Below are 116051 nucleotides of genomic sequence, written 5' to 3' on the forward strand. Positions count from 1 at the left end.
TTTGTCTTTCAGGAGCAAAGCAAACAACTTGAATGTAAGCAACTAAAAGCTGTTTACCAAACCAGTATGCATGTTTATCCCTAAATAAATCTGTCACAGGGCTGTTTGTTTCTAGTGAGTACTTTGAAAAATTGCTATTTAAAATATACTGGAACTTCCTTCCAAAAGTTGTCTGTTGAGATTTTTTGACCTTACTAGAGAAATATGTCCTTTCTGAATATAAGAAATAAGGAGATAGGAAAAGTCTGCAATTCCAGTACAATGTTGATCTGGCCACAAAACAGTTATTCAGCTCATTTTAATATTTTTTTTAATAATATAAGTCAAAACTCTGTTTCATTAGCAAACTGAGGAGGTCCAAGTTACTGTTAATTCCAGGGCCAAGGTAAACTGTTCCTGTTTACAGTGAAAATATTCTAGCAGAAAGAAAAGAATATAGAAAGAAAAGGAAATACTAATGCATGCACTCATGTTTATATAGAAAAGCTGCTTTAGTTGAATTAAAGAAAATCTCATTGAGTAAAATGAGACAGAAGCCACTTACTGAGAATAAACATTACAAATGAAACATTCACCCAGGAATTTAATTTTTTCAATTCTGATAGCTTCTTTAGAAGACATGGACCATATCATGTCCAATTGACAGAGCTGCTGAAGTTACATAACACGGATCAAGTGCTCTGTTCTTTATGTGGGAAAGTCCTCAAGCTCTTCTGCTCCTCAGCCAGGATCTGTACCCACCTCAAGACCTGCAGCTTTGCAGATCATACAGCTACAAATTAAAAAAATATGACTAGCTGTTAGCATTGTCAACTGTAGCCACTTCTTTCTAAAATTAAGCCAAATTATGGAAACTACATAACATCTGGTCTCCTTCATATGTATGCTAATATTAGAAAAACTATTTGCTGCACCAATATTGCACACAGCATGACACAGGTAATAGAAACAGAGCAGGATTCCTACCTCTTTCAGACTGCTCCTATAAACTGAAATTTAAAAAATGATCTGCCACAATTTTATTGCCTTAATATAGTATTTTTTTTGTCAATTCTGGACATCAAAAGCCAGACTTTAAAAGAACTACAGATATCTAATTCTCTTCAACTTCATAGATAACAAAGGAAGTTTGTTTCCAGAAATATCCCCCATGGACATGCTAATATTCATTAATGAAATAATTTATTTTGCTATGTACTTACATGCCAGCACACACAAGTATTAATGATATTGATACATTTGAGTTAAATACAACATATTACTTGAGTTACTGCTATCAAGTGGTTTTCTGGTGCTGACAATTATTTTGTATCTACTTGGCATGCACAGAGCTAGAGCAGCTCCAGCCATTTCCCAGTCTCTGCTGACAAACAGAAGGTCTCCACACCTATTATTCACTGCTGCCTTTCCTAACCACTTTAAACTCATTAATTCTTGAGGATGCTCTAGTTGATTGACATAAATACATACTCCCCTCCTACATGCATTAGATTATTTTCTACAAAGCATTACTGGGGATTTTTATTTGCAGACAGCAGATTCAGCATGTCCTTGCCATACAATCAGAAAAAGCAGAGTTGCCAACCAGCCTGTTTCCATGGTCTCCCTGTACAGACTGACATACTCATGCTGGTGCTCACACTCAAAGTACAGCAGGCAGCTGTTTTTACCCAAGACATGAGCCCAGCTGTGGAGAGGAGGGTCTCACAGTGGGTAACACATGAATTTGTTTTTCTGATATCGACAGGAAGAAAGCATTTATCAATTGGTGGATTTAGGTAGACTGAGAAGAGCCAGTAAATCCCAATTGTAAAATCTGGGAAAATCAGTATGGTTATTAAAGTGGGGGGCGGGGGGGAGAGAGAGAGATAAAATAGATCACTTATTTGTTTGAGTTTTAGGGTTTCCCTTCACGTAACCCCAGTGTGATTAGGAGATGTGCTGCTCAGCCCACTGCACAGACTGGCAGGGCCACACTCCTAACTTCCCATCCTGTGCTTGCAGAAATCCAGAGCTGAAGGCCCAAAACTCAAGGGCTGAGCTGCACAACACAAAGCTGAGGTTTCCTCATTCTATAGAGGTTTTACATATGAAACTGCAGAAGTCTTATCTTTGTTCTTTTCTTTGAGGGCTTAGTCCAAGGACCAGATTTTAAGTAGTAAATTCGGAATAGTTTCATGTATTTTCACACCCAATATCTCCCCAGGTTTGCAGCAGTTAGATTTATCTAGATGCTTGGATCACTTCTGTATTTATTGCTTCATGTTACAAGTACAAAACTAGTGTAAATATGAAGTAAAAAATTTGGCATTATTTGGGTATGTTTTGCACGCTCGCATTTCCTTGCTTTTACTGTCAGCATCCAGAGACTGCTTCCAGATACCTCTTCTGTGCCCATTTGAAGTTCCTCTGCCTCTCAGAGAGAAATCTTTAATAATCACACATCTTTACAATTTTAATATTTTCACCAAAAAGAAAATGTGAACATGCTACTAAGCATACACTAGTTCCTACAGATTGCTACAATTGCCTTACTTAGTCCTCTTTCACAGGATTAAATTATAAATATAGTTACTATAATTATTTGTCTGTTTTTTCTGCTATTTCAGAAAATAGCACCCAGGACATAGGAACAAATGAATTTGGTATTTCATCCAGGGACAGGATACCTCTTGGGCTTTTTAAGCTTTTAAAAATATTTTAGCAGTGATGACAGATGCAAGACTGACATCTCAATACAATGAAAACCTCAATTTATCCATGCTATCAGCAAGGCTCCAGTTATTGAGTGATTCTATAGCTAGGCAGTTTGTTACTGAATTAAATCCTTCCTATAGAATAGTGATTAATAATCCCTGCTTTTGTTGTTTAAAACAGATGTTTCAGGCCACAGAATGACAAAGATCAACTTAAATACATGAAGAGAGTATAAATGTCTTCCTGAATCTGCAGAACAACCTGAAAAAATTTAATGGAGAGGTCTGCTTCCCTCTAATCACCTGAAAAGGTTGTCACGTCTGGAATGGAAAGATAAGTTACAGCATTGCCCTCAGTAATTATTTCTAGATGGAAAATTCCAGCACAAGCATCCAGCTTTTGTTCTTAACCTGCAGTCCAAAGCTGGCCATGCAGTAGAAAAAGTAATAAAAAATAGTACCTCAGAGGAATTCATTCTCATTATGAAACAGTTTCATATTTAACTAGCTTCAAATGTCTAAACATTAATTAAGTTACTGTAGAATACCTTCTGTAGAATACTGTAGAGTGCACTTCTGGTGCTTTAGAGTTCTGTAGCAAATGCAGTGTAAAACATGGGTCCAGTCTGCAAAATGACATTAATGTCCTAAATACAGACTCACTAAGGTCCTGCAGGTATGTGCTGTAGCAGAGCACAGCACCACCAAGCAGCACAGCTGTGCTCTGGGTTTGGCAGGAATTCTCCTCACTGCCTTTCTTTTAGTGGCGGGGAAACTTAAAAACCAAGGTATGAAAAGGTGCATCAGGCTGAGCCTGCTGACTGATACTGGCATCAGTCACTTCAGAAAGAGAATAAACCAGCAGTTACTTGTTGGGTGTCTTTTTCATGAGCATACAGCTGATAAAGTGCAATGTCCCCCCGTTCTGTGCAGCTGGAGATTCATGCAGTGCTTCTTGTCCCAGCAGAGTAGTGGCACAACATAGATGCCGTTCCCATGGTTTATAAATCCTGTATTTTATATCCATGACCTTTGCAAATCAAGCTTCAAAGAGAAAGCACAGCCTATATAAAGTAAGTTTATATTTTGAAGACTTAAGACTTGCAAGTGAAATATATCTGTTTAGAGGTGCAAAGTCTTCACCAGAAAGTAGAGGCTTCTCAGGCAACTAGAAGCTGTCTGAGTGAAAGCAGCATTAAAGAGCCATTTTCTTTTAATCTATGATGACAGACTTCCTCAACAGCTGCATTCCTCAGAAATGAAGTGACCAAACTCATGGGTGAAACTCCTGTGAGAAGACAAAATCACCCAACCCTACTGGCTTGAAACTCCTCATATACATGAAATAAGGACCACAAATTCAGGTATAAGTGCTAAAGTAATTGAACTGTGCTTTCCCACAGCAACAGTTAATAGGAATAAAGGACAGAATACAAAAGTAAGAGTGAAATAGGAGCTAAGAAATTCAGAAAGCAGCATAAAAACAGGCATGGGAAAAGTCTGGCTCATACATGTGCCTCCCCTTGCCTTGTGAACAGGAGTTATCAAGACCATTGAGTTCTGCAGTTTCAGTATCTGAGAACTGGAATATTATGCTAATAGCTGTGATGATAACATTTTATGTGGGCTTCCAGGACATTAAGGATGCCATCAGGGTCATCCATTGAAGGAACACACAATTCCCACTGAAGACACCTCACTGGAAGGTCAGATATTATTCAGTGTAAGAAACAAGCCCCCTGTCTTGCCTACTTGCCTTATTCAGGATGTGAGTTGCACAGTGAAGACTACAAAGGTCATAAACCCACTGGCCAGCTCCTGGCTAAATCCTTTCCCACAGCTGCATGAAAGGTAAGTAGCTTCAGGGGAATCAGCAATGAGTTTCCTGGTGCAATATTCAGAAAATGTTGTCTCTAGTGCTCAGTGTGAGAGACAGATCTGTAGCCATTGACCTTAATACTACCGATTACTGTGCGGTTTGTTGAGTAAGCACTGTGTAAGTGAGCAAGTCAGAAGCACAGCCTCTGAATAAAGATAACATTACATCAATATTGTGTTATTTTAAGCTTATATTAGCAACCCAAAAGTATTTGTTAAACTAGCAGGAATTGCACCACAGGAAGCCCCCTTTCACTCCAGTTCTAATGCAAAAATACCCTGCAGAATAATCTCACAAGCTAAGACTGCAGAAGCATATAAAAGCAACATGGAACAGCTAGGGTTTGCATGCATGTTTTTAGCCTTGTTATTCCCAGACCTTTATTTTTTTAAAATTTTATTTTTAGCTCCTTAAAAATTTCTGACCATGTTTAGTTTTAGCCCACTAACACCTATGCCTTTGCAGAAACTACAGTCTTTTAAGAATGCATCCTCTGCAAAGCCAAAAATTTTGCACTGGTACAGAAGCAGAGAACTTTCATAAGAATTAAATGTTTTAAGTAATTCTTCAAGAAGAAAAAATGGTGTGGCAAATGACAATTCCCAGTTTTTATTTGTATATGCAAAACTAATGATCCAACGTGACCTAAATGGGGAGTGCCACTTCCTGTTCACCAAAATGCAAATGGTTAAGGACCTTGAAAAGTGGTGCTCCTTGCAGAGGTCACCTGCTGCTCTGTTATCAAAGCTTGCATAATGAAGTGGATGACACAGCCATTAACTTGCATATGGGCTTGTATATGTCAAAGCAGACCAGCTTAATCTAAAGGTGAATTCAATAATGTTATGCTGAATTGCAGTACAAAAAAAGTCTGCAAAAGCCTATGATTAAGGGTCAGCACATCTGGCTTCTGATTTGATGTCAGCTGCTAACCCTTCTTTGACCTCATCCCCTGCAGACTTTCTAACTGCCTATTACTAAGGATATTTTACAATGTCATCTTGCCAACTCTCACTGTGCACTGAGAAATACCAAGTATCTTCACCTTTGCTAAGTTAATTTCCAAACCTCTTCAGTACACATGGAAAACTAACATTTAATTTCCTAAACCTGCAGTAAATTGTATCTCATATTGGGAGATAGTGAATGAAAATTGTAGGAAAGCTTATTTTTCCTTCCAAAATAACCATTCTGCCCATTAGCCAGTGTGATCTCTCAAATTTGTATGCTTTTCATAACAGCATTGGTGACAAAAATTTATTCATCCTTAGCGTAGCTGTGTGAAACAAACAGCAGAAAAAACTTGCTTACACTATATAGGAAATCATTCACACCACATGAGATTTCCTACTTTACTGACTTTTATTGTTCTTCCGTTTATTCATTTCCCTATATTTGGCAGGTTGGTGTCCCATTTCTGTTGTTGATAGGCTGAGGCTTGTTTATGCTTTTGAGTAGGGCAGACCAATTCTGCCAAAAAATAAGGACAAAGCCTGTTGAGAGGCTGCATCCTTCTGCATAAAAAAGAGAAACCTCTCTCAACTTGGCTTTCCATTTGCATCAGAAAACAATCTGTTCATTAGAAACAGTTCATAATCTTAAATGCTTTTCTAAGCTCCATACCAACTGATTCTCATTTCAAAACAAACAAAAATTACAATTTACAAAAGTGAAAGGTAGATAATTACAGCATAACACTCAGTTATTAGATCATTTCCAAGTACACAAAAGGAAGGAAATGAATGGTTTGTGAACACCCATATGCAATAGCAGGCATTCCTCAGAGAGAATAAAGGTAACGTTTTTCAGTACAATGAATGCCCCAAGGCACCACAAGGATTTACTTCATAGGTGTAAAAAAGATGCATTAATTTGATACCTAAATATTTTTAGGAACACCAATCAGTTAGAACACACCTTGCAATTATTTGCAACTCCATTTTGAGAAGAATATGCTATAGGCTGACATATATATAAAAAAAAAAAACTGCTATTTCACATCAGACACAAGAATTCATACATATTTTTTATTCTATTCAGGTTTATAAAAGCTTCAAAAAAACAAGCTATCCAATACTTGAGTTGTTACATACATAAAGATATATAACATGGAAGATTCCTTTTAGAATTTTACCAGTGATCAGCATTTCTCACTCATTTTATAATTTCCACCACATTTAGGGAAAATGGGGCTTAATTATGGAAGCCAGCAGCTGTTGTAGCTCCATAATGCATATAAATAAAACACCAAAAGACTGCAGGGCCTCCTTTTGGGGTTACTATTTTAATGAAGCAGTATCACAGTTCTAGTTCCTTCCACCCTTTCCATGGTGCATATCAGCAGTAAATCTCATTGACTGCATGCTGCATTGCTGAATTAAAGATAGAACCTACTGGGATGGAGCTGAAACCAATGGGAATTTAGAGCTATACCACACGTAGCAGGGACTGGGCTCATTGCCCACATCATGGCCTTATCAAAGTAACAGGAAAATAATAAACATAAAAAATAAAGTTCAATAACTTTGTTATCAGTACAACTAAACACAGCTTTCATAAACATATCAGGTCTATGCCTAAAAAGCCTTATAGTCACTTTTTCCTTCATTCCTCTGAGCCAAAAAGCAAACCTCCATTATCACTTAGAGTCCACCTGGTTTTCCAAACAATTACACCACCTGCACTGCCATTCCACACTAGAGCAAATTTAGTCCCATTTCACAGGCATTTCTGCTAGACTGTAGCTGCCACCCAGCCTATCTGCCCCTCATTAGCAAGGCAGATCCTGGTAATAGGCAAAAGGACTCCTCATATATGCAAAGAGGGAAGACATCTGATGGATGTCACACTGCCTCTGACTCCTGTGTCCATCTCAGCAATGCAAGCCTTCTGTGAGCACCAATAACTGTGCATGCACTGAAATTTCCCCTGCTTCCCGAGCTGGGCTTGGCACATTCAGCAATCTCATTCTGTTTGTGTGAAAATTTCATATTTTTCCCCATTATGAGTCCCCACAGCCCAGATTGATAGTAGACCCAGCTGTCCTTTATAATTACATTTTAATGACTTAGGATGGTTGTTTGCATTTTGGCAACTTGTTTAATAGTGATGACATTTGAATTGTCACAACCAGGCTTCAAAGTTATCAATTTATTAGATGATCAGGAAACTTCACACCTATAGTGGTGAGGTTTTTTGGCTGGAAAATCAGTAATCCATCAGCACACTGATTTATATAATGAGGGTTATTTCATAAAGATATGCTTTAGTTAATTCAGCCCTGAAAGGGATTCACTTGAACGAATTAAAAAGGTTCTGTTTACTTATTTATTACTTTAGATTGACAGATACTCTAAAAACACACATATTGTGTTTTGTCTTATGTTGCTTTTTCATTTCAGTACATTGACTTTTTGTGCACATATCCATTTATTTCTTCTCCTTCTGCAAATGAACCTGGGATTTTCAGAATCACATATGATTCCTTCAGAGAAACACTTCTCTGATACAGCAACAGAAGCATTCAAATATTGCACAGTTTATATTCTTGGTAGAATTTTTTGCTAAGTATTTCAACACCCATCCCCCAATGGTGCATCAAAACAGTTGTCCAACTCCTTATAGATGTAGAAGTCATGAATAGCAGAAAAATTAACTCAGATTGCCTGGTCTGAGTATCCGGTTTAATCATAGCACTCGTCACCTGCCTGGCACATTCCTTACACATTGCTTGTTTACCCTCATTTTCAACCTAAGGGTGTCAAGTCTCCCTGAAGTCTTCCCCCCAGCCCTATTTGACCTGCAGTTTAGAAAAGAACCAGCACATGGTAGGGGCAGGTAAAGCTCATGAGTGTCTTCACAAACCCACTGCTACACAGCCCCAGCTGAGAAGGGGGCACAGCTACAAATGAGCACTGCTGGCCAGGCCCTTTAGAACAAATTGGTATCCTGCTGTCTCCAGAACTGGGGCTCAGCTCTGGGACTGCCAAGCACACCCTGGCCATTCCCATCAGTGGCACAGAGCAGCTCCCCTCACCAGGCAGGCTGACCATGGATGGCAGCTGCAGGAGGTGGTGGGGCTGCAGCCCACAAGCAACTCTTGCTTCTGGCAGAGACTGAAACTGGTCAGTTGATGCCAAAGTTACTGGGAGAGCAGCATGCAAATAAAATTGTCATGCATTGATTTTTAGGAAATCAGCTAAAATATGCTCATACACTTGATTGGTGATTGATATCAACAGGGATATGCCAGTCATCACAAAGGAAAGTAGCTCTGGGAGGGGCAGGAGGGGGATTGCTGCTCAGTGCCAAGCCCCTGATGTACAAGTGGCATTGCTGACAAGCACCATGCAGATGCAAGCAAACACCCTGTGAGCGCCCACCTACCTCAGGGACTTGGCCCAGCATAGGGCATGCCATGTAATCTTTCCTCCAAGAGAAAACCAGCTGTAATACACAAGTAGGAGGAAAAAAAAAAATCTAATTAATGTGTTTGACAATTTTGACTGCCTTTTCTTCCTTAGCACTGGTATTACCTTAATGCAAGCAATCATTAAGTAAACAGATCTCAAAGAAAAGTCATTTCAAGTACAGATTTCTTCCACTAAACTCCCTGGAGTGCCCACTCTGTAGCCCTTGGGCAAAATCCAGCATGAATTTATCTCGAGAATAGGCCAGTGCTCATTAATCAAGCAAAGGCCTGGTGAAATCCTCACAGGCGGCTGCGCAGAACGCCAAGTCACCTTGTTGTAACTGATCTAGGTACTCTGCAGTGCCAAAAGCCAGAAAGCTGCCAGAGACCATTATATTTCAGATGGAAAGCCAGTAAAGAGAACAAGGAAAGTAATTAAAAAATATATTTCTCAAGCTCATGGGACATGGACCAAAATTTGAACACAGAATGAATAATCGGAATAAATGTGACAAGTAGCAGAAATACACATTAGTGAGTTGCTGAAAGAAAAAGCTGCAAATAGACTCTCACAAGATTTTAGAAGAGGAGGAAAAGGTCCCCAGGGCAATCCCCATGGGAATTCTTTGACTCTCAGAAGTGGGAGGGTTCATCTAACTAATGGATGAAAAACTTGCCCTTCTACCTAGAAAGCTGGAAGATCCCCAGAAACCTGAACAAGTCCTAGAAAGTTTGCATGAACACCCCTACAGATGGCTGAGCACTATCTTTATGCCCTTGCTGGTGCTCATTCCTTGCCAATCGCAAGCCCTCTGCCCTGTTCCCAGGGGTGGCCTTTGAAGTGGGCGATTCCTGCCCTGGAGATGGCCTGTGGGACAGGGCAGCCCGGGGCTGTTACTTGTTCTTGCTGGAGCTGTGCAGGCTCTCAGCACATGCAGAGCACGATGTGAATCCTGCCTGCTCCACCCAGCCCCTGCATACAGCCTCAAGCAGATCCCAAGCACCTCGTTGATTTTTTTTAAAGAAGATTAGAGAGCACTATCAATAGAGGACTGATAAGCAATCATCTTCAGCAGAGTGAAAAATAAACTGGAGTAGTAAGACAGCAACCTGTTGTAGCTGTTTGCTCAGCAAGTGTACCACGTCAGAGCATTTCTCTGCTGCGTGTCACGACAAGCAGTCACGGGAGGACAGCACAGAGCCACCTCCTGCTGCTGCTCCAGGTCTGAAGGAAGGCTTCCATCTGCTTTTCTTGGTCCGACAAGACCCAGCACATCTGTCTTTGTCCTTAGGCAATCATTATGGCCACAGCAGCACTACCACAAAACAGGGGGCGAAAGCTGCTATTTGAAACCAAGGTACAGGCTGAAGCTTATTTACCATACATACACAGCAAAAAGCATCATCCCCAGCAGGCTCACCAGTTATTTTCACCAGCTGCTATCAGTAGTCTCCAGTGCGCGCTAAAGGCAGTTTTAAAAAATACATGTCAATTTTTATTGAGCTTTGAAGACCACTGCTTCTAGTTCAGATCTGAATAAAGCATTGTTCTCCTGAAGGCTTGTCTGCTTTTTCCATCTATACTAGCTAACCATTTGCCAGAAAATTCTACTTTATCAGGTTAGAGTGAAATTTCTCCTGAGCTGAACCTGAGTAATGCTCAACTACAAAATATAAGCTTTCAGTTATATGCAGTTTGATTATAACTCAAACATTACTTTCTATGCTAAAAAAATCCCAATTTGCTCTTCATTTACTTTACTGCTTTCTACAGCAGTCTTGTAATTTCTGCTGAATATTGTAAAAACCAATCATGAAAAAGGTGAAAACAATGCTTCAATAGAGCTTCCCAGCTTTGAATTGTCACTGTCAGATTCACTGCTTTGAAGATTGTACTCACCCCTTCCTTACTCTGGAACAACCTCTGCAAAGGGGACCCAGCTCCAAGGTACCTGAGGAAGGGGCAGGAACGGTCCAGGGACAGCAGCTGGTTCTGCCAAGAGTCCAAAACAAGGCAGCCCACGAGGACGAGGCAGGGCAAAGACAAGGGCAGAGAGTCGAAAGCAGTCATTACACCTGGATGAAGCTGTTTGGAGACAGAACCAGCAACCAAGGACCCGTGGCCAGGGCAAGGCTGGGGGACAGCTGGAGACCAGCCCTGGTGCAGGCCGGTTTAAGGAAGGAGACGAGGCCTCAGGATGACCTTAAATGGGGCTCTGGGCCCATGAGGAGAGGATGTGGCTGGGGGATGCAGGTGAGGCTGGTCAGGGACTATTAAAGCCTAATTAAGGCAGATCAATGCACTCTGAGCTGTGACAGATGTCTTCATTTAGGCTTAGTTTTGTTAAATAAAAATATGTTAAAGACAGCTTTAGGAAACTGAAACCAACAAAACAAACAAAAACCCCAAAGAAATAATAATGTCCATGTCAATATTATGACTATTATGGCGTACTATGTCTCCTCACAACTTCCAGGATTCAAACTTCCAAGGGAAATAAAGCTTCCCTCTTTGAATGAAAACAGAAATAAAAAGGCTAATTTGTGAAGTAAAATTTTTCAAATGGTGTTCTGCCAGTATCAGCCCCTCTTCCAAATGCTTTTTCACCCCTGCCTCTCCCTCTCAGCCTCTCTGCAGGGAACTGGAGTCAGGCTAGTGAACATATGTGATGTAGGACCAGGGTTAGCATAAAAGACAAAAACATGCAGAGCATGAATTCTACTCATATATCCAGAAGTAAATACAGAGCAAGAAGACTTCCAAGAAGGGGCTTAAATGTAATTTCTGGTGAAATTACTGTACTATCTTTGGCAAATCCTTCTTTACAAGGAGTGCCAGATAATGCTCTCTGGTATTGCCCCGGATTAGCCCAACTTTGAGAGCTGGGAACTTGGGAGAACAGCAAATCGACATTTCATCTCCCTTGGGAAGGCCATTGCTTCCACTGTCCTGGCATCCTGCAGGCCAATGAAGCATACAAATGTCACCAGAATACTGACACATTCTTGTTATAAAGTAGTTCAAATTTCATTAAAAATTGGATCAAAACCCATGTTTCTGTAACAGAAAACATTACATGAATGCTGTATAGAAATGGGAAATAATCACAAAATTTTCACAGCTAGAGTATTAAGAAAAATTCCTTTCCAGCAGCAGAATATATTTTAAGTTCATGATTTTTATAAACTGTGAATGATGAGATGTAAATTATGCTGCCGCTGAAAAAAACCCAAACAACTGTATTCAACAGAATATTTTCTGCCTAGAGTATTATTATCAGTAACAACTTCTTGACTGTTATTCCTGTGGTCAAGCAAAAGGAAGATAAATGTTTGTATATGCAGCTTTTAAAATCAGTTTTGGATGACAGCAGGTTACTCTTTTGTTAATTCATACTAAATAATTTTTTACATTATAGTTTGTTGTCATCAGTGATGTCACATCTTGTTCTCTTTGTTTTTGACATCTTTTTTAGAAAGCTCTTCAGTTGCATAGAAGGATTGCCTGGTACCATCTTCTTGGCACATTTCACACATTCATTTCCTTAACATTGCCTTTTGGTCTACTGCCTTCTCATCTGGTTACGTACAGCAGCTCAGACTTTTGAGCTTTTTCAAAATGCTTTGGCTTAACTGAAGTGTCTCACTGCAGCATGGAAGTATCCGGATAAGCAGGAGATGACTGATCATCTGATCAGACGCCTTTGGCTGTAACTGTTGGGAAGCCTTTTTGATGTTGGTCCGTTTCTTCCTGCCCACATTAAGATCAAGACATTCCTTTAGCTTCCATCCGGTTGTTTCATCTACATCTTCTGGAAGTCTACATGAACAAATCAAGAACCTCCAGGATTTATTTTATCTCTGTAAGTTGGAAAGAAAGCATCTCTATTTTTCTCTCCATTTTCCATGTTGTAAAGTTACTGTGTTAGTGATGCTGGCAGCTGGAGAAAGTAACCTGCCAGCAAAGAAGAAGCTAGTAAAGGTGGGCTATGTGGTAAAAGCAGAGTTAATTTCAGATCAAAGACTCTAGAAGAGCAAGCCCTGAATTCATACAAAACATTCACTATCAGATCTTATTTCCATCTGTCTCTCTCAGAAGGGCTTGTCCCCAGTTTCCAAGGCATTATGATGTTTTCAGAACCAGAATGGTAGCACTGTATATAAACTAATAACATGTTTAAACTGATCCTTTGATCATCTGTATTTTGTTAATTTTCTGACAGACGCATAATATTCGGTATATCAAATTCTGGGTTACCGCTTCTCTCTTGCTCTGCTTTTTGTAAACACTGTCATGTACTGACAGTCTGGGAAAGCCACAGTTCTTTACCATAACTACACTCCAGCATTCTTCTTACATTTGCAGGCTAGTCCTAACTAGTTCCTTCAAGATTAACATAAACAGTGTTTCAAATGTGCTGCTATCAGATTCCCAGCATTAATTAGAAAAATAAACTTCAGATATGGATTTAATTTGCATCTATGCATTCATAGCAGGGTGTTTCTTTGCAATTGTTACATGCTGTAAATCCTCCGTATAACCCTCTGAAAAAGTGGGTATTCTGAAATCTGCTCCATTGCTTCTAAAACATGTTTAAACCTTCTGTTATTAAGCAAAGATCTCAATGTCACTTTTTCATTATGGGTCAACATATGACTAAGCTGTATGTTTACACTGATAATAGCTGTATGATAAATATTTACATGGATTATATAGTTAGCAGTAAGACGTAAGCAGTGCTGACCATATGCGTCACTCCTGTACCAGGAGTACACATGTTATGAAAATGATGGGTTTGGTTTTTTCTTCTTTATTTTCCTTCCAAGAGCTGAATTGTCTCCCTAATCGGGCCAGACATAACCAGGAAACAGAACCTATACTTACATGGAAAGGGATATTGTCTTAAATTAATTCAACCAACCTTTTATGTGTTAGCCTTTTAGTTATTCAAGAACATTATTCATGTTGTGTTACAGCTTGTATGGCACAAGTATATCAAACGTAGAATTTGTAAAAACAAAAAAAGTTGTAATATGTGAACAGTGTTTCTTATTTAATTCAATTTTATTGGAAAGAAAAATTAACATTCAGCCAAAAATTAAAAGAAATCCATGAGGTGAATGGTGGTGTAAGATTAAAGAAAGAGAGTAGAAGGCGTTTTTTTTTTCTTCTTCTAACCAGCTATTTATGCAAGTATAAAGTAACCCAGAAGATCTGGCGGGATATTAGTAAAATTTGTGTAGAAGAAGGAAAAAATGCCAACTTTTAAGACCTTAATGGTATAAAGTCCCACACTTGGGTAAAGAGTGTAAAAACAATGATAGGTTTTTTTTTTTTAAACCTAGCTACAAATGTGGCCCATTAATTATAGCATTAGAACACATTATTCATTTCCTTAGCCCCCCATTGTTTCTGTGACTTTTGTTGTCCCTGCCATATCATTAAGGATATGAAAGAAGAGAACAGTAATATACAACTGCTCAGATTGACCCACGAAGGGAATTACAATCTTCTAGGTCCCCCAAAATAACCACAACCTCAGGACTTGAACATCCAGTAGTAAGATGTGGGCCTGTACTGAGGCAAGAAATATAGCATCTTTAAGAATTATGGACTGAAGTTATTGTTGCCTGAAAATGGAGTATGCTGTTACAGGAAATGGTGCCAATTGTAGAAAACCTGTTGTATGATTAAAAAAAGTCTATCAGTTCAGGCACTTTTAACTCCCACATCCTGTGATTTCTATGAATTATTATGATTAGCATTAATTGAGGTAACAGATCTAAACGTGCCAGAAGTAGGGAGCTTAAGGTAATGTGTCTAAATGGTGGCACACAATGAGCTTTGCCCGCCCCTTTTGGCTTCTGTCCGTTCTTGGAAGTGAGGACTATGCTGAAGTTGCTTGTTTTGGCAAAGCCTGCTTCTTTAACTTGATCTCCACCCTGTTTCTAGGAATTCAGCCCCTTTCATGCCTGCCAGTCTGCTGAGCTGTGTGCTGTTTTTGGAAGGGCAGAATGCAATTTTCTTATAAATTGTATGACATACTTGTACGAGTTGCCAAAATGTTCTGTGTAACCTGAGTGCCACATAAATGACAGCAAAATCAGGCCGTTTACGCGTAGCTTTGGCTATGGGTTTTGTATGATTCATTTCTAGTCACTATTTGCACCATCATCTCGCCAACATTTATATGAGACCCTATTATTTCAGGCATTTATAATTTGCCCAGTGTATTCCCTGCTGAATATTAATAACAAAGCTCACAGTCTGGATATCTTTGTCAAATCTGGGGAATAATACAGTGACCCCAGTGACTAGTACTCTACAAAAGTGAAACTAATGCAGTCTTTAGCTGCACCAGGGGAGGTTTAGGTCACACATTAGGATGAAATTCTTCTCAGAAAGGGTGATTAGACAGTGGAATGGGCTGCCCAGGTGGAGTCACCACCTCTGGAGGTGTTTAAGACAAGATATAGCACTGAGTGCCATGGTCTGTTTAACACGGTAGCATTTAATCATAAGTTGGATTTGATGATTTCAGAGGTCTTTTCCAACCTTGTTGATTCTGTGATTCTGCAATGTCTTCATCTAATTGCTTTTAACGCTTGGGGAAAAAAAAAAAGTCCTCGAACTATTAAACTTACAGAACGAGTTACTGTTTTACATGCGCAGTTAAACGCTTTCAAAGGAAACCTGATCATGTATTTTAACAGCGGGCAGTGCCAGACCAACCCCGCCCCGAGGCGCCGCCTCAGCCGTCCCGCCGCCGCCCTCAGCCCGCCCGCGCACAGCGCCCCTGGCGGCGCGGCGGCCCCGGCGCAGGCGCGCTGCGCTCCCGCGCGGGCCGGGCCGCGCCCCTCGCCGCGGAGTGGCGGCCGCGGGTCACGTGGGGCGGCGCGAGGTTCCGGGGGCCGCCGCCGCAGAACGTGAGTGCAGGGCGGGGGGCGCTGGAGCCGCCGCCGCCTCCTTCACCTCCTTCACCTGCTCCTCGCCGGCCCTGGCGGGCTCCTCCTGCCGCGCTCTCCTATTCCGCTCTCCTGCCCTCCTCCTGTCTCGCCTTTGCCGCCGCCTCCCGGCGCAGAGCGGCCTCCCGGCCGTGAGGGGCGCGGCCCGCAGCCGTGGAGCGCCGCCCTGCTGAGGGGGTGCCGGAGCGAGCCCCGACAAGCGGGGTCTGGGCTGGGTGAGCTGCCCTCAAGCTGCGCTCTGCAGGAAGTTTCCCTCCGCTGCCAGGAGTGGTGGTGGGAATTACAGAAGGGAAGCGGCGTGAGAAGTGGAATGGCCGATATTTCCCGGTTTCACGGCCATTATCTTTATACACACAGCCCCGTCGTGCCGGTGGGGCTCGGTTCTGGGAGCACAGGGGGAGCCGGGAGCCCGCGGGGCTTATCCGCAGCTGCACACGGGCTGCGCTCCTCACAGCCGCACCCGGGCTGCTGCTTGCGTTTACCCCGTTCCCTGCAGTGCTACTTTCTATAAATGCTATAAATAAAAAATCAGTAACTCGCCACAGCTATATCCCTTTCTTTGTTAATACTACAAAACAAAAAACCTACCCTGAAAAACTGCAAATAACTTGCAGCTGTATCAAAGAAGAAGCAACGGCAAGTATTGTCTGCATTTGGTAAGGTTTCTTACAGCTGTTAAAACAGCGACTTTGAGTAATTCAGGTGTCTGTAAAATGTAATTAACAATACGTGAGCTGATTTAATTTCCTGAAATAGCATAGGGATGTTCTTCCTGGAACTGGTTTTTTATTGACATACATTGGAGGTGTTGACAACAGTAGTATAATGCTAATACTAGAAAGCATATGTTTCTGAATTGTTTATTTAACAACTGTTATTTAAAATGGATTTCTTCAGAAAGTGTATTTCCTGTTCTTCTTTTCTCTTACACACTGCAGATAAATTTTCCCCTCAAAGCTACCAAGGAATGCCAAAATTGTAAGAGCTGTTGTGCTTCACATTTCTGAAGTGGAGTAAGGCAGTTTTTGATGGTTTAGTTTTTTCATAATATTAAAAAATTCTTCAGATAAAGGAGGAAGCTCTTATAGTATGATTGCCCAGTTTTAACATTGTACACATATAACAATTGTAATTGAGTGGGGAAAAAAACCCAACAAACCCCAAATCCCTGACCCTGAGTTAAACATGAAATTAAAACTCAGCTGTGGCCCAATCTGAAGTTCACTGTTGTTTTGATGTGTTTTTATTTTAAGCTGTGACATCCTCTTACCTTTACAAGTACAGTGATATTAAATATTTATGACTATTTCACTTCCCCAACTTCAATTAGTGTAGATGTATCCTGGTGGTTTGAAAGGCAGTTACTAATTACTGTCTGTTATGAGAGAGATTTGACCTAGTCCCTTGGGTTCTTTCCTGTGAAAGCTGTCTCATTTATTTTGGGATAAGGTGGCTAAAATGATTCATGGCATGTATTGTTTAACGTGTATATTTTATTGTGAACAATAATTGTTACACCCTTCAGAACACAATTCTCAGTTTTAAGGTGAAGTTTTTAGTTTAAAAGCTTATTATATTAAGGACTTCCTCTTTTAGTGGTACCTAAGAGGATTAAATATCTCTAAAAGATTTTCCATTTTCATGCTGAAGCAGATATAAGAGGCAGAAGAGCTTCTTTAGTCTCACAGAAAACTTTGAAATTTAAAATGTTACATAATAAAAAAAGACTGTGATATAGCCATTTGTTAAATTATTGAATGTTAATATTTAACTTTGAATTGTCTCAGTAAGGGAGTTTAAATTGTTTTAAACCATTTTTATTACAGACGTGTGAACTTTTCTCACCAGATTCTGAAATGCTGTATCTTTTGAGTTCACCATTCAGTATTCCTTTGTGAAGGCAAGCCCTTTAAAGTCACATCTGATGAATCCAGAAGTTGTTCTGTATGAAGTAATTAATTTTATAATTAACCTTGTCTTTGCTATGAACTATGTAGTTGACTGGTCATTTCAAAGCTTATTGTAGCTGACAGCTTGTGCCTGACCTTCTCCTTGCATACTTATTAAATATAAACGGGATGATTCATTATGTTTCAATTTTTTGTTTCTTTTTCCTTGCATTGGTGTTTTTTCTGTTAGGCATCTCCCTTACCTCTTTCCAAAGTTTGAGGGCCACAGTAAAAGTGTTTACAGTTGGCTCCTGCTTCCTTTGCCCCCCTCTTTTGCCTTAAAAACATTGTTTCTGCTTTACCTGGAGAAGCCTTTGTATCCTGAGACTAAATCTTCACAGACAAGTGGTGTGGGCCTGTTGAGGCTTATCTTTATTGTGGAATGCTTTGTGCTTGGGATCTGATACTCACCTTCGTGTTTCAAGTGGTTTTGACATTGGTCTAACTCTAATCTGAACATGTAGGCTGAATGCACAAATTTTTTTTCTAGCGTGTACTTGGTTTTTGCATAAACATAAATCAAAATTTCAGGGTAGTTATGTCTGTTTTAGGGGGAGTGAGGGTACAGGGAGATTATTTTCCTCTAAATTCAAATTACAGCTATAGGAAAAGACAGTAGAACATTGTAGAATATTTCATTTTAACTGGTATTTAGTAAAATATTTACTTTGTGACATGATTTTTTTAGAAATGTGAAGTTGTAATATTTTATGGTTGAGGGGGTTTGTCACAGTAAAAATAAGTTCAAGTGCTTTTTACTTGCTTTGTACGAAACAAACAAACAAATTCCAAGAATATTTAGTTCAGACATTTATCTTGAGTAGGTGACAAAAATGCAGACACGTGGCAGCCTGGATGGAAGACAAATGTCTGTTTCAAGTCTGTTCTGGAAATTTGTACATTTTGAAGTAGGTGGCATGTTTAAAAAAAAAAAAGATAAAGGGAAAAAAGTGCTTCATTGTTTCAAGCCTCATTAGACTTTTAATAAATGGAGTAGAGGCTGAGGAGGAATGTTTTAAGGGAGTTGCATTAAGGAGGCTCTCAAATAACTACTGTTCTCTTTCTTGTATGTTTTTCCCTTTGACTCAAACACACAATGTGTTTTGGCTGACATTTTTGGTTGCTCCCAGTAATGGGAATGGTTTATGATAACTGGCACTGCTGTGATCATGATGGAAAGCATTCCCAGTCCTGTTCCATGATTATTGTCTGGCTTTGTGTTGCATGAGGGTTTCTTTTCCAAGGTGCATGGGTGTTGAAAGTACTTAAATTGGGAACTTAAGGGTATCAGGAGCAGAAATGGGAACTTTAAAACACAAGAATGACAATTTGAACATGGTATGGCAAGATTTTGACGTTTCTTCATAACTTGCACTTAAAGGATGTTCACTTTTAAATGCTAACAGGTTTTGTGTTCGACTGTTTTGTGATTAAAAAGATGTAACTGTGCATGTGGTACAAGAAAAGCCAGAGGTCTGGGAGAAGGTTGTAAGAATGTGGGGTGCTGATGTACCTGATATCAGAGCTAGTGTGGAAAAAGAGAATAACATTGATTAAACTCTGGATTAACTATGTTTTTTGGTAATGTTGACTTTAAAGTCAAAGACTGACAATGTAATTATCTGCAATGACCAATTTGCAATAACAATTTTCAAATTGCATCTAGGAGTTCTTAGCTGTGTCTCTGCTGCTTTTTTTAAAATTGTGACTTTTACTTTTCAAGCTTAACTTGTTTTGAATATTTTTAAAATTTGGAAAAATTATCATTAAAAAAAATTAAATACGTAGCAAAGATAGGAATCCTGGAAACTATAGAGAAGAATTTTGAACTGTTTTCCTTCCTGAAATCTTAATTATTCTGGCTGAATCAGAGTTAATGAAAACATGCCTAGAATACCTAAGTATTTTAATGGATAAAGTACAGCCTGTCAAGGGATGTGAAACAGAGGTTGCAGACTGCTTTTTCTATCAATGCTTGTCAGGATTACCTGTGTAAATCTCTTTTATTTGTGTTTTGTATCATTTTACAAATTGTGGGTTTTTTTCCTCAGTTGAATTTTTGTTCTGATATATAAAAGGTCTCAGCTGATTACCTTGATGAATTTTTTGTGTTTAAAAATTCACAAAAAACAGCGATGAGCTTCAAAACATCACAATATTTATATAACAATTTATCTTTCTTCTTTCAGAATTTCGAAAACTTGTATGGTCTCAAAATTGAACAAAAGACTGGAAATTGAAGTAATCTTCACATTTCTTTGAATAAGAAGTTACTATGGAACGAAGGCAAAGAGGAGTCAGTGCTGGACTGCTTTTGCTGCTTTATCAAATTTCTCAAGTTGGACTCCAGAACATTCCTTCTGTTACCCTTGGGGTGCTTGTACTGAATATTTTTCTCTTTCTGAATCCTTTGAGGCCACTGTCTGAAGCGTGTCTCAGTGTAAATGAAGCTGTCTACAGAAAGAACTGGCAGCGTTTGCTGCTTGCTCCTTTCCACCATGCAGATGATTGGCATTTGTATTATAACATGATTTCCATGCTTTGGAAGGGCATAATGCTGGAAAGAAAGCTGAAGAGCATATGGTTTGCCTACATCATTGCAGTATTTTCAGTACTGATTGGAATAGTTTACATGGTGCTGGAACTCCTGCTTGTGATAATTCTGGATGATCCTTCCTATGAAATGAATTGTGGTGTAGGTTTTTCAGGTAAGATACAGTGTTGGTCCAATTCACATATGTAAAATTAATGTGTATAGTTGCTATATAACAATAATTGTTAATTGCAGAAAGAGGACGGGTGTACATCTGTATATATGTATGATTGTCACATCAGTGTGTTTATCCTATTTTTAAACTTAAAGCATGTACTATGGGCATGAACATAAAGTAAGTCAGTTCATGTTCTTGTGACCAGCAGGGACTTTAGCTGAGAACATGAAAATATCATAATCCTGGGAGAATTGTGTTTTCTGTTTAATATTGCTGGTTAATTGAAGTCTGAATTCTTAATTTTCAGATGTCATATAAGCGTTTCTATAATGCTCCTTAGGTGGCTTCTGGAAAAGTCTGTCAGTTTAAAATTACTTGTGCCTGTCTTTGGAGAGACGCCCTAGATTTGCTTCTGCTAGCAACATCCAAACACCTGATTTTGGTCATCTTTCTTCCAGTAATGGTCTTGTCTCCTCCTTTGACAGATCATTTTCAAGTCAATAAACAAACTCCTTCTCTTTAAAAAAATCTGCAGTCAAGGGGAAAAGTAGCCCTGCATTTCTAGATAATTAGGGGATTTCCTTGCTGTCATTGGCACCTAGCCTTAGAAGGCAAGCTCTCTTTTTCAGCCTTTAAGAAAGTTGCTCAGACCACTGTGAGCTTTCTCTTGAGAGGGACTTTTTCATAAACACTTCCAATAAATTATCTGAATTCATTCCATCACATTGGCTGGTGGTTGCATGACAAAACAGTTGCAGTGAGTTAGAAATTAATATTATTTATTGTTATTAGAGGTGATTTATCTCTTTTTTTTTTTTTCAGAAACAAATGATTCTGGAGTATGTGTAAGATGATTTTCCATTAATTCAGAATTTGAACCTACTGTTGAGCTTTACACGTATTTGTCTTGTTTTCAGTAGTGGCTTTTCTCAAGTCACAGAACATTTTTTTGAGTTCACTAATTTTGTCAATTGTTTCAACTAGAACTCTTTTAAATTATGTTTGTATTGTTTTGAATACCTGAATAGCTACAGTGAGCAGGCACATTAAAAAGCAGCTTAGATTTTGCAGTTATACAAATACATATTTTTTGTATCTTTTTTTTTTAAGTCACTGCAAAGTATTACTGAAAGACCAGTACTGTTCTGGCATGCAGCAATATGCTTTGTGGTTTTGAAGCTGCATGGTACTTCAAATTGTTTGTATTTCTTTATTATTTGTGCACAAGTATTTCTCTCTTCATGTGATTTATTCTTGTTTGCAGGTGTCTTGTTTGCTTTGAAAGTTCTGAACAACCATTATAACCCAGGAAGGGTGAGCAGTGTCCTTGGATTGCCTATATCCAGTAAATATGCTTGCTGGGTGGAGCTGCTGGCTATTCATTTTATCTCCCCAGGGTAAGAGCATTTAATATTTCAAAGAAAGGAGATGAGATCTGGGCCATCTGGAGTATTTGAAATGTCTCATGAAGAGTGAGTAGTGTTAGCTGGTATCCCAGTGCAGTGTTGGACCTGCAGTCTGCTTTTTCCTTAAAACCCTCTATTTTGACTACATCTCAAATTAAAAATCTGAAACACTGTTCCCAGAAGGTGCAATTGAGTATTTGAGGGAGGATAACAAAAGTTGATGGATAAGGAAAAGGGCTGTGCCTTTTCAATGTGGTAAGTAAACTTCTCCGCCATAAAGCCCAATAAAGGGCTTTTTTAGCTGAGCAGCATCTCACTGTTTGCTTGTCATTTCTGTCCTAGACCACTCTGGCTTAGTCACTCCTCTGATTTGTGATCAAACTATCATCCAGTATTCTGCCAGTTTTGTCACTGTCAGTGTCACTGTCCTGCAGTGCTGCTGGTCACCTCCCTCAGTTTCCCTGTGTGCTCTGTGCCTGCACAGTTCCTCTGCCCCTGCCTCTGGGAGAACAGGGCCTTGCTCTTCTTTGGTGGTTGATTTTTGTAGTCCTGTTTGCAAGTGAGTAATTTTCCTGTGTAATATTTTGTAACTGTGAATCACATTGCTGAATATGTGCAAAGTACAGACACAAAACCTATGAACTATCAAATCACAGTTTATGTACAATTTTCCATTTTTCAGAAAGATTAAAAAAATAAGAGCTCAGCAATACTGAGATATCCTTGTCAGATACTCTGATATAGCTGATAGAACATTTCCTAGCACAGAAGGAGAATTCAGATATTGCTTAGGTTAAGCACTGATTTTATAGCTTTATGCCTGGCTGCTCAATTGACTGCAGTGAGGATTAAAGACAGCAGAGTGCTCTACCCAAATGCAATTTTATTTGTGAGCTGCATGGCATTGCTACAAATGGAAAAGTAAAGCTTTCAGTGCATTAAAAACATTTTTCTGAAAAACATAAACTGTTGTTTTAGCTGAACATAGGTTTTATTTGGTGATATGTTTAACAGTGCTTACTTCTAATTAAAGAATAATGGAAGGGTGTTATGTATGAAGTACAACCATATCCTACTGTTTATGGTAGAGGAAAACAATGAGTTCAGTCATTGTGTGCTGTTCTTTTTCAGTTGCTTTACTGTAGAAATGTCTTTGAGTAGAGAGTGGATAGGAAGTCCAAAAATAATATAAAAAAATATTTCATAATTTAATGGAAGTTTAGATTGCTGTCTCATCTAAGCCTCTACAGTGACCCCTACAGAGGGCAATTTCACAGCACTTAAATGATAATGGGGGCTACAGAAAACAAGTAGTGATCCCCAAAAATTTGTATCCTAGAACACAACGTTTACTTAGTAACTGCCAACTGCCTTGCAATGAACCATAGCAATTGTATCTCTCACAGCATTGCTCTTACATGTCCATCTGTGTGCTCAGGGTAGGTTATAACATTTGAAGTCTATGTTTAACTGGTTCCTTTTGTAAACCAAATTGCATAATTTAATTTTGAATAGATAAGAGGTGAGTGATTGGGGCAGAATTCTGCCCAGTTAGCTTATGCAGTAAATTTGGACCTGCTTTGTGTGCTGGGAAAGGATTTAGGAGTTTACTGACATTATTTTCTTTCTCAGTAATATTTTTGTTTTGGAAAATTTTTAAAGTGCATTCAGTATCTCTCTAATCTTCACCTTCCATAAAGGATATTGAGATGTAGGCTTTGCTTAGCAGTCTTTGGGATTATTTGTTTAATGGAAGAACAGACATGTGAAATTCAAGTTACTTTCTGTTTAATTGAGCAGATATCTTAAGTCTTAGGTGAACCAATATCATAATGGTGATTTCTGGAGTAGGTGATTTTTAAGTATTTTTAATTTTCCGAGGTCAGACATTTTCCAAGACAAGCACGTATTTTTCATAAATTTGGAAAATCTGTCCCAGAAAATCTGTTTGGAAAATTAGTTCTCTATAGATACTTTATTTTGGTCACTACCTTTTATCTATAAATGTTCACATCAGCATTTATGTGTTGCTCTCTAAAGAGTTGTTGGTTACCAACAAGAGAGAGCTGCAGCTCTCCATGGCAAGATTTGAGTTTGTGGTTAAGTAGGTGGCAAAAGAGTGAATTTAGATTTGATCTTTACCTCCCTCTAGTGACACTTGCATTCTCCTGTCTCCTTTTACCACTGATGCCTGGAAGTTGTCTTGGCTTGAGTGCTTGTGCCATGATCTGTATAACTCCTGCAGGTCACTGACCTGAATGTGAAAATTGATGCGAACATTACACTTGGTACGTTAAACAGAGCTTTCATTTTTACTTTATAAAGGAAAAAAAGCTCATTTTAACTCATATTATTTAAATTTTTTGACAACCAGTATAAATGAGTTATTTCTAATTGCGCATAAGAGGAAATTTTAATATTTAGTGTATTAGCTTCTGTAACTTCATAATAGAGGTGAAAATTTTGCAGCTAATGTTTACACCTGCTTGAATTCAGAAGCTTTTCTCTTAATCTATGTTTAAACACTAAGGAGTTTTAATTGTTAATTTGAATGCTGAAAATTGATTTTTGAATTTATAGAGTACCCCCTAGTCATGTCAATAACTGGAGGAAATTTCCTTATTTACTGTAAACATGTGCTTCTAATTTTATTTCTAAAAGAACCCAGAGCCTTTTCATTCTGTATACAAATGGTAATGATATTTTTTAAAGAAATTGTTGGTATGCATAGAAAAGAATTGGGATCTCAGCATTTCAATTGTTTTAATTTTGAAGGCAGTGTATTACAAAGATTACAGTGGATCTGCATTCATGCTTCATTCAGACTAATGGTAGGATTGCATGGATAGTGCAATAGAAAGTTTGTTTGTGCTTTCTCTCAGAAATGTACATGGTTTTGGTAAGATCTACCCAGACATTACAATGTAAGTTGCTTTTCTAAAGGTTAAAACCAGTTTACTCCTTTGGTAAGCCTTTAAATGCTTTTAGGGAATCATACTCTCATAATCTAAAATGATCTCTCCAATTAGTTTTTTCAGGATATTTTTAAAATACTTTTCTGTAACTGTGTAACTCCCAATTTTAAGGTAGTTACAAAGAAAGAAAACTTGGCATTATAATCTTGCAGGCAGGTAATGTCTCTGTGCTTGGTCTCACTCAGAAACTTTCTCAGGGAAGTCTCAGACTTTCTCTTTACAAATTCTCCACTCTCCCTTTTGTGTCTCTACCAAAACAAGTCCCTCTTCCCATTACTCACAAGATTTTTTTATTTTCTAGGACTTCTTTTGCTGGGCATCTGTCAGGGATTCTTGTTGGATTGATGTACACTATGGGACCTCTGAAAAAGATCATGCAAGCCTGTGCAGGTATATAATTTTGTTGAATTTACAAAATCTGCATAAGGAACACTTGTATTTTTAAAATTCAATAAGTCTTGCATATAGAAATTCAGGCAATTCCAGCCAGTTCTTAGACAATTAAATATGTGCTCATTTTATTGAAGTAGGTACAGAAGAAAAAATTCCATTTTTTTCTTAAATATGGATTAAAACAATAAAGAATACATCTGGCTTTCAGATATTTTTACTTAGATGAATATCTTTTACTCTTCTTTTAAAGTATTTGTTTAGAGTATAATACTTCAATGAAAACGTCACTTCAGGTGAGGTGTGGTGAAGCCATAAACATATGTCAGAACCAAATGTTTCCATCTTGATTTCTACTGTTGTGTTGATTCTAATGGAAGTCTCTGGTTTGAAAAAGGTGATGGGGTGCTTAAGAAATGGTTGCTGGATTTCTCGAGCTTTCCAACAATGTGTTATTACAGCTTTTCATATTGCAGTTATAATTATTTTCTAAAAATATTGTCCATGTCCATCAAATTAAACATGGATACGGTGTTTGTGTAGTGGGGAATTATTTGTTCAAATGTGTGTGCTCTCACTGGGGCTTTGATTACAGTTTGGGGATAGTCTGTAAGTCATCTATGTTCAGCAGCTGGAAGGGAAAAAAGGTCACCAAAGCATCAGCTTTCCTGCCTTGCTGGGGAACAGACGCAGGTGTCCCGGTGGTTAAAGGTTAACCTTGCATGATCCTGTGCCACGGGGGAACTACCCCATGACTATAGAACAGGCAGGCGTCAGCTCAGCTGCCAGGGCAGCTTCAGGGTCTCCAGCCTTGGACTTGGCAAGATGCAGCTCTGCCTGGGTAACCTGCTCTCATCTCCTCACTAACCCTGCTCTGGCTGGAGTTGGACTGGGGGACCTTCTGAGGTCCCTTCCAATAAATTTCTCTGAGATTCAGTGATAACGCTGCAGTACTGCTAGTGAAACCTGCCCTGGCTGCTGCAGGTTCTGTGTGACTGACAGCTGTAGGAAGCAGTGTTCAGTGCATGGGCATTTTTTTTCTCCTGTGTTGCAAAGCAGGAATACTGCAGTGTTGCTCCAGTCCTTACTTTTCTCTGCATTAAACATTATTACTAATGAATACTCTCAGCAGAGAAATTGTTCTTTATATGTTATGGGAGAACATTATAGGTTGGTTTGCCTTTTTTCCTAGTATACATTAATATGTTGCTTGAATATGGCAGCACTCTACTATAAAATCTGGAACAACATACAAGCTTGCAATAGTGTTATTCTTTCACTCATGCCAAAAAAATCCACAGATACCCATGACTGATTTCCTGCCTGTATCTTATGAAACAAACATTTAAAAAAAGGGTACTTTAATTTGAATTTTGTCTTCTATAAAGAAAATATTATTATTCTAACAGTATATGCATTATTCTTTTCTTTAGCTGGCGTTTCTTTCTTCACTGAGCCTGACAGGCCAAGAGACTACTATACAGGTAAGTACTCTTGTCCACTTAACCAAAATCTTACTCCAGCTTTAAAAACAGTTTCTCCTAATGATTAGAAAACCTACAGGAGAGTTGTGTGAATAAAACATCCAGAGTATACAAAATATTCTGCGCTCGTATACTTGCTAAACTTATATGACTTCTCTGGGCATGTCTCACCTTTCCTCTTCAGGCAAGAATGTGGATGGCTTTTGTACAAGAGCCTTAAGCCTCAAATTAAGGTCATGACTTCCTAAAATGCTGCCTCAGGGAAATATCATCCCTTTTGCACAAGGTGTAGCAGTGGGGAAATTGTGTCTACTGAAAGCAGCCTTTTGGACCTTGGAAATTATGCCCTCATCTGACAAATTTATCTGATCCATTCTGGGGTGGTTTTTCCTTTTAACAAGGATCTTGTTCCTTGGAACACTCTCTAAATGAAGTAATTTGTGTGCAGAAAGCCCCTCCTCAGCAGACTGAATTTAGGCCATCCTCAGTTTATAGATGGATGGCTGGACTGCTGGCACACTGAGCAGAGCACATTTGATTAACTTCTCCTGCAGAACATTGAATCATTGCATGTGGAGTGTGCAGAAATAATAGGTGGAGTCCTTGTCTGTGAGGGCTGGGAGGAGAGCTCTGGGTGTTGGATCTGAGCTAAGGGATGCATATCCTGGCATCTCTTACCTCCTGCAGTGACTTATGCTCTTGCCTAGGCATCTGCTGGAAGAAAAGGACAAATGCATAGTGATAACTCTCTCAAATATCTGCCAGTGTGCAGTGGCTTGTGGCTTAAAGATGTTCTCAGCAGCAAGTTTTATGGGAGAATTTTGTCTTTAATAGCCTGTGGTAGGTCCTTCTTCCATCAATTTGTCAAAAGCTCTTTGAATCGACATGAACACTTTGAACACCTACATCATCAGAAGAGACTAACAGTTTGTTTTCTGGTTTAAAATCTGTCATTTTTTGGTTTGGCTTGAACCTGCTAACTGCTAATTTCATTTGATGCATGTTAATTCTTTTTTGAGGAGGGAGAGTAAACCTTCATATTTATGTACTTCCTTCCTTAGTGGTTTTTTAGGCTTCAGTCCTGTACTCACAATGGTCATCTTTTCCCTCCATTCAGAAAGTTGGAGTCTGTCTGGTTGCTTATAAGGAAATTAATTCATACATTTGATCATTCTTACTGTTCTCTGATGTTTTGTCAGGCAGGGTTTTTTTATTTTTTGTAGTCTTTTATAATTCAGATGTGCTTACTTTGAGCCAAGTTTATAGCTACTTTTATTCTCCCTGATGGACTTTGTCTTCCATGATCTATCTCCAATTTTATTATTACATTAAATAGTTCCCACAAGCAGGATTCTGGGTCCTTAAGTATTTTTGAAACATCTGTTTTGTAATTTCTAAACAAAAGATCTTCGCCTGCTTTCTTCAGCAAAAGCAACAGGGATTGTTCCAACTTAAAAGTATATTTACCCAGGATTTTCATTACTCTTATTTGCTCTCAGGTCACAAAACATTTGATCTAAAGGCCAGTAAAGAAATAAAACAATCACTACTGTGAAGTGAAATGCGAGGTGAACATAGCGTGTGCAGCAAGCACAAGTGACCTGTTCCCATGGCTGGCAGTCCCAGCCCTGCTAAAGCTGCTCATCCACTTACAGGTGCTGCCCAGCACAGCTGCTCACAGACACTGAACCTTCCTCCAGTATCCCAGAACAGCAGGGTGCATGGAAACTTGAGAGATTTATATTGGAAAAAGTCCTTTAATAGCTAATGAAGATAAGAATTTGTACTTGACATTTAAACTCTGTGATCTGTTACAGCCCCTGTACAAACACCAGCTGCTGGGAGCTTGGGTGGATGTATGAGACCACCCTTGTGGAGGAGCAGCAGAGAGATTCTCAACAGCCCTTTCTGTTTGCTTTTCCAGCTTTTTTCAAGTAGGGAAACTGGAAGAGATTTCATGTAGTAGATCTGCCATGATGGGGAGGGAAAAAAAAGTCATAGTATGCTGGCAACAAAGAAGTCTGGGATTTTTTTTTTGCATGTTTTGAGCAGTCCTCAAATGCTATTACTTTGAATTCTTTTGGGCAAGGGGGAGATGGAGTGAGTTAACCTGATTTGTCTTCCAAATTTGCCTTTAGATATAACAATTTAATTTTTTCTTTGTACTAAATTCATTTGTCTAAAATGACAACTGCAGTTAAGAAAATACATATTTGTTATGTTCATTCTCTGTTCATATACTTTGTAATTGTCTTTCTTCCTATTTGCAGAAGTCTTAATGGAAGATTTAACCTTTTGCTTGGTGTATGATATATGGAATGAATTTGGCCATCTGTGAATGAAGAAAACTCTCTCTAGTGTCATAGGCTAATGATGCATATCTTGATTAGTTTTTCACTTGCTGGCATTGCTGATTTATTACTATGTGCCTTTAAATACCAATTTAAGTAGAAAAATAGATGAAGCTGTGGTCAGAAGAGATTTTATGAAACAGCACAAGGAAACAGCTTTAAAAGAAAAAAGGTTTTAAGTGTAATTTTAACACATTTAGTATTTAGTAGCTGAATTGGGTTTTCTCTAAGTGCAGTTCATGAATAAAGTATTAGGACATCTATTTTGATTAATAGGAACACCTTGAACATGTCAATGTTACCAAACTATGTCTCATTTTAAAATAAAAGATTACAGCTTTCTGAGCACTTAAAACTTGCTGGCAGTGTGAAACATAAAACATAGAGAAAACTACAGCAATAGAACAAACCTAAAATATAGCATCCTTTTGCTTTCATCTGATAATTTCATGCTTTTAGTAGCAGGATTTTTACACTCTTCATGCATATAGTCTTGAAGCCTCCAGAAAATAAATTTATAGCTGAATGAAAATGTTCATTTAGATTAACATAAAGCAGAGCAGAGGAGAATGAGCGGAGTATATGAAGATTGCATCCAGAGTGTACAGACATAACAGCTAAATGCTGCCCTTCAGTCAGATTTCACTGCAGGTGTAGGAAAAATCTTCCAATGTCAGTTGTGTTCCAAGACAATACAGAAATGGAAAAAGACAGAATGTGTGTGTATACAGTGTATGTGTGCATGTGTTTATAAAATCAATGTAGGGATGTTTGCAAATACAGAATATATATAATTCTTTGTAGAATTTTGTGCAGTTACTTTTGTCAGTTTTTCCTGCTTTTCCTATATAACTTTCAAGACAGAGTATTGCTGGTTTTATTTGTCTAAAGGCTCTAGAGCTTGGGATATTTTTCTTTAGCAAAATAATTTTTAAATAGAAATTATTTACTTGTCCTCACTTTGTTATCTGTATTTGTTATTAACCACAGAAACTTCACAAATTTCACCCGGAATTGATAAAACCAATGAGAGAACACAAGGCTTTCATTGATGCTAATAATCTGAAGAAAAAGGAAATGGCCTGCTGTACTTGTTTAATACAAAAATATTTCCACTTCCATAATTTTGAAAAACCTTTGTATAATTTTCTCTCAGTTGGAAGAAACTGGCAACCTTTCTGTATTTTGCTTCTTCAAAGTCCCTTGTTCAGCTCTCTAGAAATGAACACAAAAGCTTTGTATTTTGAAAAGAAAGAAATGGAACAGAAAAATGGGACTTTTCTCTAAAATTTTCCTCAGTTGAAAAGTGTGACTTTTTTTCTACAATCTTTCTCAGCTTAGGTTTGCTGTGCTCAGGCAAGATCAGATTGTGTTGTTAACAGGAAGAGAGTCTTGCTCAATTCTCTGGCCAAGTAATTTTTTCCTTTTGAATCCCATGTGTTTGGGTGGGTGATGGCCTGTGCTTGGCTTTGGCCAGCTGTGCAAAGGCCAGAAAGGTTTGTCAGCAGTGCAGCAGCAGCAGTGAGAGGGACACTGATGAGATCTGTGCTCTGCTGGCTTTTTGCAGGGCAGGTTTAGCTGTGCCAGAGCACAACATGAGCTCTGTACAGTACTGCAGGAATTTGTACGAATCTTTTCCTGTGACTTCTCTAGGTCCAAAGGTGACTGGAATTTGTGATGACATTGTTTTGTTGCCCTGGGGGAAAGGGGAAGAGAGGTGGGGAGGAAAAGCCTGAACAGTACCTGGTTTGTGTTCTGGTAATAGCAGTCAGGTGTCCAAATACTGACAACAAATTGTTAAAAGGAGATGATGAAAACAGTCTTTCAATTTCTGTGTGAAACTTCTTAGTAATTGCAATTCTGACACTTTCAGCAATTTATAAAAAATTGAGATGTTTGGTCCATCTTTTCTCTGTTTTTTTTTCTCCTGTTACCATGCTGTGACTTCATAAATTAGAAGTTAATTTATGACATATATTGTATAAGTAATTGAACCCTAATAATTTTTTTCTTTCCCAAATTAAAACAATTTATGGAAGAAAGATAGCAAGAAGGTAACATCTGATTTCACACTTGCTGAGTAGCAGAAATTTATTTTGTTTTTTTGATTAATTTTACAGAGTATTATGGCTATAATCCAGATTTTCAATATAGAACTCCAAGGAGCTACTTTGATTATACAGGTGGGCTCACTGAAGAAGAACAGCTTGAAAGGGCAGTGCTAAACAGTCTTAATGAAAGAGGTAGGAATTTTATTGCATTTTTATCTCTAAAGTTATGATTCATACTGAAAGGGACTTACGAGGGAAACCAAGATGTATTCTTTATTACTTATTTTTTGATATATCTTGTAATTTTAGGAAGGAATGGATATAAAATGAGCTTTATTGTAAGGGATATTGTCTATTTTACTGTCTTTTTAAGATGATATTTTGCATAATTTTTAACATTGAGTTTGAGAAAGAAATCCCTCAAAGCTTTTAATGTTAAGCATTTTGAGATGTTACATGAAAGAATGAGCCATTCTTGTGGAGTTTTTTGAAACTATCAAGAAAACAGAATATGAATCACAGTGATAAGATTATAAGTGAGTAAGTAGTATGCACTTTAAAAGCTTACATGTATCACTGTGAAACATCTGCAACTTTCATTTGTAGCCTTAAATATTATCCAGCACTCCAGGTAAGATGTGTTTTTAATCTGCTTGTGTTTTTGAACAAAGATAAGTTTTGTGCTATAAGGGGGAATATGTTTTTTTGGGGAATGTCCTTTGATGAAGCACAAGAATGAATTTCATTAGTACTCCACTAGATTGCTGTAGCAAACCAAGTTTCACTTTAAACTTCTCTGCCCAAAGCAGCATTTCTTAACACTCTGGTAGTGCCTGGTTCCAGTGCTGGTTACAGTTTTTAAGCCTCACAGCAAGTGAAGCAGGAAAAGATATGATCATCTATTGTTTCCAGTAGAATTTGCTGTGATCAAATGTGTAGGGATCTTGCTTTATTTTGTACCTCTTTCTCCTGCCTGCTGGAACACTTCAGTTTGGACAAGCAAGACCTGAGATTTGAGCTCTTAAAATACTTCCTTAAGCTGCGTAAAGGTTCAATTTGCCTATAGGCAGATGTCTTATTTCACAAAGAACATAATACAGAGCATGTCACTGATCACACCTGGTTCAGGGACACAAAGGATGAGATGAAATTTACTGTGCTAATGGGCAATTAGGATATTCTTCCCTGTCAGTTAGTCTGAAAAATAATTAGCTTGAATGAGCACTATCCTTTGAACATGATACGTTTTCCCTAAAGCATGAACATTCAGAGATTCTTGCAATTACATGGATGATGAAACAGGTACTTAAAATGACAAAAAATTACTTAAAATAATTTGAAATAGGTTGTAATAGCAGGTACCACAATCAATTTAGGGCTCTCATATTAATTTTTCCCCAACTATGGCATTTAAACCATCACAGCTGCTCTGTAACTTGGACTACAGAGTACTCCAATAATTTCAATTGATTGATAATACCTTTTTCATCCTTATTGGGACAAGTATATTTATTATGGTTTTTAGGCCACAAAATGTACCATTATGGATATAGAATGTTGATCCTATAAATTGATGTGGTAGTATCCTGCTAAGCTAATAAAAGAATTAATGACATAATACAGAATTTCCAGGTATCAGCTGTTGTCCACAACTGAAAGCAAATTTGTATTAAGACATGCACTGAATTTAAACTCAGTAGATACTGTTCTCTAATCTCATATATGGGTTATCTAAACCCACCCTAATGATACAGCTTTTCTGATTATTCCACAGTCAGGCATTCCTGAACTGCAGGTCTATTTTTATGCAATATCTTGAAAATGTCTATAATAATAGTAATTAGTGTCTAATGCAAGAAAAGAAATTGCTGGGCTTGTTTGAGATCTGTGGAGACATCAATTTTAAGACTACCAAACTATTTTAGTAATTTAGGTCTCTGCTGAAAGGAATTGCTACTTATAATTTTTTCCATTCTCGGTTGTAGTTATGTTGTTGCCTCAAACAAGAAATCACTTAAACTGCATTAATTGGTTTTCTCTCCAGAGTTTGTTGGTTTAGTTTGATTTGGGGGTTCTTTGAATTTTTATTGTTATTCTCATAATTTTATATTGGTTTGAAATTGCAGTAATTCTTCCTTTACTTAGGAAAATAATTTTGGATTTTAAAAAGTCATAGCCTCTGATATTTACATTCCTTTTACTATGAAGTTCAAATATATGACTGACATTTTTGTTTAATACTGGTATTATCAGCCACCCTTAATGTAACCCCAGTATAACCAAGTCTGATCTATTGTGTGCTTGCTGTTCTGCTCAGAAGAAAGAACTTGATCAGTGTGGGATGTGGATTTGGATTTTTGTTGTGGTGGGTGTTGGGATTTTTTATGAGTTGAATTTCTAAGTGTCTGAATTTCAATGTCAATAATGCTAAGAATCCTTTGCAAGCTGGTGTTTATCCATAAAAGACTAAGCTTTTTAAACATGGAGGTGAAAATCTTTCTAATTTGTGGTTGAAGAGAAATACCTACAAGTATCAGGTATAGACATTCCTCTTACATCTTATCATGAACTGTCTATGCATTTCATTGCTTTTGATTTAAAACTAAACCGATAAATACCTCTGCACCCAAAAGCTTTTATATGGCCAGGTATTGATTGGTTAGTCAGAGTCTTTTGGAGCAGCTAGGAAATACCTGGGCATCTGGCTGACCTGTTCCCTGGAAGGGTTCCCACGTCTGTTTGTTGCTACTGAGACAGGATGTTTTATTGGAGTCTTTGAAATTTGCCAGCCCATGGAAGATTGTAATATAAGAATGGAATTTATGTGAGGAAACTGGAGAAATGCTGTATATTTTATTTCCAGTGTTATCTGTTCTTTCCACAGTTAGAGAAATGCCAGTCATTGCACTTGAATATGGTGGTTTTCTATAGAAATACCTTAAAGCAGATTGTGCTCAAATATGCAGTGCATTGTTTCAGATGAAAATACTTTTCATGAAATCATATGCTAGGATTTAGACTTTGAGAATTAGATGCAGCTTTTGTGATGGATTTTCTTTTTTTTTTTCTTTTTTTTTCTTTTTTTTTTTCTTTTTTTCTGAAATTTATACTATGGTACCCAACACACCTCTCGGAAAACCTGTTGAGCAGACCTCATGTTCTAAATAACTTTCTAAAACTGCAGCTGTGCTCTATAGTCTGATCACCAGCACTTTCTTAAGCAAATTTCTTGGAAAATGAATCAGTGAATTTTTATCGTTTCCACACAGAAAGTTTTGGTACCAATGTAAGAAGCAGATCACTTGCAACAAGAAGCATAGTCAGAATTATTTTAGAAATATTTCATGAATTCTCTTCCATCTGTCTCTTCATAAATACTGTGGTTGATGTAGGATAAGAAGTTTGCTGAAAATTAGCACCAAAAAGCTCCCAATTGTCCTTAAAACAGTGATCAAAGTTCACCAAAAGAGTTAAAGGAACCACTGAGCCTTTCACCATGGGTTTCTCTTTCAAACCAGTACCACAGCCAGTTAGCACCTCTGAAATACTGTGGGGTAAAGACCAGTTCTGCAAAGCTGGGAGTTTTTGGAAATACTGCCTAAAGGGTTGGCTTCCTTGGCTCTTTAGGCAGTAAGTTGACAGTGACATAGCTGGTGACACAGGTTCTTGCTATTGCTACAATAAGAGAAGAATTTATTCAGATTTTTGTGCTGAAATGTATACAGAATGTTGAGGGGTTTTTTTTTCTGGGTGTTCCTAAATATACAAATACATATTGGCAGGTACTGCCAATTCTTTTGGATGGTTTCCTTCTTGCAATTGTTTCAACTGCTGAAGACAATTAAAATAGGGGGAAAACTCTAAAAAGAGTTAAATCTTGGATGTAGCTATAGGTAGTTTGCATTCCTATACACATTACACCCATTTTAAAAGCATGGGTTGCATATGGCGGTGGAGACCTCTTGGTGTTTTGATCCAAGACCCAGTGATACAAATGGGAGTATTTTATCTGACTTAAGTGGCCTCTGGAAATGCTTTTTTTCCCCCCTCAGTAACTTGTAAAGGAACAAAAGTTGTTCCTTTCACAGTGGGCTTGGCAGGGTCACCTTGCTGGAGAGCAGCACTTCTGCTTCCCAGCTGTGGGCATCGTTAGCAGGAGCTATGTGTGGGCTGCACAAAAGCATCCCTTAGCCTTGGAGAAAGTGGGAGCTGCTTGGAGTGGCTCCAGTGTGCATTGGTATCTCCCTCCATCCATCTGGGTGTCTCAGGCTTGGCACTGGGAAAGGGATATTGTTCAGAGTTCCTTTATTGCTGTGGGTCTTTGTTACGCAAGCAGAAATGCAGTAATGGGAAAGCAGAATGGGTTTTTATGTTGTAAGATTCTTGCAAATGTTAACAAACTTAGTCTGGGAATTTTTACTGGTAAAATAAGGTCAGTGAATATTCCTAATTTTAGATTTACCCATCATTTACTATTTTAACTTTGGTTTATCACTGGATTAATTCTATAGATGATGTATATAGTTTACATTTTTTTCATTGGGGCCATTTAAAAATTATGTTCTGAACTCTTTTTTTTTATGTCTGACTGAATAAATTAGTCATTTTCTAAGGAAAACATACTTTGTTATTTGCAGATCAACAAAATACTTTTACTACATTATGATAAATATACAGCCTACCTGAAATTCTTCTAAATGAAGTTATTCATAGCATTCTTACTACTCAGTAGAGGAATAGCTGTCAGCCATCTTAGCCTAGGGACTGGTTAAGTAGCATGTTTATGTAGGGTTTTTTGAGTTGGTTAGTAAATTCTTTTCAATACCTGGGAAAGAAAGACATAATAAATTTAATGTATCAACCATTTTCAGTTAATAATGAGTTTAGCCTTGTTTTAGGTGAATTAACATCTGGAGAATTAGTAAATGGTTGGGAAATGCAGTCACATTATTTTATGCCATCTCTCCTGGAGTATTTTCAGTATCCGACTAAATGGTAGCTGTAAAACTAATCCCCTTAATTCTTTGCAGAAGAGCATCAAGTCCAGCAGTGGTCTATATCCTCTTACTTCTGCATTGTAGCATTGATTATTTGTAGCAAATAGATGATCTGAGTGTGCAGTAAAATTTTGGCTTATAAGGAAATGATTGATGCTTTCTAAAAATGTTACCAGTGTGCTTTCAACAATTTGTTTACTTCAAAAAGAGTTTATTTTGGTGATACTGATAGAGGAAAGATGAGATTTTGAAGCATGATTAAAATAAATATAAAAATCCTTAATTATGAAGGGATTAAAGATTAAGTCTTTAACCATCTCCTCTCCTAACCAAAACAAATTATCAGACTTTTGAGGAGGGAATGGTTTTGTGTATTTGTCAATTTTACCATCTCCTTTTAAAAACAAGAGAGAGACAGAAACTGTTCAAGATTGTTCTGGCTTGCTCTTGTAACAGTCCAGCCATGTCTGGATTCATTGTATGTTACTTTCCTTCTAAACTCATTACCCTCAGCTACTTCCTTGCTAATTTGCTTTTTCATTTGTCAGCTGTTCTCAAGCATAGCACAGAAACAGTTATTTCCATTACTCTTCTTCACCAGTTTATGTTCAAGTCTGTAGGTGAGACATATTGGCATCAGCACCAGGAAGAATAGTTTGCTTCATAGAATGGCAAAATTCTTGTCATACATTGATAGAAACTGAAAGGGCTATGTTAGAAACAATAGCAAAGGCTAATGAATGTGGTCTGCTTGGAGCTGAGTAGGAAAAAATGGGGCAGTGATAAGTACTGAAAGCCAAAGCTCTCAGAATGTATAGCATGTCTGCATTTTGCAGAGAGAAGGAGAGGAAAGAATAAAACCCATTTTGCCATTTTATATTTTTTATTCATTTGTAGTTTCTGTCTGACTTCTAACTCCAAATGCATTAAAAACACCTTGGAGTGAGCTGTGCAGGGAGGTTGTGGAGTCACTGTCTCTGGAGGTGTTTAGGAAAAGACTCAGGGCCAGGGTTTGCCCACCCAATGGGTGTTGGGTCATAGGTTGGACTCAATAATCTCAGATGTCTTTTCCAATGTCATTGATTCTGTGGAAAAAGAAAATATTTGGATGTTTATAAACTAAGTCCCATTTTATTAAATAGAACCCTTTAAACATTGGTATTTTTGCATTAAAAAGCAAGGCAAGTCAGGTGTTCAATATATTACACTGTATGTGATCTGTAGCTGCTTAGTAAACTTTATTCTATTCTTATAACATAGTAACAGGGATATACTATTTATGGAAGAGATAATTTATATAAAACTAGTATAAATGAAAGCCAACCAAGTGCTGGAAGTTGTTATGACATTTGATCAAATATCCAGATCTGAGCTCTCTGTTTTGGTTGGCTGTGTGGTCCTTGCTGGGTTCAAAAGAAATTGCTGCTGTCTGTGATTATCTTCTACAGCAAAGCCTCTCCAGAAGTAAGAGTTTTTGTAGAAATGAGAAGTGTCTGTTCTTTGTATGGGTATTTAAGTGTTTGTATAGTTTGGTTTTTGTATGGATACCACATTCAGTAGTGCCAGGATAGATGATGATACTGAAAATGGTAAGCTGTTCAACTGAAATGTTCTAGATTCTTCTTTAACACAAATAAAGCTAGCATGAAAAAGAAATACAAACATACTGCTTTGTGATACTTCTGTTATTTATTTGCTACACTCCTCTTATCAGACCTAATTACATATTTCTACTAGTGAGACTTTAACAGTTTGGTAGTTTGATATCTGAATCTTACAGAAATTGTCTTGCAAATCCTATTATCTAACCTAAAAATAAGGTCATAACTTTAGAGAAGAGGAAAAACCAAGTGAGAATGTTTGATGTAACATTTCTGTGGCATTGCATTAATACAGGTGTAGTTACATCTGTTGCAGTTACAGTGATTTTCTTGTTTTGCTCCAACATGCTTTAATTGTGAACTTAAGTAACAAAAGAAACTCCTACACAGAGTGACAGCATAGGGATGGGGGTCTCAGTCTTCTGTATTCACTACTAGAGCATGGTCCTAGTTCACAATAAATTTGTGAAATAGGCCATGGAAGGGTTAATGTTTTGTTCTATGTTTGTTGTACTTTATCCTTTGGTTTTATCTATCATCAGTGTTGTTGCAGTTTTCTGTATCCTTTACATGCAGACTTAGATTCCATTAGTCTTTAATTTGTTTTTGCTGATGTGTTGAAAAGCCTGTGTTGGTTTCTTGCACAGATGTCAGGTGGTGTTTCAGTAGTAGCAGCGATCTAATTACCATTTCTGAACACTGTGGCTTATAAATATTTTGATAAGATGAAGGTGTTATTTCATTAATATTTCTGCAGTAATTAAAAGAAAAAAGGTGTCAAGGAACTATTTTAGGTAACAGGATAATTTAAATATCTACAAGCAGATATAAATACATGTGTTTAAAACATCCAGACTTTGCTGTTCACCGTTTTGTTTGATGTAAAAAAATATCTTTTCTTCAACCTAAAGCTTGTCAAAATATATTGTCTAGCCTTCTAATTTTGGGTCAATATATAAGAGAGCATTTTTAATCTTTTTTATAACACCTCATTCTACTGCTAGTGATTATTAAAGCACATGTATATTTGAAGGGTTGAGCATATTTTATGGGGACTATGCAAAGACTTGTCTTAACTGTGTAAGTTGTATCTGTTTCCTTGAATAAAAATTAACCTTGGAAGCTGTATAGAAAAATAAATGTCTTTATAAGAAACTTTAATATTTAGTTGACAATTTTACTACTGGAAAGATTTTTTTAAAAAAGACAAGTAGTTTAATTATAATTATTCAAAAATCAATTATAAATCTACAGCATTACGATGCCATTTTAATCGTATGTGGGGAAGGTGAAAACTTAAGAAATGCTGAATGTTACAAAGATTTTATTACCTTTAAAGCAAATTTGCTTGCCCTTAACACTCTAATTCTGCTCAGAAGGCAGGCTGTGATTTTTGTTTCCCAGAGCCCCTCAGCTGAGCTGGTGTGAGTAACCAAGCATGGTTTCTCTGCTGGGTGCCCCGATGGGAATTCTGGAGAGCTGCTGGAAGGGACTGTCCTGCCTCCTCGGGGTGCCAGGGCCCAGAACTGTGGGGCTGGCTGTGCTCTTGCTGCTCAGAGCTCAGATTATTTTGTTTGCAGCTGGAATGCTTGGGCTGCCACGTGTCCTTCCCTTGTGAAACTGCTGCCATCTGCTGTGGGTCTGCACATGTTGGGCTTGGTACTAAAAGCAAACACAAAAGCTGCTTTTACCAGAACCAACTGCTGAGGGCACTGAAATAGTTTAACATTCTGGAGTTCACTGTTGTAAAGCAGGGATTGTGAAAAATGTGAATACTTGTTATTCTTAATGGGTTAATACTTGTTAGATGTTCTTTTTGTTGTGGTTTGTTGTTTGGTTTGGTTTTGTTGTTGGGTTAGGGTGGTTTTTTTGGGTGGTGGTAGCTTTATTGTTTGGGGAAGTTTTCTGGTTTTGGTTTTTCTTTTTATTTGACTGTCTTTAAGAGCAGTTTCTGGACGTCATAATTGCCCTGAAACCATCAGAATTGAAAACATTCGATTCCCCGTCTCCTTTGTGTAGTGATGCTTTGGCTTACAGGATATATGTGCATTTTTCTCCTATTACAGACCAATATAGCAGTTGTTTTTCATTGTGTCTTGTAGATTTTGGTGGAGGAACACACAATCATGGGCAGCGACCTTATGGGTTTTGGTTCCCACCTGAGAACTCAGAAGAGGACATGAGAAGGTGAAGGCTTCGTAGGTTTGACAGACGATGAAGTTGGCAGGTGTTGGTGTAAAGTGCTATTCAGACTTACCAAAATATTTACAGATTTATTTGTAATTTGTAGTTTACAGAATCATTTATAATCTTTTTCCATTTTTTTAACTACTTGTTGCAAAACTGCATATGATTTTGTGAGTTCAGACTCAAGTTGGAACTTGAATAAGAAATGTGAGATAAGAATCAAAATGTGATTTTTGGTTATCTCCATCTTAATGCACCTTAAATGGAAGAAGACAGATGGTTTTACCAAACTGTCTTTGCTTCCTTAAATTATTTTGTATAGCTTTAAGAATTCATTGGCTTCTTGACTGTTGATATTCTCAGACAATAGGTTTTCTTCATCCATTGCAACTGAAATGCTACATTTTCTATGTAACTTTAAAACTATGCAATTTTTCCTTACAAACCTTTCTCAGTTATCTGTGCTGACCAGCTCATTTTTTGGGATTGCCATGTGAAATGACACTTGAAAAGATTGCTTTGATAACAGTGGCTAGGTCATGTGAATCTAGGCTTAAGCTCTTGAGCAGACAAGTATTTGTAGCTGTCCTTCCCAAGAAAGTTACTTAATACAAACTTCAGTGTTGCAGTCTTCCTCATACCATATTATCTAGAGCTTGGATGAGATAAAACTGAGTTGTTACTACTTATGTTTTCCTAAAGCCTTTCTTAATATTTATGTTTTAAATCAAAAACTGCCTTCAGCTCTATCCTTTACAGAGCTGAAATAATTTGTTAGGAATTTTGTGTAAAGGTGTGTGGCTATGTCATACAAAACATATATTTATTTAGTAATACACTTTTTTTGAAGCGTCTATTTCTCTTTCTAAGAAGGCTTGGTATTTGTATATGCTGTTCATGCAGCTTTAAAATTTCCACTATTTCTCAATATTTATCTAGTTTGAAGACCAATATCAGACCTGAGAGTTTGTAGATTTGTGGAGATCATTCCTAAACACAGGCTACCTTGAATTCTTCATTTTTGAGAATTTCTTTGCCCAACCAGAGGAGCTGACAGGAGACCTGAGAGCTCAGTTGTCCCTCTGTGCACACCCTCCACACAAGGCTGTCCTGCCTGTGGCACTGCTGCCTCTCAATGTTAACTGATGAACCTGAGGGGCTTTGGTTCCAGTATAGCCCTGAAAATCACTCCTTGTCCAGGCGTTTTATCCTCAGAATGAAAGAACTTGGGGATGTTCCTCTAAAACTATTGCAGAAGAGGTGTGATTGCAGAAGAATAATTTGGTTATTGGCTCTTGACACAGACCTGTTGGAATCTCCTCACAGCACTGATGGAGTTGAGGATTAGGATAAGCAGTTTAAGAGTTTCACCAACCTGTGCTTTATGAAGTCTACCTTTCTATGAGGTTATTTTTTGAATATAAAAAACAGTGCTGTATATTTCATACAGAAAAATGTCCTGAAAGGGAATTTTTTACTGTGTTCTTTAAATAAATAGTACCTGCCCTTTCTGTTTGTAGCTAGTGTATGTAGGAGAAGCTGTTGTTTGCTGGCAAAAGCACACTATCAGGATGCAGACTTTGTGCTCTGGGTTTTGGGACACAACGGGCACAACTGCAATGGGACTCCAGGTACAAACAGAATGCTGATTTCTGGGGTTTTTCTTGGGCTTGGGTTGTTTTGTTTTGTATATATGCAATAGCCATAGAATACACTCTTATAGAAGACCAACTTTTTTATGTTCACTGAAAATAAGTCTCAAAAACCTACATATTTTTCTCAGGAGGTAATAATTGGATGTAAATGAGAATAATGTAGCATTGGTTCCTCAGAAATTCTTTAATGCTCTGGTCAGAAGTTGCAGTGTAACATACTGTGTGTGATAAACTCTGATATTTTTCTTATTTAAAAGCACAGGATGTGCTGCTAGTCAGGTGAAAAAAGATACTTAAGGAAAATCAAAAACCTGATGACAATTCTATAAGCACTTGGTTTTGTAAAGTGAGCTTAGACGTATATGCCATTAAATATTCACAAAAACTGTCAGTACTAATAAATGTTCCACTGTTTTGACATTTTTTGTATACAGAATTGAAATAAATATTTTTTAACATTTAAAGCTGTTTGGTTTTAATTGTAGTGATTAATAATGTGTATATTTGAAATGACAGAGCTGCTGCTATGTTGTTAGAAATGAAGACTTGTGACACCAAGGGGGTAGGTTGATTGTATTGGGACTAACTTTGTTTCTTTTTAATTTAGGGGAAGTTTTGGAGTTAGATTGTTGAAAAGTTCTGCTATATACAATATTTGGAAGGTTTAGTAACGGCTGCTCATTGCAGGTGGGTTGGACTGGATGGCCTTTAAAGGGCCCTTCTAACCCAAACTATTCTGTGAGTCCTCAGCAGGATTTTTGTCATTAAAGCCCCCATCAAATAGTTTTCAGAGCACTGCTGAGGGCAGATGTGGAAGATGAATCCCCAGTGTGCTCTGTTGCACTTGGTCTCTTCTGGGACAAAAATTAAGGGCAGTTACCCAGGTGAGTGTTGGACCTTGCTTCTTCTCTGGCCCTGGTCACTGCCTGTGTTAAGTAAGGGCTCTTGAAGAAAATGTAGCTTTGTATAAAATATTTCAGCATCTGCAGTTTGATCCTTTGTTGTAGGAGCTGTGATTTCTTGTGAGTTTTTTATACTTCCTCTAAACTCTGTGATCAGGTACCATGTAAGAAATTCCACTCCCTAATTAATCCTAATCAGCAGACTTGTTAATGGGCGCATTCTTGAAATTTAATGGTTGAATGACCTAACACATTACTGTTAATAAATAAAGGTTTCTCACAGCCCAGAATTAAGATGGGATGAAAGAACTGTGTTACGCTTTTAAAATTATTGTCCCTCTTTCATCTTGTCTTTAAGCACAGGCAAATTTTGTGCTTTTGTGTCGGTGTGTTTTCCCTGGCAGCACCACTTCTCCTAAAGAGAAAAAAAATTCCCTTTAAAATACCAAGAAAACAGTATTTATATAGGCATATAGGGTGTAGTAGGAGATAGTGAAGGGACTGGCCACTTCAGGCTAGCAGTTTTGCCTTTTTTTTCTGCCTGCAGGACTAAAGTGACTTTCTCTGGCCATCCCTTGCTGTTTAATTATGATACCCCTCTGTACCAAGTTCCTATATGCTGTTATGTAATAGCAGAGAACTGCTGAACCTTTGAAGCTGCTGCTTCTCTCCAGAGGTGAGTGTGGAGATAGCCCAGCACGGGGGAGTGAACAGTTTGGGAAGGAGTTCGGGTCCAGCTGCCCTCCATGCTGCTGGGAGGGGATGGGAATGGGGCTTACTCTCCTTTCCCCCTCTGATTCCATGGCTGGGGAATTGTGCCCCTTTGGGTTCAGCACTGAGGGACTGAATGTGGATTGTGCTTCCACACCACAGCTGGCCAGCAGATCCTGGTGTTTGTACTGTGGCTTCTGGAGTGTGCAGACATGAAGGACAGAGTCATTGCATGGGTTTATTATAAGCTTCTCATTGTTCCCTATATAAAACAAAAATTTCTTACTTGTTACCAGATTTCAGAAGGCAAGAAAATATTAACACTTCTGAGCTTTCAGTCGTAGGAGCTGCTTCGGAAGAGTGTGTCTAAAAAGTCTTACAATAAATTCTCATATCCATTTACTCATTCAGGAGCTTGGAAAACTGGAGAAACTCAGTTTTTCATACAACTCAAATATGGTTTGGGCGTTTTTGTTTCTATGATCTGCTGGGATGGTGAAGCAATTGGGTTAGTGAAAGAGCAGATCAAGGATACGTATGACAGCATTCCTCTGCTGCACAAGAGCAGCAGTAAGCTCAGCTCTCTTGTCTTATTTATCAGCAGATAATTTGCAGCAAAAGGAGTGCAAGCAAAATATTTCTAAACATGCAGATAGTGAACTTCCCAAATAAGCTAGAGACATTCCAAATTTCCTTCTGTCTCTTTGGAGCAGGTTAAACAAGTACCCCTTCAGGGCAGGTCAGCCATAAATGTACTTGCCTTGGTGCAGAATGTTGGATTAGGTCTGGTCCATCAGCAAACCATTCTTTCCAGGGATCATTTAAGAGAGATGGGTGTCCAGCCACTTCTGTGAATCCCTGTTTTCTTTCCTTATGCATGGAACAATTGAAAGAATGGCCCCTAAATACATACAATATTAGTGAGTATGGAATGGCCTCTTTGCCGACTTAAAAATTATAAAGTATTTATGTATGAAGTTCTGCAGCTGAGAAGGCTGTTGTGACATCATTTATGCAGAGAATACAACCTGTCTGTGGCCAAAACTTCTGTAACATCTGGTACCATTTATTGCAACTATTTCACTTTCTTACCTACATCTTAAATGTTTAAGCACAATAGAGTTACAGAATTCTAAAATACTAATCTGTTTTGTAGTTTTTAAAATGTAGACATGAAGAGTCAGACTACAGCAATAACTGCCTTAGAGTAGCCATTTTATTTTTTTTTACTTCCCATCAGAATTTGATTGATTTCTGCCCATGAGAAGGTTTAATCTTCACTTCAATGAAAGCACCAATTTGGAGTGGTGTTTGCCATGTGCATGGAAGACTAAATTCTAGAAAAGTTCTTGTTTTCCTGTGTACTGAAACTTTGTTTTACCAAGCAGAACCTCATGTCAGTTTGGGACTTGAGTGCTTAATTCCAAATCTTGCTATAAACCAGCCAGGAGTAACACACAGGAACAAAACAGAGTCTGTAGGGTGGTACCTTACTGTGGGTCTTCCCTTAGGACTTGGTTGGGATTTGTCTCACATTCTGCATTTCTAGTTCAGTGAATCTGTGGAAAACATTTAAATATGTGGAATTTCAAATCCCACAAAGCTCAAGCCTGTCTCCTGTGAAGCAGTGGGGCAGTGTGTGGTCAAGCACAAGGTGAGCTGTGCTGTGAGCTCTGTGAGCTGCCTTACATAGAGGAACTGTCTTTGTTGGACAGGTTCACTCCAGAATTATAAATATGGAGTTGTTTTTACTTTGCACTTATAAAATGTCACCTCTAATTGAACTTTCAGTACCTTCTGGAACATCTGGATGAAGTGACTAGGAAAGGGGAAAGCTGTTAAGTATGAATATGGAGCAGCATCTGTCGGAGTGCTGTTGGGGATTTTTTTCTCCACCTGGCTGGTTTTCCAGATGGTTCAGGTGGGCAGAATTTCAGCAGCTGTTTTTGTTGTTTGGTCAGTTTAAAATGCTGATTTCTGAAATCAGATCCAGTCATGAAATAGATCCCCGATTTGATGAAGCAATTGCTTCACCTGCTGGAAAGTTCTTACCAGAGCTGCCTGAATTTTTTTATTGTTTTGAAGACTGATGGGCTCTGTCCTTGCCTGACTGCTGCTTCTCACAGCTGGCTCTGAAGAGATCCTTTTTCTTGCAAACAATTGTTCCCCATTTCAGCTCCTCCCCATGGCCTTGGATGGTTGTTTTCTGTCTTGCTCAGTTCTAATGCAAGTCAAGCCTTAGGACACAAGTCCTCATCTGTGCAGCATTTGTCTGTGGATGGCCACTGAGTGGAGTTACAAGTTACTTAAGGATTGCTTGTATGGCCTGGAAGGGCTGGGAGTCAGTCTGGGACATCAGTGTGAGATGGTCATGTGGAGTGACAGAAACAAGCTCCCACATGGCCATGGTTTGTGTCCTGAGCCTGCATGAAGATACAGGTCAGAGCATTGTGAGGGCTGCTGGTGTGGCCCCACATGCTGTGCTGGAGGGCTGGCACAGTCCCTGCAGGCTGGCCCTGAGTGCCCAGAGCAGGTGTGGTGCAGAGCACATTCAGTCTGCTCCAGAGCGTGCTTCAAAGCTTTAGGGGGATCCTTTTCAAACAAGTGAGCTGCCTGGCTTAATGGATAAAAGGTTTGCTTAATTTGCCTTAAATACAGGCAAAAAATGCATGGACTGTAGGAATTCTGGGTTTGACTGCTTTCATGCTACTTTTGTTTTCCTCTGGTGCTTATGAACCAACCAAATTAGGAAAGAGGTTTCTTTGGTTAAGAGTTTGCCCTGGAAGAATCCCTGGATCAGTTTTGCTTAAACTTGTTGCACATAATAATGTGGTTCTGAGAATGACCTATCCCAGTGCAGGTACTGCCACAAAAGGGCTGCAGCCTGTGGAGGAACAATGTCAAAGCACAGGAAGAGAGTGAGAAGGAAGGTGCAGCACAGAGAGGCCACTTTGTACTTGGAACATCACCTGTCCCAAGAAGCTTCTGGCTGTCCCCTGCCTCACTGAGGGGTCTGACTGGCACTTGCTGTGGTGACAAGGGAGCAGAGTGGGGCCTGGAGTGAGTTGACCCTGGGAAACTTGGAGGAAAGGTATGTTAAGGTTTGTCAACTTTTTCCCCAAAATAATAAATAGAATTCCCTGAGCTGAGACTGTTTAGCCCCCAACAGTACTTGGTAAATGATTTCCCCATCTATATGCCAACCAATGAATTTTCTTGCTCTTTGTCCTCCTGTTTTCTTTCCTGTCCTGCTGGGGGGGGTGAAGCAGCTGGGCAGGTGTGTGGCTGCCAGCCAGGGCCAGCTCCCAGCCCTGGCAGCTCCCAGCATGTGACAAGCAGGGACCTGGGGCAGCAAGGCCTGGCCATGGCCCCTGCACTGCTTCTGTAGGAGCAGTGTCAGCAAACAGACCCCAGCCAAGCACCTCCTCTGTCTGGAGCTGAAGCATCTTTGCTGTCCTCTCACTCTGACACCTGTTCTATGCTTGTGGATTGTGGACTCCAAATACAGAAGCTCTGTTGTACACAGATGAATTTGAAGTACTCTGAAATACCATTTTTACAGCACAGCACTAGTATGATAAAATGAGTGATACCTGTTTTAAGTTTTGTTTTAGTCTCTCTCTTTTGACACACTCTGTATACACCAAAAGATGACATTCCAGATATGTTTTTAGTATTGACTTGTGTATCTCCTTCCTTGTAATGAAAAACACCAAATGAAGCAAAAATGGTCACACTTCTTGTGAGCAGATCAGGTTTCAGGCCTGCAGTGGTTTCTTTCCACTTGTTATCCTCTAGAAATCCTGATGCACAGGGATGTGAGGGATAAGAATCTGTCACCTGCCCTGGGATTTGCCTTGAGTTACAACCAGGACCTTCCCTGTGTCCTGGCCATGGTTTGCTATGGTGATAGGCATGCAATTTTCATTGGAAATCACTGGTTCCGAGTTTAATTTCAGGGCAGTTCACCCCAAATTGCTCCAGTTTCAGTGAACTCCAAGTGCAGCCATCATAATTTTCTGTGTTGCTCTTAATATCCTGCCTGCTGTTGAGGATAAAATTCACTTCTTGGCTGGGCCTGCACAAGATCCAAACTCTGGAATGCCATAATAAGGGTAATTTGGACTTCAAGGGCCAGCACAAGGCCATTGCTTTTAGGGGTGTTTTTACTCTTAACAGTTTCAGCTATGCGTTTTCACACTTAATTTCATAAATAGGTTCCCTATGAATAATTTACCAATTATTTTTCTGCTTTTAGTCACTGGACAAATGATTGCAGAGTTAAAGCATCTGCTGCTTTTTACATAGAACTATTTTACTTGCTGTGTAATATTAAGCAATTTATCTGCAATTTAATTTTGAATTAGTACAATATTTCTGACAAATGCCTTATGGAGTTAACTGAGCATGGAACAGGAATGTACAGACTTAGGAAATATCTGACCTATCAGTAGTAGCTTAAAATACATTTCCTATATCTGTTCTTACAGACCACAGTAAAATGGAACTGGCACAGTTGCAAAAACTCTGCATTAAGATGATACACGAATATGGGGGCTTTTTATGGCAAACAAAACACTGTGGGGTGTTTTTAAATCAAACAAAAGAGCAATATGGTAAAATACTGTGAAATAGCCTATTTAAATTATTGGTGAGGCTTTTTGCTGATGTTTTAAAGAGTTTTTGGTGCATTTGTTCAAGTTACATGAACACAGATGCGATTCCAAAAACCCTTTTTATTCCTTTGTTTTCTCCTTGTCCCTATGACCCAGTTTGCAGTAACACAGTGCATAAGGTTTTGGTTATTGTTTACCTCAGTGCAGTTTATACCAAAGCCCCACTTTCCAGGAAAGGCACAGCCCCTCTCCAGAGTTTCTCACCCAAAAAGAGGCTGCAGATGAGTGACAGAGGGGCTGGTGAGCACTGTCAGGTGAGGCTCATAAAAGAGACCTCAGTGTAGAATCAGCTAAATCCATCAGGAAATGGGGCCCTCACCTGAGCTACTGGGTGTTTGTTCCTGAGACTGTGAGCAGCAGCTCCCAGCCCCTGGGGCTTTGGCTGAGGCCTTTTTGCGAGCACAGCTTGCACACCTTGGAGAACAGGTGGCCTAAGCACTGCTGCTCCTCTCCACCCACTGCTTTCTTCCCACAGGAAGCTCCTGAGCTGCTCAGCACCTCACAGACTTTGGGGTTTATGTCAGACTGGAGAGCTGCTCTCCCCTGCTTGTAGGATGCTGCCTGAGTCAGGAGGGGAGTTCAGGGGAATTCCTGCATAACAGGTCAGTGGCAGTGATTGGCCCCTGCTGCAGTGTCACATCTGCCAGGTGCAGGCAGGATCACCTGAGACTGACCCAAGAGGGAAATGTTCCCTGGCACAGGTGGGAATAGCACATGCCCCAGGAGGGCTCCTGACCCTTGCCCAGGTGAAAGGGCACAGTCAGTTGACCACCAGAGCACATCGGAGAGGTTTGGTTGGTTGTGTCAGGAGGAAGTTGCACTGTCAGATGTATTTACACTCGACTGGACTTATCCTCTGACTGTTTTATTTTCCTCTGGCTGAGCCTGGAATGTCTGTTTTTCCTGCTCTTTGAGTTTGTGTATCCAGCTTTTAAATTGGCTGATCAGCCTGTTGTGCTCGTGATGGCTTCAGAGGGAGTTTGCTTTGAATTAGGACCCTTGGATGAAGATTGAGTTTCCTTGAAAATCCTTTTGCTGGGGGCACCTCAGTGAACACAAATTGAAATGAAAAGTGCTGGAAAAAGCATTTGATTCCATTTTAGTAAAATGTGGCTTATTTGAGTGATAAAAGGAGCATTTGTGGCCTTTCTGCACATGATGGATTCTACACTTGCAATCTGTGTTTTCAGATGTTTCCCCGTGATACAGAACATTTTGGGTTTTACAGATGAATGAAGAAGGTACAAGCATGTTTTCATTTTTTCAAAAGGTGATTAGTGCTTTAGGATATGAACATTTTTACAATCATTGCTTTAAAAAATAGAAAGGGTCTTCAGAGCTGTCATTCCATAAGGATCTTAATGGTAATGGTTCTTTTTTTTGTGGTGTATTTACAAAGAAGGAAAAAATGAACACAGTTTATTGTCCTAACACTTCATATATTCATCACTCAGATAAGTTCACCCATTTTATCACCATGTCACTCTTTCTTTTCAGTTAATACTAGAAATTGCTTTGTTTCTTCAGAAATTTGGATTAGAGTTTAATAATTTAATGCAATTGCTGTTAGAAATTAATTGTAAATATAAATAGAGGTTTTTAAGGATTTGTTATCTCAGCTAATTTTATTTTCTTACATAATCTGCTGTTAAATGGATTTGCAGCTTTTGTTGCTTATGAAAGCCCAATTAACAATTCTTTCAGAGTCTAGTTCAGTCCTGCAGTGGTAAAAGACTTTGATCTTCATTGTTTTAATTATTAGATTATTTTTTAACAATTACACTTTTCCCTTCCCTCAGAAACAGCAAGTGCAAAGTTTCTTTAGCTTGGGAAATTCAGCTACAGGGCTTTGACATTTATATGTTTGCACAATTCTATTGGTATGGATAAATATTTATAATATGCCATGTAAATGCACATATTCTTCCTGCTGTAAATGCAATTTCTAACAGGAAATCCATTCTCTTGCACAACAGGTATGATGTCCTTGGTCTTCCAGCTTGACTTAATCCTCCAAGCTCACCTTGTTCCCTGTACTTTACAGCAGTGGGCTGCAATGGGACAGAGTTTTGTCTTAATGAATTATTTTACACGAGATTTTACTGCCTGTGGATGTGTGTACATGGGTGGATGAGGTTCAGCAGATCCCTCATCTTTGTCTCATTTTTCCATTCCAACAAAGAACAGTGCTGCACACTTTGACACATATTCAAACACGAGCTGCTATTTAAACCTTTGGCATGTTGCTCATCCTCCCACAAGCCTCTCTCTGTAGCTGCCTGCTTTTGGTTTGCTTCTTAGCCATGCTTCAGGCATACCTGGCATCTACTGATTTTTTTCCTCTGCTCTTGTCCTTCTTTAAGAGTCCCTGACAGGGGGGCTGATGCAAACTGCAGCTCAGGCATCACAGTGGTCAGCCAGAAACTGTATTCATTAGCAAAGAACTGACATGTTCCCCGCTGGCCCTGGCACTCGATGAATGGTGCTGATCTGAAGTCTTCCAGGCAGCTTCCGGGTGACATGAGGGACTGCCCACCACCTTGGTCACCAGATCCAGTGTGCTGGAAAGAACAAAGAGACAGCTTGGTAACTGTGCATGAAAAATAGGTAAATGATGTTAAGCTTTTTGCCTACTTGCTTTTAACTGTGCCATTTTTTGTAATCTTATATTGGAGTAAGATTCTTTTGCTGGAGAAAATCTTAATTTTCTCTGTAATAAATAAATCTCGAAGTCCAGAGCTGGCTCACTTAACTTTCAGATATTTATCAAACTGAAGGAAGGACTAGTCTGGGTTGATTCAGAATGAAGCCATTAACCAAACTGCTGCGAACATAACTTGAAGATGGCATTAAAAAGACCTGGAGCTCTAATTCTGAAAATTGTGTCTTTGTAGGTGAAAATCCTGTTGTTTATTATAGATAAGGAGGCAAAACCTTTGTAATTGTAAGAAATTTGTATCTTAAGTCTCTGAGTACCGTATACATAGCTACAGCCAGGTTCTGCACTTTGGAACTAACCTTAGTCTCATTTCTCGTGAATTTTCCTCTTTAATGTTTGTTACACATTGAATAATTTACTTTCCAGAGCTAAAAATCCTTGAACCTTTAGAATACAAAAGTTGGATGAAAGAAGCCTATTATCTAATCATGCACCCACTTTCTTACCATCAAAAACGAGTATCCTATCCAAAGGCTCCTCCAGTTGGGGGGGCAGGGAGGAATGGACTGGTCCTGGCTGTGCAGGGCCACTGCCTGCGCGGGGGCCTGGCACACGGCGCACCGGCTGATGTAGGGCTGGATCTCCTCCTCGGCCAGCGGCGCCGTGGGCAGCGGCGCGGCGCTGGACAGCCAGTACGACTTGTCATTGCGGCTGGCGTAGTAACACACCTGGTTGATGTTGCAGTAGGCAAATGGCATGGTGCTAAACACAGGCAGGCAGGATCCTGCCAGACCTGGAAACAACAGCAAGTGATGCCAATTATTTCACTTCCTAGGTAAGCTGAAGATTGTATTCTGGCCAATGTAGCTGCAGCACTACACATTTTAGCAGGACTTAGGTAATGCACAGATGTTAAACCTCCCAAGCCCTTTACCAAAATGTCTACATGAAAAACAGAGACCTATTAGACCTATTACCAGTAAGTATCTTCCTTTGACCAGTAATATTTAATTGTGTCAATCTGATACTTAAATATGATGTAGCTTGTCACCATGAGAAACAGTTATGATAACAAATTTCTTAGCTGTGCCAACACTGAAAAATAAATTAGGCAAGAGGTGGCGGCTGGTTTAAAAGGAGATCAGCTATTTACAGACTCATTAGGAGCAGTGAGAAACCAAATGACAATACTGATAAATAGAAACATTTTTGTGAATTATGACAAGCCGTTGCTAGCAGTCCATTAAGCTGCAATCTCAGCAGCTATCCTACTGCCTTCCAGAAAGGTTTCACAGACTCCCATTCCATTCAAAGTGAAATAGAAGGATTGACAGATTTTGCAGAGCCAATCCTGCAAAAATATCATCAGGCAGACATCAATGGGAACCAAGAAGTGACCAGTGCATACTTCTGTGGTAAAGTTCCTCCAGAACTGAATTTAGAACAGTTTAATGATGGCCTATTGAGTTAGCAGTAATCACTGCACAAACTTCTGCCTTGAACTTGGTGTGTGAAGTGTTATTTCTGTAATGCCCCCAAACCCAAACACTTTCATTAAAAACATGTGATATTTATGTACAGAAGCCAGTTTTGTTTATCACTGATAATATTCCATTCCAGTACTAATTAAGGATCTGGAGCAGCCTGAGTAGGAAAGATGCCTGCAAAATCACACAGGGGACAAGGACTCAGTTTCCTTTCAATCTTATTTTCACTGCTGTTATGAGGCATTCTGTTAGCAACTGGCTCTCCTGGGAAATGCCAAACACACAATAGTAAAACATTCTAAAACATCACTTCTATTCTAAAAATAGCTCTTTTTATTGCTCTTCTAAACACTTCTTTTTTGTTCAGCTTATTAGGTCCTTGATCTTTCCTCCTCAGAGACTTCTCTTGACTCTTGTATAACAAGACAACAAGAATTCAGGAAACTTTCTGTGCAAATTGCCACCAATCAGTTCCTCAGGCTGCAAGTCAGGCAGCTTGTTTCGACATCTAATTTTAGTCAGAATTGTATAAGACAGGGAAGAAGTGACCAAAAAGACCAAGCACCAAAAAGAGCTGTCTCTGGAAGGAATTTGGCTTTGGATTTTCCAAAAAATATTAGCTTCTGACTCTGAAAAGCACAGGATTCTGCTGTACACATGATGCATAATTTACTTGTAAAGCTTACTTATATTGCCAAACTGTGCTTACCCAACTTAACCAGCTCTTTTCCAAGCTGTGTCTACAGTAAAAAAGGAGCAGATCCTCCAGGGAGTTATTTCAGAGTGGCCAAATAAGATTTCTGACCTAGGAAAATCTCTCCAGTGACTTCAAAAACGGCCTAAAATGAGCTGGGATAAGTGAAATAAACCCCTTCAAGTCAAAATTACTTAGGAATACTTCTGTGTTCAATTGCAGAGCAGCAGAAAGCCATTTTAAATGGGTGACAATAGTGCAGCATATCCAAGTTCATTATCATCAGTGTAAATTAGTGTAAATTAACATAGAAAATAAGTAACTGACAGTTCTATAGCTTGCTCCATGTGACTTGTGTTTCCTTGTATAGATGACACTATATTATCCCTTAGCTGGAGAGCAATTATGTACAATACATACCAAGATCTTGATTATGGGCTCTCTCTTGTCCTTCCAGGTACAGCAGGCTATAGCCAGTCCATAACTTTGGCATCCCCTGTGGGCAGAGTGGTTCTCTGTCTGACTGACTGTGAAGGACAAGCAAGAATCCACTTGTAGATCTAATTTGGGGGCCTGGTTGTCCTGGGACACCAGTCTGGCCAGGTGGACCTTGGAGAAAGGTAACATAAATTTATTTGTATAAGATACAGTAAAAGTTCACACCAGCTGTGTGTTAAATGTTCAATAAGAAGTTCCCAACTGAATATAATACAACTTCAAGGCTGTCATAAGCAATCAAGATACAAACAGACTTCTGTAATCTTTATTCTGGGAGAGGAATTAACTAGATTGCCACTGAATGTTTGGCACTTGGCTTTTCTATTGTGCCTCTGTCTTGTGCTGTATGGATTAAGAAATGAATCGAAGTGGGCAATGATTTCCCAGACTTACTCACTAGGATGAATAGAATGTTTGGACTGAATTTGAATCTTTGCAGTAACAGTCGATGCCCCTTGCTCAAATATGTATTAAACCCTTAATTTATCAGAGAGCAGTCACAGGTAAAATACAACTTTAATTACTGCCAGACAGTTGCCCCATTAGCCCTGGCTGAGAGGTGCATTCCTATTGATATATTCTCTATGAGTATGGGTGCTTAATTGCCTTTCTGCTTAATAATGGATGCCGAGGTAAATTTTCTTCCAATGGGTCTTGTTATGAAATCATTCACAAATGTCACTGTCAATGCTTGAACTGAGAAGGGGCAAGAGGTGTCATGGAATCTCAGGCTAGAGATGGATGTATCCATGTGGGGACTGGGGGAGCAGAGAGAAAACTGAGTCTGTGCATCATCTCACACATCTCCCCCCAAAAGTCACGCTCCATTCTTACCTTGTGGCCCAGCATATCCTTGCTCTCCTCGGCTCCCTTGGTCACCTGGTGGTCCAGGTGCCCCAGGTAACCCATCTTGACCTGGCAGGCCATATGATCCTTCTTCACCTTTTATGCCTAAATAAATACAAACTATGTGCTTTTCCTTCATAGGGCTGCATTTAAGGTTCTGCACTGTCCAAAGACAAAGGGACAGTCAGCAAAAGGGACAACAGGACAGAGAGGTGCAGAACTGCTTCTGCTGGGAATTCTCTTCACCACTTATTCACCCTGTGACCACAGTAGTAACTCAGAGGCATGAGTTAGGAACAGCAGCTCCTGATAAGGTTTTCCATCCTCTGCAGAGATCTTGTGTGATTTACAGTTGAAATCAAAGCACTCCCAAACAAACATCATGCAAACCTCATGTAGAGCTGCCATCAGGATTTGTACCACGGAATGAGCTCTAACTCCTCCTGAGGCAAGCCAAGCTGTCGGCTCTGAGAGCCCCATTCAGCAATTCTTAGAACACATAGTGAACTCCCTTTGAAGTAATGGATGTATTGGAGTACTTAGAGAACAGGGAGGGACTGCAGAATTGGAAATTTTTAGGCTCCTGATGGCCTCACCTTTCTGTATTTCACATGTCCATGCACTTTATACACTGGGGGAATATGTGGCTCTGAAAATAAAAGATACATCTCATCTCATGTAGTGTGCAGATAATGGTGGGCCTGTTCACTGGCTACTTAAAACATAATCTGAATTGAACAAAGTAACATCAGGTATTGTTGCACTTAGAAGCAGTTTTCCCCTTTTGATAAAAACCTGTTTTCAGATGAGGGTGTTTCTCTACCACCCACCACAGTTGTTTCTCAGTAATGGTGTTTCATTCCTTGCAGACTTTGCTATTTAACCTGCAAACTGAGTAATTCAAGGTTGTCTTACAGCATTCAATCTTCCCCTAATTACTTTTTACTAAGAAAGTCTGAGCCAGTCAAAAAAAAAAAAAAAAAAGAATTAACAGCTTTTCTGTGTTGGTTGCAGAGTTATTCTTCCAAAGCTTAAGCATATTTACAGGTTTTAATAAAACCTATTGCTTTTGCCAGTAAAACTTACAGTTTGCCTTCCAAGCCAGGAAAAAATTGGATTCTTCTATCTTAATGAAGGAAAAAGCATTACTATTTCTTTATTTCTTTCATAAAACCAGTGCAAATATGTGTATCACTGGTTTTACAGGAACCCTTAATGATGTATATAAAGGAAATGCAGCTGTGTAACCCCAGAAACCCTTTTTAGCTGGTAAATCAACTAAGATAGTTAAAACTAGAGAATTAACTGAAAACTGCATTGTTTCCTTTCATGATGGGAATCACTGCTGCAGGGAATCTCCTGGGAGACAATCATGTTTTTTTTCCTCTGGACCCAGAACAGCCAACACAACAAACTTTGGTTTCCCAAGTAGGAAATGCCTAGAAGCACACAAGGGATTCCACCATCTAAACTGAAGGCACTCTACCATACAGCCTATGCTGTGTTTCTGTGAAGGTGGCCTCTCTCTTGGGATCACCAGTACCAGCATCACCCTTGTTTTCTTTTCATTTGTCAGAAGAACATTTCAGTCTTTCATCACTTCCTTTTAAGATCTCTTTGGTCAGTTTTCTTTGGTGGTAACTTTTTCATGGTCTAACAGATAAAGACCTCTATTGTAGCCACTTCTCTGACTTCAGTATCCTTTTAGGACTTTGGTTAGCAGAGATTTGGGATTCATTATTGCTAGATTTTAAAGCATGTACATTTTAAACATCCTCCAAATAGGCCTAAACCACAGGGATGGTTTGAGGCATTGCTTTATAACTCAGTGGGGAAAAAGGAAAAATACAACTTGAAGAACTTTTTTCTCAATAGTGTCTTATGCTTTTTTCCTGCCTGGCCTGGGAAATGGGAATGTAGTGCAGGCAGGCTCAAGCAGCTTGGTTCAGCTACATTTATCCATAAGCCTCGGCATTAACCAGCCCACTGTGTGTTTCTGGAGACTGTTAGTAACTGTTTAAGGAGGAGAGGGTAAAACACAGAGAAGTATCTCTGACGCTCTGACCCTTTTCAACTTGTTGTCTAGATGGCTGAGAAGAACATCCAAACTTCCAAAATATGAGCTTACCTTGGGGTCCAGGCTGGCCTATTGGCCCTGGTAATCCTGCAGAGCCATCCTCTCCTCTCTGCCCTGCTTCCCCAGGAGGCCCTGGGATTGTAGGGCATGAATCATCTACTTTTCCTGGTTCACCAGGGTCACCTGGAATGTGTAATGGGAAAGTGAATTGCAAGACTGGCTAATAGCTCCTATGCAGAAAGTCAACATAAATGTTAGCTGATTTGGGTTTTCAAGAGTATACTTTAAGTATTTTAAAATCTCAAATTATTGAGTTCTACTGGTTTTAATTTTACTCTTAGTCTTTTAGCACAGTATTAACAGTGTGGCAAGCCAGTGTTAGCAAGTGTATGTTAGGTGGTCTGTGATCTTTGCCCAGGTGGGCAGGAAGGCCAGTGGCATCCTGGCCTGTGGCCAGCAGGACCAGGGCAGTGACCATTCCCCTGTGCTAGCACTGGTGAGGCTGCACCTTGAATCCTGTATTCAATTTTGGGCTTCTCAGTACCAGAAAGACACTGAGGTGCTAGAGTGTGTCCAGAGAGAGGCAACGGAGCTGGGAAGGGTCTGAAGCACAAATCTGGTGAGGAGCAGCTGAGGGAACTGAGGGTATTTAGTCTGGAGGAGGGTCAGGAGAGATTTTACTGCTCTATTACAGCTACTTGAAAGGAGCTGGTAGAGAGTCTCTTCTCCCAAGTAACAAGAGGAAATGGCCTTAAGTTTCGTCAAGGGAGACTTATATTGGATATTAGGAAATATGTCTTCATGGGAAGGGTCAAGCCCTGGAACAGGCTGCCCAGGGAAGTGGTGGTGTCACCATTCCTGGAGGCTTTGAAAAGGCATGTAGATGTGGCACTTGGGGACATGGTGTAGGGGTGGCCTTGGCAGTGCTGGGTTAATGGTGGGATTTGATATCTTGAAGGTCTTTTCCAACTTAAACAATTCAATGATTCTACATTTCACATATTAGGTATACAGCTTCAGTCTTAATGTGCCTCAAACTGATTTGAGTTAAACCCTAAAGTCTACCTACCCAGCTTCAATGTAAACACCTTAGCACATGGAAAATTTTGCTGTATTTTGTTTCTGCAAAACCACCAATAGGCAGGCCAAAAAGGCTAGCCCATAACAGCCATTTGAACTAATTATAATACATAATAAAAAAAGAATATTCACATTTTATATATTGAAAGTTACTGGCAGCTTTTGCCTGTTTGCATTTTGGATCAACATTTAGTCAGATGGAGAGTTCAGTGTTTGTAGTAATCCAGTGTTAGGATTCAAGTTTTTGGTACGATTTTGGTTAGAAAGCATCTTGTGTGAAAACCAAAAAACAAAAAAAAGCACCCAAAAACAAACAAACAAAAAAAAATCTAGAAATAAAAGTTTCACACGTCTAAGTGACATCCTAGCATGAGAGTTCTCAGCAGAGCATTCTCATGACATTGGTGCTGTTTCTATGAAATATGTATTAGAACTATGTCCTGCTAGCAGTACCTACTATTCCTAGAAACCACACCTAGGATACCTTCTAATAAGAGCTGAATGTTTCTATATATAAAGGAGCTCCCATGAAAAGAACAATACTCAAAAGTCGTGAACTTACCTATGAAACCTGAAGGATTTGAAAAATGGAAAGCAGATTGTGGTCATTGAGGTGCAGGTGGAAGCAAGTTTCAGGCATGTAAATTAGATTAAAGAATGGAATGAGAACTGAAATCATTTACATGAGGCAACATTAGAAAGTAATAGTTCAATAATTTTTAATTAAATGAGAAATCATTTAAGTGGCAACTTCAGGGATCTTTTTTCTGAGATTGTTTAAATTATTTGCATGCATGGTAACATTAGTATGATTATATATGAATAGAAGGATCACAGTTACAGTTGAATGACAGTGAGCAACAGATTCATGAGTACCTGTGGGACCTCTGGGACCAGGTCTTCCTGGAAAACCTTGGTCTCCTGGTTGTCCTAAAGCACCAGGTGGACCCTGTGGGCCATGGACCCCCATAGGACCTGGAAGTAAAACCAAACAAAAATAAAATGCAGTCTGGATGCTTGAGTAACAAAAAATGCTTGGGAATCCTCAACTCTGTTGTGCCACAGAAAGAAATAGACATTTCTTCTTTCTCTAGTCTAAATCTGACTTATAATTTACGACTTTTCTTTTTGTAGAGATTGGAAGTGATTGGTGTAGATGGGATTTCTCTGCAGTGTGTGAAAGAAGCAGAGTATCTAACTAAGAAGCAGTAGTGTAGATTTCTGTTTTCAGACTAAAGAATCTGTTGAAAGCTCCAAGCTATTGATATGGGCAGATGTGAGAGTCTGTTAGTTCAAACATACCTGCATTTTCCATAGTTTCTCAAGACCCCTGAAGAGAGAGTCATGGTTTGCTTATCTGGCAAACTCAAATGTTTTACTGCCTTATTCTCCGAGTGGCAGAGGTGTCTTCCAACAAGCTGTTGTGAAGCACTGCATGTGAATCTGTCTCTACTCTCACCTTCTACCCCAACACCATGGTGTCTGTAGGTAACCAGGAAGGGCTGTGGAATGTCCAGTCTCCACCCCTTCTGCCCAGCTCCATCTGCAATGGCCACCCCTTGGGCACATGACTCAGTCACAGGGGCTGGGAATTACTGCACACAGAACTTTAAATCATCCCTGACCATACCCTTTGGGCCTTCTCTTCCTTGGCTCCCTGGAGGGCCTCTGGCTCCCTGTTGTCCTCGTGGCCCAGGATTACCTGGTGCCCCTCGAATGCCACTGTCACCCGGATCTCCTCGCACAAAGATAGTCTCTCCAGGAGGACCAGGATTGCCAGGATCACCTATGGAAAAAAACTTTATTCTTAATGTATGCACAATTTAAAAACATCTAAAAATAGCCAGGTTCTGCTGGTGGGGTTTTTTATTTTACTCTAGAGTGGTTTTGGTTTTCATTTTCTCTAGGATGTAGGACAGTCCTTGCACATTTCTGGAAATACTAGTGTTAGCCTTTGTCCAAGGAAGACAATGACATGAATAGTTCCCAAAGTTATTTAACGTCTGTGCAAGCACAAGAGGCAGCAAGTTACTGGTACGTTCATTGAAACACTGCTTTGTTTCCCTACATTTATATCCTACAGTTTTACTACTGTGTTGCTTAATCTGGAGATCTGCATTTTGTCCTTGGCTGGTTATCTACCTAATGTTCACTTCTCTGTGTATTCACTGAGGTACTGATGGGTTTCTTTATTCCCTATGCACTTCTATACATTGTTTCACAGACAGTAACCCTGTTATCCCTACTAGTCACAGGGTTTATTTTTTACATTATAAAAGTTGGTGTTTTTAGTTTTATTACCTCTAATGCCATCTAAACCAGGTAATCCTTGATCACCTGGAGGACCAGGGGAGGCACTATCAGGAGATCTTCCCATAGGTCCAGTGGGTCCAACAGGTCCTCTTTTACCTAAGGGATCACATTTTTTAAAAATCAGAGGGTTTTTTAAATTTTTTTTAGATTACAGACAGAAGTTAATAAGTAAAAGAATGCTGACATGAGAAGTCATGGAGGTAATGTATGGTCACACTTGTATCCAAAACATACCAGTCCCCAGGCTGATGAGGCCATCTTGTCAAAGTGAAAACATTAATTACCTTTTAAAATTTTTAATTCTTCCCATAAAATCTATGTAGCCTGAAAAATGCATTATCATATGTAGGCACATTGCCACAGATAGCCATATTTTCCTGAATTCCAGCAAGGGGTGAAAAGGTAACAACGTAAGGTGAGTGGGGACTATGAAATGATTCTGCCTGGGGCAGGATAAGTATTCACAGATTGTTCCTAGCAAAAGAGAGTTACACTGATTCCTAAAAACCTCACTGAGCAAGATGCATTTAATAGCCTTAAATCCACTTTTTTTACTAGTCTTTAATCTGGATTTTTCCACAATAAAACATTTATGCCCTTACTTGTGACAGGCAGAGTTCTCTGCACAACACTTTTGAAGAGTTGCAGCTTGTTCACATGTGGGTTGCATTCTGTTGCTTTCTCTTTTCTACAAAAAAACAAATCTACTTTCTTCAGTCTTGCTTTTGACCCCATCCTTCCATTTACTTTCTGGTGAGTTTTCTCTTGTTTGTCAAATCTGGTCACAACTATTGGATACCTCTCCTATCCTATGTCAAACAGTGTTAATACATCTCAGAATTAAACTTTCTCCTTTTCCTCAATGTCGCTGTGGGACACGTGAAAGCACAACGCGGACCACCTGCTGCTTGCAAGGTAAAAAAGGAACGTTTATTATCTGACTCTGTCTTTTATACCTTCCCAAGGGTGACATTGGATTGGAGAGTGAATGGGCTACCTCTCCAAAGACATTGGACAAACTACCAGTACATCAAGTGTTCTCCACCCCCATAAAAGAATGTAAACAATATGTTGTTTACAGAAATTGTGTGGAAAAGTTCTCTAAAGGAATATAAACTCAGAAGGCTTTAAGAAGTCTTAAGAATCAGGGTGACACCTCAACACTGCCATTCTGTTGTCTCCCCCAGTTCACAAACTAGTAACCAAACTAATAAAATTTACTGTGTCTTTGTTTTAGAATAATTCACTTCACCAGATTTCACCTCCTGCTATTTTTCTTCCATGTGTTATGTGACTGTGGCAAGGTCTGGCAGTGTAAAGCTGATGTCACTTCTAATCACAGGATTGCTGAGGCTTCAGTGGGCCTCTGGAGACCTCCTAGACTAACCCTGCCCTCAAAGCAGGATCAGCTAGAGCAGGTTGCCTCAGGCTCTGTCCAGCTGGGGTTTAAGTATCTCCAGTGACAGACACTTTATAACTTCTCCAGTCAACTTGTTCCCATGATCAGTTCCCTTGACAGGGAAAAAAACTTTTCCTTATATTTAAGTAGAATGTCCTGATTGTCAATTTGTGCCCATTCCCTCTTGTCCTCTCACTGGATATCACTATGAAGGAACTGTTTAAAGGTCCTTCCCATCAGGTACTTACACACCTTAATAAATTCCCCCTGGGCCTTCACATCTGGAGCCAATGCAACTCCCCCTCTCCTCCTCTCTCCAGTTTCTTCACTTTCTCAGTGGCCCTTCCTCAAACACTTGCTTTTTCCCATTTCTGTGCAGTTCCTATATCATCAAGCTCTAAAATAACCATTGCAATCTTGTGAAGCAATTCTATCTTGCAGTTACATCAGAACAGTTGATAGATCTACTATAGTTCTGGGACTGCTAGATCTTCTGCACTCTTTTTCTTCAGGAATTTCTTCCCAAATGGCAACCCTACCTAGCTGCTCCCTGAGTATATTCAAGTCCATATAATATTCTATTTTCATTCTTTCCTATAACATAAATCAGAAATTCTGGAATCTCTGTATCTGTACCCAGGAAACATCAGCATATTACAACAGAAGTGGTTTTAGGGAACGAATCTTCTGAGTAATGTTCATATTAACCAGAGTAGGAGCCTTTAGAAAAATAAATTAATTTGAGCTGAATTTCAATACTGCAGAGCAGCACTTTGCAGAAAACCTTTTCTTACCTGGAAATCCTGGGAATCCCCTTTCTCCAGGGGGGCCAGGAATAGAAATACCAGGCCATCCAGGTTCACCTCTGTCTCCTTTTGGTCCAATATCTCCTGAGTATCCTGGGGGCCCTGTCTCACTCTGACCTTATAAGGAAACAATTATGTACATAAAGCTTACAGCGAGTACAAATACAGATGTGCAGAACAGAAATACCAGTTGCAGATGTTCCTCCTTGCAAGGGTTGCCTAGTGTTCTTTTTCTGATTCTCTCTTGGAAGCTGGATAGAGTTTTGTTGAATCTGGCCCTAATTCATCACTTTCAAAGAAAGTAATCTTTTTGCTTGAATGCTCTTCTTCAGGGGCTATTTTATATGGTGTCATTATTGTCTGTAACTTGAAATCTAAATTGATTGCATGGTTCTAAATTTAATTTTCTATCAGCATATATTTGTACTCTTTAGATAGATTATAAGCATTGTTTTTTAACGGTGATTCAAAAGCACCTTTTGAAAGTTGTGAATACATCAGCATGAGTGAAATCCACATTCCTCTTAAGTTTGAGGCACAACTCTCATGGACTTTAAATGGAGCTGGGATTTCACAAGTCTCCTTTTAATTTGTTAGTTTTATCTTTTGCATATTAAAAAAAAAGAGAGAGACTTGGCTCTCCTTTGAAGCATCTGCACTGAACTTTTTAATTTTATAAACAGCCTTGAAACATTCCAACAAAACTATGCGAGTAATGGAAGTTTGAAAGTTTTCCCCACGAAGAACTGCAGGTGTGCCATTAAGCATACTTTAGATTCTGTTTGAAAGTTTAGCCTAAGCTTAATGATATCTTCTGGGCAAGGCAAACATCAAAATAACATGCACCTTTCCTTGCACATTCAGTCATGTAGAAGATTTTCTGTTCCAGTTTTTTCTCATCTTTACCTGGAGCTCCTGCAGAACCCTTTTGACCTTTTAATCCATCCAAGCCATCCAGTCCAGGCAATCCAGGAAGACCTGAGAGGTGTTACACAGGTATGACTGACCAACAATCCTTTACAGTCACAATTAAAAATCAAGCCTATTTTCAATCTGACAACACATACTGGATCAAGATGGGCTATTTGCTGAATTTGATTGCTGGCAACTGCAGAGGAGGTCACATTGCAGTGCAGTCTTTTTGGAAAGGCAAATGTGAAAAATTTAAAAATTTTAGTCATAATACAGTTTCACATCAAAGCAATCAGAAAGCACAACTTTCAATTCTTTAGGTCCTTCCATCCTGCAGCTAGCAGCTTATGGGTAGAGAACCTTGTGTCTGTGCCTGGACTGCTACTGCTACATGTGGCTGCTACTCCAAAGTTCACTGTGCTACTACTTCATGGCTCTGATGGGGATGCAGACACTAGCTAAGATAGCTGTAAAACTGGAACTTCTTTACAGCTTCTGTTCAAAATAGAAGTACAGTTTAACCTAGCTGCAGCAAAAAGAGGATTTCCACCTGGCTTCTTTTCTCTTGTCCTGCAGACTTCACACAGAAAACTATGCTTTTTTGCATCACTATTACAAAAGCTCTTTGAACTGAACAGCACAAAATCGTTGAAGACAACAAATTATAATTGAAACTTCTGGTGACACATGGTAGTATATAGAGCATCTCTGTCCCTAGTGATGTTCACTACTAGCACTGGCTGAATGTTTGTGGTGGTCAGACATAACTTTTGCTTTATGACTTGTGCTTTTTTGAAAATTGCTAAAACACAATAAATAAAATAATAGATGCCACTTTTTAATCAATTTTTAAGAAATTTGAACTAATCTAAGGTTGTGTTTGTTGTTTGCAGTCAAGGGTAAAAATTATTTCCATGTCATCAGTGTTTTTAGTTCCTAGGTTATATAGATAAACTATCAAATGTGAGAACAAATACCTCCTCAGTGCAGACAGAAGTCTGTCACCTGGTGATAGCAACAGGTCTGGCAAAACTGATGGGTCATTTGTGACAGGTTTCAAAGAGGTTTCAGAGACAGGAGCAGACTTGGGATGCCTCTTGCTCCAGAGAGGGACACCAAACATCAAAGAGCTGAATGATACTGTCAGTGCCTGTTCCTGTCTCTGTTCCACTTCTGCTGCTCATTTCTGCCTCCCTTCCTTCCCCATCAATTCCTCTCCCAGCCCTGCAGGATTCCCAGTCCACTTGCAGTGGGTTTTTCCCACAAGTCTGAATTATCTGTGTGTGTCTCCTTTCCTCTGGCTCCTTCCTGGCACAGAAGATGTAGTTTCTCTGTTGGGTGCCTGTGCTTGATCCCAGCATGTCCTGCAGCTCACCAATCTGCCATGTATCCAGAGCAGGCATCTTGGGAGAATTTATTGCTCTATTTAAGCACATAAGAATGGATATATTTTTTAAAGTTTATAAACTGCTTTATAAATTCAGCAAGGACAAATTGCCGTAGGAACAACAACAAAAATACCCTTCATCAGCTGCTTCACCTGCCAAATTTAAGTGTCCCTAGTTCAAAGATGGATCATCTGAGAATGAAAAAAATAAAAAAGCCCTAGAGTTCTCTAGCAGGCACACCAAAAATTATAATCATATAGCTTTGTTCCCAGAAACTGTTGAATTATTTTAGTTAAGATTTAACAAAAGATGAATTAAAAAAAAAAAAAAAAGATAAAACAGTCTGGAAAAATTTTAAATCCAGAAATTTTTTTAAAACCTACAAAACATTGATAATATACTCTGTGTAATGCACCTTATAATATGGGATACTAGTAATCCAACCTGTAATATCTTCTATTACATTAATTAACTGTTCTTTAACTTTTCATGACATTCTAACTTTCATTCCTGTGTTCTGTAGCCTTCTTGTGCTTTGGACATGTTCCCATTTAAAAATTTATGTATGAGTTGCTTTTGGGGAATTTAACAGTGGTATTTTAAAATTATTAAGAACTCCTAACTAATTTTGGCCCCCAGGTCACCATTTAAAACTTTTTTGATCTCTGGCTCATTCTGGCAAGATTAATGGCTTGGTTTTACTTGCTTTCCAGGGAATTTCTGACACATTTGCCAACAATCCATTATAATATCAGCACTTGTAATTCTGGATTTTTGGATTGCTATGGTCCCATATTTCTAGGTACAGCTGAATTGGCTGACCTGAGCATGAACCACTATTTCTGTGCTTTACAGCCCAATTCAGCTCCTACTCACACAAGTCCTCCTCGTGGTTGTCTGAGTTTTACTTGCTCCATCAAGGATTACTCACACAAGTAAGGCTTGCCAGGCTAAGCCCTTAACTAGTAAAACAACTGTAATAAAGAAAATGGGGTTATCCTTTAATAGATTATCTTTAACTTACTTTTTTTTAAATCTAGAAGTTTTTTAAAATCTAAAATTTCAGGCACAAGACCTTTAATGTAACTGAGAACCAATGAGACTAATGAGGCCATGTACTTAGCTATGAATTATCCATTTTGTTTCTAATATCCATTTAGTTTCATTCAAGTTCTAACCAGAACTTGATGAAAACAGCACTAAGATCTATACATCCAGTTGAATTGGAATACAAATACCAGTCAGTTTTCATTACTGGGTATAGTTTCAAACGTATTGACATTCTTTTCAGCTATGCTGGCAATACATAGAATCCTCAGCTTAGCAGGCAACTCTGTCTCTAACGATTTGTCATTTGGGACTGAACTTTTCCCTCTGCAGGACGTGTGTTAATGTCATGTTCCTGTGCAGGACTTGGGATAACTTCTGCACAAGATAATAAAGAAGTGTCTTTAGAAGGAAAGAACCCATCAGTTATGAAGAAGTTTGCTGCAGAAGAATGTTTTTTTTATTTTTTGACCCCTTTCAGACATCCCTGCTGCTGCAGATCTCTGCCTTTGTTACAGCAAATATTGCCTGCAACACTGAAATGTTCTCTTGCATATTATGTACCAGCAGGGAATCTGTCATGACAGTTTAAATCAGCACTGCTTATTTACTGCAAGCAATCATAAATTGTTTCCATTTTTCATTTGAATTTTCAGTAATTTGTAAGAAACCTTCTCAATTTGTCCTTAAACTGAATTTGAAAAAATGTATCTATTGTCCTCTCTAACCATATTTTGTAGTCCCAAGTGTTACTTTAGTGTGGTTTCTGTATATGAGTCACTAATTATCTTCCTGTTTGGGAACTGATTATGAGGCACACTATAACAGACACAGGAAACAGGGCTGATAACTTTCTTTATGGGGTATTAATAACTTACAATTTCAATTCTAAGCATAGTAAAAATTAATCATATTCTCCAGCAAAAATAATTGTATAGATTAACTGATATTCAATCTAAACACAACAATCATTGCAAGAAGTGTAAATCAGAATTTGGAGGAAACACTTCTATGCTAAATACTCCAAAATCAGACAAGCAACAAGAAAACCAACTTAAGTTAACTCAAGTTATCGCAATTTGTTAAAACAAATTTGAAAAACAAAGCTGTCATAGCAGCCTGCTGGGTTTTACAGAGTAACAGTGGCACTCCATGGTGAAAATGTAGAACACAGTATAACTGAAGTGAAGGCGAAACAACTGAATTACTGCAAACTCCTTTTTCTTTCCTAATGTTTTGCTATTGGTTACATCAGCTAAGCCAGACTCTTTCTACCTTCCTCCTTACTCATTTTAGATTGTAGCCCAATTTTCCAAAGTAGCATTTCTGTTACTTATCAAAGGTAATGGGAACTGGCCTAAGTCTTCTAGCAGTTTAAGAGACCACAGAGTCCAAATCACAGTCGCAGTAAGGCCTTTTCCATTTTCACTACTGAAAGAGTATTTATGTACCAGTATCTGGTACTGTCACATTACCACTAGAATGGCACTGTATATTCTGTTTACCTTTTCTGCCTTGGGATCCAGGTAACCCTTGCAATCCTGGAGGTCCCAAAATTCCAGGTTTCCCTTTTTCCCCAGGTTCTCCTGGCAATCCTTGAGGACCTGTAGCTCCTGAGAGTGAAAGAAACACCTTTGAAGATGTAATTTTATTAAACTGTTTATTTTTTTTCCCATGCTATGCAGCACACAGCTGTGTTAACAGAAGTACCTACAAGAGTTTGGGAATGTAGGAAGAATTGATGGGTCTTGCTCTCTGACACTGAGCAGATATTTGCTGCTATAAGTACAGATATAGCTTTCAGTGCCCCCTCTCATGTGATCTCTGATTTCTCCAGCCTCCTCACAGAGACACCTCAAGCGCCTTCTCCTGTCCCATGTATCTTTTGAGCTATTCCATGGCACTATTTTTTAAACTTTGGCATTACCTGGTAATCCAGGTAGCCCTGGATATCCAGGGTCACCCTTGGATCCTGGTCTTCCAGGCTGTCCTTGGATACCTGGTAAACCCTTCTCCCCTGGAAATCCACAAAGTCCTTAAAGGGAAAAAAAAAAAAAGTATTTGCTATATAATGGTTCAAAATGCACAGGGAGAAGAGCTCCCTCTGCTAACAAAATTTAGAGAAAATAAATTTTTAAGTCTAATTTTGTTTTCAGTCAAAGAGACATACCTGGCAATCCTGGATCTCCCATTGACCCTTTCTGACCATGTGGACCAAGCAGAGGAGTTGGGTCACCTCTCTTGCCTGTTGAGGTACAGTGAATTCCATTTTATACAAGCATCCTTTCCAAAATACCAAAGCTGGAAAGTCATTAATAGATATAAACAGTTATAGAAGGGGCTAAAAGAACACAAAATGGGAATTACTTTGGCACATGCAAATTATGACAGTTCACTTTGACTGCATTTTCTCTTATTTGAATTGACAAATTTTCCATATCCACAGAATGGATTTGTACATTATTTTGATGGAATTTTTAAGTTCTGTGAAATTTGACAGGAATTTATCTTCTAAATTAGCAATACCTACTTTTAAAGGAACAAGCTGTTAAAGAATATACTGAAATACAACTTTTGCCTTCAGGTAAGTGAGACTAATTTCTAATTATATTCATGTTTTATGGGAAAACAGAAGGACAGGATAGAAGTGAAAATAATTTTCTAGTGAATGCTCACCGTCTTTCCCACATGTATCCTAACAATATGGCTATATAAACTCATGTCTATATAAACTCATTACCTTTACATCCTTTGGAGCCAGTCAGTCCTGGATATCCAGGGCTTCCAGGTAAGCCAGCATCACCCTAATTTTTTTTAAAGACAAAATAAAAATGTTTGACATGGGTGTAGTAGAAATGATCTGCAGAAGCATTTGATTCACTGAGCAAAACTATATCTTAAGCTCAACAGAAAAAAAATCCTGTCTTTGTTACATATCTAACACTGGCCAACAACAAGAAACTGTAGTTTAGACTTGCTAATAATTTTTATTTTATGCTTTTATAGCTTATTCTCGTTCTTGGCTCAAACAGCTTCATTTCCCCACAGATGGCTTGAATAATTTTATTTAATAGGCACCATAAAATAGATATCCAATATTGTTGTATGTTACCCAAAATTTACTATAAACATTAACCAGAAATATTGTGATGTCACAATAAAAATGTAGATTTCCCTATTTTTCATTTTGAATAATAACCATTAATCAGCAAAGAAATTTAATTAAACAAACTAAGCAAAAGTATGTCCCTTTACCAAGAAAATAACTGTGCCTTTCCCTTCCTGTAATCTCATTGTCTACCTATCCAGCATACAAGAAGTGAAGAATTAATTATACCTTGCATGAAATGTTTGTGTGGTTTTGTGTATTTGTTCTTGAGCAATACTGCTTGCCTGGGTTCTGCTTGGGGCAAAGATGACTTGCTTTGTCTTGTCTGCGGCCGTGGTCACTTCACACAGCAGGGTATGAAGAAGCAGCTACATATTAACTGCATAATTGTGCTGCTGCTATGTTATGATCTCTGTGGTAAGTGGTTTGTCAATCTGTTCTTAAGAATAATGTTAAAAACTTAATTTTGTGCATCTGTTTTTTGCCTTCCTTTTTTAGTGTAGTGGAACCTGGACTTCAAACCACATGGCAAAACACTACATCAGAAGAGGCAGCCAGAAGAGGTCCTTTCCTAACTCCCACCACAGTTCCTGCTGAAACGTAACCAAGGCACAGAGGTGTTTCAGTAGGGAATTTACAGTTCCTACTAGACCAGCTGGCTCTTCTCAGAGGGAACATCTAATGGGTGAGTACAATACAAGCACCCTTTCTTTGAGGCAGGAGATAACTGCAAAGTCCAGGACACTTCACTACCACTCTGTTTACCTGGTCACCTGGCTCTCCTTGAAAACCTGTAATTCCTTGAAGGCCCTTTGGTCCAGGCAAACCCCGTGATCCTGGAAACCCCATCACTCCAGTGTCACCTTGGTCACCTGGTAGTCCTGGAACACCATTCTTTCCTGGAAATCCTCGTGTGCCTCTGAAACCAGTATTGCCTTTTTCACCTGAAGTTGATTGCAGAACAAGATAATGACCAATCAAATCAAGCCAGTGTTTGACACAGATTTTCAATATGACAATGCTTTCACTCTTGGTGTATTGCCTTAGTGATAATCCAGAGAAATTATACAGCCAGTTTAAGAACCTGTAAACATGGTATGGTGGCTGGATGTTACTGCAACCCTGAGTCCACACTGTGAAAACTACCAGTGATTTATGTCAGAGAAATGTGTGTGTATGCAGAGCTTTTATGAACTTACCTCTTTCACCTCTCAATCCATGCTCACCAGGAAACCCTGGGTCCCCCATTTGTCCTTTCTCCAGACGGAGGGTAACACAACCACTGTCTCCTGGAGGCCCCCTTTCACCTTGGAAGTAACATATGCAATGTAAATATATCCTCACGAGTGACGTGTCCTGAAAACCAGTTTGATAGATACTAATAGAGAAAGCCTTCAAGTACTTATGTGACTCTATTTTTTCAGCAGGTTCACTGCTGACAGAATTTGCAATACTGCCCTTGCTTTTTTATTCAGTCATAACCCAGGTGATATTAAATCGGAAGAATTAGTAAAGATTGTGAAATTATGAAAGACAGCAATTTTGAGCTGCCCATGATTGTATCTTGCAGATGATTATTCTCTTTCCTATAAAAAATTACACAGATTTTTATCACAGTAGTAACAAAACTAAATATAGCAACAATATAACTAGAGAGTGAAGTGGATTTTTACAAACCTTTTATTCCCATATCTCCACATTCTCCACTAGGCCCAGGTAGACCCATTTTTCCTTCTTCACCTTTTACACCAAAGATTCCCATTGGGCCTTGTATTCCTGGGAGTCCTGGGAATCCCTGGGGTCCTTGAATGCCTTTGCTTCCTGGTAATATGAAATGCTTTATTTACATGTTAAGTCTGCTTATACTGCTGCTGTCATATTCTAAGGAATAGTATAAAGCAAAACCAGGATGTTTAGAAGGACTTTTTAGGAAATCAGCAGAACTAGAAAACCATTAGTTGGAGCATGATGTCATGCCACGGTCAAACTCCTCTTGAAACCCTGACTCCACTGAAGCAAATTGCCTCCTGCTACCTGCAGTCAGCCCCTGACAATTTAGGCTACCCTTATTCCTAAAGCAGTTATCCCCAACACGGCACCAGATCTTGCATGTGGCTATTGGATTATGGGAGACTCGTTCTGCTCTCTGTCCCTGCCCTCAGGCTCAGGAGGCTGGCCCCAAAGAACAGTTGGACTTGCCATTAAAGACTGAGGCAAAGAAGGCATCAAGTACCTCATCCTTTGTCACTGTTTCCCCCACTCCCATCCAATAAAGGATGGAGATTCTTACTCCTCCTTTTGCTGGTAATGTATTTATAGAAGCATTTTTATTGTCTTTTACAGCAATAGCCAGATTGAGTTCTAGTTTCACTTTGGGCCTTTTGATTTTCTCCCCCCATAAACCCTAAGACAGGCTTGTCCTCCTGAGTTGCCTGTCCCTTCTTCCAAACTTCATACACTCTCTCTTTTTTCCCGAGTTCAGCTAAAGCTCTGTTCAGCCCAGCTGCTCATCTTCCTCACTGGCTTGTCTTTCAGTGCATGGGATGGCCTGTTCCCATGCCTTAAAAATTTCCTTCTTGAAGAATGTTCAGCCTTCCTGGACTCATTTGCCCCTCAGGACTGCCACCCAAGAATTTCTGTTAACTCTAAACATATTCCTCTTATTATAGCCTATTACAACCTATTACAAATAGTCAGGAAATAATATATAGAAATATGTCAGTGTTGTAAAACAACTAAAGCACCAGGATGCATCAAGATGCATCAAACTGTATTCATCCCTATGTTTTTATCATATGAGAAAGAACAAGGTTCTTTGGTTCTATGGTTATTGAGTTTACACTGCTACAGTCTCATCCTTGAAGCTGGATAGAGAGGTGGGTGCAAAGTACTTCCTAACCTTAACAACAGTAAAAAGGGCTCCCTCTACAAGGGAACTTAGAGGTGAGATGGTCTGCAGGATATTTAACATACCTGTCTCTCCTGGGAAGCCAATGGGTCCTTTATTGCCTGGAAGTCCTGGGGGACCGCGTGAGCCTGGAGGACCTGGAGGACCTCGTGAGCCCAGAGTGCCTTTGAGACCCTTGATTCCAGGTGGCCCAGCCAGGCCCCTGTCTCCCCTCTGACCTTTAAAGCCTGGTAAACCTGAGAAAGAGAGCTTTAATCTATGTACGTAAATGCAGGCAAAAGTTAAGCAATTGTATATAAAAAGTTGAAAGTGATAGATTTGGTATAAATTTGAAGATCATCAAACATGGCAAATTAAGTTGAAACCTCTTTTTTACCATGTTGGAGTTCTCACCCTACCTAGATTTTTCAACTGGAATATTTGTTTTCTAGTATTTCCTTAGTGAAAGACAATAGGAGAGCAGTGCGAAAAATCCCTACTAATTTGCAAATACTTTTGATAGATGTGTCTCCTAGCTCTTCCTAAATAACACTTCAATTGAAGAATAAGGAAGATAAAAGCTTCACAGTAGTGACAGGAGCTCAGTTAAGTTACTCAGGACAATAGATAAGAGACAACTCTTTGTTATAGTGAACTCACTGTGATTTGGCCAGTTAAGAAACAGCATGGGAAAAGAAGTTGGGATACACCTGAGATGCACAGTCTACAGTCCTTGAGTTTACAGAAATGTGCAAAATACAGTGTACACCCCCAGTAATGAGCAGTCCCCATGGCAACATTTGTCATGCCAGCTACAAAAATCATGGGATGAAATCTGGCAGAAAATATATGCAAAGCTTAGAGCTGTGAGGCAGCCTGCTGGCTGTTGTGTACCTTGAGGTCCTGGCAGGCCCATGACACCTCTGAGTCCAGGTGGTCCTGGTAAGCCTGGGACACATGGTGAGCCAGGGAAGCCCGGACAGCCTGGTGCTCCTACATCACCTTCTGGGCCTCTAAAACCTTTGGCACCTGGAAATCCTGGGGTACCAGGTTGTCCTGGAAAAAAAAACAACTTGTTAATTCCATTACTCACTGTCCCTCAAAATTCCTAGTTTTAATTTTGAAATGTACGTGTTCAGTTACTATAATATCTTATCCTCTAGTTTTTGAATAGTTTGTGAAAAGTAATGTTTTTCTGCAATTTAGAATTGGCTGTTGTGGAAAACTTCTTTCTTTAAGGAACAAATACAAATTCAACCCTCATCTATAGGTACAGAAGAGTTTCAGATGTGTAGGAGCAGAATGGGAGTAGCTCACTGGCCTGCACCAGGTGCTCAGCACTGGCTCAGTTCTGTAGGTGTTCCCTGCACTGAAGGATGGGTGCATCTGCTTAGGGCCAGGCAAAAGGAACACCGGTAAAAGGAAACAGCAATATCCTCTATGGCATGGGAAGTATGTGGTGCTGTGGGGACATTGCTGCAGCAAACAGCAAAATGTAAATGTAAAAACAGGGAATACTCTTAGCAGCCACCATTATGGATCTGAGTGAAAGGAAGGTTTCTCTGAACCAGGAACACCTTTGCTCAGATATTGTCCTTTGAACATGTAGAAGTGTTTCACAGAAACTGGCCCATACCTTGAAGTCCAGGAATGCCTGGATTACCCCTTGCTCCCTGTGCACCAGGGGGTCCTGGCAGTCCCCTGTTGCCTGGGATTCCTGGAGGGCCATATGTGGTGTCACCTGGAAGACCCTTCTGACCATCTGTGCCAGGTGGGCCTGGAAGGCCATTTTTGCCATCAATTGTATATCCTCTTTCACCTTCATCACCAGGATCACCAGCTGTGCCTCGAAAGCCTGTTGATGTGATTTTTAAATTCAGATAAAGCTTAATTCAGCAGGAGTTCAGGGCTTTTTGTTTTGTTCTGCCCCCCCACCCCACCCCCCTGCCCCCCAAACTGTGGACTATTTTAGTCCAAATTTAGCCAGATTTAAACTGCCACCTTACAAAGAAAAATAGCATCATAAATTAAATTTCATGTTTCTTATTTATAGCTAATGACACATGAGGATTGGAGGAGGTAATTCCTATTGGAAGTGACAGGGGTTTTATTTGGGGCAACATCTGTCTTGAGTACTGTCACTACTGTCCAGTTCAGTGCTCTCTGGACACTGAACTATTCATTTCAATTCAATTCTGCTTTACCCTACCCTACCCTACCTTTCTCTGCATTACCACTTGACCAGCAGCTCTCAAAATCTCCCAAATTAGGGAAAGCACAACTCACCTTCTGGCCCAGGGATTCCTGCTCCTGGCCTTCCTCGTTGGCCTTTTGGCCCATCAAAACCATTTGGTCCAGGATGTCCAGGGAGTCCTTTTAAACCCTTTTGTCCTGGAAATAAAAACGAAATACATGAAAAGGCTGTCAGAGCACTAAAATGTGTGATCTACGGATTTTATCTTTATTTCACACAAATTCACATACCTTGAATACAAGCTCATCTCATCTGCTTCTAACACTTTGGACAAGAGCCACTGCCCAAGTCATAAACAAATGCATGGGTGCTGTTTTTCTAAATTAACATGTTCCCTATTCCATTAACAGCAGACTGCAAATCACCAGTGTCAATTAGGAAAATATATTTCCTACAACATTTTAATGTTACAGGCCATGACCAGTATTAACCTAGTGAATGACAGGTGTCAGCTCAGGTTCTTATACTTTCCTCTGCTATATCCATCTTTTGGAATGGTGCAGATGAGCTCAGTACATTCATGTCTGTATAATTTTTTGCTCCCACCCACAACACTGATGTCAGGGAGCTGTGTTACACAGCTTGAAAATCCACTCAATTTCTTCTTAATTTGTTTGGATATTTCAAATGTCTTGGAGGCCATCACATCAGTTCCTGGGTGAGTTCTTTGAATTTAAATTGAGTAAGTTGAAGTAATGGCGATAAGTATTGAGATTTTAGGGCTCAATTTCAAATTGCCACAAGCAATACAGTTTTAGAAATTACAGACTTGCAGCATATCTTTGCCTTGCACATCTCTTTCTCCTGGTATCCAGATATGCATACTCTAGGCCTTACCCAACTCCAACCATATTTTACAGACTCTCTCATGCATTTTCATTGAGGTAGGACAGGGTTTGAAGCTACCTTGATTTAATTATATCCATGGAGGCTGCCTGCACACCTTCTGATGGTGCAAACTGCAGCTGTCTGGCCCTTGATTCTATTAGAGAGTACAGTCCTGTTTATTTGCAGTTTTATATTTTGAAACATGCATTTTGTTGAAAAACTAGAATAGTGTAGCTTTTTAGGGTAGCCTCTTTTCTTTAATTAGCAACTAAAAACTCCATTTCAGTATAAACCAAAAATTAGTCCATGCATAAACATACCTTGAGCACCTTTAAAACCCGGGGGACCTGGATTTCCAGGATATGGTGATGTAATGCAGACAGTTTCACCTGAAGCAAGAGGGAGAAGAAACTGGCCTATTTGACTTTAGATTAACTGGAGTCTGAACATTTACTCTAATATTTCTGGGGAACTACCCAACCACATGTGCAATCAGCAGTGACTGTTTATGCACATTGTTATTTCCATATTACTGAAGTTTTGATGGGGAATCTTAAAATATATTTTTCTTGATACTTCCTATGGAACATTGGTGATATTTCAAATTGCTGTAATACAGTTATATATATTTTTAAAGACAAAGTTTTTTTGTCGTGGTAAATTGTTTTACAGTAGTCTCTATTAGAAGAAAGAAATAATATTTGCTTTTTAATTCTATCTACAACTATCAGTATAGATATTTTTGCTAAGCATTTTCACAACCAAAAAAACAGACCAAGCCTTAAGTATAAATTGTACATTCCTAAACATTATTTTCACTCTAAATGAATGTATGCATATAGATATACATATAGAATAATACATTAATATAACAGATAATACATATTAAATCATGATGGACACTACCAAACATCCAAACATGTATTTTGTAATTTCATTCTTAACATAAACATTCAAAATTACCTTTCTGGCCTTTTGGACCAGGTGGCCCAACATTACCCATATCACCAAAGTCTCCAGGGCTACCTCTGGCTCCTGGAGACCCAGGAAGCCCCAGACCAGGCAATCCCATCTGGCCTTTTACCCCAGGAGGTCCCGGGAGCCCAGGGAATCCTTTATCACCCAGAATGGCTACTCCAGAATCGCCCTGAAATAAAAACCTTGGTAAGAAGTAACAAGAGTAAATTTCTCTCCTCTCTTTGATGGTGAAAGAGCATGTTAAAGAATTATCTGGAGAAACACTTTCACAATGGAAAGACTACATGGATGATACTACTATTTTTAATATTCAAAGGCAATAGGAACAAAGAGGTTTGTGTATTTTTTGTTTCCTGACCTATAATATTGGCACACAGTATATGCAGAGATTATAATCAGTAGTAACAAAATAAAGAGTAATACTTACAAGAAACTAATTTTTTAATGGATAAAAACTTTCATAACCTTTCAGAAGATAATATGTTAATTGAAATGGAAAAAATCTGGGGAAGTCTAACATACCTCAGCTCCTTTTTCCCCTGGCAATCCTAGTTCCCCATCTCTGCCGTCAAGACCTCTTTGGCCTGGAAGTCCTGGAAGCCCAGTAGCTCCTCTTTCACCTTTTAATCCTTAAAATATTTTTTGGGAAAAAAAATTATATATTTGCAGTAATTTTAGGGGAAGGAGGTATTTCTGCTTAAAGAAATGCTGGGTAACCATTGATCCTATCTTCATGATAATTCCCAGCCCTTGAATTCACATTTCTTAACAAGGCATTTTAGGCTTAGGAAGGTAGTTTGTAGTTGGATACCTGATGGAACAATTTGGTCTCTCTGTAAAAGACATGTTCACAGGCACCAAAAGGACGTGGCTTTTGTCCATGCTATACATAGAGTTAAAATATTTGACTACTGAAACACATCACAGATTTATTCTTGATTTCAGTGAAGTCAGGATACAGCAGTGCCATATGATGCAGAGTATTTGCAGCAATATTCCCCAGAGGTTTTTGGTTTTTTTCTCTATGTGTATTTCTCTTACACCAATATTTATGAGAAAGAAACTTTTGCATCAAGGACAGTGAAACTATTCTAACACAAAGATTCATTCTGCTGTGTCAAGAAATCCTTTGCAAATAAAAGCAAATGTTTTCCCCTGTTCCAACATCTGTAAAAAACCCACAGGCATCCAAAGCTAAGCTAACTTTTCATAAACAATAAGAAGGACAATCTTCTGTGAATAACTATTTTAGCCTTTCTAACTAAGTTTTGCCATCAGATTGCTATAGTTTATTGTTCTCTTTTGCTTTTGTAAATCATAACCATAACTGTGGAGAGGTTTTGATCTATTTAATTACAAGAATTCCAGTTGTGCAACTGGTGGCCTATTGTTTTTCTTCAATGCCTGGTCAAGAGTAATTTTTAGAAATAGGAGAGGAATCTGAATAGTCATTGAGACTGAGGTTTTCCCAAGAAGGATGCTGGTGGCCTAATTTGAGATAACAGCTATGGTATTGGTATATGACAGTTCAGGAGGTGGCTTCTGTTCAATATTTCTTCATGATTTCACAGTATTTGTATTCTGCTTAGTCTTTGCTGTACAGACCTTTAGAAGACCCCAGTTATCAAATGCATGACATGAAAAGTACTTTTTTTGCATTAATAACATGCTGTAAAATTGTTTTGTGGCTCAACTCTAGAGAAAAAAACTACAAAACACTGTGTTGATCTTGTGTTTAGCAAGAAGAGAGGGTACCAAGAGAGCAGTCTGGATATATATGCCCTCTAGCTTTCAATAACTTACTGAGCTAATGGATTTAGTAAAGAGGAAATTAATGTTTTTCTCACACAATTGCCTAGACATTGTACAGGAAAACAAAAAGGTTAACAGTAAAATATGTGTTTACCTTTTATTCTAACTCTTCCTGGATCACCCTTCTCTCCTTTTTCCCCAAGCTGTCCAGCAGAACCAGGAGTCCCCTTATCATTGACAAAGAAAAGAGTTGTCAGTTATCTCCGGCAAAGAATCAAAGTGGGAATTGAAGGGACAAGCAGATCTCCATCTCTTGCATGGTTTCCCCAAAAAAGACCAATTAAAGTAACCAAAAGGATGCACTGGTCTCTTTTGATGGTCAAAAAGAGGAGTGTGAATGGCACGTGGTCTCTTCAGGCTGACTCTGCTGCATGCACTGAAGTACAGCTGTGCTGATTTTGAATTGACTGATGTTTGGTGAGGAGGGAAGAAGCTACCCAAGGAAATTTCTCTGAGAGCAGCTGCTGAGAGCTTCCTCTCTGTCTAATAATACCAATCAGTGACTCATTTTGAATATTGACACTTTGTTAAACCACTAGAAAGCTGAACAGGCCTCTGTGAACACACATGTTAAAAGTGAATAAACCCTGTGAAGTCTCAAATTTGCAAACCAAATCCACTACAACTAAAAGAAATTGTAGTGCCAGAGCACTGGGCCCACAGCTGCACAAATGTGGGACTGCAAATGTAAAAATCTCAAGAGTCAAATGATTCATTAACTCTTCCCACTGCAGACTTCAACCCTCAACCCACTGAGGAAGGGAATCTCTGGAGGGTGGTGACTGCTGGATGAGGCTGTCCTCCGAGAAGTGAACACAGCAGGAAGTAAGTGATGCTTCTTTTTTCTGAATGAAAATCCACAAAGCCAACAATAAAAAATTTCATCTAGTTAGGTACATTATATTCTTAGATGAGTATATGGATTGACAGGTGTAGAGGGGAAAATAAATACTTTCCTATATTTCTATGGTGATTTTTGTTTTCAGCTATCCAAACAGAGTGCACTATTCATATCATCTTTGGTCAAGGTCTGATTTTGCAAGAGTATATGTGGATCAAGACAACCATGTGAAATTTACACAGAAGTAGAAGGCCATTAAGGTACAAAAACTGGGGTATTATATAGGCAGCTTCCTCTGTTATTCAAAACCTTTCCCTTAAAAATAGGTGGAGAAAAAACAGTTTATAATGTGATTGACAGATTTAAATCAGGCAGCTGATTTCTGAAAAATGTGTATCTGAAACTAGAAGTGACTATTTGCTACAATGTCTAGATCTTCAAGTAGGCAGTGATGAGTTATTTGTCTGAAAAGAAAATTAAATATTTGGGAAGAAAAGTGAGCAGGAAAATGGAGAAAAATGCTCTAGTAGACCAACACACTTCTGTACTGAAGTGAATTATTTCCTTCCAAAGTGATGACTTTTCCTTGTTTCTCAATTAAGTAACCTAAGAACAGCAAAATTCAGGACAAGGCTTCAAGCCTTACTTCAGAGCCACAAGGGCTAAAACATACTCTCAAAAGTAACAAAAACATCAGAATCTCACATACACCACTCAGGTTATATGGTTTTAAGAAAAAAAAGAGAGCAAATGTAAATCTTCTAATGAAACAATTGGAACTTGAATGAGAGCCCTTCCACCTCCTTCTCTCAGACTCACAGTGGATTTGTTTGCTTTTTTTTCTTTTGAAAGAACATGTTCTGGAAACTTTTAAGCAAATCCTTATGTGAACAAACAGTTCTGCTATTAAAACAAACCCAAATCTCAAAAAAAAAAAAAAAAAAAAGGCAAACCCCAAAAAAAACCCCAAGAACAACAACAACAAAAAAAGGCACAAAAACCCCTCTAAACATGTTCTTCAAAACAACCCAAAAACCCAACCATAATACAACAGTTATAAAGCAGGGCAAATCTACCTATCTTTTCAAAGAAAACCCTCTCACACATAAGAAAGTGTATTTAAAATAACTTTCTATTTGGCATTATTTTGTCATGCAGCATCCTGGATGTACATTTCATATGTCAGACCAGAAGAATTAGATCAAAATCACAGCAGGACCAATAAATTATCATATACTGTGTTCCTAAAGCTGTTAGGTTAAGTGGTGTTGTAAATTACTGCTCACTCTGGGGACTAAGATAAACTATATGAAGCACATGAAAGAAAGTAACTCTGATCCCAAAAGTAAAAGCTTGTTTCACTAGAATGTAATAAGCTAAAGTACATAAAAGTTCCAGATCATTTTCCAGGGCACTTTCTCAACCATTTTGCTTAAATGCCTTATGAGATGAGAGGTAGCTTGATGTTGTTAACTGAAGCTGATGAAAAGTACTCACAGGGAGCCCTGGTGATCCCACGGCACCAGACAGGCCTGGGTCGCCCTTTTCTCCATGTCCTCCAGGGTATCCCATTTGTCCTTTCCTTCCTTGGGTACCTGGAGGTCCTTGCACACCACGGGGACCAGGAGGACCAGCACTACATGAACAGAGGCCTTGACTTCCTACATGAAAGTGTCAAAATTACATTGAAACAGCTGAAAAAATATTACACAAAAAATAATGCTGTCATTTTTCTTTTCTGTGTGAGTAGTGCACCACATTTAGACCATTTTATCTTATGTTACCTCACCTGGAGAAGATTATCAGTCTCCCTTTACAGTGCTGAGTAACTCTGCACTAACAGAACTCTGCTGACTCAGAAGCCCCAATGCCAACAGGCCATGTAACTGTGCTTTGATGGCCCTCAACCTCCAAGTTACCATGAATTTCTTGCACATTTAGATTTGACACTCCTGGCAAAGGTTTCATACTCAAATTGTTTTTATCCAGGCCAACTTACCCTTTTGTCCTTTTACCCCTTTTCTTCCTGGAAGGCCAATTTGACCTTTTGGTCCAGGTTCTCCAGGGATCCCTCTGTCAGTACAGATTACACCTTTGAAAAAACAAATTTTCCAGCCAGTATAAATCAGGTTTATGCTTCCACAGCTTAGGTCATGTGTTCTCCTCTCCCTTCTCTTATTATTTTTACATGAAAAGTTAGATCTTATTAAATGCGTTACAAGTTGTTTCTTATAGATTATACTGCAACAAACAGTATGGCTAGAGTTGATGTTGACACATTGCTTCTCATTGCCACTATTTTTTTCTACTTAGAACTTTTTCTTTTCTAAAGGATATAGATTTGGGCTTCCTCCTCAGTATTTTTAATTTGAACAGTTAAAAACTGGTGTATTAGACCAAAACACTTTGGTCTAATGAACCTTTTTAATTTTAATATGTGTCTTACTTTTGTGGGTTTAAATCACCCAGAAAACTATGAAAATCTTGAAATCTCACTGATCAAAATCTAATAGGAAAAATATGGTTTCAAAATCCCATGTAAACTTTGAAATAGTTGTCAAAATGCACTTTTCACTTCTCTGTATTTGTAGCACCAACAAAAACAATGGATCTATTATTCTGCAGAATTCTATTCTTGTTAAATAAATTGCTATTGAACCTACTGGGTAGTCCAGGTAAGCCTTGTCTTCCTGGCTGCCCTGGTAGGCCTGGTGGTCCAGGAAATCCTGGTCTTCCTGGAATTAATTCACCTGTTCCAGGCAAACCAGGGTCCCCTTGAAAACCTTGAGGTCCTGGTGCCCCACTTACTCCTGGCAGGCCAGGAAGACCTGAAAAAAAAGAAAGGTAAACAGCCCATACAGCATTAATGTGAGATATCAAGGAGGAAACTCCAGACCATTCAGGACTGCCCTGAAAAACATCTTCTATGTAACTAATGCTTGAATCCAAATTCTTAGGTTTTTCCAGGATCCACAGGAAAAAAAGGTTCCTGCTGTAGATCTTCAAATGTTTCTTTTCCTCTTCTCTCTGTTATCTCTTTTCCAGACATCCCAGTTACTCCAGCTCCTCATACAGAGCAAAGCCATCCCCAGCACATCCCTCTGTATCTTTTTGAGATGGAGAGCAGAAATTTTAAGCACAGAACTCCAGACACAGTTATACCATGGGTTTACCATGGTAATATTCTCCTTTGTCTTCTGTTCCTTTTCCAGCCATTCCTAATGTTCTGCTTGGATCATTTTGTTTCTTTTTCTGGCTATTAAGTGCTGAGTTAATATTTTTATTGAACAGTCTTTACTGTTGGTGACTTGCATCAAGCAAGAACAAAGGACAGTTTTCTTTCATCTGCTTTCTTTCCTTCTAGTGTATAATTAACATTTATCCTCTACTTTTCTTACTTGTTCCATCATATCCTGGTCTTCCTAGAAGGCCTGAAGGACCAATTGGTCCAACTGACCCCATTTCACCAACAGGACCTGGAAATCCAGGATCTCCTCGTGGACCTACAGAGAATTACAGAAACATGTGAGTTGAACATCTTATGGAATTGACAGCTTAAATCTAAACTAAGCTGCCACCAAAATTATAATTTGGAAGCTACACAAGAGTAAAATAACTTATGAAACATTTTAAAATGTGTAACAATTAAATTTTAAGGTGGGAGGATTTGGTTACTTTTCTATGGATTCCAGCCCGTTTCACAAGCACATTTTTAACTCTTCCTCACTTTGTAGAAGTATCTTTGTGCTATGTATTACAAAAAGCAGAGAAAAATGTTTGCCCAAGATAAACACATGTGGCATTTAAAAAAAATATGGATTTCATGTTATGTGTTTTAGTACACACAGGGAGGTAATTTCAGGATCCCCTTAGTTGAAATTAGTCAGATTTTTAAAAATATATTTTCAAAATTGCTACAAATAACAAAATTTAAAATTGCAATTACATACTGATAAAGAAAACCTGAATCAGATTCAAACAGCTTCATTAAACTGGAAAAATAAGATATTGGCAGTAGTTCTATTCTATTGTTCTAAAGGCCTCTTTCTCTGAAGATTCAGAGAAATCAGATTTCTCTGATCTACTCACACACCATGCACATGACTGAATATTACTCAAGATATTAAGCATGGGGTTGTTTGTTGTATGGGCTGGAAACCATGGAAGTCTGTGGAAAAAAATTAATTTATTTCATGCTGAGGCCCCTATCTAATGGGGAGGTTCTGCTGAACTGGGGTTTTGTTGTAACTTACTTCTGTGATCTCAGGAAATTTCTAGTACTGCACTAGAAATACAATTTATGATGAGCTGTCTGTTGAAATGTTCTCATAAGATAAACTCTCCAAGTATTAGATGCAAAAGCACAACCTTGCAGGCAGCAGGCCTGGCTGTTCCCCACTGCTTCCTGCTATGAAATAAGAACTTCCACACATCTTTTCATCAATTAGTTGAATAAGATGGGGACAAAGGGAGCTGGGACATTAAAACCCAGCCTGAGGTTTAGGGAGGAAGGTAATAAATTGGCAAGTATTCTGTTGGGGGTACTAGTCCCAGGATTTTCCCCTTGTAAACAGGAAGCTTGATTGTAGTCTAAAATCTGTGTGTTGTGGCAATACTGAAAACAGGAATCCTAAATAATAAGGGGAAGGCAGGTGTTCTTATTTGCTGTCCATTAACCAGCACAGGCCTATTCTTCATCAATTTTTTGTAGCTATGCTCAGGTCCAAGAACAAGAGAGTCCTTCAGATCTACTTGTGAATATATGCACAAAGATCTTTCACACAAACAAACATTTAATGTGACACTTGTATGTTTAACATAGTTCCAGGAAGATCAGTGAGAGAAACACAAAAATGTGGCCAAACCCACAAACACAGCCTGTGGCCACTGGGATTCTGTCTCCTGCACCCTTAGTGACCACTTTCACACACCTTAGCAAAACAGGTCCTGAACTTTATACAGCATAAAGGCTAGTGAAAAATAGATATAACCTTTTATAGGAAGCAGTGGAGTTCCAACAGCTCCAGGAGGACCTGGGGGCCCTTTTTCTCCTGGATCCCCCTGTAAGAGTCCAACAATATTTTTTCAATATACAAATATATGGTGTACTAGAATGTTACTAAATATTTAAACATTGGGAAGATATGTAAGAATGTGACACACACTGCCTAGGAAACTTGATTTTGACGCTTTGTAGTACTTAAAACCAAGCAAAAAGATTTAAAATAATAATTATCTTTCAGAATACCAGTGGCTGAGCAGTAATATATCCATTACACATATCTATTTGACTCTTCAGAACATGTAACTGCTGTATTTGATTTCATTCATTTATTGTAAATATGATTCAACTACAGTAAATCAGTATCCATTTAATTGAGATATTTTGATTTAACAACTTATCTGTAACTAAAATTTACAAAAATTCTATATCAGGATTAGAAAATTACTTCTATGACAGATAAGCATGAAGAAAAACAGTTTCACTGTCTAGCAGCTATTATCAATGATAAGAGATACTCAAAGCTCTTACAAGAAGTTTAAAACATCTGCAGTAGGGAAACATGAAAGTACTTGCTAATGGTGAGGAAAATCACTTCTGCTTGGAGGTTTTCTAAATTAACTTGGATTTTGCTACTTAGAATTGCAAGTGAAGTGGACTTTAGGGAAGCCTTTTATGTGGCAAATTCTATTAGACCTTTTGCTTTGTAGATTAGAAATCATCTCTCCTTTTTCAGCAAATGGGAACTAAGAAAACAAGAATGTCAATGTGGGAACTGCACGGTGAGGCTGCATTCCCAGACTGGACTCCAGGGCCTTTTAGGACACAGAGAAGGAGAACTGAATACCCATTCTTACACAAGTGAAAACAAGGCCTTCTATGCCTCGTTCTTGGCTTTTTTTTTTTTTTTTTTTTCTTTTTTTTTTTTTTTTTTTTTTAAGTGGTGTTTCTACAGTAGTTAGACAGTTCTGTCACTGACTGCTGCCCTCTTGATCTCTGGCCTGTTTCCTTTGACTGTATCTTGCAGAATGAAAACATATCCTTGTGTCATCTTTAGTTCTTTTAAACAGGAACATGGATTTGTCTTTCCTAATGACACAGAAGAGCCTTCTGTGTGGCAGGAAAGAAAAACTAGCATTTTTCCTCATCTGATAAATTTAGAAAGAATTCTGAACTTTAAAATTAATTTAATGATTGTAAATAAAGATTTGTATAATAGATGTATTTGGCCCAAGTCTTATATAATTTTCATGCTGATTTTAAAATGACACAATCAGAACACAATAAGGAACTGAAGAATAATGAGTCAATGTCAAACATGTCTGTCCTTGGTATCTCAAGTAATAAATTCAATTTGTGGTCTCTGAAAATCTTGTTTTAGGCTGTTAGGGCTAATGGCCCTCTCTGGCTGGCAGCTGCCTATTGGCTGTGTTTTCACGGTTGGTACACTCCTACACAATGGCATAGATCTCTTTAGATAATTTTGTTGACTGATACTGCTTTCTTTTCCCATAAAAACTTCAGGAGACTCTTCTTGCCAACAGTTTAGTTTTAAAAAAAAATTGTGTTGCCAGCATCCAGGCTTAGGCATTAAAAGCTATGGCAACAATTCCTTGAAGTCCACTCTTTGTTTTTAGAAACAGTCAGCATTTTTTAAAGATGGAATGTACTTTCAATGCAATTGGTTTTTTGTTTGTTTTTTTTTTTTTTTTTCCCTGAGTCTCTACACCTTAAATCTGAATGCATCTTGGATTTTCTATGAACATGTTTGTTTCAGAAAATATACACAAGGACAGGCTATTCCCAGGATAAGTTTTAATCATATTCTTGTTCCTTTGGTGCATGTGATTTTTAGTGGACCATAAGCAACATCTGGTGAGGCCAGCTGAACAGTTGATGCAGTCTGGATAGGTCTGCCCCTTTCAGGAATAATCAGATTTCTCCAATGGTTTCCCAATCAAAACTACAGCATCTGTGCAATCACTCAAGATTCTGCATATCTGCATTAGTTATCCTTTTTTTATTAAGTTGTGTCTATACTTGATTTGATTTCATTTGCTCTGGGCACTAGCAATTGTAATTTAATCTTTCTGGTTCATTACTGCAGGATTTCAGCCATTTCCCTAGCATAACCTACCAACAATTAATCATGCTTTTGTTTACTGTTTGTAGTGCTAACTGATGGCTACTCAGGCTGTAGGGTAATCAATGGAGTCTGAGGAATGCAATATTCTGTCTGTAACATGACTTGTCTCAAGTTGGTTAATGAGGCCCCAAATTAAAACAATATGTACATCAGGGTGAAAACTTTTTAACAACAAAACACTTAAGATGTGTTTATAGATTTTGGGAGTATTGGACTGCAATGAATTTTCTGTTTACATCTGATATGTAATGTTTCAGTTTAATTAGTATCTAAATGATATCACTGTGTTGTGAAGTTGATAACAGCCAAAGGGGATGAAAAGTAACATCTGTGGGCAATTTTTTCCCCTTAGGTATGACCACATGATTAAAATCTTGACTGAAGAAGCTCATCTAGCACTCTCCAGACAATCCTAAATTAGAAAGTAAGTCTGTGATTAAGCCAGATGTTTTTATTGTACTTTCACTTATTTACCTTATGAGTTTGTTGTTACTTATTTGTAAACATGCTTTGAAAACCTGTCTGTTGCTTTATATTTGTGTGCTTTCTAGTGTGTATAGCTGTAGTGTGTTTAGCTGTATATTACCTATGACAAGTTTGCACCAGCCACAGTTCACTTCTTTGTGTCACCACAGATTATGTAGAGTGTGTTCCAACCTTAATTTTTAGTTTATAACAGAGGTGATTTTTGTGCAAATCTCTTGAAGAAAATTCAGTGGCTTATATGCAGTTTTCAAAAAAAAATATTTCAGAGGGAAATAAACACTCCTTGAATTCCAGAATATTTAAGCCAAGTTCATTAGCATCACAATTTCTGCAATAATGTTTTTGTCCTCTGTACTGTGACAATAACTTTTAAGAGCTTTTTCAACCTTGGTGTCTCTACTGATGATTCAGTCACCCACCTTCTGCATTGCAGCATTTCAGTCCTCCTTTTATTCATACACTGCTGACAATTTGGATCCTATCCCAGGACTCTTAGGCCTACCCCCCTGGCTACACTCACTCTTGCTTTGCTCCCTCTAGGGTAGCATCCAGAACTGCTTTTTTCTTTTGAGTGTGCCTTAGCATTGTAGATTCCAAAGGAAATATCCATTCACACAAGTCTTTGCTGTTACCCAGAATTACAATATGATCCAGTAGTCAGAATTTCATTGGTTCTGTAGCCTGCAGAAGAAAATTCCATAAACTTTTGTCCTGAAGTGTCACTAGACTGACACCTGGGTCTTATGAAATTGTTTTAAGCATCTCTTCAACACTTAATTTTTTTTTTTTTTGTTTTACTACTTAGCCCTGGCTGTGACCTACACTTGTAATCACTAATGGAAGGCAGCAAGTACTGTAAAACAAAAGGCAGTTAGTGTCATCTAAGTGAGCCAAAGTAGGAAATGTTTAAACACAGCTGGTGTGAAGGAGTCCACTTCCTTGCAATTCTGGTAAACATCTTGGAACAATTACTTAAGTAAATAGATTGAACACATGCCAAGAGATTTTGGTAAATCATGCAAACAAACAGGCCCATCTGAATGGAATTTTGCCACCTCCTTTGGGGCCAGTTTTCATCCTCATGTACAGGATCATACTATTAACTAAATAGCAGCTTCCTTTACCTCCCATACCTCCCTGGGGAATGCAGCTCAACTGTGAAAACCTTGCAGAGTACTACAATTCATGGATTAGGTAGCTATCCTGGTATACTTACAGGTAACTCTTGGGATTAACAATTCCTCTGGTATGTAAAATATAATTCCCACTCTTACCTGTACCAGGTAGGAATGTCTTCTTAGACTGCTATTTATTAACATGGTGATGATAACTATAACTATCATGAAAACAGTAAACCTTTACAGAAATTATGACTGTATAAAGGGAAATGGCCTGATAAGTGGGTACATTTGGGGAGAAATTCTGGCACAGAGGGGAGTGGGGTGTGAATGTGTGGTAATTTTTTACCTGTATGCCTGGATAGCCAGGTTGTCCAGGAAATCCAGCAAATCCTGTTTCACCCTGGAAAGGATCACATAAATACAAACTGATAAATCTGTTAAGACATAATTAATTGAGCAAAACCCAGTCATACAGCACTGTCATGTTATAATTGTGTGCAAAGAGACTTCACTGTTTGTACAGGAGGTGGTGTTTCAGAGACTCTCCTGTGTTGGAAAATTCACAGCATGTGTTGCCAGGTTATTCAGACAGTGCTCAGCAGATTCAATGGAGTTGGGGCACAGAATTAGCTGGAATACATACCAGCAGACTCTGATAGACTGTCTACTTAATACAGCTGAAATTGGTTTGCTGCTTGCTGAATGATTCTCTTAAACTACTGCATGGAAAGCAGCTGCACATCAGCTCTCTTCTCTTTTTATGATTTTCTAATGTACTCGTCCAGCCTGTACTCAAACTCTTTAGGTAGGCAGTAATGAAAAAAAAGTGAAAAATAATTTTGCAGATAAAACAGTCACCTGGAACATAGCTCGAGAGGCAAATATTGATACATTAATGTGATTTATGAACAGCATGATCACTACCTTAACTAGAGCTGGGTAAGATGTAGATCTATATACATACATCTATTGTTCTTTATTCCAGTAAGATGCTGTAAGTTCATAAGTAAAATTTAGCATCACTGAAATTTCTCAAGCCAGAAACATGAACAAAACATGCATGCACCACAAAATTACACAAACAATGTCACCATAAAAAATAAGAGTTAACATGCTGCATAACTTTTTTATTATGCTGTATGTGTGTCCCACTGACTTTTCCTCCTCCTTCCAACTTCAGATTCCATTAGCAAATTTCAGAATGGGACAAATTCAAAGACACAGATTTCATAAAGCTTCTGTGGCAACAGGTAGCATAAGAGAAGGAATGCAATCTGAGCTGTGAAGTATGTGGAAATTCCAAATCTGCACATGTCCACAGAAAACAAAATATCATTGATCCCGCTGTTCAGGGAGCTGTTTATATTTTCTGCCTTCATACCTTCATTCCAGGAAACCCTGCAGGTCCATAAGAACCAGGATGACCCTAATAAAAGCAAGTAGACTGTAAGCTAAAACAGTAAAAACTTATTTAAAATCAAGCCTATTCATAACTGCTGATAGTTAATGTTACATAGATAAATATTACTTGAGATATCTTCCAAAAACTTTGCAAAGCTTTTGTAAATAGTTTCTGTGAGAAATAGACAAGAATTAGAACTATAGACCAAAGCAAGGCAGTCAAGTTTTCACCTTTTTTTTTTTAACCATACTGCATCAAGCATAGTAGTAGAATGCTGCTCCACTTCAGCACTGTTAGGCAAATCCAGCACAAGTAAAGTTGCTGTAAAAAACTGCCATCAACATGTACAGAGAACATTAAAATTACTGTGTTAGTACTGTGCTATTCTAGAGCAGCATTGTGCTAAATATTTAGAGGATAACTGTACAGATTTACTTTCTTTCCAAGTAAAGTCTGTATGAGATTATGTTTAAGTCTGAGAACAGGGTAAGTACTAGGGCAAGTCTCCTATGCAGGAAGCATGACAGATTAGTTTAAAAAATCCTTGAAGTTTTTCTTGAAATTGCAAACTTAAACTGCCTAATTATAGTGAATTTGTGATATAATTTATTGTGCAACTTTCTTACCCGCAATCCAGGCAATCCAGGAAGGCCTTTTTCACCCTTTTCTCCTCTCCCAGGTATGCCCTAGAGCAGTCAAAATAGTTTTTTTAACCAAGATGCTCAGTGAAGTGTGCCTACATTTTAATTTTTATGCATCTTTATTAAATGATGTATGCATTACGTTGATGGATCTTGTTTCACTTGTGAGGCTCGGTCACTGGGGCTGACTTCACACAGCATCGCCTGCAGTGCCTAAGTAGCTCCAATTATTTGAGAAACCTGCTCTGGCCTCTTCTCTAAGCTTCATATTATTTCAGCAGTTGAATTTGTATATATTTTTTCTTAAGTTTTGGGCATCATTTAAGCTGCTTCAGTTGCTTTCTCTGTTCCTGCTTATGACTAACTAAGTGCATGTATTGTCATCTACTAGTACTGGAGCATGCATATAAAGCCCATCTTTTTCAATGTACATCTGATAGAAAAAGATTTGCTTTCTTCTCTTTTCCAGTGCCAAGTAACAGTGGGCTTTTTATGATGGAAAATGAACTTCTGAAAAAGAGCCAGACTTACAACTAAGAAATGTGATGTTTGTGTTTATAGTTTCTTCTCTTCTGCTACATAGCTAAATAAGTTTTAAACATAAACTAGAGTAATTATTTTGTCTTCAATTTTGTCCTTTTTTCTGAGATCTGGCAGCTTCCTGCTATGGATTTTCCTCTTCTAGCACCTCAATGGTTAAATTGATCATGTTGACAGAAAGAAAAGAAAATGTAGACTAGAAAGTAAAAAGCAACCCTTCTCTCCAAACAGGTGACTCTGCCTTCTCTACCCTTGGGGATATCCACAATGTCAAGTTAAAGTCTTTCCTCAACCTTCTGTGGTAAATATACATCATGCCTCATTAAGAACACATTCAGATTGTCTCCTTTCTCTTCTTGAGGAAAAATAATCTCTACTTGTATTTTCTTCACAGTTCCAATCCATTATGTCAACAGCCCAACTGGCAACAACACTGACTTTTTGCTACTAGGCAACACTCAATAGGTATGTGTAAAACAGACTCAGAAAAATTTTCCAAAGAGTTTTGAAATATTTTTGCTTTCACACTGATTTAGGTGGTGATTAAATTTCACAGCAAAAAATGCTGTGCTTTAGAAGCTTAACACAATAACAACACAAGGACTTTGTTAGCACTGTGGGGAAAAAAAAGTCCCATTACTTACTTTAGGTCCACGTGGCCCTCTGTATCCTGTTACCCCAGGTAATCCTTTTTGACCCTACATATAAAAGGAAAGTTTTTGTGTATATTAATATGCAGGTATACCTATATGCTGCTTAACTTTTTTAAAGTCCTACTCTGAATTAGAAGTGTTAAAAGGTATTTTTTTAAGGAGTGGATATATTTCTTTAGGTGTTCTCGACACAAGAAAAACAAGAAAAACATTTATGTACTTATCTTTATTTCTGTTAACACTGTCAAAACAGCATGATGACTCTGGAGAGAGATATAAGTATCTTTTCACTTCCAATGTTCTGTGAGTCAGGGCTTTGTTCCTACAAACATGTATGACAGTAGTTCCTTTTTTGATTTGCTGCTATACACTTTTTGATTTGCTGATCTACACTTTTGAGCACAGCCCCAGTATGAATGACTGCTTACATGGCCATGATTGTGTCGTGTTGTAGAGCAGCAAATGTCCCACTTCCCAGGAACGTGGGGAGTTTATGGAGGTTCTGTTGGTCCTTTCCCTCTCCTCATACACCTGTATAGCAGCTGTTTGCATGATCAAAGCCCAGGATCCAACACGTGAAATCTGCTGGTTCCCTGAGTTGAGGCTGCAAGAAGCTGGCAATGCCAGCTTCACTTTTTCATTTGTCTATTTGAGGAAATCTGACTTGAGGATGCAGAAAGCTCTGTAACAGTATAGGGCTCTGTAACACAGTTCTTGTTTAAAAAGAACATGGGTTACAAACATTCTAATGTTCCAAGCCACTCAGCTGTAGCTATTGTAGGTATGATCTTGAAGAAGTACAAGTTGTTCAGGAAAGTTGTGGATGCCCCATTCTTGGAAATGTTCAAGGCCAGTTTGGATGAGGCTTTGAGCAACCTGCTGTAGTGGAAGGTGTCCCTGCCCATGGCAGAAGGATTGGGACTAGCTGATCTTTAAGGACTCTTCCAACCCAAACAATTCCATGATTCTCTGTTAAAACTTACAATAAAAACTGGCAACAAAATCACACTTAATTTTTATATTAAAAAGAGCACCCTAGAAGACTTAGGGTTACTTCAAAACTATAGATTGGAGTACAGTTGCCAGTGATATGCAAAATTTATATTGCATTAAATAAGTAAAGTATTAGTGAAGAGCCACAAAGAGATTTGATAGCACAGTAATCAAATTCGCCAAGATGCCTCAAATACGATTTGCTAATGACAAAAACTGAAGAAAACCAAAGTAAGGGCAGTATCTCCTTTCTGCATCAAGACAGTCTTCCCTCCAGAGCATGAGCTAAAGTACACATGAGGTGTCCTGTCCTCTCCTGAAAGCTTGTAGGAAGGGTGCTGAACACAGGATTCTGCTGCAGCTGGTGGTTTCTTACAGAAAAGAAGTATGTCTTATGCCATCCTTGCAAAAATTACATCACAGGATTGTACTTGCCAAGTTGGGCACTGTTAAATATGATGACAAATTAACACCTTTTGTCCTTTGAACAGCTGAGCTCCAGGAGGTCCAACTAACAGCGGTGACCCAGGCGGCCCAGGCAGCCCGATGTCGCCCTGTGGAAGCCAAAGCAACAGCAGAGATTTCAGTGACACACAGCTTGTTTTCCTGTTGTACCATAGCACTACCTATTTCTGTACTCATTGAAAATGTACTAATGACCTGCAGGTAAGGGTTTGCACTGAGACCTGTAAGCCTCTTTACCATCTGCCCAGATGAATAAGGTTGTCAGTCTAATCTCCTGAGTCATTAAAAGTGATGTTACTGCTAAGGAAATAAATGAGAACGCCTGGCTCCTGCTCCAAATCTGCTGTGAAGATAGTAGTTACAGGACTGTCAAATCTCTTATGTGTACATACAGTCTCTCATGTTCTAGACCAAAGCCTTTGAGCACATGACTTTGTGAATGTGAAATGAAATTATTGATTTGCTGTGGAAAGTTGTGTATGTTAGACACTTGCACAAATTCTAAGAACTCATTGGACCAATTAATAGAAGAAATATCAAATATTCTACATTGGTTCTATATATCCTGAGTATGCTAATATAGGTGGAGACTGGGAAAGAACTACTATTATGTGCTTCTTATACCCTTTCCTTGACATCTGTTCTGCACTTAGCAAGAGATGAGATTCAGGGACTGATCTGGTCCAGCCCCTGTCACTAAGTAATCACAAATACTGTTGTGATTACCTAGGCAGTGTCAGTTCAGAATGTATGGAAATGCTAAGTAGCACTGATTGTTGCTTTTCAAAATCTTCAGAATGTGCTTGATTCCTGATTGCAGCTCACTGAAGGAATTCCTTCTGCTCAGAGTTAATTGATTCAATAACTTCTTCTGTTCTAACATGATTAGCAGGACACAAAGCCACAATTGAATGGGTTCCAGGGAACTCAATAAGACTATTATTCTTCTAACTCTCAGCAATAATAAAATTAATATTATTTGTTTTCTTACCGGCTCCCCCTTTTGCCCATCCACTCCAATCCCTGGATTTCCCTAATTGATAAAGAATGTACACAGTTTCAGTATGATCAGAAAAATATTAACATTAGAGTTTAATCAAGTAACTCTTTTAAAAAACTTGATAACAAATAAAAGGAACATTTCAAATACTTGTATAAATTATTATTTCACTAACAGCTTCAGAAGTTATTACCTACCTGTTCACCTGGCAAACCAGGGTAACCTGGAATACCCTTGAAAAAAGAATGAAGACAAGTCAATATGTCTGATTTAGAGACAGGTTTTGAAAATTTTTTCCTCTTGCTCATAGGACCTGGAGGCAGACTTTTGTCTTGGGGTGTACCTATTCCAAAATGTAATTTACTTCATTTGGTGACTGCATTCAGGAGGGCTGACCTCTGGTTTCCCCCTTTCCTGTCTCCCACAGGTGGTCTTGGGAAAAGGGGTTAAGGAGAGAGCACTAGGAGCATTTCTCCATGACCACAGACTGCCAGGATGAAACATGTTCATGCAGACATGGGAAGGAAGAACATATCCCTCAACTCCCAAACTCATAAGGTAAAGCAAAAATCTGTCTTATTACCTGCCTCAAAAATTACTTATAGTCTTTGATTCACATTAAGGCAAGTTCTAAAATGAGTAGACAAGAATGAATGAATATCCTAAAGCAAGGCTGTATAACTGTGGGGATCTTACAGGCAAGCCTGGATGGCCTGGATATCCAGATGGGCCTGTTGTACCTCTTGACCCCCTAGGTCCCTGGAAAAGATTGAAAAATGTCTTTTTGTGAACATAGATAGAACTTACCCTTTTTTACACAAACCCAGCCCCTCTAAAACACCTTGGACTCAGCCTTCTGGCCACTGGATTCCACCCACAGCCCAAAGCTTATACCATGCCTGAAATCTCCCTGTGACTAGAGCAGCCAGCACCAGCTTCTAGATAATACTGGACAAGGCACAGTTCTATGTTATTAATGCACTGAGAGTTCACTTTGCCAGCAATTGTATTACGGTGCAGGGACTTGATACAATTCATCAGTGAATACTTTTTTAAAGGGTTTAACAAGAGGAACCCAAAGCCATCAAGAATGTGACTCAGCAACAAAATTAAACTCTCTCTTCTTTCATGTTCTTATGACTGGGATATGATAGAGTGCTACTTATTCTTGGGAGACACATCAGATACTGTAGAAGAAGATTTCACATCTTGAATTTCACAGAGAGAATATTCTGTGAATATCCACACACAGGTGAGGATGGTCTGTTTCTACACCCTTTCAGCCAACATGAACTGGCCATGGGAACAGACTATACAGACTTGATGTTTCTCAGACTTTATTCTGGAATTCTGCTGTTTAAAGCAGGCAGAGAGAAACCCCAATATTTCTTACCGTACTAAGGAGAAAAAATTGAAGATCTTCAAGACAAAAAGCAGTTATAGAACCCACTGACTGTACTTACAGGCATGCCAGGGGGTCCAGGATCACCTCTCTCTCCCTGTAATGACAATCATTTAGCAAATGAGCCAGTAACCAGTTCAAGTTTCTTGTGGATATTTTCTAACTTTGCAGATATCATAAACTAGCTGTTTGAGTTTGAGTTGTATATGTGTTTTTAATTTTTTTTTGCAATAAGTTTTATAACTAGTGAGGAGTAATGGAACAATTACATTTACCATACATGTTTTCCTACAAATAGACTTTTTTTTCACAATCAGATACTTACTGGAAGTCCTTTTCCAAAATGCAAAATATACACTGAATTTCCTTTTTCTCCTTTTTGCCCTGGAATTCCCTTTAAAGAAAAAGAGTATTTTAAAACATGATCCACTTACTGATATCCTACATTTTCATGGAGAATGTATGATAACTTCTCAGGCTGTAACTTTCTGGTGCCCCTGTATCACAAGGTAATCCACTAGGATCATGAATAATCGTTTTATCTAACAAAACTTGCTGTACACTTGAGCAAACCAGGTTCCCACAGTTTCTGGTCTCCTGCTCTGTTAAGGTGCTCCTTAGCACTTGGGTCCTTCAGTATTCTACGATCTTCACAAATCTTGTCCTTAGCACCAATATGCCTTGTGTTTCTTTCAGGGAGGCAGAGGCTTTAAGTACTAGCACTCTGCCTTCCATGATAGTTGATTCTGTGATTCAGAAGAATTTAAAGTGATACTGCATACAGATTAAAAAAAATAAAAGTATGGACTGTATTAGATGCATAGTATTCAATATTTCCATCTATTAGGAAACCTGTTTCAGTTTATAAAAGAAATCTGATACCTAAGAGCCCTGGATTTTAAGAACTAAGTTCCCATGGTACTTGCTGTGGGTCCTTTCTAAAACCTTGCTAATTGTAGCACCCTTAAAAACTCAATCTGAATTAGCATGAACAGATTATATATTTTGCAAAATTTAACTGCAATGCTCAATCTACTGTTAAGAGCATGATATGCACATATCTGAAGAACAGATATATAAAGATGTTATTTCTGAAGTTTTTCCATTTGAAATCCAAATACAGTGGATATAATTTAACTAAGTTAACCATCTGACTACTGAGTTCACTAAAATGGGACACTGTCAACCCCTTTAAAACTGTACTGGTACAGTGTTCATGATATCATAAACTGGCTGTCCAAATCCTGCAGTCAGAATGAAACAGGGAAGGTATTTCTCCTTGGAATGGTACAATAAAAGGAAGAATTACAGCTGTCTGCAGCTGGATATAGCTACAATAGGTTGGATACAGATTACAGGTAAACAACAGCTGCTAGGGAACACATTAAACAAATCAAAAGTTGTTTTTATCTTTAGTTATTTTACATGTGGTCTCTTGTATAATAAAACATTTTTGTTAGATTCAGTTTGTTATCTTCTACATGACTTAGGTAAGGCTTAACAGAAATTACTTTATTTTCCAGCAAGGTCAATGAAGTAAAGCCGATGTATATGTACACGGTGTTAAATAAAATTATACAGGACAATGTTATAAATTAGACAAAGAATTAGAATTCTAAGAATTAGACAAAAATATTGGCTGTAATGTACAGGCAAGTTAGTACCTGGTGCAACAAATCAATTTAAAAATAGGCACTCTGCATAGAGAGGTTGGAAGAGCATTCTTGCACACAAGCAAATATGGTTACTATGTGTTGTTTTTATGGGTAGCTCAATGAATTTGCACTGGAATTTTAGTATGCAATTCAAGGCTACATGCCTATTGTGTCTCCCTATTCTTGTAGGTTGCAAATACTTTTGCAGGCCTGCCAAAGACCATGCTTCTGAAACTGGTAGAATTTATGCTGTCCCATGTTCCATTTTTTCTTTATCTCACTTGTCTAATTACGAAAAGTAAAACTCTATTTTGAAGGCCATAGTAAGAAAGAAAATACAGGTGAAATTAGAGTTTCAGCAGATGTAACAAGTTACTTTGGGACATATAACAAATGAGGTTATTAATAAGTTTCTAATGTGTCTTTCATAGCATGAACCTGTATTTTATTATAATTGTTATTATCTTTGATAGTATCATTATACTCTTGCACCCACTCCACATTTTTCTAATGTCTGAATTCAGCATTTTATTTAGCATTTTATTTAGTGCTCACAAAACACATTTGGTTTTTCATGTAAAGTGCAGTTGTTTTCATTGTGTTGCTTAAAAATTTTCAGAGAAGCTCCTAGACCAATTAATCAGCTCTTATTCAGAACTAAAACTTGTTTCCACAAAAAATCAAAGACTGGTGACTAGAACAGTTCAGCAAAATTTCTTTGGAGCTACAGTAACTTATTTCCCTTAATGACAAGAATCTTTTTATCTTCAGTAGTCATACTGCTAACACAGCTATTAAATAATTTTAAAGTACCTTCCATTGTACCAGAAAAAGTAAACAAATATCAAAGTGCTAATTTCAAACATTTAAGCTGTAGAACGAGCTCTGCATATGCAGATATATGCCCAAGCAAGACTAGGAGTGCACAGAGCATATATGTGTAAAAAAGTGGTACCAAATCTTAGAGTGTAACAGGACTTAGCCTTGTTGAAGCTTCCACTTATTTTTAAGTCATCTCATGTATGTCCCTACTAGTAATTCTTTTAAGAAATTTCAAGTACTAATGAATAGTGTGGTGGTTTCAAGCTACTCCTTCTCAGCTGGAGTGGCAATTCTGGGGAAACAAGACAGAATTTAACTCTCAAGGCATACATATATCTTCAAGGATATAGAAGTTTATTTCACTTTCAAGCTTAATCAGTATGTTTCACTCCTATTAACCTGTGTAAGAATTCCTGGGAATTCCCTGTGCAGCACTGTGAAGCTGATGCCTCAGTCTAGGAGTCATTTTAAGAGCTGTTAGCTTGGAGGGGAAATGCACATGCACAGCGGGAATGTGTTTCACGTACATAAGGACCTCTTGGTCCCATATAACCATTTTCTCCTGGGAATCCTGGGTCTCCCCTTGAGCCATTGCAGCCATCCAAACCAGGCTTGCCTCTGGGTCCTTCCATTCCTGGGAGGCCCTGAAAGACAGTTTAATATTATGAGAAATACACCATGATTAATGAGAAATTACTTCTTAAATTAACAGAACAGTTCAGAAACAAATATATATCTCAGATGTGAATGAGATAGCTTCTTATGGTGGTTCTGGTTTCATATTCTTTTGCATTAGAAATTTTTTCTATTCTGAATAGATTTTTTTTTGTGGTATAGAAAAAATGAGGTAAGTCTTTTGTTTATTTGGGTTTTTTTTATGCATAGCAAATATAACAGGGTTATAATAACACTGGTTAAGAGGACCAGACTATGTTCTCACTTGAGTGAAAAAGTAATGTTCCATCTTCTTAGAGAATACAGACTCTAGGCTGTATAGGCTTTCCTGTGGCTGTTGTCCTGGTTTAACAAAGCCTGGTTTTCAGCTGGGGGCAGTCCATGGGCTGCAGGGGTGGTTGCCTGGAGGGACCTGGCAGAATCAGCTGGCTAGTTTGTAAGATTGACACCCAGTTAAACCACTTAAAAGAATTGACCACTGTGGAAAAACACATTTAAAAACGAGCAAGCCCGGGAAAACTCGAAAACTCTCTTGGCTTCCGGCCTTAGAACAGGAAAGTGGGTGGGCCAGCCTGCGCGGGCTCAGCCTGCGGCGTGGCGCGGCGTGGCTGACATTTCTGCCAAGTTGCCCCAGTTAGTGGACATGGCCCATGAGAGCAGCTGTGGGAAAGCTGCAAGGCATGGCAAGGGCTTTGACACTGCAGACAGATTTTTCCTTTCCCGGGCAGCTGATTTGCTGTGACACTGAAGCCACAAGAGAACTGTTTCTTGTGGAGGAGTCTCCATGGCATGGCAGAGAGAGACTCCCCTCCCTAAGAGACCTGAAGAAAGACTGGCTGAAAGTCTCAGCTTTTGTCTCTTTACGTTGTCAGTGGGAAAGAAAAGAGGATGTGTGGGGAGGAGAAGTGTTTTGAAGGTTTTATTCTGGTTTTCTTATTTTTCTTTTAATTCTGTTAATAAAATTTTCTTTATACCCTTAAAAGTTTTGAGCCCATTTTGCCCTCCTCTTAATCCATATCTCACAGCAGAAAATGAGTAAATAATTCTAGTGGGTGCACTGGAGATTTGGCCAGCACTAGATCCACTACAGCTATAAAGCTGAAAAAGCCTACAAAAAAAAAAGTAATTTCAAGCAGCCTCATATTTTTTAATTGTTAGGATAAAACAAGTGAAAAAGAGGACACAGCTTGACTCAGGAACACAATAATTGTAGAGATTGTGTTTTTTCTAACCTAGCAATAACTAACCAGTGTCCAGATAAGGATTAGTTCTACTAAAAATTAGGAATTGGGCAATGAAACAATGGAATTTTTCTTGGAATTATCTTTCTGTTGGAGGAAAAAAACTATTTTTCACAGAATTAAATATTTTTGTAAGGACAAAATACTAATTATGACCTAAAATTATTTTCTGGGGGGGAAATCTGAAAAATTGTCAAGAAAGTATCCTCCTGGACATTTCCCTGAAACACTTCTGTCAATTCTCCCTTCTTGTTGTCTGTAAATGCTTCAGTCTAATTTGTGGACACTGTTTTTGAATTAACATTTTCTGCAAAAAGAATATACATTTCTTGGGAACGCTTCCTTTTTTCTGTGCCACATTTTGGGCTTGTGACCTCTATACTATCCAGAAATTTTGGCATCAGTCCCACTGTCAAATGTGGACAGCTGACAAACAGATGCTAAAACACCTACTCAGCTTTTGGTTCTATTTTCACTTTCAAAATTCAACATTTTAACTTTGTTTGATCCATATGAAACTGGTAGCATCACAGGAATTCATTTCTAGCAGAGTGCTAGAACTGCACTATCTGAGCAGTGCATTATCTAAGATACTATTTCACCAGTTTTCACACTGAAGAAGACATTCATGAAAATACATTATCACATGCTTATAAAAACATATTTAGGACCCACTTCACTTATTCAGTCCCTATTCAGGTTAAAATTACTGCACTCAGTGGTTTGGTTTCTCCCTGCAAAAGGACTACAAGCAAAAATCAGAATGTTTGAGCACAAACCAGTGCATTGTTTGAGATATTTTCAGACATGTTAAGAATGGACCAAGCAGACCACAGCGTGCTATAGAACCTGAGTGAAGAAATGCTCTGCTTTTAAGCCTAGCTCTGACACATTCTCCATGGCCATGGGTAGTCTCTGCCTTCACTGCCCCACTTCTGTATGAAAATTCTGTACTTACCTCTTTGGGAATTTGTGGTGTTTGTTATCAATAGGAAACAATAACAACTATTGTTATCAATAGTTTAATTAACCTAGTTTTTTACATTTTTTCAAAACCTATAACTTTCTGAGAGACATATCAATAAGTATAAAGCAAAACAATTTAGTGAGTGCATTATTCTGTTAGAGGACTTGCTATAAATTTATGGGACCTGTAATTTTTTATAAATAAATATTTGTTTTATACGTACAGGAACACCATCTAAACCAGGAAATCCTGGGACTCCAGTTGGGCCCTAAAAACAGGTGACATGAAAAAACAAAGTTGATGAGGTCATTACTTAAAAAGAATTAAAAACAATAATATGTGGTACTATATAGCAAGAAACATAAAACCAGTCTTGTTTGAAATATGAATCAAAAGCCATAATTTTCAGAAATTAAATATCTGAAAAAAAAACTTCTACAGGCCTAGCAGAAGACTAGTGCTAACCGTTACCCATGTAACTGGTGGTACAAACACCTAACACTCAATAGCCATTCATCCTCCAAAGATTATAAAATGACAGAATGGGAAATTGCCTGTAACTTATAAAATATTTCTGTACATAATTTCACAATCCTGCTCCTATTTTGATAAAACCAGCAGTACAATTTTTGTTACAGCATTTACATTTTAGATGTGCTAGATAGTGACATTAGTGATTTCACTCTGAGATCAGTCAAATTAGACTATTAAAACTAAAATGAAGTACCAAGGGCCAGGGATTGTGCAGATATGAAATATATTAATCTGAACTTCAAATTATACTCTCTAAGTGGTAATAAATTTCTGTTTAGTGCAGCATTTTTAAAAGCACCATACTGTTCCCTCCAGCTCCACATTTCTACACGTTCTTTGAGGTTAAGGAAGATGATGTGGTATGTGCCAATCAGAGTCAGTCTGTTCATATTTTATGTCTTCTGACAACTTTAATTGAAGTTTTTTTTCAATAATTAATTATTAAATTTTCAAGAATTAATTAACTTCTGAGAGAATTTTGTGTGAGCAAGAATATAGTTTGGCAAACATTTTTTTTGTCATTCAGGTTCTGTGTCACTTATCAACATTTAACATTACACACTGTATACACCTAAAAGAGCTGTCTGTGGTGTTTCCTACCTTATCACCTTTTTCTCCAGCTGGCCCAGGCTTCCCATTCTCACCTCTCTGTCCTTTCTCCCCTTGCAGACCAACTGGTCCTGTAGATCCCAAGGACCCAATTGGACCTTGAGGTCCCAGCTCACCAGGCTGACCCTGTAAAGAGTCCAGAGAAGTGAATGGCTACTGCTGTAACCCCCACAGCAACTCAGAGATCACCCTAAGGATAAAACAAGGCTTACAAAGTATAAATATTCATGATTCAAAACAGCTGCTAGACAGCCTGCAAAACTGTCTCATGAGTTAGGTGCTGTAGGAACACAACCTTCAAGTTTAACAACTTGCTGAGGGTGATAATTTCTTCTCACCTTCATCAGGTCTCCAAGACCACCACTCTGAGATGCTTGGGATAACCTGTAAATCTTCCTGGCTCCACCAATTTAAATATCACCTTTTGCAAGCCTAGGACTTCAATGAGCATTGTGTTTTCCCACCAGAAAAAATGAGGACTCATTTTAGCCAAAGGGACTTCGTACACAATTAGAACAAATCAAGTGAGTTTCCTCTTTCAAGTCATGATATGCCAATTAAGTTTTCCTAGCTCACATTTTTCATAATCACTCATATCTTAGTGCCTCACATAAAATTTGTGACGTTTCCTGGAGAAAAAAAAATAGTTATTAGCTAACATGTTTACAGAAAGCATCAATTTTAATAGGTTGTGTTAAAATGGGTTGGGAGATTGAAGAATGTAATTTATCTATAAATGGCTCTAAATTGAGTATTTGTACCTTCATTACCATACAATCTCCATAGATTTCTATTAACTTTTCCAAGGTAATATACATTCTCTTAAAGCAAAATTACTTCCCATGCCAACTGGACTTTCAGTCTATAACACTGGTGTGGAGTTGTTTCAGATGTGTTGCAGTTTTTGTTCTGTCATGCTCAACAACTATGCAATCATAGATTCCAAGTGCTGAATGAAGCAAGCTTTCTAATCAGGCTTCACATCTGAGCTGTTTACACTTCCACCCTACAAATATCTATGTATTTGCAGGTCTTTATTTCTTTTACATATCTTTTTAATTTTATTTCATTATCCTTGTTTATCTATAACTTGTTCTGTTTCCAAACTGAAGACTTTTTTTTCTTTCCAGACTTCATCCATTAATTATACTAAATTATTATAAATATAATTAATTCTATTAGTTACACAGTATGTATAATCAATAATTTATTACAGTGTAGAATTAATTATTATAAATAATTATTATCCAGTATTTTAAAAGAGAGCAAAATGGAACCCCACGCATTACTGAGAAAACCATATGGCTTTGGACCACTTGAGGGCAGTAAAAGATATTTCAATATTCACAGAAATAACAGATTCTGTCAGATTCTTTTATGAATGGATTGAAGGAAAAAAGATAGAAATGAAGGATGATTGTAAGAAGATATGTAGCTTCAGGAAGCAAAAGAACTGAATGCTTGCTTCTCAATGTAATCATTTCAGCAGACTGAATCTATCTGAACAAAATCTTGTGAATTACAAGCAGGTATTTATACTTCTTTTACTTTTTATTTATTTTCTAATTGTCTTTTTAGAATCACTGTGATTTGACAGTGAAAATAAGTGAAAAAATGTATGGTATACATCACTAAATCAAATAAACAAAACAACAGAGAAGGTAATTTACTATATGTTTGGATAGGAATGTACTATAGGTTCCTGCCCAGTGGAAGTAGGACTGGATGTCCACTGGCCCTTAAGTTATGAACAGGAACTTAGTCCAGAGGCTAGGAAAAGAAGTCCTACACTTAGAAATAAGGATCACCTGAAAAAAAGAATTCTCATGTGAGTCATGTTCCATTTATCTTTACTCCCTCCTCTCACTCCAGCCTCGATCCTGCTTCCAGAGAAGTCACTGGCAAAAATTCAAGGGCAGTCTCAGCATGTTGTCTCCTCTAACAGTTACAATTTTTGGGATACCAGGATTTCAGCATTGTAAAATATTATGCAAATTAAGTTCTACTGATATTAAAAGCTGATGATTCTGCATCCTTGTTAACAGTGAATGGACAGTCAGGATTCTTTCTGGGTGTTGAGTGTTTGCTTGTATGAGCAGTTGCAGCCTGTCTACTCACAGAGCCTTGCTCATTCTATGTTAGAATGAATTTATTAATTTAAGTACTTCTAAGGTAGTTATTATGCCCTTTAAATACTTGATTGAAAAAAATATTTGGACAACCATTTTAATTAAAGCACCATTTTGAGTACAAGTGGAATGAATCAGACTAATAATATAATAAAATACAACTGTTTGAACCATTAACTTTATTGGAAGTGGTATGACTTTTTAGTTCTGTAAACTAGCTATTACCTTGCAAAATGCATCTTTCATCAACAGGAAAAGAAAAGCATAAGATGTTTTGCACTATTTTTTAATGCTTTTGTCTTTTAATGCATTTTGTTGACAACAGGTTTCTGCACTAAGTTCAGTGTTTTTAATTAATAGTGTATATGTGCTGCATTCAAGAGTTGAAAGATAAAATTTTCAAAACATGTTCTATTCTTTGGATAAGTTTCAGTTAAGAAACATGATTTTTATTGCACTCAGAAAAAAAGCTGAGATGCTGTAGGAATTCTATGGTAGTAATTATAATTAAAAAATAAACACTTCCAGGAAGTGTAGTCCTCTAGGTTGATAAAATGTCTTCATTTGCTGCTACCCTGTGAATTTAATTGACTTCATGGTCTTCAGTAGAAGGCAGTGAAGTCATAGAACAGAGTCACTGAATTCAGAATTCACAATGGGTTTGGCAGCTGATACAACTTTAGCATGCCATATGAAGCTGATGGATTCTGTCTCTTTCTTTCAGCTCAAAGACTGATAATGACTGGAGCTTTGTTAAGACCAAACTGATACGATGCCATAACATCTATTATCACATCTATTATTTGTGCCCATCCAATGTGACTACCACAGCATTACAGTCTCAGGACAGCTGTAAAAATAAAGAGGATGAAGGTAGTCATGCTCATGTGGAAATGACAAATTAGCTCAGATAAAATGAACAGAATATTATGCCCACTCTGCCATCTGATGCCAATAAATTCCTCTAGGTTTTCAGTGCCTTGTTAATTGTCTAGGTCAGGAGCTACCATGCCAAGACCATGGTCTGTTATTTTAGCATATCCTGGGCTTGACCTGCAGTAAGAAATTTACTTTAAGCAAAACAAGGCTATATTGTTTTTTAATTAACTATGCTTCCCAAGACTAAGACTGCAAGTACTTCAGAATCAGGTAACAAAACATTTAATGCTGTTTGGAAAAAGGCAATAGCCAAGGTTAACTGGAATTTTTTTTTTTTATAAATGCATGAGACTGAAGAGCATCTGATTTTGAGAGTGTCTTGAGCACTTAACTGTCTCAAGTACAATGTTTTAAAGGAGTCTTAATTGGAAATAAAAAATGTCACGCTACTCAAGTGAATTGTCTTGCTTCTCATTATCAAAAAAGTCAAAAGTAGCCCAGTTCCCACCTAGTAAGGACAGTACCCTATGTTACAGGCTATGGAGATGTACAAGTGATTTGTGAAATGCACTCACCTTCTGTTCATAAGAACAAAAGTGAAAATGTCCAGAAACTCCACACAGATTGTAGGAAAATAATACAGCAGCCCTTTCCACTATGCTCTGGACTCTGGCTTGTAACCAGTCTTTCTCATTTCACCAGGAGCAGGACAGAACAAGAAGGAAAGGAAAGCAGGCAAGAGAGGAGTGCTCACTAAGACATTTGGAGAGCTGCTTTATTTTGTAATTTACTTAGTGAGGTGGGGGCATCTGCTGCAGCTCTAAGCTTCACCCATGTCCTCTCCCCTTTTGGAAGAGCTGGTCGATTACACAGCAAAGCCACAGCTTTGGAGGGGTTTGGAGAGGCGTCCTTTCTGGGGAGAGTCTACTCCTCACTGTGTAAGACTAGAACCAGCTAATTGTCATGTAAGCCAAGATTCAAAAAAACTCAGAACAAACCCTCTTCTAAATATAAACCTGATTAAGATGAGATAAATCTGAGAAATCACACAATTTGGCATTAAATCCAGTATCTTGTCTTTAATAGACCAAATTAGATAATTTATTTTCATAGATTTTAGCCAAGTAAATGCAATAATAATACTTAGAGCTTGACTTTACATAGAATCAGAGAATGGTTTGGGATAGAAGGGATCTTAAAGATCAAGTTGTTCCAAACCCCCTTTTATGGTTAGGATGAGCTTCCTCTAGACCAGGTCACTCAAAACCTGGCCCTGAACACTTCCAAGGATGAGGCATCCACAATTTCCCTGGGCAGCCTGTCCCAGGGCCTAACTACCATCACAGTGAAGAATTTCTTCCTCATATAGATCTAAATTCTCTTTCAGCCTGAAGCCACTACCCCTTGTTCTGTCACTACAGGCCCTTGTAAATAGTCTATCTTTCTTGTAAAGAACATCTGAACCATGCTGAAAACTACTGGGAAAATTGGCAACTTAGCATATTTGGCAACTTTATTATATTTTTAATGATACAATATGCTACAAGAACAAAACCCCTGATGATGCAGTTTAGTATTCACAGTGATACTTCACAGAAGCATGACAAATCACAGTGAAGTGATGAAAACAGCATTCACAATGTATACTTAGGTTTGTGTTTTAACTCTGTGGGACTATGAAAAGAAAAACTGTCCAATAAGCCAGTGGGTGTCACTATTGTGTTAAACAAACTCAGCAAATCATAGTTAAGCAATGAAACTCTTTACTGCCAATGGATGAAAACAGACAGCAACAAATAGAACATAGATATTATAGAAATAGACCACAAACCAAACATCAGCTTAGCTAATAAAATAAAACTGAGTTTTGCTCAGTACCATTTTATTGAAGTCACTGTTAACAATTTTTGGTTGATTTAAATATGTAAAAAAGAATGGTTATGTGGAGTTTTATCTTGCTTGATGTAGAAGAGCTTGGAAATCTGTAGCAACTGAGAAAAAAACATTTTCAGTATGGTAGGACAGGGGAACCAAAAGTATTAAGAAAAGAAAGATGCTCAAGAACAAAAGGAAGGATAATTAACAGGGTCAAAACTTCTAAAATTTGAAAAATTACTAATATGAAAAGTGCCTAATATGAAAAATGCTAATTTACAGGTGCTGTAGCTGGGCATTGTGTATGATGAACAACTTCAAAGAGACCTTGCAGTGATTGGTGTGATTCTCCTTACAGACTGGAGTGCTTCTGTTTCTATTTCACATTCTGGTAAGCAGGATCCATTCCCTACCAGCTGAAATCCTAACTTCCGTAGTCAGAGGACTGCCTATTCCTCTGCTCAAATACAAAAAAAAAAAAAAAAAAAAAAGTGTGGTCTGCTCTGTATGTAGATTTAGGGGTCTCATTTCTTTTGGTCTGTTTTATAGAAAAACATAATATGGTTCTCAGTGAATTTCTCAGTGAATGTAAGTGAAATGCATAACTGGTCTCTCTTCTGCTTTAAAACGTACAGCTAATGTACTGGGAAAAAATGATCAACAAGTAGGAGAAAAATAATGGGAGAAATCTAGATTTCCTCAGATGATAGTGTACATGCATCTCTGGTAGTGAATTTGAGACCGAGCAGAAGGTTTTTACTTATTTATTTCCTGAGTGTGCAACTTGAAAATTCAAATACAAATATTGGATATTCCATGTGAATAATAGAATGCCACTGCATACTGACATGCAAAAAACGTGTTTTAATAAATGCCTCTTACTTCCCAAAACAGACAGAATTTGCACAATTTTCAGAGTTAATGCATTTTAAATATGTTTACACTGTGCTGTAAATTGAACTCCAATAACCTATGGAACCTACTAAGGAAATCTGGCAACTCACAAGATCTGTTGGGGAGATGTTACAAGAGAAGCAGTGCCAGAATATTGACTTACTCACAGGTAACTTTGCTCATTCTTACTCCAAGGCAGTGCATTCTTGCCCTGCAGTGACTGATAGCATCTGACTTCCTAATTTACCTGTGATACCCAAGTGACTCAGCATCTCTTGGGAATGCTTACTCCTTACATCTGAAGTGTCAGAAAGTGTAAAGCCCTCCTCTTAGATTTCTGTTTGCTGCATTCTCCCCTACACTAGGATAAAAATAAACCTCTTGCTTCATCTGCAAAAGAATGAACATTGGTCCTGCTGAGTTATATTTATTATTCACTTTGATCCAGGCATTTCACATGACCCCATAGAAGCCAGATCAGGTTGGCTCATGAATAGATGCTTGCTTCCCAAATCTACTTAACTAAAAACAAAGCCAACGGAATTGAATAGGATCAAACTCCGGGGTCAGCACAGGACAGTTTACAATCGGTCAGTGCTAACTGCAAACATTTTTTTAACTATCTAAATTCTATTAGAGCAGCCAGCATTTTTGGAAGCTAGTGATACAACTGCAGGAGTTTTCCAGGAAACAATTTTCCAGTGTTGTAAAAGAGGATGAAATGGTGGAAAAGTTTTACTACATCTTTAATGAAAATTGAAATCACAGATTTTATGGCCCACCAAAAAGGAAGAAGGGAAAAAGAATCTAAGAAGTCAGGTAGAACACTTACTGCCATATTTCGCTAATGATGTTTTGCCTCATTTAGCTGTTCTACAGTTCTGAAATGTCTAGGTGTATTAGCACACAGTATGGGTAAAGAGATTTAGCAGCACATTTTAATGGTGTCCTATGGAAGAGAGAGTCGTTTTGAGTTCTGATGCAAGAACAAAAGATAAACAGGATCATGAGAGACTACAAGACTGCAATCCCAAGTGAACAGAAGTCAAAATTCCATTGTGATGTAAACAATTGTAATGATATGCTACTAGCAGTAGTGACTAAAATGTTTTTTTCAGACAGTGATTTCTTGCTAATGAATAGGAGTGTAAATCTATTTATTGCACAGATATATATATGGTTGAGAGAATTAAAAATGGCAGGTAGACAAGCTCTTCTAAAACCCAATAGAACAACTGATGCACAGCTATTATGGTTTTATTTAATTATTAAATTAAAGTTCTGCTATTTGCTGAAGAAAGTAGAAGCAAATAGCTTCTACTTTTCTTTCAATTTGCCCAGTATCAATACATTCAAGTATGGCCATGGCAGTTTCATTTTCTTATTCCCATGGTCAGCTTTTCTCTAGCTAAACCTCAATTATCATTATCTTGTCCACTTATAATAAAGAAGATTTTTGATATTGAAATTTAAAATATTTTCAAACGGGCAAATAGAAGGCAAAGTCATAATACCAAAAGTTCTGAATATTTAGGCTTGTGTACTGTACAATGCCAGAGGCTTTTAATAATCATTTATTTTTTACAATTCCAAGACAGGATTGAGGAAAATGCAAAACTCTGAGGAACCAGCCCCAGACCAGGAATCAGACAGAAAAGCAGATAAAGTAGTTGTTTTGCATTCTAGAAAGCTAACAATAAGATAAACCAATCTTTTATCTTGTAATGGGTAGTCTCCACAAAAGCTCAGAGAGCAAAGTTAGTGTGTCAGAGTGTAAAGCAGAACACAGCAAATTTTAAAAACCAGAAGAATTGTAGCATGAAAGAAAATATTAAATAATCCTATAGAAAAATGTTCATCATCATACATTAGTATAGAAAATATGGGCAATAATCTATGTGAGGCAGTGTAGGGTCTGAAGAGTACTTCTGTTTCTAGTATATTGATTAATATAAATGACTGCATGAAATATAAATGAATATGACATTGGAGATACTTTATCCATTATCCATCAGGGTACTTGTGCATCCTTATTTCAGAGCTTTTTCAGAAAATGGTACAATACTCAGACTTACCATTGCATAACAACCTTCAATTCATTTTGAAATGTTCATTAGCCTTCTATTTGGCACTTAGGTCCAGTTCCTTGGAATTATTTAGAAAACTAACAGCAAATGCATGAATCATAGTACAGTTTATGTGTGATAAGGACAGCCTAGGAAAGAGCTACAACAATGGCAGAAGGTATTTATTATTGACTGATTATGGGCATGTAATTCAGAACTTCCAGGCAACTGAGTGAGAACCCAAATCAGGGAAATTCCCCCTAGTTTGAAAGTTAGTTATTTTTAAATGGCACTTCAGATCAGGTTTTTGGTACCCAAAACAGTCTGTTCAGTAGCACTGAGAGACACTGCAGAGGTACCAGTCAAAATACTTTTCCTGGGATGCCCTTTTGTTAGCACAGTGTTACAGAGATATACACATTCTAGACCGCTATTATGAAAATCCTACAGCATGGGGGACTTTCACATAGACATAATCCTGGAGGATTAGGATAGGATCCAAGGACACCAGGGCAGTGATCATGACACAGCAAAGAGTGCAGCTAACTGCAGAAGCACAGGAAGAGAAAGGTGTGTCTTGCTGTTCTGGCAACTCAGGTTGTACACAGCAAAATGGGGCATGTGGCTCTTCCAAAACTGATCCACCATATTCAACCTTCCTAAACCCAAACTTAACCATTAATACTTTGGTAGAAAACAAATTTCATCACTGACAATTTTTCAGTTGATCACCAATCAGGACATGTATATGTATACGTGTATGTTATGTGTATGTGTATGTGTATGTGTATGTATGTATATGTATATGTGTATGTTATGTGTATGTGTATATAAAGCTTCTGTATATATGTAAGTTTTTCCCTCATACAATGTTTAAATTATTGGCTATCTCTAGATAGAGATGTATTATGAGAAAGAACAGTCAGGATAAACTAGTCATGACTGGAAGAATTTCAATTAGCAATTAACAACATGCACAGTTACTAATTTTAGCATGTAATGTGAAAATGCCTGAGTTGTTTTATAATTATTCATAAGACAAAGAGAATTTATTGGGTTTTTTTAAAGTTAGTATCTTAAGTGAATAAGATAAAAAGTCTGCAAACATTTTTAGAGTCACCCAACCCAAATAAGAAATAACTAATTTGTCATAAAACTAGAGAATGGCATGGACATTCTCTTTCAACCAGCCTCTTAGTAGAAGACAAGTATAAATTTCTATACTTTACATGTGTTAGGAATTACATCTAATTCCTAGACTGATTTCAAAGAATCCTTAATGCAAGAAAGGCACCATGATTAGTAGAAACCCAATTAGAAACAAAATTCTTTACAGTCTTAGGTTTCTTCAGTGACAGCTGTACTTGATACCAGTGACAGAATTATGCTAGTTTGTCAGATGTGTTTATGTCCGAATATTGATTTACTGATTTATCAACCATGTTGATTTTTAGGAGCAGCAATGTGCACAAAATGAACAGTACTTACAACAATAGTTATCATTAGTTCTAATCACAACTCACCCTTGATCCTTTCTCTGGAAAGCACCGACAAACTGAACAATCCTGTCCCCCACATGGATCAATATATGCATATCCTCCCTAAAAATTGAAAAGTTATGCATTTATCAATGCACAATGGACAACAATTACATCATCAAATACTGTCAGCTGGACATATTAGCTAATTAGGTGGTTTTCAAGGCAAAAGATCTCTCATCAACATAAACATGCTGGCAAGATAGGAGCAATAAGTAAAAGCTTATTACTTGTTGCTGTAGAAGGTGGAAGACCTTAACTACAAGTTATGTTACATAACACTAAATATTACAGCCAAATATAACTTAGGAAACCAGCTGCACCTGAAATAAATTTTAACAGAACCAGAATTTAATTTGCAATAATGTAAAATTTGTAATCCATCACATTATTTTAGGAGATTGTTCAACTACAATGAATGATAAAAGTCAATACAAGGTGAAGGAGCAAGAAATTCACTCAGAGATAAAACCTTGAATTTAATTCTTGTCTATTAAATGAAACAAAGTATTTGCATGGTGTAATTATGCATTGCCTACTATTAATTTACTTATTTCTTTTCTTTAAATTTTCTGTTATTGTCCTTTTAATAGCAAAGAAGTGACTGTTTTTTTTCATCAAACTGCAATGACAAAAAAGATTATATTCAAGGGAAAATTAAAACACAACAAAACATAAATTTAGTAGATCTTCTGTGTGGTAAATGAACACTGTTCTTTTCTATTTCTCCAAATGTAGTAATAAACACACATCATATGCACTTATAAACTAGTTTGGAATGTCCACTAAATAACATTTTTTCAGGAAAACTGTGTAAATTATCAAGGATATATTTAAAATAATTTTAACAAGGAGGTAAAAGATTTAAAAATAATGTAGATAAACAAGTAAATGGTGATAAAACAAATATTTCCTCAGTGTGGGTTTTCATTATTATGAAGGTCAAAATTGTTTTGTTACTGGTTTTAATACCCAACAGAAGATTATAGACTCATACTTCAATGTTTCAAGGAGAAAACTCTGACAAATATTAGATAAGGAGGAAAAATTTTGTTCTATCTATATCATTTTTAGAATATCTGGAATTCCCAAACCTCATAACAGGAGGGTATGATGATCTCTCTCGCAGACTAGCTGTCTTTCACACACTGCATTTCCCATGAAATTACTAATCTACTCTGCACTAGTCTCTCACATAATTGTTAGAATCTTGCCTCTCCTGTAATGTAAATAGAATACAAATTTCCAATAATGGAACTATTATCCTTTCCTCTGATTGAACGGTTATTTTTAAAAAATATTACAAACTTTAACAGCTCAAATAAAAAGGGATGAGTCTGGGGACAAAAAAAATCTCTACAAAAAAAAGCTTCTAAATATTTGAAAGAATACAAAGAGGATGGACTTGAAAGAAGGCAAGGGTATTGCAAACATAAGGGTAATATGAAGGGCAGTACAGAGAGGATAATAAAATAGATATTGAAACTATATTATATGTGAAAATTTGGCTTCAGAGAGATGGGACTGTCCATAGAAGCCAGTTTAAGATCTAGGCTAACATACAGAGCAGAATGGAAAGCTGGAATTGACATGTGCCATATTGCAGAACCATTAAGGAGACTTTATGAGAAAGGAGACAGACTCGGTGAACAAGGGAGGGTTTTCTACATCCAGCTTTCCAAAAGCACCTCAAGAAGCCAGAATTAGAATCTAGGAAAATCCAGAGCATAAATTTGCAAAATAGAGAAGATGAGTAGCAGAAAGGAAAGTCAGAACCACAGAAATATGGAAAGGAACATAACAGTTCTCCCACAGAACTATTGATGATTTTGGTGCATGTGGTGCTACTTGTTTAAACTCTACCATTCTCTCCCTCACCTGCCTAAAGTAAATGTCACTTACCCCATCAATTCCTTGAGTTGAAAAAACAATCAGCAGCCACCTGATTTAAAAGAAGAAAACTGAATTAGAACTACACTCACAACATCAAACCTTCACAAAAATTTAGCTTGTAGAAAGTGAGAAGTGATCAAGTGTGTACTATTCTACAGGATACAGTGAAGCCTTTTTCAAAATTACTCCAACTTTCCAAATATCTAGGCATTTCTTATTACTGTCAAATTAATAGCTAAGAATATATCTCAGTGAATCTGGTTAAAAAATGTAGTGATCTGTAAAACTCACCAGGCAGCTGTGATAAGCCACTTAATCCGTTCAAATGAATCCTTTGTTAATGCCATTCCTGCTGATTGAGGATTTGTATATGCAGCACTTTTTTTTTTCTTTAAATGGCAGGTCTTCTCTTTCCTTCTGTTTGTGGCTGGTCTATAAACACTGTTCCATATTGGTGTTATTTTCCCCTCTGAACCTGTTTCTATTAAAATAAACATCCAATGTACACATGAATAATTACAGGAAAACCAAAAATAAGTCTTAACCCTTTGTGCGTTACACTGTACAGCTTTTTGTTGTCACTACATTATATTATTCTATTCGGGCCACATTTTATTTTATCAGCAATCCAATTATTTCAAGGGGACTATAATGAAACTGCAGATGCACATAAAAAGGAGTACAAGATTTCAGCCTAGTAAAGATAGTCTTCATTCTGTGTTTAAAGTAATGAACAAAGAGCATCTTGCATCATTATTTCTTTAAAAGTTTTCATAGCCATTTTAGTTAAAGGCATTAAGACAAAAGATGCAATACCCATGTATAGTAAAAAACCTAATGAAATTTAAAAAAACCTCAAGGAATTATTTGTTATAGTTTTAAGACCAGGCTGAGCATCAGCATCTTTTGCAAATGGGGCTGGACCAGTCTGTGCCAGCATCTGAGCAGAGGAAGAACACTCTGAATGCAGAATAAAACATATGCACTTCATCTAAGAGTTCTACCCATCTGCATGGACAGATTGCAATCATTGGACACATCACCTAGAGTTTTTAGCTTTATTTTTAGAACATTTTTTCTGCAGCTTTTGCCAGGACTTAGGAAGCTGGAAGCTCTTTGTGCAGGACTGACCAGTGGCCTCCACAGTCCTACACAGTCAAATTTTGCATATATAAATTGCATATGTAATACATAATTTGCATACAGAGTGCATCCCTGACCTATGACTTAGGTTCAACAGCAGTTTTATTTGCTGCTCCAACCTTTTTGGAAACTCAAGCTTCACAAATCCACAGACATGGCCAGGTCATGTGCATATTTCATATCCCCCAAATAAAAAAGAAGCTACAATCCTTTGTAATAAGGCATATCTGGCAAATGAGTCACACTGGTTATTTCAAACTGAAGGTTTAACAGCTGGGCTTCTCCCAGGTTAGCACAGATTATCACAGGCTTCTGCTTTTTAGCACTCTAGTATTCCAAATGTGGGGAATAAGTCTGAGCAAACTGAACACTGACTAGAGGTTGTGTTGACAGGGATTTGCTTCCTTTGGAGAAGCCTCCTGAGAAGGGAGGAAGGATGTGAAGTGCAGCAAACTGGCTGCTCTCTGATAGCTGTTCAGGCAGCAGCCATGTGTTTGTTAAACATGTGAGAGTACAGTTCCTGAAACATTACTGTTTTGCTTTCAATTATTTGGATAGTGTGGCATCTTTCATAGCCAGAACTAATCTATAAATATCGATTCCTGTGTATATTAAAATATATCCAAATATATCACAGTATATCCAAATCCCACAGTACTAAGAGGAGACTTTGGAAGCTGCTGTGCACTGACTGATGAATAAATAGCCTAAAGGCAGCCAGTCCATGCTGCAAGATCACTCTTTACATGTATTGTACAGTACTCCATTCATCTGTCAAATTCTTACAGTCTTGCTGTGCCCCAGTTCCCCATCTGTAAGAAAAGAAAAAAAATAACAACATCCCTAATAAAAAAATAATATTCCAACAGCATTCCTACCTCACTGATTTTTTTACATTAGTAATATAAACAATATAAGCAAAATTGTGAGGCAATAAAATATTGCAAGGACTGATTGCCTCAAATGGAAAATCCAAGTCATAGTGTTGAGACTTTGCAGAAATGTGTTCCTGTTGCCCACTATCCATCTCATTATTTAATTATCCAAACAGCTTCTGAAAATTAAGAAAAAAATTTAAAAGAAAATTATATTTGGTACATTTGCTTTGTATTAGCAGAGAAACTTTTATTTTCAAATTAAAATCCATTTTGATCCAACCCATTGACACAGTTTGAAATAATACTTAATGCATGAGTGGAAGACTTGCAATCCTCTACTTGTTATTTTGTCATGGCTATCTAAACCCCATTATTTTCTGAACAAGTTGAATTGTTCAGTAGATAATAAAATAACAGAAAGAATACAAGGTTTTGTTTAGATTGATGTGTCAAATTGATATCATTTTTTATGTTTTTGAAGCAATCACAACAGTTACCTCAAAAAAATATCCCCAGGACAGCACACTCACTGCCACCAAAGGAATAGGTTTCACATGAGATCACCAAACCTCACCTCAGCCTCAGAAAACAGAAGGGGAAAAGCTGGCACTATAACATAATCTAGATATTTACTTTCTAGACAGGAATCAAGAAGCAAGACCATTTCATTCTCTGCTAAAGAATGTAACTCTGCTAAAGAACAAGGGACATGAGCCATAGTTTGAGGCAGACACACAGCTACAATTATTGAGGTAAAAAAATTAGAGCAATCCTAACTGTATTTTCATTACAGCCAAAGGAAGCAACATTATGTACAACAATACCACACAAGTTGCAAAGTCAAGGATTCAGAAGCTGTGAAATAAAAAATGGGGTTGTGTGCTCAGCTTTAATATGGTTCTTTCATGCATATAATTCAGACATTCATTTGAAATCTGTGAACATATAGCTGTTTTCCATAGGACTTTTGCCTCATTCATGATGGACATATTCAATACTCTCTCCATTCTTTCCAATAAGTCCCATTTTTTCATTTACAGTGTTCTATAAAACTTTGCACTTTATACTAAATTCATACAATTTTAATGTTTCCCACAAAAATATTCCTGAAAATAGTATTATCCTTTCTCTACCAAAGAGAACCAAGGAAACAAAACCAAAGTTAAAATAATTAAGTATCAGTTACTGTAGAAAAAGACAAACTTTAATTAGATGCAGCTTTCAATTGCTTTCTAGAATTAAGGTTGATCTCCAGTGTTCATGTACTGGTGCTTTTCTGTGAAGCAGGTCTACAGGCAGCTGCAGGTATACATTTTGGCAGAACTGATGCTAACCCTGCCTGGACAGCTGTTTAGACAGACAAGATTGTCTGAGTTTGTAGCTCTCAGATAATATCATGGATTACAGCAGTATCAGCAACACAGTGTGCATCAAGGTTCCACAGGCTTGGTGTGGATGGACACTGCCAATGATGGCAACAGTGAGCAGGGAAGAGAACATCAGTGGCTGATCTTGCCTTTGGAGCAGCTCGGTGCTCCTTTGGAGTCACAGATCTGTCCTGGTAACTCACATAAAGGCATGTATGCTTCTATGTGACAATCTCAGAATGCAACATTACTTGCTGATTCTTAACTATAAATACACAAAACTCCATTCAGCTGAGCCACTTAGCAGCCAGCTGCTCAAGGTCAGTGAAGGAGGTGGTTCTGCAAGTGAAGAGGATTCTGTTTAAATATTTTGCCTTTTTGGTACATCTCCCTTGTTAGCACTTTCACATTTTTGCTTTGAGCTTGCTGACTTTTTTTTTTTTTTTTTAATTTCCACACAGGATTTTCATCATTTAAAAACTGACTCAGTATCTCTTTATAACAGTAGTGTTTCATTCACTCAGTATTCTGCATGAGTTTCTTCATTGCCCCTAACAGTGGTCTGCCTGCTTTCTTCTCTTTCTTCCAATAACTCATTGGCCTAGTATTCAACAGCTCTCCTTTGAGTACTATCTTCCTTACAGTGAGAGCCATGCTGGGGCATTTTGCATTGGGTTGTCATCGTTTCAGAGGACTGATCACTCTCTTCCACTGTAGCCTCCCTTGGTCTGACCTCATTGTCTCATAGACAGGTTATCACCTTTTTTTTTTTCACTTTTGTGTAAATAAGCACCTGCTACCTTCTCTCTAACACCAGTACTTCTCATGTTAATTTCCAGTAGTGGATACTATTTCTTCTACATGTTCACCATCAATCTGGCCTGAAGCCAGGGAAATTCTTTCCTTTTCTCTCCATATCTTGCTGTCTATACCAGCTTGCTCTCACAGATGTTGGATATTTTAGAGTCAAGTTGTTTTAACATGTTGCTATATACAAGATCTTTGATACTGTAGATAATGCTCAACTCTTCCTGAGGCATGTTCTTACTGGTACTACCAAACTTTTTGGAAAAGTAACTTCTGCTAACAGGCTTTCACATCAGATTTCAATAAGAGGCTGGT

General features: G+C 38.2%; 2 protein-coding genes across 3 annotated transcripts; one reads left to right on the forward strand and one right to left on the reverse strand.

Moving 5' to 3' along the window:
• Positions 1–15879: 15879 nt before the first annotated feature.
• RHBDD1 (rhomboid domain containing 1) lies at positions 15880–41726 on the forward strand. Of its 2 annotated transcripts, XM_077785639.1 has the most exons (8): positions 15880–15913; positions 20091–20609; positions 21877–22009; positions 25295–25383; positions 26817–26867; positions 31339–31461; positions 39970–40094; positions 41575–41726. In XM_077785639.1, the coding sequence occupies exons 2-7, from the start codon at positions 20177–20179 to the stop codon at positions 40056–40058; spliced, it is 918 nt and encodes a 305-aa protein (XP_077641765.1). In that variant the 5' UTR covers positions 15880–15913; positions 20091–20176; the 3' UTR covers positions 40059–40094; positions 41575–41726. The 2 variants fall into 2 exon arrangements, with proteins under 2 accessions (XP_077641765.1, XP_021409344.1); XM_021553669.3 differs by having other exon boundaries at positions 39970–41726.
• Positions 41727–50064: 8338 nt separating this feature from the next.
• COL4A4 (collagen type IV alpha 4 chain) lies at positions 50065–112116 on the reverse strand. Its single transcript, XM_031505649.2, has 47 exons — positions 111833–112116; positions 111551–111590; positions 109634–109711; positions 100259–100393; positions 99348–99392; positions 96769–96885; positions 94090–94158; positions 93826–93861; positions 93059–93121; positions 92560–92595; positions 92354–92395; positions 91371–91451; positions 89896–89949; positions 88697–88756; positions 88050–88094; positions 87015–87068; positions 82905–82974; positions 81312–81416; positions 80577–80741; positions 79913–80005; positions 79411–79574; positions 77167–77239; positions 75783–75889; positions 75246–75429; positions 74603–74671; positions 73487–73591; positions 72837–73055; positions 72095–72256; positions 71287–71457; positions 69991–70134; positions 69513–69620; positions 69079–69257; positions 67945–68008; positions 67375–67449; positions 67132–67239; positions 66710–66817; positions 62764–62835; positions 61846–61974; positions 59641–59748; positions 58970–59125; positions 58216–58314; positions 57902–57910; positions 56311–56442; positions 54171–54287; positions 53259–53447; positions 51164–51450; positions 50065–50559 (listed from the first exon to the last, which is right to left on the reverse strand). Exons 1-47 carry the CDS (start codon positions 112036–112038, stop codon positions 50296–50298), a joined length of 5196 nt encoding a protein of 1731 aa, XP_031361509.2. The 5' UTR covers positions 112039–112116; the 3' UTR covers positions 50065–50295.
• Between the last annotated feature and the right edge of the window lie 3935 nt (positions 112117–116051).

This window comes from Lonchura striata, chromosome 10, assembly GCF_046129695.1.
Source record: "Lonchura striata isolate bLonStr1 chromosome 10, bLonStr1.mat, whole genome shotgun sequence".
NCBI classification, from domain to species: domain Eukaryota; kingdom Metazoa; phylum Chordata; class Aves; order Passeriformes; family Estrildidae; genus Lonchura; species Lonchura striata.

Excerpts from the sequence above, each read along its gene's own strand:
- RHBDD1 (XM_021553669.3), top strand. The coding sequence starts at position 20,177 with ATGGAACGAAGGCAAAGAGGAGTCAGTGCTGGACTGCTTTTGCTGCTT. Across the intron at positions 26,868-31,338 it reads GCCAAGAGACTACTATACAG|AGTATTATGGCTATAATCCA; the intron begins GTAAGTACTCTT and ends TTAATTTTACAG. Across the intron at positions 31,462-39,969 it reads AAACAGTCTTAATGAAAGAG|ATTTTGGTGGAGGAACACAC; the intron begins GTAGGAATTTTA and ends TGTGTCTTGTAG.
- COL4A4 (XM_031505649.2), bottom strand. The coding sequence starts at position 112,038 with ATGTTTATTTTAATAGAAACAGGTTCAGAGGGGAAAATAACACCAATA. Across the intron at positions 93,122-93,825 it reads CTGGACCCCCTGGCATGCCT|GGACCTAGGGGGTCAAGAGG; the intron begins GTAAGTACAGTC and ends AATCTTTTCCAG. Across the intron at positions 67,240-67,374 it reads GGGAGATCCAGGATTGCCAG|GACTTTGTGGATTTCCAGGG; the intron begins GTATGTCTCTTT and ends TTTCCCTTTAAG.